Source organism: Epinephelus moara, chromosome 17, assembly GCF_006386435.1.
Source record: "Epinephelus moara isolate mb chromosome 17, YSFRI_EMoa_1.0, whole genome shotgun sequence".
Taxonomy (NCBI): Eukaryota; Metazoa; Chordata; class Actinopteri; order Perciformes; family Serranidae; genus Epinephelus; species Epinephelus moara.
The window spans coordinates 10,082,343-10,223,040 of record NC_065522.1 but is presented as its reverse complement, the minus strand read 5'-3'; the positions used below and the strand labels follow the sequence as shown (position 1 = coordinate 10,223,040).

At 40.9% G+C, this 140,698-nt stretch overlaps 9 protein-coding genes and 1 non-coding gene across 23 annotated transcripts in view; 4 read left to right on the top strand and 6 right to left on the bottom strand.

Annotated features, from left to right (window-relative positions):
- kdm6ba (lysine (K)-specific demethylase 6B, a) overlaps positions 1-16,564 on the top strand; it is a 54,011-nt gene extending 37,447 nt beyond the window's left edge. For 2 of the 5 annotated variants that reach the window (XM_050067011.1, XM_050067012.1), the window contains 22 exons: positions 703-789; positions 2,874-2,995; positions 3,538-3,661; positions 3,818-3,913; positions 4,060-4,354; positions 4,471-4,548; positions 4,791-4,961; positions 5,072-5,254; positions 5,528-6,100; positions 6,303-10,033; positions 10,298-10,424; positions 10,753-10,858; positions 11,040-11,245; positions 11,401-11,504; positions 11,600-11,668; positions 11,937-12,085; positions 12,231-12,345; positions 12,526-12,713; positions 12,803-12,944; positions 13,151-13,277; positions 14,551-14,721; positions 14,920-16,564. In XM_050067011.1, the coding sequence (XP_049922968.1) occupies positions 3,543-3,661; positions 3,818-3,913; positions 4,060-4,354; positions 4,471-4,548; positions 4,791-4,961; positions 5,072-5,254; positions 5,528-6,100; positions 6,303-10,033; positions 10,298-10,424; positions 10,753-10,858; positions 11,040-11,245; positions 11,401-11,504; positions 11,600-11,668; positions 11,937-12,085; positions 12,231-12,345; positions 12,526-12,713; positions 12,803-12,944; positions 13,151-13,277; positions 14,551-14,721; positions 14,920-14,937 (6,768 nt within the window). In that variant the 5' untranslated portion in view covers positions 703-789; positions 2,874-2,995; positions 3,538-3,542 and the 3' untranslated portion in view covers positions 14,938-16,564. The remainder of the gene's footprint in view (positions 1-702; positions 790-2,873; positions 2,996-3,537; positions 3,662-3,817; positions 3,914-4,059; positions 4,355-4,470; positions 4,549-4,790; positions 4,962-5,071; positions 5,255-5,527; positions 6,101-6,302; positions 10,034-10,297; positions 10,425-10,752; positions 10,859-11,039; positions 11,246-11,400; positions 11,505-11,599; positions 11,669-11,936; positions 12,086-12,230; positions 12,346-12,525; positions 12,714-12,802; positions 12,945-13,150; positions 13,278-14,550; positions 14,722-14,919) is intronic. The other 3 variants (XM_050067014.1, XM_050067015.1, XM_050067016.1) reach the window with 2 other exon arrangements.
- A 10,013-nt stretch (positions 16,565-26,577) lies between these two features.
- tmem88b (transmembrane protein 88 b) lies at positions 26,578-34,055 on the top strand. Its single transcript, XM_050067618.1, has 3 exons — positions 26,578-27,159; positions 29,628-30,032; positions 32,880-34,055. The coding sequence occupies exons 2-3, from the start codon at positions 29,634-29,636 to the stop codon at positions 33,162-33,164; spliced, it is 684 nt and encodes a 227-aa protein (XP_049923575.1). The 5' UTR covers positions 26,578-27,159; positions 29,628-29,633; the 3' UTR covers positions 33,165-34,055.
- Positions 34,056-35,796: 1,741 nt separating this feature from the next.
- LOC126404732 (U1 spliceosomal RNA) lies at positions 35,797-35,957 on the bottom strand. Its single transcript, XR_007571506.1, has one exon. It is a non-coding gene; the product is annotated as a U1 spliceosomal RNA (small nuclear RNA).
- A 1,546-nt stretch (positions 35,958-37,503) lies between these two features.
- On the top strand, positions 37,504-40,827 carry LOC126403761 (calcium-binding protein 2-like). Its single transcript, XM_050066523.1, has 8 exons — positions 37,504-38,187; positions 38,454-38,516; positions 38,661-38,787; positions 39,653-39,683; positions 39,828-39,971; positions 40,081-40,190; positions 40,324-40,471; positions 40,608-40,827. The coding sequence occupies exons 2-8, from the start codon at positions 38,455-38,457 to the stop codon at positions 40,634-40,636; spliced, it is 651 nt and encodes a 216-aa protein (XP_049922480.1). The 5' UTR covers positions 37,504-38,187; position 38,454; the 3' UTR covers positions 40,637-40,827.
- Positions 40,828-40,955: 128 nt separating this feature from the next.
- On the bottom strand, positions 40,956-68,562 carry tdrd7b (tudor domain containing 7 b). Of its 3 annotated transcripts, none has more exons than XM_050066519.1 (20): positions 68,480-68,562; positions 62,715-62,921; positions 62,072-62,216; positions 56,892-57,099; positions 53,487-53,569; positions 51,240-51,448; positions 50,613-50,981; positions 50,206-50,513; positions 49,929-50,121; positions 49,606-49,717; positions 49,279-49,481; positions 49,060-49,194; positions 46,984-47,067; positions 45,720-45,854; positions 45,494-45,604; positions 45,197-45,345; positions 44,847-45,079; positions 44,582-44,765; positions 44,294-44,454; positions 40,956-42,735 (listed from the first exon to the last, which is right to left on the bottom strand). In XM_050066519.1, exons 2-20 carry the CDS (start codon positions 62,919-62,921, stop codon positions 42,515-42,517), a joined length of 3,450 nt encoding a protein of 1,149 aa, XP_049922476.1. In that variant the 5' UTR covers positions 68,480-68,562; the 3' UTR covers positions 40,956-42,514. The 3 variants fall into 3 exon arrangements, with proteins under 3 accessions (XP_049922476.1, XP_049922475.1, XP_049922477.1); XM_050066518.1 differs by lacking the exon at positions 68,480-68,562 and adding an exon at positions 64,827-64,994; XM_050066520.1 differs by lacking the exons at positions 62,072-62,216; positions 62,715-62,921; positions 68,480-68,562 and having other exon boundaries at positions 53,483-53,569; positions 56,892-57,028.
- On the top strand, positions 66,273-79,911 carry LOC126403758 (dynactin subunit 1-like). Of its 7 annotated transcripts, XM_050066510.1 has the most exons (32): positions 66,273-66,409; positions 68,328-68,393; positions 68,518-68,712; positions 68,916-68,997; positions 69,101-69,132; positions 69,460-69,480; positions 70,100-70,123; positions 71,060-71,146; positions 71,558-71,707; positions 71,982-72,005; positions 72,516-72,713; positions 72,892-73,096; positions 73,223-73,301; positions 73,446-73,605; positions 73,853-73,957; positions 74,183-74,374; positions 74,462-74,578; positions 74,670-74,822; positions 74,921-75,081; positions 75,278-75,446; positions 75,643-75,711; positions 75,913-76,125; positions 76,249-76,410; positions 76,665-76,796; positions 76,912-77,037; positions 77,173-77,315; positions 77,407-77,573; positions 77,818-77,936; positions 78,628-78,823; positions 78,925-78,998; positions 79,091-79,180; positions 79,326-79,911. In XM_050066510.1, the coding sequence occupies exons 2-32, from the start codon at positions 68,352-68,354 to the stop codon at positions 79,461-79,463; spliced, it is 3,825 nt and encodes a 1,274-aa protein (XP_049922467.1). In that variant the 5' UTR covers positions 66,273-66,409; positions 68,328-68,351; the 3' UTR covers positions 79,464-79,911. The 7 variants fall into 7 exon arrangements, with proteins under 7 accessions (XP_049922467.1, XP_049922468.1, XP_049922471.1 ...); XM_050066511.1 differs by lacking the exon at positions 70,100-70,123; XM_050066514.1 differs by lacking the exon at positions 71,060-71,146.
- A 135-nt stretch (positions 79,912-80,046) lies between these two features.
- On the bottom strand, positions 80,047-85,947 carry fam113 (family with sequence similarity 113). The gene is made up of 10 exons (XM_050066521.1): positions 85,627-85,947; positions 84,963-85,044; positions 83,986-84,065; positions 83,638-83,870; positions 83,078-83,228; positions 82,322-82,568; positions 82,008-82,064; positions 81,255-81,314; positions 80,778-80,963; positions 80,047-80,570 (listed from the first exon to the last, which is right to left on the bottom strand). The coding sequence occupies exons 1-10, from the start codon at positions 85,627-85,629 to the stop codon at positions 80,422-80,424; spliced, it is 1,248 nt and encodes a 415-aa protein (XP_049922478.1). The 5' UTR covers positions 85,630-85,947; the 3' UTR covers positions 80,047-80,421.
- A 1,082-nt stretch (positions 85,948-87,029) lies between these two features.
- Positions 87,030-97,876, bottom strand: rpgrip1 (RPGR interacting protein 1). The gene is made up of 31 exons (XM_050067361.1): positions 97,309-97,876; positions 96,579-96,759; positions 96,106-96,159; positions 95,826-95,946; positions 95,472-95,677; positions 95,275-95,377; positions 94,988-95,128; positions 94,601-94,706; positions 94,428-94,451; positions 94,179-94,325; positions 94,005-94,078; positions 93,530-93,750; positions 93,201-93,307; positions 93,061-93,111; positions 92,795-92,974; positions 92,572-92,689; positions 92,266-92,429; positions 91,819-92,149; positions 91,451-91,611; positions 90,945-91,177; positions 90,698-90,813; positions 90,310-90,518; positions 90,150-90,206; positions 89,864-90,039; positions 89,268-89,322; positions 89,025-89,094; positions 88,319-88,410; positions 87,942-88,131; positions 87,769-87,853; positions 87,512-87,639; positions 87,030-87,351 (listed from the first exon to the last, which is right to left on the bottom strand). The coding sequence occupies exons 2-31, from the start codon at positions 96,664-96,666 to the stop codon at positions 87,098-87,100; spliced, it is 4,062 nt and encodes a 1,353-aa protein (XP_049923318.1). The 5' UTR covers positions 96,667-96,759; positions 97,309-97,876; the 3' UTR covers positions 87,030-87,097.
- Positions 97,877-97,907: 31 nt separating this feature from the next.
- LOC126404270 (E3 ubiquitin-protein ligase TRIM39-like) lies at positions 97,908-103,979 on the bottom strand. 2 transcript variants are annotated; one of them, XM_050067362.1, is made up of 10 exons: positions 103,896-103,979; positions 103,091-103,170; positions 101,808-102,955; positions 100,676-101,239; positions 100,493-100,588; positions 99,303-99,536; positions 99,032-99,179; positions 98,883-98,909; positions 98,610-98,755; positions 97,908-98,510 (listed from the first exon to the last, which is right to left on the bottom strand). In XM_050067362.1, exons 3-10 carry the CDS (start codon positions 102,024-102,026, stop codon positions 98,079-98,081), a joined length of 1,866 nt encoding a protein of 621 aa, XP_049923319.1. In that variant the 5' UTR covers positions 102,027-102,955; positions 103,091-103,170; positions 103,896-103,979; the 3' UTR covers positions 97,908-98,078. The 2 variants fall into 2 exon arrangements, with proteins under 2 accessions (XP_049923319.1, XP_049923321.1); XM_050067364.1 differs by lacking the exons at positions 103,091-103,170; positions 103,896-103,979 and having other exon boundaries at positions 100,676-101,942.
- LOC126404675 (tenascin-like) lies at positions 102,897-135,432 on the bottom strand. Its single transcript, XM_050068051.1, has 14 exons — positions 135,231-135,432; positions 134,931-135,030; positions 134,600-134,838; positions 125,119-125,376; positions 124,372-124,629; positions 123,191-123,448; positions 122,590-122,847; positions 121,369-121,626; positions 120,616-120,873; positions 119,416-119,673; positions 117,061-117,318; positions 105,709-105,966; positions 104,959-105,216; positions 102,897-102,955 (listed from the first exon to the last, which is right to left on the bottom strand). The coding sequence occupies exons 3-14, from the start codon at positions 134,799-134,801 to the stop codon at positions 102,897-102,899; spliced, it is 2,841 nt and encodes a 946-aa protein (XP_049924008.1). The 5' UTR covers positions 134,802-134,838; positions 134,931-135,030; positions 135,231-135,432.
- Positions 135,433-140,698: the final 5,266 nt, after the last annotated feature.

The following is a 140,698-nucleotide window of genomic DNA, read 5'->3' as shown; positions in this document are numbered from 1 at the left end:
ATAGCCTGGGTAGCAACTGGAATAGACGACTGTTTGGTCAGAACAGACATAAACACACACCCTGTATAAAAGTGGTAATTACAACCTCTTTACTGTGTCCCTGTTTGCACTCAGTAGTCACAACTGGGCCTTTTTTACTTATTTCAGACTGACTCTCTTCTTTCTCCATTAGGCCGTGTGTTTTATTATTTTACTATGTTTCCCCAGCACTACTCTTTCACATGTGATAGTTGACTTAGCTGGCCTGGCTCTTCCTGTTAGAGCGAGATCAGCCTTGTTTGTGTGTCTGCTCTCCTGTTAAGCTGGACAGTTAGTCTCACCATTGTGTCTGTGTGAGAAGAGAAAGAGGGAGCGAGCGAACAAGAACCCCTCTCGCTCCAACTGTGTCGGCCTCCCTGCTGATTTACCCCTTCGCCTCTGAGCCACCCTCAAGTTTTCCACACTGCTGTGAAACCAGGCGTCACCTCAGACTTCAGGAAACCGGGAGGGTTTGGTGACGATTCTCTGTCGAGAAAGTTAGAAAAGAGAAGTAGCAGGACAAAGAGGTTGTCAGTTCATATTGAAAGCACCCTAAGCCCTGAATCATATCACATGCTTTGAGGCTTCATATATACTCATAACTCTGAGTTTCGTGTTTAGCCTGGTTTCCTGTTGTTTTTATGACAGCTCGACATGAATGTTTTTGTCTTCTCTGTCTTTCAGGGTTGAGGAGACCCCAGAGAGATGATTGGCAGCCGAAGCTGAGACACAACACAACTGTGAATCAATAACTTGGTGCTACTCTAAAAGGTACGCTCAGCATGAGTGTGTTTGTCTCAAAACGTGTTGTGTGCAGCTTTGACAGTTATCGCCAGCCTATCTTTACATGGCAGCAGAGCCTGGTGGATGATGATCCCTGTGTGTCAAGAGGGAAAAGATAGAGAGCGTGGTGTGTGCGTGCGTGCGTGCGTGCGTGCGTGCGTGCGTGTGTCACTGTATAGCACCACTCCTGACAAGCTAAAAGTGTACAACGATTGAAATATCTCCTTCTGGGCTTTAAATAGAGACAGAGCGATCCAGAGTTGGTGGGAGGAAGAAAGGCATAGAAGAGGAACTGGTGGGAGGAAGGACTGCGTATAACCAGAGCTAATTTAGGAAAACTGGTGGAAGATTGCTGTGCTGAGCAAGAGAAATGAATCATAACCTGTGTGTGCATGTCTCTTACTCTCCAACTAATGCATAATACATGATAGTTCAAAATATTATCATTACATTTTAAGCTATAAGTGACAAGCTATGTGTAATGCATTGGTTGTGAAGTAACAGCCATGTACACACAGGTTATGTTTAAATTTTCTTGCCATTGAACAGCTTGATTGGAATCGAAAATACTTGCCGAATGATCTTGTCACCTTTAAACTGTCCCAACAAGGGTTAAGTAATCCAGACATTTAGGTGGGATAATGCTGTTTCTTGATAATACAATTTAAAGTCAACCACTTATCAGATCAAAAAAGTAGGATTTTAAGTGATTTTATCTGTTACATTTTCAAGTATGTGTCTGTTAACACTAGTTTTTAACAGCAGTGGTGAATGTGTAGGTGCAAATACATCCCTCTCAGGTTTTGTCAGGGATCTCTTTTGTTGTCTTTTTTGAATCGAGATACTTTGAAACACGGACTTCTTTGTATCTTGACACCTTCTGTCTTTTGTATTGTGTGTGTGTGTGTGTGTGTGTGTGTGTGAGAGAGAGAGAGAGAGAGAGAGAGAGTGTGGTGTTTCAGAAAGCAGGGAAGGGAGGGAGTTATCTCTCAGCTTCTTTTATGTGTTTTCCCCTCAACCGCTTTCCTTTGTGTTGTCTCTGTGCATGTGTGTTTGTGTGCGTGTGTGTGTGTGTGTGTGTGTGTGTGTGTGTGTGTGTGGGAAGGTGTGTGGGCGTTTTCATGGCACCGTTCCTCCTCTCCACTCCACTCCACCTCCCTCCATCCCTTCCCTCCATCTCCATCTTTTCTCCTTAATCTATCCTTCCATCCTGTTCAGACCGTCTGTCGCTGCTGCCCCCCTCTCCCTCTCCATCACGCCTGCCGTAATGAGATTAAACCTTAGTGTATCCACCGGGCATGCACATTCATGCACACTTAATACACACACACACCCTTCAGAGTGCTGCAGCACACACACAATCATCCACTTAAGAGAGCACACTATTCTCTCTCTCTCACATGCACTAAATCAGCACAAGCCTGACACGGCCATGCAGCTTGCACACTTGGCACTGCTTCCAACAGCACACACACTCACACAGACACACTTGGCATGTGACCAAGGCCTCTCACTCTCAGTCTTTCCCTCTGTCTCTTGTTATCAGGAGGCCCATGGTAAGGATTACAGTAACCCCAGGTCTGTCCTCATAGGTGAGCTCCCCACTGAGCCATCTGGGCCTCAGTAATAATCCTGCTCTGAACCCACTGGCTTACTGGCGCCTCCTACAGGCTAACTGACTCATAGCAGCCAGCCACAGACAAAGACATCCATCATGATTTAAAACTTCAAACAAATTTCAGTTATTCTGATGCTGCTTGGGGGAAAATCCAAACTAGAACAAAATCAGAGGAACTTTCAGTTGTGAGAATTAGATGTGAATAATGAGTTTAATTCAGGTTGCCTCTGCAGTCACATTAAGCTCTCGCCTGTCCTATATTCTATTTACACCCTCCCATCTCTGCTGGCAGGCTCTCCAACTCACACACATACACGCACCAACTAGCCTATATAATAGAGAGCCCACTGGCATTTATTGACTTTTCAGTGTGTCTCTGTCTCCCTGGTTCTCATAGTGGCTCTCCTGTTCTTCCCCTCTCTCTGTCTCTCTCTCTCTCTCTCTCTCTCTGTAGCTAACAGGCTTTTGGGTTCTTGGTGCTAAAAACAGAGGAGTCGCACAGTACAGATATTCTCAGTGTTGGAGTGAGGCCCTCTCTGTGCTGCAGTGGAGGGCTTCACAGACACAGCTAGTCTGGTGAGTAGGAGCTCTCTAATTCCCTTTAATGACAGACGTGTTCAAAGTACAGACTGCTGTTATATTACCTTTAAAAGAGTCAGTACCAGCCCTTCGTCGAAATGTGTGGCAGTACATATGGAAATATGTTTAAGTGAAAGCATGCAGTTTCAAATAAATGACCTCTTATACTGCTATATATAAATTGCAGGAGAGATAACAAAATGTTAACGTAATTACATTTCTGAGTCTCAGCTACAGTCTGTGATTTTGATGGGCAAACTAGTGATTGTAGTGCAATAGATTTTTAAAGTAATCTGTTGAACCCTGGTGTTCGTTGCATAATGAGAAGTCTGCTATTTTAACCACAAATCCGCCATGGTTGCCATATTATTTAGAAGATCTTGGCACTGTGTTAACAGTAACACATGGGCCGATTCTATTTTCTGTTTGTTGAGATATTTAATGAGAAGCTTCAAATAAATCAAAAAAACTTATTATGCTGCGTTAGTCCACATTGGTTTTGTGAGTAAACTACATGAGTGTATTGCTAACATCTACAGGCTGGATGCATCACGCAGTAGAGCAGTTTGGCGGGCGTGGCACACGGGATTCCTTCCCTCTGGACGGACTCAACCGGGGACCATGGGCTCCCGTGGGCGGCCGCGCCTGGCAGCCACCTGCCAGGTCTGTGGCCATGACAACACATACACACAAACTTTTAACCTTTTTGTTACCTTCAATCTGTCAGCTCAGTAATTTTGAGTGCCATGTTTTTACAGCACAACTGAAGTAAAAGCTCAAATGTACTTATTTTTGTTGGACTGTACTGTGTCCTGTCAGGTGTTCGCCTGGAATGAACCAACACCAGCTCCTTTCCCATCTACCTCCTGGTCCTATGGGCGGACTGAACCATCCCAGTAAATTCTTTAGTAATGGGTAAGTCATGCACACAATGCACAGTGAAAGAACTACATTTAGAAAGCAGCAGCATTTACAGAAAATGAGATAAGCTTGTGGTATAATTTAGTTGTTTGTTTGTGTTGTAATATTGTTTAACCCTTTTGTGTTTTTTGGCTGCCCAGGCCCATGCGTGGAGGTGAGAAGCTTGAGCTCCCACAGCCAATATTACCAGGTCTGCAGAGGGAACAGCAGAGACCACCGCCTCCTCCTCATCATCATCTTCACCCTCCACCTCCCCACAGAGCATGGGAGCAACTAGGTCAGCTGTATGAATCCCACCTCCCGCCTCAAGGACATCCTGTTGTGCCACTGCCCAATGAACACTCACTTCGTCTCCATAATGGAGGCTATGCAGGCAGCGGTGGCCCTCCCCCCAACCCCCATCTCCCCCCCAGCAGGCCAAACCAACTGCTGAAGGTGAGTAACAATGCTACAAGCTATTTCCTGGTAGATTTATGTATCAGAGCTTTCACAGATTTAAAAAATGACTCTTGGTGCATGATTTTTTGTGTTGTCTTTACTGTCTGCTTTAGTTTGGGGGTCCTCAGGAGCAACATGTTCCCCGGGGTCCACCATTGCTGGGAGATGAGATGTGGGCTCAGGTGCACCCGGTAGGAGCTCTCTAATTGGCTATGATCATGTTTCATCATCCATATAGACATAGAACAATCTCTGTTCTGGCTGTCACTTCTGCTGCAACCAGACAGATGAAAGATACACTCCATTCAAAGCCACTGTCAGCAAGCTTTGGTTCAATATTTCAGCAAAGGAATGTTTCGAACTGACACTGCAATAGTTGCACTGGTTGTCTTCATCTGCCACAACACTGATCCTTTCATTTTTCTGTTCACAGCAGAGAGGCTACCCAGGGAAGATGTCAGGGGGTCAGCTGAAGAGACCGGGCCCTCCATTGGGAGAGCACTCTGTAATCCAGCACACTCCTCCACCATCCATGCACCTGTCCTCCCGCCCAGCTGCAGAGGACTGTCCCAGCCCCAGCAAGAGGAAAAAGAGTTCAGATCAGGCATGTTTTACCAAAACAGCCACCATGAGTGGCAATTAGTAACCTCAATTCTAGATTTTTTCTACAGACCTTTGAGTAGTAAACAGTGTAATATCCCACTCCCTGTGCAGGTATCCCATCCTGGGCTGCAGCGTTTTCCTGGCCAGTCTTTATCTCAGCACCAGTCATCAGTCCACCACCTCCCTCCAAAAGCTGCCTTCTGGAACCCCCTTCACAAGAACAACAGCACCCCTTGGCAGCCTCAGACTTCTGACCGCAAGAACCTGCCATCACAGGAGTTCCAGCTCAGAACAGTAAGAAAATATCCTACATTAAAGAAATTGTACTTGAAGCCAAGGGTTAATATTTTACTATTGACTGCAATCACCGGGAAAAGCTTTACTGGGTTGAGTGGAGCCATAAAGATGTACTGATTCAATTAGCTGTCTGAACCCAACAGAAAGTATTGTTAGCTGTGCTGTAAATAACACTGTGCCCAAAATTGATTTGCTTTTCTTTTAAGTGCAGCAGTGATCAGGTCCTTTGTTAGTTTAATATTACTCTAATCATCCTCTGTATCATAACAGGAAACCAACAAACAAGGAATGGGTAGCTACGCCCAAAAGTCCTCTCCTGCCTCTTCCACCCCTTCAAACCTCTCCCCTCCACCAAACTCCTCTCCGGGAAGCTACAACCAGGGATGTGCTCCTCAGCTCCAGAAAGACGCGTTCCAACCTCAGGCTGTAAACCAGCAGTCGCCTCACTCCTCCTACCCCAGCCCCAGCTCCAAACTGAGGCTAGCTCCACCCTGCCAGGCCGTGGAGCCTCGTGGTCCTCCGAACCAGAGAGGCCCTCTCACTGGGGGCCAAGGTGGCAGCCAAGCTACCTCTAACACGGCATCTACCCCAACCAGGGAAGACAGAGATCAACACCCACGCGCCCAATCGTCACCAGCAAACCCTCCTGCAACCAGCAACAACAACAACAGCAGCAGCAGTGTGCCTTACAACCACTTCCAGCCTCATCCAGGGCTGGGGCACCAGGGTCCCCCTCCTCCTCCACCACCTCCTCCTGCCAGCAGCACATCAGTACCTCAGCAACTGCAAAGTGGGCCCCCTGAGGCCTGGAGATACCAGAGCAGGCCTAGCAGTCACTCCCTAGTGAGTATAAGTCATTCATGTAGCAGCTCAGTTGTACCATGTTTAATGAAGTTCTGAGTGCTGTGCTCATTTGGCATGGCAGGTGTTTTTACTCTGAAATGAACAGGTTACAATTAATCCGTGGACCCAGCTGCAGTTTTTAAATTAGTGATCATTGTTACATTTGTTAAGTGAAAATTGCTGTGTGTGTGTGTCACTTCAGGAGTCAGGCATCTACAGGCCTCCAGGACTGCTACCTCAGCGCCAGCAGAGCCACAATCAGGTGGTAGATAGTCGGGTTCCTGGACCTTCCCAGCACCACCATCATGTCAGCCCTCCTCTGCCCCCAACCAACTCCACTCGAACACCTGTCATCACCGCCAATCTTCCCATATCCCAAGCGTCTTGCTCTATTGGTGGCTATAGCAACAGCAGCAGCTCTACAAGTGTAACTATGGCTGGTGTCTCCACGGTGACAACACGACCCTCTGCTGGTTGCCCTGTAAACAATGGCAGCAGTAATAGCAGTTGGCATAGAGGAACAGAGCCAGTACCCCAAACCTCTATGCACAGCGTCACTAGCCCCACCTCTCAGCTGGATGCTCTGCTGCAGCCAGGATGTCAGAGAGGCCAAACTGCCACTGCCAGCCTGCCTCGCCACCCGGAGCCACCCAGACCTCAACAACAGGGGCCAACAAAATCCCGGCCTGTGAAGGGGAAGATGTCATACTATGAACACGCTGAAGTGGAGCAACCTCCTGCGTTTTCCTCACCACCTTCTTTGTTCTCCTCAGGGCACCAGAGGGCAGGGGACAGTGTGATTACAAGCAGAGTTTCAAATCATCTTCCTATCTCTCCTACTGCATACTGCCCAGCACCGCACTCCACTGTCAGTACAGCACGTCAGCCATCCAATCCAGCCCTCTCCTCCAGACAGGGTCATCGGTCAGAATTTGCTTCAATTCAGTCATACTCTAAGTCACAGATTTGTGCGCCAGCTCCGACCTCTGTCCCTCAGTCCATTGAAGAGGCTTTAGACAAGCTTGATGCAGAGCTGGAGGGTCACATGCAAGCTGAAGAAAGAAGAAAGAGGGACAGAGAGGAGCAAGAGAGAAAAATGAGAGAAGAGGAGAGGCAGAAGAAAGAATGGGAGATGAGACAAAAGCGAGATGAGGAGAGAAAAAGGAAAGAGCTGGAGAAGAAGGAAGAGGAGAGGAAGAAGAGAGAACTGGACCGACAGGAGGAGGAGAGGAGAAGGAGAGAATGGGAGAGGCAAGAGCAGGAGAGAAAGAGGAGGCAAGAAGAGGAGAGGAGGAGGAGAGAAGCTGAGAGACTGGAGGAGGAGAGAAAAAAGAGGGAATGGGAGAAGCAGGAAGAGGAGAGGAAAAAGAGAGAATGGGAGAAGCAGGAAGAGGAGAGGAAAAAGAGAGAATGGGAGAAAAAGGAGCGGGAAAGAAAGAGGAGAGAGTGGGAGAGGCAAGAGGAGGAGAAGAAGAGGAGAGAAGCAGAGAGGCAGGAGCAGGAGAGAAAGAAGAGAGAACTGGAGAGACGGGAGGAAGAAAAGAAAAAACAAAGAGAGCTGGAGAGGAAAGAGGAGGAGAAAAAGAGATTGGCGCGGAAGAGGGAGGAGGAACTGTGCAGTACAAAAGGCAAAGAGCAGACCGCGATTGAAAATCTAGAGAGACTGCTCTCTGACAACACACCCCCACCTCCTCGCCTCTCTTCTGTTGCTGCACCTCCCTCAGGTCCATCGCCCCCCAGCTCCCAGGCTTCACCCCCTTACCCCTGGCTGAGCCGCGGTGGTGTACTCCCCTGTCCACCAGGCCAGACACCCACCGCCACTACTCCTGTAGAAAGGCTGCGGCCACCCCCACTTACACCTCAGACTGAGTATGCCAGAGAAAAGCAGAGGCAGAGGGAGATGTGGAGCAACAATGGCGGAACGACATTCAGTCCCTCATCAACACACAATACCTCAGGGATGAACCAGTCGGTATACCCCAACAAGCCCCCGGCAATGCAAGCCGCACCCATCCAATCCAAAGACCCAAAGACCAGGGAGAGAGACAGCAGCCAACACTCACTCCCTGCCTTGGCACTTAGAGAGCCCCCCAAACTTTATCAGGCTTTTCCCAGAGAAAACCTTCCACCACCACCTTTGTCCTCCACCTCCAGCTCCATGACGGGAATCCTCAACAAGCACGTGACAGGAGGTGGTTTGGAAAGGGCCAGCAGCTGTGGCGCTGACTCTGCCCAGTTTGAGGAAGAGCCATCTGAGATGTCCACACTGCTCCCCGATGGTCTTGCTAACATTATGGCCATGCTGGATGAATCCATCAAAAAGGAAGAGGAGATGTATAACAGTGAAAAGACTGGGTCCTCGGGTCTTGATAACTTTACTCCTAGTGTCCAGCCTATCAAGAGCTACTTGTGTGCTCCAGACCTCATTCCAGCAACGAAGCATCAGCCCAACCAGGAAGACTTCGGATCCAATCCACACGCAAGCCCTCCTGTGCTCAGTCGCCAAGGCTCTCTGGCATCCCCTTGCAGTCGAACATCTTCTCTCAATGAGGAGGATGAGGACTACCTTAAACCATCTCCAAATGTACCTCTCAACCCTAAACGGTCCATGGACATGGGAGTGGGGAACACCAATTACCGCCACAGTGACCTGGCCAAACTATACGGCCTCCCTGAACAGACTAAAAGTGAGGCTGATGAGGACGATGAAGATGAGGACTCTGAGACACCATCTTGTTCTCCACCACCTCAAAGACCCCACCTTCACCAAACAGGTGTAAACAGCATGTTCAAGTCCCTAGCAACTGTCCTAGAGAGTCAGAAGTATGCTTATCGTGGTGGGCCTTTTGGAAGACCCCCTCCATCAGCTCTGGTTGGTGTCAAATATTCCTCCTCACTGTCACTGGGCCCCGATATCTGCCGCCAGCAGCAGGGCAATTCTCCCACATCAGATTCAACCAATCCACCATTCAGTCCAGCTGTTCCACCTCTGAAATCCTCCCCTCCTCCTCTGCTGGAAGACAAGAAACTGAAAATAGAGGACACTGATGTCTGGAGAGATGACGGAGACACAGAGGACAGAATGAACTTGATCAAAAAGGAGAGTATTTCTACCATAAGCCCTATTAAGGTGGTCAAGGAGGAGCGGCTGTTGACCACCATCTCTGAGTCTTCTCTGGCAGAGTTGGGCAAAAGCTGCGAGGTCATGCTTAGTCGACAGTCACTTCCAAATAAGAACTCCCTTGATAAATCTGATGGTCATGTGAAAATGGAGGACAGGCATAAACCTGAGAAAGTAAAGGAACACAGAGAGAAAAGCAGGCACAGAGATAAAGAGAGGGAGAAAGATAAGAAGAGGAAGCATGGTCACAGCCACAGTAGCAGCAGGAAGCATGAAGACAGGAAAGAAAAGAAGAAGCATAGAGAAAAGAGGGAGGAGTTGGCCTTCTCCTCTTCTTCCTCCTCATCATCTTCTTCCACTCATTCCAGTTCCAGCCACAAGCGGCACAAGGATGGCAAGAGCCATAAGGAGAAGAAGGATCGCAGAATTCTTGGTGACCTCAATCTTCAGAGCAAAGAGGGGCCTGAGAAGAATCGGAGTCATTATGAAACAGATAAAAAGAAACGCAAGGAAGCATCCGGTGCCAGCTCTACCAATGAAGGTGAGCACGCAGAATGGACCTCGAGAAGTTCTGGAGAAAGATCCCCTGGTGACAAAAAAGGCTCTGAATCTAGCTCTTCATTGGTTTCAACGGACTTCATGAAACTGAAGGCTCTGTCAGATGGGCCACCCAAAGAGCTGAAGATTCGCCTTATCAAAGTGGAGAGCGGGGACAGGGAGACATTCATCGCGTCTGAGGTAGAGGAGAAGAGGATCCCATTGGAGGATATCTCCATTAAGAACACTGCCAGTGAAATCATCAGGTCCTGCAAGTAAGTGCACTGTAGAGTTTTTTTTCTTTTTCATTTAATGTGACATTTTACTAGGCTTTTCAGGGGTTCATTGGTGAACTTTAATCCAAATGTTAGATATTTTATTACCAGTGTAAAAGCAAATTACATTGAGGTAAGAATAGTCTATCTGTGCTGAGCAAAAAGAAGTGAACCATCAGGTAGCTTATGTGCAGAGCAGTATTTAAAGAAACATGTTTCCTTTCTTCATGTTTGTGTCTCTCAAAACTCTTTTTTCTGTTGTAGGGGGGCCAGAGTGAAAGGGAAGTTTAAAGAATCATTCCTGCTCCCAGCCTTCTCTGTCAAGCCCATCATGACCACAGAGGAACCCATTCCCAGAGAAAAACTCAACCCGCCTACACCCAGCATCTATGTACGTCACTATGTCCACTACATTTCAGATCATGGCTTTCTGTCAGTCTTGAATTAGATGAAGGTGTCATTCTTTATTATACATGATTAATAGAAAGTCAACAGTCAAAAGTATGAGGATAAATGAATCCACAAAGAAAGGCAGGGAGGTTCTGTAAAGCATAAAGTTTGTTTAATAAATATGTAGTCTTCACTATAGACAGTGGGATTTATATACACAATATGCTTTTACATGCCTGTGCTGCCCTCTTGTGGTCATTGTCCATGACAACAAACAAGCCTAAGCAGATGGTGTTACTGTGCACTGACATGATTTTTCCTCTCTGTAGTTGGAGAGTAAGAGAGATGCCTTCTCCCCCGTCCTGCTGCAGTTCTGTACAGACCCCAAGAATCCTGTTACGGTCATCAGAGGCCTGGCTGGATCTCTGCGACTCAGTAAGTTCACACTTACAGTCACTGTTAATACATTCAATTAATTTACTTTTAAACTCAAAGCAAGCTCTTCTGTGAATTTAAGCATCTGGCTACTAACCATAGTTACAGACACATATACTGTGTATGCGCATCAGTTTGTTGTAATGCACATGGGCCTAATGTTCCCTCTCATTGTTTTCAGACCTGGGGCTGTTTTCTACAAAGTCACTGGTGGAAGCCAATGCAGAGCAGGCGGTGGAGGTGAGGACTCAGGTGCAGCAGCCTGCTGATGAGAACTGGGACCCCAGTGGGACAGGCCAGACATGGCCCTGCGAGAGCAGCCGCTCCCACACCACCATCGCTAAGTATGCCCAGTACCAGGCCTCCAGCTTCCAAGAGAGTCTGCAGGTAAATATGTTATACCAATGCCACTCAGTCATACTGTTAACCTCCATTTCTATACACTGTATATTTCAGTTTAATGGTTTTAGATGTTCGACTTCCATGTTTCTGCTTTCTTGCTGTGATCCACCTGATAAACATGTTGCGATCTGTGTCTTCAGGAAGAGAAAGGCAGCGATGACGAGGATGATGAAGATGAGAAGGAGAAGAAGCTATCCAGTAGTTCTGATACCCCAATCAAGGACAGCTCTAAAGAAAGTAGCAGGTAAGGATATTGTTACATAGGTGCAGAATTTACTAAAACACACACAAGGGTTTTGCAATTTGTAGTAAAGCTTTAAATGTTTTCCTTTTCCGCAGTGCTGAGCAGAAGCAAGTGGGGAAGATAATAAAGTTTGGCACCAACATTGACCTCTCAGATCCTAAGAGGTGAGTAACTTCAACATATCACCCTACAACAATGCTGACAAATGTAGGAAAATATAGTGGTCACCATTACATAACATTGGAAAACCACTAAATGTTTTTCCACAAGCTGCATTGCCCTCTAGTGGTCAAGTCTCAATATAGCAGCATGATTGTGTCAAGCAAAGCTCTGATGTACTTCAACCATTTATACATACATATCAATGAAGCAGATTTTCATATGTCACTGAAGATGAATGTTGATCAGCTCTAACCTGCGGTCTCTGTTCAGGTGGAAGCCCCAGCTTCAGGAGCTGCAGAAGCTGCCAGCATTTATGCGTGTAGCATCAAGTGGAAACATGCTGAGCCATGTCGGACACACCATCCTTGGCATGAACACTGTCCAGCTCTACATGAAGGTTCCAGGGAGCCGAACACCAGGTAAAGGACACTCTACAATGGATGGAAGACACCTTTGCTTAAAACAATATGCAACACAAGTTACTATCTGAATTAAGATCTGTAATTTGTAAATTTTAAAATAAAAAACTAGCATATAAATGACAGGATATTATGTCCTCAACAGGTCACCAGGAGAACAATAACTTTTGTTCGGTAAACATCAACATCGGCCCTGGAGACTGTGAGTGGTTCTCCGTCCATGAGAATTATTGGCAGGCCATCAGTGACTTCTGTGAGAAGTGAGTACACAAATCTGAGAGTGCAAGCTGACATTGTTCAGTTTATATTTACTTGTTAGGCATTTTATTATTGTCCTCAGATTGTGAAATTATGAACCAATGTATACCAATATTAAATACAAGTAAGAGTGCAAGGGTGTATTTGTGATGCTAAGCCCCACACCTTTCATATGTGCTTAGGCATGGAGTGGACTACCTGACAGGGTCCTGGTGGCCAGTTTTGGAGGACCTCTACAACGCTAACATCCCAGTGTACCGCTTCATCCAGCGGCCTGGAGACTTGGTGTGGATCAACGCTGGAACTGTTCACTGGGTTCAGGCCGTTGGCTGGTGCAACAACATTGCCTGGAATGTCGGACCTCTTAATGGTATGGAGTGCGCCATCTAGTGATTACTTCAACAACAGCAAGAATATGTTGTAGGACCGTATTCAACATTATTTCATGTGCATCTGCAGCTTACCAGTACCAGCTGGCCCTGGAGAGGTTTGAGTGGAACGAAGTGAAGAAGGTCAAATCCATCGTTCCCATGATTCATGTGTCCTGGAATGTGGCCCGCACTGTCAAGATCACTGACCCGGACACCTACAAGATGGTCAAGTGAGTAGAGACAAACCACTCTTACACACCTGGTTTAACTAATGAATAGACCTGCTACAAATCTCAGTATAACAAGTCTACAGCACTATTCTCCAATTAATAAAATGAAAATAGGGTTTATTGCAATGATACATGTACAAAGAAATATATATTCTTTTAAACATAGACAGCAACCATTAATGTTGGTCTCTTTCCCTCTCTGCCAGACACTGCATGCTGCAGTCCATGAAGCACATCCAGATCCTGCGGGACCAACTGGTGGCTGACGGCAAGAAGATTTCCTATCAAAGTCGGGTCAAAGACGAGCCAGCCTACTACTGCAACGAGTGTGACGTGAGTAGCCATCAGTCCATCGTCCATGAAATTATGTCTCTCTTCAACACAGACACACTCAGGTGCCAGTTTATTGTGTACACCTAGCCCTGTAATAAATCCTATGCTCAGGCAGGTAGACATGCTGATTTAACAGCATTGCTTTATACTGAGGTGTTTCTAATCAATTTCTCTACCAAATTTACATCACTGAAGGTGTCTAACATATTAGAAACACCTCAGTATGCGATTACACACTTCAACAGCACCACAATGACCATGAAGTTAAATCAACACCTCTCCAAAACTGAACATCTTCACAAAGCTAAGATTTATTGTAGGGCTGTTGATTAGATTTAAATAGGTACCTTATAATCAGGAAACTGAGTATATTCTCCTACCTCTCCAAGGAAGAGAAGTTATCAGACAAATGAGGTTTTGAGTATCAACAAACTGCTTGGAAAAGTTTGTAGCTTAATACAGTGGTTACAATGACCCACTTTCACAACCAAAATGTCCATGAAGACTTCTCTAACCATTCCTACAGCATGATCAACTTCCCCACTGTCCAGCCACATACATATAGGAGGCTTTAGATTTTGGGGTTGCTCAGTTGTATATAGCAAGGTCTCTCTTATTTTTAGTCTACACTTCAATATTAGGAACACCTCAGTACAATGCAACACAATTCAACGACATACATATTAAATTAAGTTGTTTTCTTATGAAGGTTGGACATGGCTAAGCAGTTTTGTGACAAACCGAAGCATCAATTAAATTTAGTCGGAGGAACCTCAAGTGCACAATTTTGATCGTGAAATTGGGTTATTGTTGGAGTGCAAGCTGTTGAATTAAACTCTTACGAGGCGAGTCCCGACCAAGGGCGCTGTACCCCAGGTGGTACTTCTGCAGTTGCCAGAGGGTACTTGGAAAGATAAAGTAGGGCAACTGATTTGACAAGATATATATCTACATAATGAGTGATGAATAAATGTTTGAATTGTTCAGCTTCTGCCACTTTAAGTGGTAGTAGTACAAATTCAGACTTGACCAAATTAATATTTCAATTGTATGAAGAAATTGTGAAATATCCACTTCTATTAAACAAAACAAATGAACACATTTGGAACATGATAAGGGGTACCACAGGACAAAAAAGGTTGGGAACCACTGCTCTAAAGGGTAACAGGCTCTGAGTTTGATGCTCAATCTCCAGATTACATGGAAGTTTTCACATAATTCTTAACTGGAACTACCTTGACTGTTTCCTAACTTGTTCTCTCTTCTGTTACAGGTGGAGGTGTTCAATTTGTTGTTTGTGACAAGTGAGAACAACAGCAGGAAGACGTATGTGGTTCACTGTGAGGACTGCGCACGTCAGCGTAGCCCCAACCTGACCAACGTAGTGGTGCTGGAGCAGTACCGCATAGAGGAGCTCATGAACACATATGACTCCTTCAGCCTGGTGAGTAGACACTTACCTCAAGAGTACTAATTTTCCTGCTGTTGAGGACTTGATAGTTGCTAGTTGTGCAATTCATCCCGAAGAATTTGGATTTTCCTTTCTGCCTTTAAGTAGAAACAGCTGTCAGTGAAACTTTGACTTTTACATACATTTCTTTACACATGAATTAATCATCTCTGTTGTGTGTTGTCTCACCAGGCCTCCTCCTCCCGGTGACAGAGCTCCCCTTCTGCGTCTCCTCAGCCATAACCAAAACTCCTGCAAGTCAGGACAAAAGACAGTTTCACTTTGGTTTTCAACTTACCCTTTCATTATTTAAGATCATTTTTGCTACTACTACTACTGCTAATACTTGCCGAACAGCCAGTTGAATACGTTTACTCATCATTACTGTTTACAAAAAGAAATACCAAGCCGCCAATAAAATACCAGTTTACTCTCAGATGGTGCTTTCAACCAGACACCCTGGCAACGGTGAAGTTGAGAACCAGGGGGCAGTTGGTGCTGCCATTGAACAAACTGCGGAGGGTAGTTAATGGTTTCAATGGTGTGTTTCTGTCAGTACCAGAGAGAACTTGTTTCTGTTGTTGTCTTGAATACTGAAATTTGTACATGCTGTTTGCAATTTTTGTGGGGTGCTGTCTTTTTTAAAAATAATTTATTGTTTTGTTTTTTCTAAACTAGATCAGCCTAGATATATACCACATTGGCCTTGTATTTAGAAAAGAGAGAAAATGAAAAATACTAATAATAGAGATATGAACATTTTTCTAAAGCATTAAGAATTTAAAAAAATACAAATGTTTGGAATGCTTCAAAACATACGGGTTTTAATGACTTTGGTTGTTTTGGGGGGAGGGATTTCATTTTGTCTTTAAGATTCTTGTATGTGTTGTAAATCTTGTGTTTGTATGAATTATACTTTTATTTCCTCTGGAGATTAATATTCAGTTGTCACTTATCATCAGGTCTTTTTGTTCATTTCTTCCATCTCTGTATGGACTATCTCTTTAAAAAAGAAAGAAAAAAATCATTGCCATCTGGTGTTTGTGTGTTGTACCTCTGATTGTTTTGTTCCAATATGCAGACTTAGTATTTCCTGGATATGTTTTTTTTCTTTTTGCATTGTACATTTAATTTAAAATGTTTCCTCTATTTATTGGATATCAATGTTCTCCCTTTTTTAATAGGGTTGTACAAGTTTGCGATTTTTTTTTTCTCTTTATTTTTTAAAGTGACCGATTGCTCTGTAAGAATTGAAATGTGGGGGTTGTGTGTCCACGGGAGTGGAGGCTGCTGTTTCTCTGGTGCTTGCCTCTCATGACTCCTGCCTTTTTCTCCTGATATATATTAAATGATATCTTTATCTTGAATATAACACCACCTTTCCTGTAGACAATAGGCACACTGCTCACGTAGAGAAGATGACTAATGGAATGCTGTGTTTGTATGCTCATTAAGGAAAAAAAAACTTTTCCAAAGTGTTTTGAGAAATGGTAATTTTTTTTATTATGTAGGGGGCTTTTAGACAAGATTTTAATGATTTTATGATATCTGTTAAATATGATAATGGGATAGATGGTGCTAAATGTTCTCTTTTGAACAACTTTTTTTTTCTGTTTATCTTCTTAAAATGAGAATTCTATTTTTCCTGTTGCAATATTACCTTACCCTTTTCCTTCTCTTTGTGGTCATTTATTTATAACTGCACTGTTTAGAGAATTCACACAGACATACTTGCAGACACACACACCAAACTGAGCCAGACATGTCTTAAACACTTGTGAATTTGTGTGACATTACTATGACTATTAATAATAAACGCTTTTTGATAAATCAAGAAGTGAGAAGTACTCGTCTGATTTTTTTCAATCAATTGCTCGGTCACATTTTATCTGCCACAGAGGTTCACCACAACATGTCAGCTACATATAAGATGCACATCGAGAGTCAGTATTCCTCTTAAGATATCCAAGGAATATAGAATAAATCAGGTACTCATAATTGATGTTGGATGGTACCCAGAATGTCTGTGGGGTTTAAAAAGTATTAAGTGATAGAAATGTTCAAAAAACTTCACCACTTGCTGAGGTTTCACATTTTGTAGCTCAATATGTACATTTTTCCAAAAACACTTAACAAAAGTTTGCACAAATTTAATCGGTGCATAGGCAAAGATTCATATAAAGATGCATCTATGCCTGGGCCTGATTTACATATCAATTATTGTGTAGCTGGGCACACGTGCACAAACCTCGTTTCCACTCACGTACCCTTCTCCATATCGGTAGTTATGCCTGCTTGACCACTCATGAGGCCTATCAATGACAAGACCTCCAAAGAAGAAGTACAATTTCAACGACTGTCACATCAGGGGGTTTTCCAACAGCACCAGAACAGCGGCCATTGCAGGTGACTGCTTCACACGCTGTGGTCATTTACAGCATCCATACTATTAATTCATCACAACTACCTGAATACTATGACTTAAACTGAGCTATGCAAGATTTTATTGTATAGTATGCCATACAATAAAGTATGCAATGTCATATGAAAAAAATGTCATAATATAATATGCTGATGAAACAAACATAAAAAGTCACTATTCATTTAATCAGTTTACTATGTCATGAGAAATGCCCTCAAGTATCATAAAATGTCATAGTATAATAAACAAAAATCCTTGAACATCATAGGAAAGTAAGTTGGGAAAATGTCATTAAAAATGTCTTAATAAAATAAATAAAAATATTATAAAAATGTCATAGTATAGTATGTCATAAAATCTGTCAAAACATGTTATAGTATAGTATGTCATAAAATCTGTCAAAAAATGTCATAGTACAGTATGTCATAAAATCTGTCATGAAAAATGTCATAGTATAGTATGTCATAAAATCTGCCATAAAAAATGTCATAGTATAGTATGTCATAAAAACTGTCATAAAAAATGTCATAGTATAGTATGTCATAAAATCTGTCAAAAAATGTTATAGTATAGTATGTCATAAAATCTGTCCCAAAAATGTCATAGTATAGTATGTCATAAAATCTGTCATAAAAAAAAATCATAGTATAGTATGTCATAAAATCTGTCCAGAAAAAATCATAGTATAGTACATCATAAAATCTGTCCAGAAAATGTCATAGTATAGAATGTCATAAAATCTGTCATAAAAAATGTCATAGTATAGTATGTCATAAAATCTGTCAAAAAATGTTATAGTATGTCATAAAATCTGTCATAAAAAATGTCATAGTATAGTATGTCATAAAATCTGTCCAAAAAATGTCATAGTATAGTATGTCATAAAATCTGTCCAAAAAATGTTATAGTATAGTATGTCATAAAATCTGTCCAAAAAATGTCGTAGTATAGTATGTCATAAAAATCTGTCAAAAAGTCATAGTATAGTACGTCATGAAATGTCATAAAAAATGTCATAGTATAGTATGTCATAAAATCTGTCAAAAAATGTCATAGTATAGTATGTCATAAAATCAGTCCAAAAATTGTCATAGTATAGTATGTCATAAAATCTGTCCAAAAAATGTCATAGTATAGTATGTCATGAAAATTTCAATAAAATGTCATAGTACAGTATGTCATGAAATCTGTCATAAAAATGTCATAGTATAGTATGTCATAAAATCTGTCATAAAAATGTCATAGTATAGTATGTCATAAAATCTGTCGTAAAAATGTCATAGTACAGTATGTCATGAAATCTGTCATAAAAAATGTCATAGTATAGTATGTCATGAAATCTGTCATAAAAATGTCATAGTACAGTATGTCATGAAATCTGTCATAAAAAAATGTCACAGTATAGTGTGTCATAAAAATTTCAATAAAATGTCATAGTAAAGTATGTCATGAAATCTGTCATAAAAAATGTCATAGTATAATATAGTATGTCATAAAATCTGTCATAAAAATGTCATAGTATAGTATGTCATGAAAATTTCAATAAAATGTCATAGTACAGTATGTCATGAAATCTGTCATGAAAATGTCATAGTATAGTATGTCATGAAAATTTCAATTAAATGTCATAGTACAGCATGTCATGAAAATTTCAATAAAATGTCATAGTACAGTACGTCATGAAATCTGTCATAAAAATGTCATAGTATAGTATGTCATGAAAAATGTAAAACATGTCATAGTATGAAATAAATATGTCCTTGTAAAGTATGTCATAAAAAATGTTACAATATACCATTCCATGAAAAATGTCTTAAAATGTCATAGCATGTGATAATAATGTCACAGTATAGTATGTCATGAAATCTGTCATAATATCACAATATAGATATGCATCATAGGATGCTGGGTTTTTTTCTGAAAATAATTGAAATTGTTTATTGGTAAATTACCCACACAGAAAATCTGATTGGCGTAGTTGTTATTGTCATTCAGTGGATTAGCCAAAATCAAAGTAACTCAACAAAAATGGTATAAAAAATTAGCTCTGCTTACGAAGTTGCACAAATTTACCTCATTAACCTGCTGGAGACATTAAAGAACAGTTTACATAGTATAAACAGTATGGCAAAGTCTTACAGTTGGAAAACTTATATTGTCTCATAGTTGTTATATCTCCCACCCCTATTAGGACGCCACACGTCACATCATACTTGAATTGTTAAAACTCATTACTCAAAATAGAGCCTCTTGTCTAAAATACTTTCAACTCTGGGGCGTCATTGGCTTAGTGGTAGAGCAGGCGCCCCATGTACAAGGCTGTTGCCGCAGCGGCCCGGGTTCAACTCCAGCCTGTGGTCTTTTGCTACATGTCTCTCCTTCTTTCTCTCCCCCTTTCACACTTCACTATCCTATCAATTAAGGGCAAAAAATGCCTTAAAAAATATCTTTAAAATACTTCTAACTCTGACTTTACCTTCAAATAGCTCTTCTAAATGTGACAAAACGTCAAGGATTGAAACATCATAACTGTCAATTTCTGCCTTTACTTTTTACTACACTTCTCCCCTCACCTTTGGTGGCTAACGCACTGCCCTTAAATGTGTCAAAGCCCAACTTAAATCCATTTACACTCCACACTCCTACAATAACAAGCCATATCCCTTGACTGTGCCAAACGTTTGTCACAGCTTTGTCATTCACGTCCTAAACCTGAGCTTGCTATTGTTAGATATGCGTGTGAAAAAATAAGGCTGAAGTCCATAGAAAAGTTTCCATTTAGACATCAGCATCCAGGATAAACTAAGGAAGGGGATTGTACAAGCAGCAAAACTTCATAGATAGCAGAGCAGGAAATAGCAGGGAGCAGTAACAAGACTGCTCAGACTTCAGTTTCCTCACTGACAATTCAACAGGGAGTCAAACAACATTTTTATACTTAACACACAAAACGTACAGCACTAATGCATGTTTTTCAGTAAAGATTAGAACCAAATTTGTGACTAGCCACTGTTCCATGTCATGTTGTTAAAAATCTATCAAGTGCAGAAAAGTCAGAGAAAGAAACTTAAACATGCAATGTCACCTAGGCTATAAAACCCACAATAAATAATATAATACGTCTGAATGTAAGTAAAAATGGGGATGGGCGATCCTGTATAAAATCTTTCTACACTATGCCTGAATGAAAGGTGCTCATATACAGAGGCAGCAGACAATAGTAGTAACTGTATATCAGAAAAAGCTTGGCATTCATAGAACACAGAATGTTGCTTCAAAATTTTAAGATAAAAGTTTCACTGTCTTGAAACTGTATAAGCGAAAAGCTAATTGATCAATTAATTCAACACTTCTTTAACAAATACTATGTCTTTCTAGATATAAACTTAAAGTTAGTTGTTTTTTTTTTAAGTTTTTTTTTAGGCATTTTAGCCTTTAATTCATAGGACAGCTTAAGCGTGAAGGGGGGAGAGAGAGAGGGAAGGACATGCAGCAAAGGGCCACAGGCTGGAGTCGAACCCGGGCCGCTGCAGCAACAGCCTTGTACATGGGGCGCCTGCTCTACCACTAAGCCACCGACGCCCCAACTTAAAGTCAGTTTATGAATATTTATATACAGTGCACATTTCATGTCTAAAGGCCCTGACACACCAAGCTAGACGGCTGTCATTCAATGTTGGGCCATCATTAAGCATCTGTCACCCTAGTCTTTGCAGTGTGTCCCACACCAATGGCCCTCTTTGGCCCTTCTCAGCTTTTTTTCAGCCAATTCAGCATGTCATTTCAGTGTTGGAGGCCATCAGTGAATGAAATCACACTGATTGGCAGTTCAGGTCAGCACCCAAGAAGAGAAACAGAAGTGAGGAAAGTAAACAAAGGGCTTCGGTCAAGAGGGAGTGAGATTAAAACAAACTTTATATATATGGTAAGACTGTTTTTCTTGGGCCATTGAGCTCTTAACAGAAACGGTGGTGGAAATGGTTTGTGCTATTGTTCACTGGTGCACAGTAAATATGATTGTTCTTTCAAAACTAGACTGTGTTGTTATTGTGCTAACAAGAATCTTGAATCAGTCTTGTGGTTTCCCTCTTTTAATGATAAATACAGACTACTGCCCCCTGCTGCTAAGGTGCGGAATGTACATACTAGTTTGCCAACTGCAGTCTGCGGTGTGTTCAGTTTTTAACTTTTTGGCCTAAACACAGGCAACTTGAGATGACGCTTAGTTCAGTTTCATCAGAGAGGAGACTAAAGGAAACTTTGGGGAAATTTTAAGTTTCTTTCTCCTGTGTTTTCTATGGCCTGCCCTGAGAGCTGTTATTGAGCCCAACTGTAATCTTCAGTGTTCCCACAGAGTGACAGAGCATTGGGAGGTCATTGTGTCCTCAGGTCAAGTTAGAGGACACAGGGCCAGCAGAGGGACAGAGCATAACGGGAGAGACTGAAGGAAATCCTGCTTCAAACCACACAGGAAGACCACCTCCTTCCGTCCATCGGTCCATCCCGCTGCAGTCAGGTGATGATGAGGGGATGAATGCTCTTCCCTCAGCAAAAGACAAAATACTTCAGCAGTCTAATCAACGCCACATGGTGTAATCATGATGGACAAAACTTTGAGGTTTGTTTATGCTGTTCTTGTTGAGCATGAGAGGAAAGATTATATAGCAGCTATTTCATCTGTAATGACACATTCCCCAGAGGAGTGTTCATATGAAGTCCTGACAGCTGTGACATAACAGCAACACCAGTTCAAAGACTGCAGTGGCAAAACTGAAATGATAAAAACAATCAAATGAAATAGTCATTTCACCATATCTCTTCATGCTGCATGAAGATATCAACATTCTGTTTAGACCAACATCTTGTTGTGGGGCATACAGACACATGAATTTCTGTATAGTTCCTATTCACCAGCCTGTGAGAAGGAAAAAAAAAAGGGATACCAGGGACCAAAGGACTGGAAGTAAACAAACATTGCAAGCTCAAAGCAGAGGGAAAGAGCAGAAAATCAGGATCAGACAACACTAATTATTTAGCTTATGCTCTGATCTTTTATCATTTAACTGATTACAGCCTTCCTTGATATCTTTGTACTGACTTCATCCTCCTTTTTTAATCCTGTATTTCGGAGAATCCAAGCTTTTATCTAAATACATCTGCTGATAGTGCAAGTATATTTCATCATACACTGTAAACAGTGCAGACTGATGTCTCCTGCTTGGCTTCACAACATCTTATATCTGTAATCATGTAACTGCTGTAAAATCTGAGGTTTGACCTCTGCTATAGGAATCACAACATGAACATCGTTTCTTAGCTGCCACACTGTGTTTCCAAATCACAGGATGAATAGTTTCTCAAATCACTTTCAGTAGGATGTAACCTGATCTTGGTCTATTGTCTTACCAACTAATAACCAACAATTCACAACACCACCAAATTTTTACTGACACAATATGGATGTTGGTTATTTATGCTTCAAAGCTCAAGGTTTAGCTTTGTCAAATCCTAACAGGATGTTTTTAGAGCAGCAAGATGACACAGCATTCAGAGACAATGTCCTTCAAGAGCAGGAAACGGGTTGAAAACACTGTTTCCTCTTCGTTCAATGCCATTAAGCAAAACCCTTTTAGCTATGTACAGCTGAATCTCATAACAAACTGATTGACGCAGTGGTAGTCCAGCAGCTCCTGTGTTCAGCAAGGTAAAATGATTGTTTCTGTCAAAGGAGTCTGGCAATGAAGAGAGCAAAGATTTAGTTTCACTTCCCGTTCAGTTCCCCATCGATAAGGGCTGCTTGTTTGGGAAGCACTGAGCACTGGATAAATGAGACTTGGATTTTACTGCTTGAGTTGTGTGAGAGTTTGTAAAAAGATGTTTTGATATAGTTTTGGTGTTACTAAATGCTGTCAACAATGACTTTTTAGGATATTTTTAGGGCATTTTTTGCCTTTAATTGATAGGATAGTGAAGTGTGAAAGGGGGAGAGAGAGAGAGGGAGAGACATGCAGCAAAGGTACATGGGGCGCCTGCTCTACCACTAAGCCACCGACGCCCCAACAATGATTTTAATTCATTAAGATTTTTCTCAATCTTTGTATTATTGGTTTATCGTGGAGTCATGCGAAAAAACAAAGTTTTCTTCACAAATTTAATGTAAGCTGGGTGAGTAACTGATATATTAATGGTCATTTGGGGGTGACGTATTCCTTTAAAACACAGGTACAAGCATACCCAACATGAACACAGGTGCACACTACATACACTGAAGTAACTCTGAGTCTCTTGCATATTACCTTACAGCATATAACAGGGGGAGGGCGCTGTTCTTCCAACGCAAGCAGATAAAAGTTACAGTAGACAGTAGAGTTAAAGGGCCAGTGTGTAAAATGGGTTGAAAACAGTGACATCAGTGGTCAAATTCTAGATTGCAGGGCTCACTCGCTCACCCCTCTCGTTGGGTAAATGACGGCGGCCTCGTAGGGACAAAAAGCCTTGCGCACGAGTTTTTCAGGAGTAGGTCTATCTAGCGACGAGGTGAATATTTATTTAGAAATCTAAACCATGTTACGATATTGTAATGAATCCCTCACGAGCAGGAGACCAGAGGAGCGTTCAGGAAAAAGGCCAGTTTATTTGAGCACTCCAAAAACTCTGGTAACACTCCAGGGGGTAAAAGACTCGGTCCCAAACTCTGACTCTTCTAGCGTAACACACACACTTCATACACACATACTCGTTTACCATACCGAGTGGGCATCCCCTCCTCTCTCTACTCCGCCAACCTCCAGCCCGCACACTGACTGACAGCGTAGCCTGTAAACAGAGCTCAGCTGTTTATTTAGCCTAGCAATATCTCCGGACTATAGTAGCTGCAATGGATGACTTTGAACGCGATTTTGAAGAGTTTCTTGTAGCGGACACAGACCCAGAGCCATACCTGTTTGAGCCGGAGCATACAGATGAGGAACTCCATGTGTTTGATGCTGAGCGGGCGAGAAGAGAGGCTGAATGCACAGAATGGGATTCGGTGCTACTGCTACCATCGTTGGGGAGATATATCATCAGGAGGAAAAGCGCCGCAGAGAGTGCATCACAAGGAGTGAAGTTGCGTCTTCTTTTCCTCGCAGATGACGGTTCGGGTTCATTCTCTCCTGTTGCGTGGTAAGTGTGGTCCATTCGCAAACTTTATAACTAAAAAAACTTTTCACTACTCTCTATCGACGAACTACTAACACTCTCTGCTGTTTCCTCCTCCTTCTTCCTTCCTTCCGCTGTCTTCGTTGGTTTATTTATACACGCGAAACGCGTTCTCTGGCTGGCTGGATTGTCCGCTCGGTCTGCCGTACATACATGGCGGCGCAAGATGGCGACCTCTCTAAAGCAAGGCCCTTGCTATATATATATATATATATATATATATATATATAAATATAAAAGCATAATTATAAGGCTACGAAAACCAAACGAATTTTATTTTATAGCGATTATACACTTACAGTATATAAACATATTAATGGGTAGAATATTCAGAGTCAGATTCAGATTGACAATAAACCAAGCCAAATATTACACACTGGCCCTTTAAAGGCCACTTGTGGAAAAAAGAAATCTTACTTATCACCATTTCCTTTTTATTCTGGCTGGAGAAAATGCCTGAAGACCAATGCTAGTGTGTCCATAGTGGACACAAGCAACATGCATACCTCTAACATAAAGCAATAAAAAACATCAAATAAGATAATATAGAGGCTATCAACAAACCTTAAGCCAGGTTTTGATCAAACTTAAAGAGGCAACTGACAGGATTCGGATTTTTTAGCTTGGCGCCACCTAGTGTCAGCGGTGTTGCGCGTACTGTCGCAACGCCCAAATTGACCGTGGGGATCAGAGATAATCAATAAAATGTAGGCTGTAAAGCCACCAGTATACCTCTATGTATATGTAGAATGAGAAGGTGTGTGGACACTCTACTAAATCAATGAGTAAAGAGACCGAGCAATAATTATCAGATTTATCTGGTATCACTGTCCGAGGGCCGCCACAGAATGGCAACGAGGGTGTCAGCCGACCAACACTCGCTACCCGGTCCCTGGTTGCGGCGATTTGCGATGCTGGCCAGCTAGGAATTAACCAGCTGCCAGTGCAGTACAGCCCTCTCTCGTCTAGCTAACATTTAGCCGTGTTACTGATCCATTAGAAAGAAAGCTAGCTGGACATCAGTTTTGAAGCCTCTTTGGTCACGGAGCTCCCTCTCTCTTGAACGCCTGACTGAGGTTTACTCTTGTTTTTCCTCTTCTTTTATCACTCTCCTTTTTGTGCATCCTCGCCTCCTCAGACAGAGGAGCTCGTTTTCTTTCGCTAGGCCGTTTTTCAATTGTTTCCAAACTTTGTCCGTCTGCCATTGTGCTCGTGACTCAACTATCTCATGCCCAACTCCTCGTAAGGACCAGATCCAGTCCCTGATTGGCTGACCGACCAGTTTCGCAATATATGACGCGTTTCCTGCCGTAAAATAGATTTTTTCAGCGAAATTTCGCCCCCGATGGCAGAAGCTTATTACAAAGATTGCAAAGCCACTAAGTAACATATGTAAATGCTGATAGTTTGATTTTACTGTGGACACTACCATGTGCAACCCACATTATTTTCATGATGATATATTTAGGAAAAGATGCTATCTGTTGCCTCTTTAATATACTTGGATATCATGTAAATACAGCAGTCTCACATCACCTAATAGTAAAATGCAGCCAAAAAAAAACTAAATCCCACATTAATATTAAAAACAATATAAATCTCTCTCTCATATATATATATATATATATATATATATATATATATATATGAGATAGATTTATATTGTTTATATCTATTTATTTATAAATAGATTTATATTTATATATCTCTACATATACATATATATATATATATATATATATATATATATATATATATATATATATATATATATATAGAGAGAGAGAGAGAGAGAGAGAGATTCTCTTGAACCACTTTTTTAAAGATGCTGTAAAAAATGCTGTTGAAATTTGTTCAACAGATATACTGAAGCAGTAATTTCAGTCAGTCTTATACATCCAAAAATAGCACAATAACCTAAAAGTGTTCAGCACCATGGTACCTCTTCTCTACTACTCTTAAATCAAGCCTGTCTCTGCTGCCCTTCCCCCCTCATTTTCTGCTCTCCTGAACCTCAACTTATCAGGCAAACCGCCTCGCTCTGACCCCCAACATGCAACACCCAGCCCCCACTGCAACAGAGACAGGGTGAACGGGGGTGAAACATGTCCTGGATATGTGAGGTGGAATGCATGTGCTGAGAGGAGTTGTTGGAGAGAGGCTGGGGGCTGATAAGCCTGGTGGGTGGAGAGAAAGTGGGATGGATGCAGGGAGCGCAGGAGGAGGGAGAGAAGGGGAGAAGGCACTGTGGACTCAATCAGATGGGGAGGTAAAAGGGGAGGGCAAACAGACACAAGTTTGACATATTTAAGACAAAGACCATAGCAATTGTGAGTCAAGTAGTTTCCAGCCACTGAAGAAGGAGCATCTTTATGTTACCACTTTACAGCAGCATAGGAATTTGTTTTTGCACGTGGAAAAGAAAACAGAGACTCTGGGGCATAATCAGCTCCACTGACAACTCTGGATAGTGGAGGGAAGAAGCAGCAGGAGACCAGGGCCGCAGGAAGCCAAAATGCCATCATACCACCACTAAATAGATAAGACTTTAGGGGGGAACCTCTAAAAACACACCAAAGGCGCTTTCAACCTCACGCAAGGAAAGGAGGGGAAAAGTGACTCTCTGCTTCTAGAGAAGAAATTGAGAGTTGAAGGAACAGAGTGACAAATAAAGGGAATTAGTTGAAGTGTGAGGGGAAAACGTGTGCGTCAAGGATTGACTGGACAGAAGTGGTCTCGACAAGAAGTGAGAAAGCAGCACCAATCTGGAGGACGAACAGCAAGAGGTCTACCGGGCCCCACAGCACAATGTGAGTACAAGAGCAGCTGCATCACCCAAACGCATTTAAATCATATTACAATGATTTAACCACCGAGGCATCTCCACACAACCGATTACAGTAAAAAGAAAGTAAAAGATTTTATATACTTCCGATGAACATAAAGCAACAAGTCTAAGAGTTTTGAGAGACATAGAATTAATTATCGCAGCTGCTTTGTAACAGACAATAGAATAACCGAATGACAGAATAGAAAATCTTCATGCAGCATTCAAGCATGAGGACACTGCAATAACTAACAAAGCATCTATATAAAGCCATGCACACTATGAAGAGTTTAGAATAAACCAAGAAGATGTATTGTGTGTCTACATGCCATGATGTGGCAGCTACATTAACATCATTGTACAAATTTTCCTGATTGAGAATTCCTTAATTTTGGTCAGACAATGACATGACGTGTTAGTCAAAGAAATGTTATTCAAACAATAATAAGAACAGTGAGTAAAATGGGTGGAGAGCCTAAATGTATTTTCAGTATGGGGCACAATGAGTCACCCCAGACACATGTGTGTGAGCGCATACACACTTTCCTTCCTGCGTGACCTTCCACCTTAAAACAACACTTGAGACAACAATGGGAAACAGACGTAGAAAATAAACAACACTCAAGCACCCAGGACAGCATCGTAAATATTGTCCCCTGCTGTTAATATTGATATTAAGTGAGTGTCAACAGAAGTGCAAGCTGAGGTGTTTTTTTTCCTTGCATGCATTCAGTTTCAACTTCAAGTGCACATTTATCAAATAAATACCCCAATATGAGTAAGAGTAGTGACTCCGCTCAGGTATATGCTGGATCTCATGCTAAGTGAACAATCTAACAGAGTGACAGACACTGAATATCTCTTGTAGGGCTGGATGACCGGTTGTTGCATTGGCTAAATAAAGCAACCGTTTCACTACACCAAAAATTTGCAGTATTTGTTGTTCGCAGTAATACCACCTTAATATTATTTTATTATAATATGACCTGTTATGCCACCACAAACACAGGTATAGTCCTCTGTTGGCCCTTACAATTCAGCGATAGATTCTCTCATGTCAGAGCTTTCTTGTGTTGTACAAGTACAAAAAAAGTATGCCATTATTTAGTAGTGACAATGCCATGATTTGAGCTATCACATTACTGTGAGAGATACATCTCTAATGCAGTTAAACAAATTATTCAAGAATGACCCCTTTAAATCAAAGTATCTTCATGCTAACAGGAAGGACTGCATATGTGAGAGCATTCATCACCAGTCTGTCAAGTTGACAAAAAGGAAATACAAACAGGTTGACTATGTCATCCACATTGGGGTTTTTCCATTACTGTAGTTTTTTGGCAGCAGCGCTGGTTGTCCTCTGCCTGACTGGAGCGCCACTGTCTCCTGACCTTAGAGAAGTGAGGATATCCTGCACCAGACACAGCTGCGCACCACATAAAATCTGTCATAATACTGACTGAATGCAAGCGTGGATCACAGCAGACCTTACATAGAGGACCTAGCCTCAGAATGTGAAAATATAAGCTTTGAAAGGCTGTTTGACGACATTTCACAGGTGTTTCATTATAAACCAAAAGGCAAGTTAAACAGGCGGTGTGCCATAATCACACCATATATTTAACATTTTATGCTTATGAGGCCATTACTAAACAATTTATCAATTATCAAGTGCTTCTATGACATACTTGTCTCCACACTTTACTGATACCAGGGGCCAATAGCAATATGTGAGAGAAAAAAAATCTGATAATGTTATCAGTTTTTTTTTTCATTAACACGAAGATTTTTAGATGAGGAAACGTGCAAGTTTTTTATTGTGACCAAATGCACAGTATTGTGCAGGACGTGTTAAAGTTAAACTATTTTTAATGTTGGTGAGAACAAGTTTTAAATGTATTAACCGAGGTGGCACAATATCAGCATCAATTTGTATGTTTTGTTCTAATTAAATGCCAATAACGGCTGCATCTGAACGTCTGTCTGTAATACCACCCCTACTTAACCCACAGGCATGACAACATCTATAAACACAAGCACACGGTTGTACACAAACAAACTGTTAGCAGACAGTCAGCCTTCATCTCTCTACTACACAAACTGCAATTACGGCCCCTTTCCTTTTGGACAATCAGCTCTCTGATAACCATCACCTCACAGGCATCACACAAGGCTTGCTTCCTGACGGATAAAACCTGTAACCTCTGAGTGAACCCAGAGCTACGAAGCCTTTGAAGAGTGGAATTTGATTAGGTAAAAAAAAAAAAAAGTATTGTGTACATATGGCACCAGACTACAATACTCACCAACTATCTAAAGATATGTTTTCCAAAAATACAGCCTCCCAACATACTAATCGGGGCCAACCCAACAGTTTCAAAACAACTGGAATGGTACGCGCAATCCTGACGGCTCTGTAACTGATTGATGTGTTTATTTTTCTGCCCACAGTTCACTATGAGTATGACAGGTACTCTAGAGAAAGGGGCCCATCACCAAGCCTTGGACCTGTCCGAGGAGCTGCCACCTCATCACCACCATCACCATAACAACCACCACCAGCATCTTCACCACTCCAATTCCCTGGCCTCAACCACTGCTGTGGGTGGAGGCAGAGAAACACCTTCACGTGTAGTTGTACCTCCTCCTTATTCTGCAGCTGAGAGCGGTGGTGGGGGCAGTGAAGCTCCTCTGGAGCTGCGTGGGTCCCTGGACTGCTGGGCCTGCTCGGTGCTGGTGACAGCTCAGAACCTGATTATTGCTACGATCAACGCCTGCCTCGCTGGACTGGTGTTTGGGACCATCCTGACGCCAGCCATCGTCATGGTGTCGTTTGGCTTTCTCTGCCACTCTACAGTAAGAAAGGGGGACATGGGGGGCAGGGAGGTTGAATGAGTGAGTGTGAGCACTGTGTGCATGTTGAAGGATTTTGATTTGTTGAGGCTCTTTTTCTGCAAGGCTCTTCCTCATTCTCATCTACAACCAGCCAGTTAGCTGTCACACTACAGCAGGCCAAGTGCTCACTCAAGATTCAAATTTTGCAAGACTTGTGTGTTCACTTTTTTGGACAATTTAAATCTAAGCTCCAGAATACTATTATGAATACTATTATGTTTAAGAATTTATCAAGAGCATACAAACATTTGGTGCGAACCAAACCAGTTTTCTGGGCAAAAAAAGTACCCCTGGCTAATACTTCAACAGTATTTTATCAGACACATAATTCACCTGTTAACATAGAGTCTGATATTTGCTGCCTTCGTTTGATTAAAATAAGTAATATACCTCAACACATTTCAGTCCTGTGCAGTGCCCTTGGGCGTGAGAGTGGAAATGTTTGCATGTTTGTAAGGACAAATGTTTACACATACATTTGCTACATCTAAACACGAGATGAAAGAAATGGGGAGATGGCTACATCTATCTTTTTCTGAAACATCTAAAAGTCCTAATCTCATAACTTTGATTCAAAAGTTTGAAATAGTTGTGCCTGGGGCTTAGGGTGGAGTTTAGCTCCATCAGCGATGAGATGTTTCATAATCAGATAAGTCTGAGGTTCTTTCAGATGTTGAGGAGACGGAAGAATTGGCGGGGACGAGGGGTCAGGAGTCTGGGGAGCCAGACGCCAAAACACAAAACTTAAAAAAGACTCCTTGGTAGCTAGTTGGGGATTAAAGGATGCTTTGAAACAGACAGAATATAAAAAAATAAGGACAACTAGCAAGTCAAACAAAACAACCTATTAGTCAGCTAGCGTCAACTTGGCTACCCAAAAAAAGTCATCATGGTTCAGAGACTTTTAATGCCTACCAATAGCATTTCTGTAGGCCCATGACCTCCTTAATAACCTGAGAGACCAGGATTCTCTGTTCTTCGGCTCTCTCACAATTAGGCCTCATGTGACAGCAGCTTAGAGAGGGATTAACCAGGACCTGGGAGGATGGAGAGAGGGGGGGAGAAATCAAAGAAAGGGGGTGAGAAAAAAAGGAGAGAAAGACAGGCAGGATAAGTATTTAGGGTTCTTGGAAATAAGCAGACAACACTGGGAACACTTTCAAAATAGTTGAGGGAATTCTGCTTGCAATAGTCATCAACAAATACATCCAACACAATATTTCACTTGACAAAATAAGTACAGACTCAATAAAACCTGGCCCAGATCTTGAGCCATACAGGAGGGCTCAAAAAGTAAAAACTAACACGGACATACTTGTGTGAGTCTTATCTGTTACAACCCTCAAAGCTCCCCTGCACCCTCCTTTTACCCTTTACTTTTTTTTTTAAACCATGTACTGCAGTTTAAACCATCCCTCTGACTTGCTTACTCGTCCCTTAACTCCCTACCTCCCTGATGTTTTACTTTCCCTCTCCAGCTGGGAAACTTTCTGACCAGCTGTACATCTATCAGGACAGCATCACAATATTTCTGCACTTTTGTACAAAAAGATATGCAACTACCAAGATATGGAAATGATCATTTTCAAGCTTTTCACAATTGTGTGAGAGCCTTTGTATTATATAAGTACTAAATAAATGCTTTCTCCTAAAATGCTGATGAATCAAACCAAAACCTCAACCTTACTGGAGCTTCATCTCAGTGGTCATTGATTTTTAAAAAGAAAAAAAGGACAAAAGTTTAACTTTTCAGCTGCCTTGTCAGCATGCCCTCTGCTACAATAAATACTCTGCTCCCCCCATGCTCCTCCCTCAGGCCTGCAAACCTTTTTTACTCTCTGCACTTTCCTCATACACTTGAATGTTCACTTCATTCTTCATGGGGCGATAAGGATGATTCAGGCCTGCTGTCTCTTCATTCCTCTCCCACACTCAAATCCTGACCCTTTTACCTCCTCTCCCACTCCCCGAGTGTTCAGCTCAGCAGCAAGTGTATATGCTTTGACATGCTGTATATACTGATCAAGTAGTTTGATTTATCTTTATTTTTGACAAAATTAAATTTAGTTGCTTACTGATTCAGTGCATGTAAGAGTGTGAGAGATCTCAAACTACCAACTGGTGTCTGTCCTCCCCTCAGACACACATACCACAAAGAGAACGTCATCTGTTGTCCTTATCTGTTCTTCCCTGCACTTCACACGAGTAATTAAATCAGTGATGTTCTGTATCTGCAAAGAGAACTCAAAACACAGAATAAAACAAAAGTATTGCCCAATATGTGCCACAGCTGTGTCCAATTTAAAAATCTCTGGAATTTGAATAGTATAATGCTATTGAAAAACTCACATCCCTACTGCACACTGCTGAAGTGTCTTTGAGGAAGACAACAGAGACCCTACCAGCTGCAGGCCCAGCTACTCTGCAGCTGCTCCTGACCTTTGACCTCAATCTGAGAGGTTTTCTCTGAGCATTACTAAACACAAAATAATAATACATTTAAGTCAAAAGAGAAGGAAAATTCATTATGACAATGGAGGTGCCCTTGAGCACCCTAATTGCTCCAGTAGAGCTGGCCAACAGATCAGACTGGGGTTTTATTGGGTGCAGGTATGCAGGTTTTAAATCTGTGCAACTGTGTGAGAGTGGCGCTTTCCTGAAACTGTGTTATTCTCAGTGAAGCAACCCTGTTCAAATAAAGGTTTAAAAAAAATGTCGACATAAGTGGCACGCTAGATGAATGACAAACTTACCTCTACAACATCCTGATGCCACATCATTCCAACTAATGTCTTCTTGTCTCCCTAGGTCCGCCCTCACGGGACGACCCCCTATTGCTCAGACCTGCTGACTGACGGAGGCTGCGTGGCTCTGCTGGTGGTGGGCTTCCTCTTGGTCACCCCTCTGCTGGTCCTGGCGCTTGCTGCATACTGCCGCCTAGCCCGACACCTCCAGCTGGGCCTGTGCTTCATCCCATACAGCCGGGCCGTGTACAAGAACCTGCCGGCCACCCAGCACCGTGGCCTGGGTACTGGCTGCTGCGGCGGCCGAGATGAAGCCAGTGGTAGTGGGAAGGGAAAAGTCTGGGTCTGAAAGTGAAGATGAAAGGTGGGGGTAGAGGGAGGTGGAGGTGAGGAAGACCATTAAATGAACACTATGAAGGGAACTGAACAAGAGAACAGGGTGGTGGGTTGTATAGGATGATTAAATAAGGCAGTGAATGAAGGGAACAGCAAAGTGTGTACCAGAGAAGGGAGGAAGTTGTCAACGGAAATTACTGTAACAACCAGCTGAACATCCTTAAAGACAAGTTACATTGTTATAAATACTGACTAATGACTTACAGCCTATGACTTAACATCAGAGCAACAGTATTGATTGTTCACAAGAAAATGTACATAGTATACTAATGAATTATGGGTTTTTTTTGGTATTATTCCACTGGACACTTTGGCTGTTACTTGTTGTACCTTTCCAATTACAACATGGCATCTTTAAGTATGGAGCAGAGGACAAACACAGCATGCATTAACTAGGAAAGAGCCATTCCCAGGATAAATCATATATAGAAGTCAAATGTATACTGTTTCATGTAAACAATTTTAGAAAGATGAAAACACTATAATACTAATGTGCAGAATTATATTAGTCAATAAATCATGGCAAGAGTGACTATGTAAATCAGCAATTATTTTAAACAATCAAAGGAACCAAACTGCAGTGGTTAAAGACAGGGGCACATTGGATATCCTCAATTCATTATGAAAAAATAAAACATCTAATCAAACCTGCATACAACCTTACCTTTCCTGAACAAATCACAGGAAATTGTAAAACTGAAAATAGCACACCTCACAGAGATTGGATTAACACGAAACATAATTGTATCGCATCACATTATGTTATGAAAAACATAACATTTTCTGTTATGTTGTTGCAATTTATTGTATTATTACCTTTTTATAAATAAAGTTTTTGGATTTAGCTGGAGTCATGTCTTCCCTGTACTGGCACTGAGCGTGATGGTTTGAGTCTACTATTAGGAAAAGGAAAGGATTATTTAAGAGGGGTTCCAGGTAAAGAGTGAACAAACTGGCCGCAGTGCCAGCCAACACCACTGGGAACGTACACTCAATTCAAAAACACGACAGAGTGCCACCGGAGCCACTCTACTTTGCTGTGGAAACACTCACTGTTGCAAGAGAATGTCCCTTGAGAAATCAGGAATGAGAAATGATTACAGTGAAATTTATCGAATGCAGCCTTGTGACTGAGCACACAAAACTCAACTGTGGTAAGCTTCACAGTGAGTAGTTGCTGTCTCCCCCAAATGGTGGAAGAGTGGAAGGACACATAAAAAAATTGACAAAGACTGTTCTCATAAAATGACCTGTGTGTAACAATATGTTACATGTGTACAAGTATACTATAAGCCTGTGCTTCCCAATCTTTTTGGCTTGTGTGACCCATTAAATATTTTTGCGTATTTTTGCTTTCCTAGTCAGCTCATCATCTCACAACCCAAGATTAATTTTGGGAACCACTGTTAACAAGCATTATCCTTCCAATGAATTGACCTCATCAATCAGAGACATAGCTGCCAAAGTACTGTAATCCCATATCAAAGACTTTAGGGACTGTTCACTACTTATCAAAAGAGGAGGGTGGCTTTTTTTTTTTTTTTACACTCCTCAAAGCTACAAGTATTTTCCCTTGAGCCTCTCTAGGTGACCTGCATAAGATCCATGACCCTCTCGTTATTCAATTTTTTAAACTTACCCTTTGATATTTGAAAGTTAAAAGTCAAAGACAAAATCCTGGAGTAGAAAAAAGGCCTCAGTTTTTCATGCTTGTCATGCATGCTGGTTAGATAGTACAAACGGTTTACTCTTGGCCAAATTTTACATGAGAAACATAGAATAAAGTGATCTGATGAAATTTCATTAAGCTCAGACTTGGTTGTTTTTCTCTGACAGCAGTATTTGTCGCACATGATGTTTCCAAGGACTATTGGAAATTTGAAAATCCAACAATGATTTCTGTTTGATAATTTTTGTTTTACGGTTTTTGGCCATAATATATGCTGTATTTTTTTTCATTCAGGCATGTTTTCTTGAAAAATCTGAGATAAAATAAATACAAAATCCAACTGGTTACATTTTTATGCTCCTCCCCTAAGCAAAAATAAATATAAAATAACAAAAAGTCTCTTACCTTAAGTGAATTTGTGAACACGCAGCACACGCTACATCCATTTAACGCATCCATCCATCCATCACAATCAATTTGTACTTTTATATAACTGCATCATAAATGATTCTGTGTATTCAAGTACTTGCTGTCTTTATAAATGATTCTAACAACATTGTAGAAAAATAACTCATTCTACGAATAGTATTTAAAGTATGGGTATCCTGAATTTATTCATCACCACACTCTCATTCACAAGCATGTTGTCATTTACATTACATTAATTTTGCCGCTAAAGCAGCTTACTTTAAGTGCATTCAACCATGTGGGTACAACCCCAAAAAAGGTGCAAAAAGAACCAGACAACTACCTCAACTCCATCATAATCACCTAAATGCAATCATGCATCTTTTGACAAAGGGCCAAGACGGGGCCTGAAGAGATGACTTTCCTATCTACATAAGTAGTTGCATTACACTTAAATCTTAGCCTCTAAATGAAATATATTATTAGGCCTATATTTTACACACAGACACAGGGGATGGTGTGAGCGCAGTCCCCCACTACCATAAATTTTGCATTCCAGATTCCCACATTTGATGAATTTGGAGGTCAGAAAGCCAGAGCACAATGACAGTGCCTCTCCCTGGATGAACCACCTCCATGCCCATGGCATCACCCCCTCCATGTAAAGATGATGAAGACCTACTCCACAGGAGATCATCTTTCAGCCACATATGAGTCAGCTTCATGGTGTCATGGAAGCAAGGAGCCATACATTAATAGGGTGAGCATAATGATCAAACAACTTGTGCACCAGTCGTATAACATTATTTTTAAACTATAAAGGACTAATCATAAATCATTAGTATTCTTGCATTTTCCCATCATGATTCATCATTGTTTAGGTGTCCCGTGGTAGATTACTTCCGGGAGGGTTTGGTTTTCACTTTTGCAAGCGAATATAAACATTTGCGTTCAATAAGCTACTGTCTACACGGTTTATTCTTCAAATTTTACTTGATAAAAATGTTAGTTTCATTCGTAGACTACAGGAGCACCTGCACAGTGACACTTACATCTCTCTGAAAACTATTATTTGTCCCGTTTTTATTTAGGCTGCTCCATCTATTGTCAAACGACATGTTCCATTCCACTTTTTTATGAGTAGTGGGAACACAGCCTTTATAAACCTCGACTGCTACTGAAGGTAAAATAAAATATCTGGTAGACCAACAAACCAATGACTGTATACAGTCTGTGGTAGAAAGCACACTCGACAAAATACTGCTTTGATCGTATGAGATAATCACACATAATGGGATTTTGGCGCCACCTGGTGGAGTACACAATTAACTACATCCGTATTAGGCAACATTTCAGTCCCAGGTGAAATAAATTGACATTTACACTCGTTGGAAAACATTTTAGTCCAGTAATAAGGCCACACTTAAGAAAAAAGTGGGTGGAATAATAATACACCGAGTATTATACTCCTAAAAATATTACCCTTTGACATATTTAAGTCACAGCTGCAGTGAACACACTTCAGGGGCTTAAACGCCTGGTGGAGCTGTTAGTGGTTTGGGGAGAACATATTTCCCTCAGTTAATTAGGCTGCCTGAAAAGTCATGTTTTCTTCACCTTAAACTGAAACTGTATCCACACACAAAAGTGTTTGAAATAATTTCAGATATTTTAATAAGTAAAAAAAGGTCTGCTGGGTTTTCCAGGGAGCAAACTTACCTTGGATGAAGAAGAGGGCCGCCATTGGTGACGTTACAAGTACGCCACTAAACTCCAAAAAGTTGTCTCAAAGTCATGTCACGGTCATTCCTCCAGCAGGACACGACAGTGTTTTTAATAAAATGCTACAGATATAATAAATTGACCAGTATAATTAAGCCATTATACCTATTTTGAGCACAGGTATCGAAGAGGCGAGGAGCGTTCAAAAAAGTCCTTAATTAGTTACACGTGCGCAACGCCGTTCGTGTCCAAATTGACCGGAAGTAGAAGTTAAAGGACATGTCCGTATTTTTTTTAATGTTCTTAAATAAAACACTCTTAAACATGGAAAAGTTAAAAGCAGGGCCACAAGAGCATCTGAAAATTTATTTACCAGTTAATTATTAACAATAATGAATGCTTGTTATGCATTCTGTAAAACAAATAATGGTATGAAACACAATTTTTGTATGACAAAACAGAAAATTGAAAATGACAGCAATAAAATGAAATGATAGATGTGAAAAAAACAGCCTCTACATTAAACTGTTTGTTGCTAGCGTTCTATTGGATAAATTAGATAGAGTAGGTTGGTCATAGTATTGCCCAGTAACCCTGCTCTTGTACATGCCTGTACCACTCTCATTCTTTTCCAGTCATATTGGAGTGATCACCACTGGCTCCAAATATCTCTGAATGATCAGGGTTTAATTATTTTTACACCACAGTTAAATGAAGTTTATGCATTGGCATGAAATTACAGGCTATATGTGATCAAATATTGTATTTGTATTTTAAATGTTTCAGTCTGTCATTGTTTCCATATGATTTCTGTAGTCACTGCAGAACCAAGAACAGCTCTGCAACACTACAGGGCCAATGTGAAAGCTTTTGCAATTGCAAGGGCCTCTGAATAAAGACATTTCAATCTGGGGTTTGAACCAAGAGGTACCTGTCCTCTTGAAGGACACTTCAGTCACACTGCCGCTCCACGTTTTGCTTTCTAATCGTTGGCTGCATGTTTAGCCAGGTAATTACCTGTTAAGCCGCTGCAATTGAAGGAGGTCAGGATACAGAACAGACAGGATAGCGTGCAGCCATTCACAACACAAGTGGAGCACTACTCAAGGAGGACGAGAAGGGCTGTGCTGCTCGTTTTGCTGTTTTCTACTCTAAACATTTAGCAGAGGGAATTAAGGTAAGCAGACTGCAGTGAAGTAACTGGATTCATATTTAAGATGTTGGATGTCAAAGATTAGTGGTGGAACCAAAGAAGTTACTTTTGCATTAAAGTCTTTTCATAAACATGAGCTTTGATCCTCTTGCAACCTTTCCTTTTGCATCCCATTATGCATTTATAAAAAATATTTTATTAGCACGTCCAAAAATGCATGTTTACTGCAACCAATACAGGCGAAACATTGTTTTTGAGTGAATGTTACCATACACACTGTATATCCACAGCATGTCCAAAGCAGAAGAGCGGACAGCCTCTACAAGTTCAGTCAACTCAGCTGCATCAGAAAGGTAAGTTTAGATGTACAAACCACGAAATATGCCAATGCCAGTTCTCATGATACATTATGTATGTGGGTCAAGGGAAGTTTTCCCTATAATCAAGGTATCTTCAAATCTTTGCCATCTTTGCTTTTTAATGTTTTTCCCATGTAGTAGCAGAGATGGTTCCACATCAGGTTCAGTCTCTGAAACACCCAAGAAATCATTAAAGAAGTCCAAGAAATCCACTGAGAACATGAACAAAGTCTACAACTCTGTGCTCAACAGTGTTTTTGGGGCGGTAAGTAGCACACATCCACATTTTGTGAATTAAATCAATATTGTTGAACTGGATGTGACCATCTTCTTCTTGGCTATAATTGTGCTTGACCTCTGGTGTGGCCCTGTGACCTCTATCCTGCACTGCAAGACGCCATTGAAACAGTTTAAGTAATAGCTTTTTACTTTAAACACCAATTTACCCCACTCTTTATTTAATAAAATTTGTGTTTCAGCTGAGCATGAAGCTTTTCCTCACATTTTAAAGCACTGTGATCTTTTAATGATGGGCTGAGAAAGGCTTGGAGATTGCTTTGAATAAGATCAAAAGGCACAGATGCTCTTCACCAGTTAAAGGCACCGTATGTCAGACATTAAAACATCAGAGTCAGAAGTGAGTAGGAAGTCAGGCAGTGTGCTTAAAGTTTTGTACGTGATCTTTCTCGAGCTGCTATCACTAAGCTGGGTGTGTCTGCAGCATTAGTGGCTCATTAGCTGAGGCTCACTGTCAAACCCTCTTAGGGTTATCCAAGTGAGGAGCACCACCAAACACTTGGTTGATTCAACGTGAGAGTATTTACTTTTTCCATTGTACATATTTATTGTTGTCTCGCACAAGACAATGAACCATGATCATACCCGAGAATTGCCCTCTATGTCTTCTGTCATTTAATTTTGTTTTACTGCTTATTATTACTTCAACATGCAGAGTATACATGTTCAGAAATACAAAGTACTTACATGTCTTTGACACTGAAAGCAATACAGCCATTTATGTATAAGTCAAGATACTTTGGTAGTTTTTAATATTGCACAGTGTACAATTGTCTCTCCAATTATAAAAATATATTAACCTTTCAACATGTGTTTTATTACTGTCTCTGTAGGAGCGAGAATTAGCTCAGGCTGAGTTGGATGGTAAGTGTCATTGCCACATCTCACCAGATTACAGAGTCATTATAACTGTTGACATGTTAAAAGCTCCATCTTTAGTAATATCAGAAAACCTTAAACCCTCTGGAACGGTTGTAATCTCTCTGTGACCCCTGACCTTTCTTACAGAGTTGCAAGAGGCCTTCAAAGAGTTTGACTATGATCAAGATGGATACCTGAACTACAAGGATGTGGCTGAATGCATGAGGACCATGGGATACATGCCCACAGAAATGGAGCTGCTAGAGATAGTACAACAGATCAAGATGAGAAGTAGGTTGATATAAGGTCCTTTAAAAATGAGCCAAAACCAGACCCTTTAATAAATGTATAGAATACATGCACACAATGCCTTTAAAATATGCATCTGTCCTCTCCGCAGTGGGCGGGTTAATGGATTTTGAGGACTTTACTGAACTGATGGGACCCAGGATGATGGGGGAGACTGCTCACATGCTCGGACTCAAAGAGCTCCAGTCAGCCTTTGTGCAAGTACGTCAACTGATAATTTGGGCAATTTCCTTGCCTTTTTTCCCACTCTGACACACACTGAAATGTCCAAAGTAAAACCACTTGTTTGTGCAGTTTTCAACCCATTCTCATCATGACTTTTTGTTTTTAAAAGTTTGACCTCGACGGAGACGGAAAGATCAACCAGGACGAGATGAAGGAGGCAATCAAGACGATGCTGGGGGAGAAGCTGAAGAAAGGAGAACTGGAGGAGATCTTAAAGGAGCTGGACATCAACTCAGATGGAAGCATTGACTTTGAAGGTGAGAGTAAGAAGTTCAGACGATAATTGCGCATCACATTTTATGCATGTGGACCAAATATCATTGGCTATTTGCTGTTAAACCAATAAACTCAGCACTGTCTTGACTTGCTCTGTTATCTCTCTCTGCTCTCCAGAGTTTGTGATGATGCTCTCCATTCGCTAGTTGCTGAGAAGACTGACTACAAGGACAAGCTACACTAACACTTCTGAATCATTCCATAGATAGTTAATACAACTATGAATGTAATGTAGGTATAGACATCTACAACATAATGTGTGCCTAACTGTAATAACTGCATGACTTGCTAAGATATTCTGATCGATACATGAATCTTTTGCAGTGATGTTACATGTAAATAAGACTGAGATGTTTTGCTATTTTTAATAAAGAAATTAAAATGAGTTTTTAAAATGTGTCTTTCGATTAAACACCATGACAATATTATTATAATATACAATATAAAAAGTAATTAATTGACTGATCACATTCCTCTCAAACAGACTTTATTCCAAAAACAAGTCTTTTATTACCCCCAGGTCATTGTCAAACAACAAAATGGATGTAATTATCATCTTCTAGCGAATATAAGTTAAATATAAATTAAAGTCATGTCACTTGTCAATTGTTAACAACAATGCAGCTTTGAGCTTTGTCACATCTACTGTCTTCAGAACTGGAGAAGCACTTGTACATCCAAAACCATGATGGTGCACGTGTGTCAGGAAAAAAAAGTCACATTTTCAGAATAAAATCCCACATCAGGCCAACATTTGATGGTGGCACTAGAACCAATCATAAAGAGAACTTATGTCCTATTTGAAGATCTAAAAGTTTAACACTACTGGTAACTTAATCTGCTTATTATTATAACATCAAACTATATGTGCACAGTTATGAAAGATCTGCAAGATGCACCACATGTGATCTGCTGAAATTAAAGTCTTGTTATCAGACAAGAAACAGAATAAAGGAGAGATATCCAACTTGGTGTTTCACAGGAGGAGACGAGATGTACGAGACAATGCCATCACAGGAGTCAGGAACGGGGCTTCAGGGAATACTAATTCAGATGTCTAAGGACTGTTTGCAAGCATGGGCTCTCTACTGTACATGTAGCGCCAGTACCACCACAAAAAAAATGTTGGGATAAATTAAAAATAAACATATCTCACATCAAGTATATCACTCCTCACGAAACCTTATGAACTTGTGTTTCCATGTCTTGCTTGCTCAATAAGTACAGTAGACTATGTTAGGGTGTATATGCTAAAAAGGGGTGACTGTCCACAGTGAGTCAATGACTCGTCTATTTCCTCTCCTCTTACAGGAATGTTTGCACTAACTTTTGGAAACCTTTTAACAACCTGAAATACCATCCAAAAAGCAGATTTTGTAAACAAATGCATATAAGTCTTCTGGCATGTAAGAAGAGCTAATGTGAACATTTTGTGCACTTTGTATGGTACTCACATTGGCAGGGTTGAGGGTATTCAGGCATCCCCAGGATGACACACACTAAAACTGGATGCACTCAGGTTACTGTAGTGTAAGATGCTGCTGGATTAAAGCCCATACTGAATGGTATAAGGATGCATGTTGTGTCACTTCCACAGCTTAGTGAGGCTATCATGAATAGATTCAGCAGCTTGTTACTGTGTGCTGAAGGTACGTTTTGAGTATTTGTGGCAAGTTTGGACCAACATCATGCAAGGGTGTATTGTCCAATGGTCACACTGCAGTCACTCAAAATCACATCACAACATCCTTCGATGTACAGCCCAAAACACAACAAGCAAGTGGCTACAACACCTATGCCTCTTGTCTCTCTGTTAATGCCAGTCTCTACGTGCTATTAAACCTCTCTTCTTCTTGTAACTTCTTCATTTTTCAATCCTTTCTTCTGTCAGTCCCCCTACATGGTAGATAGATACAGATGGATAAGCTTCTTCTTCTATTTTGGCTATCCACAACTCACAGTGTCTTCATGGTGCGACAGGACAACTGCTAGGCTAGTAAGACTTGTTGGCGATCTGCTGTTGTCTACAGCTCGTTGGTCAGCTCGTCAGCAAATTCAGCCATGATGTCATGCACCCAGATGTCCCTTTCTTCCTGTGAAGTGTCAACCAGGAAGACCGTCAACTTCCTGTCCCACGGGTTAGTGGCTTCCTGTATGGCCTCCAACTGTGCCACGAGTGGTTTCTTCTCCACATGGTTCCTGAAAACGATCGAAGCCTCCTCCGACCACTGCCTCGGCTTCAACCCTGCAAGGGAAACAGGTGTGAAGGTTAAGGTCAACTTCACGTTAATGATGAAATATTAACATTTAATGCTACATGAAATAAACACTAGATAGGCACTTTGCTTGCTGTGTGCATAACTATTCCGATGATGCTCTCACTGACTTTACACTGTGGGTCAGTGACAATACAATTATTTTACTGCCCTATAAGAATATAACATAATATTCATAGATACTATGTTATTGTTGTTATGTGAATTTCCATTTATTGTAAACTGCTCCGAACTTTTAAGTAGGTCTACCCCTATTTTTCCTCATTTATGATTGTTTGCCCTAAAAGGGGCTCATTTAGTAGATGACTGAGAGAAACTCAATCTCCTAACAGATGAATGGGTTTTATTTTCCACTGTGTCTCTAGCACTACCATTAACACAGAGTGTTCTTCTCTCAGGCTCTTTTCATGGCTCAAGAATTAAAAAAACAAGTATTTTGAGCTCTGGTCTTCTTTTTTCATTAGATAATGGTTCTTGCAGGTACTGCACTGAACCACTTCACCATAGTTAAGCACTGGCACCGAATAAAATAGCAGGGACGGGTTGCACAAAATACCATTAGTTTTCTCCTTAAAGGAGAAGTCTGGTATTTTGCACTTTGAGCCCTATTTCTGGGTTGTTGAAGATGAAATAGAGTGGTCATTACCAAAATAGTGACGACTGCTCATTTTCAGAGAATTTGCCTTTCCCCTGCCTGGCTTAACAGTGCTGCCTATGGCCATGTGTGAACCATTGCAATGTAATGGGAAAACAAACGTTTAGGGTGGTTTTTAGGACAGGTTCACACATGGCCATAGGCAGCAGTGTTAAGCCAGGCAGGGGAAAGACAAAATTTCCCGAAAATGAGCAGTCGTCACTATTTTGGTCTTAGCCACTCTATTTCGTCATAAACAACCCAGAAATGGGGCTCAAAGTGCAAAATACCGGACTTCTCCTTTAAGGCTTAATTTCTCCTTGGCTAAGGGACTTACACAGTTGCACAGAAGCCCTTCGACGGTTTCATTAGTTAAGGAATAACTTAACTCACCTACTGCATTGTAAGAGATATTAGAGTAGCAAAAGTTTCCATGGAGATTGTCTGTGACGCTTGTGGCGCCTGTTATCATCTCACAAAGTTGCTTATAGTTAGATAGTGAAAAAATGGCAGAGGAAAAGAACCATATTGGTCAGAGGAGGAAAAGATCATACTACTGTAGGAATACAATCATGGAAAGCACATCCCCAAATACCAGAAAAGTATTGTAGGAAGGAATTGCAACAAGAATGAATTTAGTCAAACTATAATAAATAAATAGTATTAATCTGTGAGATATCAAGTAATTTCTGCTGGCATGTAAATGTACAGGTTTTCCCTCTGATAGTAAGGTAGAAATATAAATTAGGAGCACATGGAAATACTCAAGTAAAGTCAGAATACCTGAAAACAATACTTATGTATGTCACTTTAGTAAATGTACTTCATAACATTCCACCCCAGCCATCAGACTCTGTTGTGGTGGAGCTCTGTATGGACTCCTTTCTACTCACCAGCCAGCTGAGCAGTGATTCCCTGGAACGGCAGCTGTCTGAACTCCTTTATCAGAGGCCTGAGCTGTGTGCAGCTGACCAGCTCATGTTTACCATAGTCCAGCTCGTACACAGACACCAGCCCATTGGTCAGAACTCCCTTCACTAACACACGATGCCAGCTGAGAGAACAGAAAGAGGGAGAGCAGATATATTTAGGCAAAGCACAAGCTGTGACTGAATATCAAATACAGAGAGAAATGTGGCAGAAGGCACCACAAATACTCTGTGAAAATCCGAATAACTCACCTGTTCTCCACTTTAGCAGCGTATATCTGATTCTTCTCTATATTGACTGGTTTCTCCTCAGTTTTATTATAGTAGAGAATCATCTCTCCCATCAGCACCACCAGTTTGTACATATCTCTCCAAGGCTGCAGCACAAAGTGGCCTGGATGGCACGCCACTGATACGTAGACATCTATGTTGTTTCCTGAAAACAAAAAGACCTCTGTGTGAGGATGTTTTTCTATGCTACATTAAGGTCCAAAAATATTCCCACTATCTTTTTTACCTGCTGGGGGCAGCTCCAGTAACGGTGGCAGCTGGAGAGAGGATGAGGGGGCTGATGGTGTCTCTGGTGGGCTGGTAGTGGTCGTGTTGCCTCCTCCACCTCCTTTGGGTCCTGACAGAGCCCTCCTGAGATGAGGCTTGGCTGGGACAGAGGCTGACGTTGGACTCCCATTAGTGTAGTCTCTGGTGCTGGGAGTCTTGGAGGATAGAGTGGCTGTAGAGATCTTGCCAGGGCTGTAAAATAAAATTAATAGACAAGACATTAGGTATATAAGATAAAACATACGTTGTAACTGAACATTAGCCAGACAGTGAACTGATAATACAAGCGAATATAAAAGGTGCAGAGACCTGTGGCTTGTCAGGAAAACATCTGGTTGCTGTTTGAAGAGGTCAGACTGAGCCATCTGATGGTTGAGGCTGCGGGCCGGGTCGTGGAAGTTCTTGTCGGTGAAAAGGTGGACGTAGATGCAACGCTTGGTTTCATCTACCTTGGCAACCTAGGGGGAAAAGTCAAGGTGGGTGTGGAGGAAAATGAGGAAGAAAAACAGAGGGGCTGAACAAATGAAGGCATAATTTGAGTGATTTCTAATACAAATCATCATCACTTCCATATCATGATGACTATCATTGAAGAGGTAAGCATACCTTCATGCTACAGTCTGTGGTGTTGAGCACTTTCTCTCGAAGCCATTGGACAGCATCTGGAGTCCAAGATCCAACACTGACAGCCAGGTCTGCCAGACAGCATTTCACAGCCTAAACACAGGTTGCTAGAAGTCATTTTCTCAGATAAAGTGAAGGACTAGAGGGCGCTGACGAGAGTACATAGCAAAAAGCATGATGTTCACACTTGAAAGACAGTGATGCTGACCTGTGGGGGGATCGCCATGAGGTCACGGAGAAACGGTGGTGGGATCTCTCTCAGCTCAAACACCTCGACAGAAGCCTGAACGCCCACATCAATGAACAGGATGTCCAGCACTCTGCTGCCGTGCAGGTTGGTGATCTTAAGATAGAAATACAGACAGGGAAGCCTCATATTTTTTACAGTTGTCACCAAAAGCCTAGATGACCACTGCAGTGAACAAAATAAACAAATCAGTTTCCAAGTGGTATATGGAGGTATAGACTGTTATGCAATTGCTGTTAGATTTTCTGCCAATTTCAAATTATGTCTCTCTGGCGTACCTGTTTGACAAGACTACTGTCATCAGTACATCTCACATTTAAAGGAGCCATTGTTACAAAATCTAAATCATGATACACTTGTTAGTTTTGTAAATCAATAATGTTGTTTACATAGCCAGGTAGTGAGACTTCTGCCTTTTAGAACTTATTTTACAGCAACATCTTAAAAGCACAATTCAAAAATACTTATTTCTCATTATAGCTGTAGTGGTCAGTCTAGATTGTTTTGGTGTGAGTTGCCGAGTGTTGAAGATATCGGCTGTAGAGATGTCTGCCTTCTCTCCAATATAATGGAACTAGATGGCACGCAGCTTGTGGTGCTCAAAGCATGCATGCATTTGAAAAACTCAGCAGCAATGTCTCTTTCCAGAAATCATCACCTGTTACTCAAGATAATCCACTGACCTTGTTGTGAACAGCTTCATGTGGGAACTATTTTCTCTCCACCAAAGTACACTTGCCAACCGTATCACCATACAGAAGGAAGCGTGCACCTACTCATGGACGAGAAGTTCGTGTTCGTGACAGTGCGAGACGTAAACTTTAATGGCGTCCACCTCGGCTGAGCTTGGTGCTTTGAGCACCACAAGCTGAGTGCCATCTAGTTCCATCATGGAAAAGGCAGACATCTCTACTGCTGATATCTCCAACACACAAAACAGTCTAAACTGATAAATAGTACTACAGGTAAGATGAAAAACTTATATTTTTGATTTGGGGATGAACTGTCCCTTTAGCAATAGAGGGGAAGGGAGTGTGTGCATGGAATAATGCCATAATTTGGATGGTAATAGACTTTGTAAAATCCTTCTTTTTGATCTCTATTCTTATGGTAACTAAACCTGCTGCTATTGTGCAATCATGACTTTATTCCTATTGTCAGGCAAACATCAATCAGATGTGGATTTATTTCACAGTCTTTGCTGTGGTGAACAGTGTAATCTTACCTCTACGCGAGACCATTTGCCTTTGTAGCGAGCCAGACACCCTTTCCCACAGAAGGGTCTGGATACCAGGAACTCTGATGTTACCTGGAACAAAAATATGTTCCATCAAGACACCAGTATCATCAGATTATTGCAAAATCTGACAGTACTTCCTCTGGGTTGGTGAGGTTATTGAGTACGTGTAACTGCTGCTTTATAATTGCAATAAAATGATACTGTAAAAGCTCACACAAACATTTCACAGGTCCACCCATTCTGCTGCAAGTGTACACTGCAATGACATCAAAGATGAGGACTTTAGATCTGTGGTTACTTGAAATGGGAAGGGGATGTTGTCAGTGTTTAAAGAAATTAGGATGAAGTATGAATTAGAATTATGAGTGGTTGATTTATTCCTGAAGGAGTGATGTTTCCATCTTACTCAGGTGATTGATGACACCAAAGTTACCAATAACAGCAGAGGGGGTTACCCTAACATATAAAGAATATACATTTTGCTGGTCCCAATTATGGATTACCAAATATGGGTATTCAATTTTCAAAGTTATTCTCTGAACTTCGTTCTGACTAGAAAAACAAAACCAGACCATCTGGTTTGTTACAGGCTGTGGAAATCATATGTATGAAGAATGTAATGAAAATGTCAAGTGTAGATATTTTATTATTTCTCTACATGCCTGATGACTTCATATATGCTCCCTGGAATTCCAAAAATTCTCTAGCCATCGTGAAACACAATACCAGACTCCACACTGTGTTTCCCGAAACACTGACGTAAAGCATTACTGAGCTGCAACTATGAGCTTTAAAGGACAGCAGTGGCACACCTAGAAAAAGCATCAGCTCCACTGTGCTGCTAACAGATTAAGTGGCTTGGCAAGATTATCAACCTTAATCTCAATCTGTCCACAACTCTGTTTGAAAGAAGCAACACAACACAAATACATTCACAAAAGGCTTGTGTGAGTCTTAGTCTGCTCTGTTTACTTCCTGTGAATATGGCACCTGACTAAACATGCTGGAATGACATATATACACTGCTAAGATTCATCATAATGGACACATATGTAAGCACACAACAAGGAAGGTTGATATTTTTCTCTTATCATTTCCATCCAGGAATATGCAACACACCATGTATGTTCCATTAAGAAAAAGTAATTCTATATTGATAAAAACAAATGCAGAAATATGCTAAAAAAAATGCTGTGCCTGCTAAATTTAGAAAATGGTAACATGTATAGCTATAGAAAAGAAGTCTAAGATGTGCAGAACCCAGAGAAGCAAATTAAATGGGCTGTCAAATGCTTTGAAGTCTGGAATAAGTACACAGGAGTAGTTCCAGACCAAGAGTGGGTCTTTAGGTCTATCATGAAATTACTACATTTTGTAGGGGTGTTCCATCCTTTGTAACCCTCCTCCTACAAAAACAATGGCTCTTACAGTAAATGTCATGATCACAGTAATTCACTGCCAGGTCTCTATCTCTCTACAAGTGACGTTCTCCTTCCATCCTGTGTATTGATGTATGTGTAATTCTACTAATTGAAGCATAATGAATATAATGATTTAATGATGTTAAAGGTTAAGGTTGATGTTATACTATATTTTTCTTATTATTTTTCTTATATTCCATGAAAAGACCAAATTCAGCAACATTCTTTCAAACTTCCCCACCATGTCTTTGGGACCACACCCATTAATTTCTACTGAAGATATACATTTTCAAAAGGCTGGTCAAAAATATGTAGCTTTATCCTGAATAAAGGAAGAGTCATTCCTTAACAGCTGGGCATTGCATACACTTTTTAAACAAGAGCAAATAGTGCATTTGTCTGGGACTATTTTCTGCAGTAGATTACTACACATAAAAAGTATTTATGTATAGTATATACAGCACCAGGACCATGAATGTTGCATAAATTAATATGCCAATGTTAACTGTAATGAGAGACCTTGTAGCCTTGTGTAACGATGTAACTCCTTGATGTGTTTTAAATGTTTTTGTCAAAACGTAAATAAAGAATAAACATTTCTACAGTTTCACTGAGACAACAAATATAACATGGTGTTAACCTGTGAGTGGAAGTATGTCTCGATATTCTCCAGTATCTCATTCAGCTTTGCAAGGCCTCTGGAGGGCAGCTGACAGTAGATGGTCCCATCTGAGCAGACGCTTCTGACAGTCACGTTCATATAAGCGCTGTTCACCTGAGGAGAGCCAGGGATAAGAGTTTAATGTGTCACACACACACACGCTGACCCAACTATGTACATAGACAAACTCTCCTGTACCTGTAACGGGCTGGCTAGCGTCTTGTCCTGCAGGGCTTTCATGCAGGCGGCATTGATGTTGACATCATCATCCTGCGACGTGTCATACAGGACGACAAGAGGGGTCTGCCCTCTCTCTAGGATCTCAGCCAATAGGATCTTTCCACTTGCCATTGTCTCAAACTTCTTCAGCACGGCAGGCTCCTGGCAGAATGGCTCCAGGCCTGGATACACACACACACACACACACACACACACACACAAATAGTTAATAAATTTTAACTAGTCGGGGAAAATAGAAGGGTGAAACAAGTAGGACAAAACAAGAAAGTGTTTTTTCAGGCTCACCTGCTAGTTTACACTTGGTCGCCTGAAAAGGCAGCTGGAAAAACTTCTCATGCAGCTCAAACACTTTGGCTTTGCTGATCACCTCTGAGAAGCCATGATCCACGTAGTACACCTACAAACCAAAAGACAGGAATTACTGATACTTCCTCATGTGTCAAAAGCCCACAGTCCACTTGACAACCTTCCACCTATCTTTCGCAATCATCCTCTGCCTTCCAGGAAACCTTTGACCCTCTGAGTTCAGAAAGATTTCTCCATTTGTCTTGGATCCATTACTTGGCCTTCAGTAACTACTGCCCTTAGTTATTTTCTTGACTTCTCACCTTGACCTTGTCGGTCATGACCTCACAGACTTGTGCCCTCAGAATCTCCTCCTCTTCCTCTGCCCTGACAGCAACAAGTTGGCCTGAGGATGGCGATGACAGAGGGGTTGGACTGCTTTGGTTCAGGCCATAAAACTCCCTCATTTCATCCTCCATGGACTCCTGTGCCTGGGAGTAACCCTCACCAATATACCTGAAAGAGGAGAAGAGACAGACAGTGAGGGATTTATGAACTGGAGGGTCTTACAGCACATTTGCACATACACTTCTCTCCTACCTGAGTATAACTCCATTGGTGTTGGTGGCCTCCACCACTAACACAGAGGGGTACTCCTCTTTGGGGATCTGCAGAGAAGGCACTGCGTGGTTACTGAGCCTCCTCCCCAGTTCCTGCCTCACCCTCAGCTCCTCCTCACTGGCCGAGGAATTTCTCCTATTACAGTTCTCATCTTCTCCTCCTCCATCTCCACTGCTGCTCCTCCTGTACAAGATGGCCCTCTTGGGGTTGTCAGGCATCGGGTAGTCGATGGTGCAGATGTCAGAGAGGAGGTGTAGGTTCTCCAGGACGTGTCCAGGCAGTTTGAACTTAAATAGATAAAATTAAATGTAATAAATCATAAAGTGTACCCAGCTCCTAAATTTGGTAATGTGACTAATATAAAAGTGTTTCAAAATGTTACTGACTTTGTAGGTGTCCTGGAAGAGCTTGGGGAGCGCGTGGGCCCACAGGCCGTTGGAGTACTTCACCAGCAGCTCCTCCAGTTTCAGCTTCAGGTCGGGGCTGAGCGTGGTGGGGGAGGAGGGAGGGCTAGGGGACGAGGAGGATGATGGAGGAGTCTGAGGAGAGCGAGAACCAGAGCGAGTCGGGTGGGTGCTGGGGGGTCTCTGCTGGGCGGGGGACTGCATGGGTTTGTCTCCTGGGATGTTTGAAGACGGGACAGGGGCAGAGGTGGAGTTTGGGTTTAGGATGGGCGGAGGGGAGGATGTGGTGGTCTGTTCCTTGGCAGGGTATAGTAGCAGCTCTGATGGGTTACTGCTGCAGGTTTTCTCCACCTAGGAGAATAAATGGATAGGAGTTATTATGAAAGCATTTATTATTCATTATACAGACTGATAAAATTGCCAGTGAGCTGCTTAACATGTACAATATATGATATCACAACCAATGCAAAGTGAATTGTACAAGACAAAAAAATAATTCTGTATATTTGATTCCATAAATAATTATTTGTGATTATTCTTTGAAAACAAAAATGCATCTTATAATAATAAAATATAACAAATAACTACAGTAACATAAGGAATGCATACAGTGCATATGTGCGTCCAGGTCTCCAGGTCTTTGATGGCCTCAGTAGGCATGTCCTGTTTGTACAGTTCTCTGTAGATCTGAGGCAGCTTCGACACCCAGAACCCGTTACTATACTTCCCCAGGATCTCCCTGATGCGACCCTGGACCTGCTGAGGGTTGTAGGGCTTTCCTTTCCCCGAGCCGAGGCTCTCGTTCAGATTCATGGGTGCTGGGAAAAAAAACAGAGAGAAAGGGACATTAGGCATACACATGCTTGCAATTACGGCTTTGATCATTTTGCCCCTGGAACTTATGGGTTGCATGGCATGCTTTTCTCAAAAACAAAGGCACTTGAGTTTTTAGAAATGGATGATTTGAACCAAAAAGAAGAATGATAATGAGAGATCTTCACAACCAAAGTCATGCTTCCTTTTGCCCTGGTTTTGTCTTTTGATGGACTGGAACTTGTCTTTTGGTTTAAATGAGCTAGAAATGAAGACGAGGAAACAACAGAGAGACACCAACCCACTAACCTTCAGGCTACTTCTTCCTTTAATAAAACTTTAACTGTTAAAGTGGTCAAACTGTCAACAGTCCACTGAAACATGTTGTTTGCAAGTGTCGATGTCTGGGCCTGAAAAATGAGGCCAACACCGAAGTGCCAAAAACTGCAGTTTCTGAAATGGCCACCTGCTGCTAGCTTCAAAAGCAAGTCGATCCCCCCTAGACTCCCATGTTTTCTGTACTTTACAGAATAAATAAACATGTTTACATCCTGGGAGGGGGGTTTATATAACTCAACTGTTTGCATTTTATTAAGGCTTAAAGTTGTGCATAATTAGAAGCGTAGCTGCTTTGAGTGAGAGGTGGGTGCCACCACCACGACAACGTTTGTTTGGTAACTTAACCGTGACATGACCCCCGGGTCACAGAGTATAGACTTAGCCTTAGCTGTCTTATTTCAGTGTATTTTTAGTTCATGAAAGTTAATTTTAATGTTTTGGTCGGCTAAAAAAGACAGGTTGTACTTAAAGACCCTCTAAGAAGTCAGACGTTCAGAAATATATTTTGCTTTTATGTTGTGAGCCTGTTCTTTGCTAGCAAAAATTAGCATGACCATTATCACCCAGCAAGCAATAGTCGTGATTTAAACATATTGGCCATATTTAGCTCTGATTTAGTTTAGCTACATGTAACCCAAATCTAGCCGATTTAATTTTGAAATTGATTAAATGTAATTTTCGCCATTGCAGATGGTGCGCGGTATGATATTCAATCACGTATGGAGAGTCAACAGTAATTAAAATATGTTTATCTCCATTTTTTTGGACATGGTCTCTACATAGCCGTATAATTGATGACGTCTACACTTTGGCTATGGTTAGACGTCTACCAAATTTTCACTGACAGCCCAAATTCAGCCGTGATTTAGCCTAGACGTCAGGTGTTCATGCAGACGGCTATTAGACGTTTTTTAAACCAAAAAATGCTTGCTGGGCACAGTTGACCATAGCCATAAACACACTGTGCTAATCAAGCCAGAAGCTAGCATCAGTGTTAGCTCCACCCTCTTGTCCAAATATGGTCACTTCTGGCTCCAAAAAGGAGGTCAGAGGTCTCAATAAACATCATTTCCTCCTCACTCAGGGATGTCTCTTAACATACAGGAAGCACAGGCTCTTAAACCAGTCAGAATCAAACATTAACAGTCTCTTCTGACTGTAGGGGCCTCAAATAAACATCTGAAATTGCTTGAGTTTTCAACACACGTTCCTCAAAGCTACGCAGTTTATTACATTCTAGTGCATTTCCCCAGGCTATACCCATGGTATCCTCTCTTCAAACAGGCAACATGGCAACAACACATTCTTAGTAAAGGAGGTGCAGAGGAGGGAGGCTGACACAGAGAACACAGCCCATGGACAGTTGATTTACTTGAATGTTTTTTAAAAAAAACTCATTAGGAACCTCAGAGAGCCCACTGAGATAGGGTTGCTGTTTGTTTGCTTGACACATCACGAAACTGTGAAGGTCTGTAAGAGACGTGATTTGATATTTTAGCACAAGACAGCACAGCATGACACTGGAAAATGGATCTTTGCTTTGTTGAATCCTAAATGTCCTCCGGTAATAGTTAGAGCAGCTGGCCAGCATTTGAAATGCCCAAAGCTATGTACAGGTCTGGGCTACATTTCTATTCATTTAGAGGACAAAAACCTACACAAAATGTATTTTTAGCGTAATAACAAGCAGCCTGTCCTACTTACGACCGGTCTGTTGGGAGTTTCTGGAAAGGTGAGCATGCACCTCCTTCTGAAACCGTGATGGGAGGGTCATCCTCTTGTCTGACCTGGACACAAGAGAAAAGAACAAGGAGGAGCATTACTTTCTATGGGCTCCATGAGAGAGGACAATTGTGAAAAAGACTGATTCGAAACGACCTTTTTTTTTCTCTTTTTTGAACCTTCAAAAGCTAAAATATTTTCCATTCATATTGTTTGTGAGTAGTGAGTAAATCACTTCTGACTTCAGTTTTGAGGCTTGTCTAGGCATGACTCTGTGCTGCGTGTCTGTTCTTTAATCTCCCATTAGGCAAAGCACATTCTGAGATGTGAGGACTCTGGTAACATCTCAAAGTCTAACCAGATAACCTGATTAAGTTAAGTGCAAAACAGAGTCTTTTTCTGGTTTGTCCTCAGTAACAGAACCCATTAATCAAACTGTCTTCATCCCCCACAAGTGTAGAACAATGAGTCGTGACATACAGCACACTGGATACTGCATTGCACTGTAGATGCTACTCCTCAGACGCAGTCAGCAACAAACTGAGAATGCATTAAAAGACTTCTACACTGCATAAAATACATCATTCTCTTTTTGTACACATTGCTGAACTTTATCGTGTAGGTCAATCTTTTCTTTCTCTCCACCCCTCCAATATCTTCTTCATCCAATCCTTATCATGCCTGCTGTACAGTAACTGCTTTGTTTAAACATTCCTCCTAAGTCTCCTGACTCAGCCTGTCTATCCCCTTCTTGTCTCTCTCTTCTGTCACAACTCCTGACTCACCCTGGTACATAGCTAATAATGGAAGCAAGAAATCAATAAACAGAGCAGAGCTATTTACTTTGTGACCCTAAATGGCTGTGAGAGGGTTTGAAGGACTTTAGTACCTCATACATAGATCCCAGAACATAAAATCAGCAATCAGCGCACTCCATTGACCTAAATTAGTTTTTCTTTGTGGCTGGTGAAGGTAGTGAAAAACAATGAGAGCAAGGATCAGTCATCACTGATGATTCTCTGGAATGAACACAAAAGCACTGCCGCTTTAAGAGACACACATTAGTTTACTTAAAGTTAAGGCTTCAGTTAATCACTCTCTGAAGGAAAGCCAATAACCAAATTGGCTTCATAATGTTATTTTTGTCCAGTAGAATAAATGTTGAGGTGTCGACTGGTAGCAGTGGGGAGGAATTTCTCTATTGGAGGCCAATTTCCATACCAACACTGCAACTTTGAGAGTACAAACGAGTTGCAAAGCAATGATATTTAAGTTGGCACAAGCAGTGCCTGTCAGTTAAAGTTATTCTAACTGGTTAAATCAAAATGGTCATTAATTTTGGTAGTCTAAGTCCTTACTGGCAGAATAACAAGGACAATTCTCCATTGGACATTGACGAAGAAGTCGTCTCTAAACCATATCTACTGTGCATTTCCATGACAACGGGGCAAACTACATCTGCAGGGGAAGATCGTGCTGAGTTGACTTTGTGGTGATGTTGTTTCTAATCCAAGTTGAAGATTGTGGTTGAAGTGTTTTCTGGAGCCTGCTACACTGTACTTTAATTTTGATTATGCTTCAATAATTGTACATTTATTGACAAATGAACCTGTTGCTTGAACTTGAATGTCAGGATTTCAAGAGTCAACTAAGAGCTACCCAGCCTGTTGCACAACCTCATCATCATATTTTCTCTGCCCAGACAGAGTCAGCATTTTCTTCTGCATACACAAAACTCTCCTATCCAGGCACAGACTGGCCTCCTAGACTAATTTCTCCTGTGTTTCTATTTACATAAAATAATCAAAAATTGTATCATGTTGTTTTTTTAATTTGTTTGTTTGCTGAATCTACCTCTTGTACTGCCAGGCATCCCATAGTATACCTGCAGGCACACACACACACACACACTCACACACAAATGATGATGACGCTGGCCTGCCAGCGCACTGTCCAATGGAAGATCTAGAGGAATACAGAGAGATGTGCTGATTCACTCTGTGTCGGTTTAGAAGCGTTAATCTACCAGAGAATAGAGCGGGGATTAGAAAGGGCTCACGTTCCCCCTGCTCTGGGCTCGTGTCCCCTGCCAACACATCAGGCTTCCCACCCTGCCGCCCCATTGTGCTGCGGAGGGCTAGCGGCACACTGGACACCCGTGGTGACACTGACAGAGGACTGATGTCAGTTGTTTTCACAGTGGACGGACGAACAGAGCCATGGATGGATGGAAGTGAGAGACCCAGTCAATGAGCTGGATTAATCTTGGTTCACCGTTTAAGCAATGCAGATAGATAATATCTCGCAATGCTTCTAGATGACTTCTTCAGTAACAACAAACCATGTTTTTAAGTCAGTTCAGGACACATTAAATGACAGTAGACCTCTGAGGCCAAAGTCTATTGGAATAAGTATTGTTTTAAAAGGGAAAAACAGATTTGGGCCAATTACCAGAAAAGGGGGATCAAAATATAACAAACAATTTACAACTAAATCCACAGAGAGTGTAAGAAAGAGAAGGGAAAATGATTGGAAGCAAAGTGAATAATTAAAATGAGCCAAACATCTAGTTGAGCAGGCAAAGAGAAAGGGGGGGAAAGGAGAAGTGATGGGAGGAAAGATACAGACAGAGTCAGACAGAGAGAGAAGCAGAATAATCTAGAGAGCACATCATCAGCCCAGTGCTGAATAAGCAGCAGCAGGGAGGCAGTTTGCACTCAGAAACCAACCAGAGTTCAACCAGCCCCCATTCACCAGCAGCCTATTCTGATTCAGCTCAGACCACACAGGTGGGAGGAGAGGAGGGGGGGCAGACAGGGAGAGAGAGAAAGGGAGAGAAAGAAAGAATGGGGGACATGTAAGATTGATTTTCATTGCATTTTGGCTGTATTTTGGACTGGATGGTGGAGAGTGACAAGAAACGATAAGAAAGTGATTAAACGTGTAATTCATCACTCTAAAATATTTTAGAAATATTAAAGAAATGTATTTCTATCATCTTAGCCAGTTCAAAGAATTTTGAAAGCATGTAGCACTGCAGAGTGAATCCACAGGAAATGGTCTGGCATGAGATCTAGCTTCTCTGCGCACATTGGTCATTTGCACATTCCTTTACTTGGATTCCCCAAGCAGTATGGAAGCCAGGTTGGTGACTTCCACATGTAACCGTGCTATAAAATCCCACAAATATGTGGAGAGATGTGAGCTAAAGTTGTCTTTCCATACTAAAGACCTGCAACAAATCAGATCTTCAATGCAACATTCATATTTTGTTGTAGACTTGTCCCAAACAACATAAAACTGACAATCATCAGTCATTCAAATTAAGTGAACTATCAGTGTCCAACTGATCACACGTAATTATTCCTAACGTTTCCCTTGACTCACTTCTCTGCAGGTGCGTTTCCTTTCCTGCTGGGTGTGTTCTGATTGGACATCTTGTTCGGATGCGCCCCGGTCTTGCCCTCAGACTGGCCATCCCTCATGTCCCTTGCCTGTCTAAAGTCTCCATGTCCCGCCCCTCGGCTACCGCCTCCTCCTCTGCCCCCGCCTCTGCTGCGGTGGTTGGGCTGCCTCAAAGAGGTTTGAGGTTTGGCTGTGCAGAGAAAGAGAAAGCAAACAGGAGAAGTAAAACTATTGACTACACACACACACACACGCCCTGACTCAGCTTAACTTGATGCTGAGACAGGGCACCGTGTCTGTCTGGAGGGCACAGTGTCACAGATAGTTCAATAACACAGTGGGACTGATGAGTAACATCATAGCCAGAAAGCAGTGACAACACAATATCACAAATGTAAAATGACATCTTTTCAAGAAGTTGAGAAAACTCTCCCATGGCTTCATTCTTGGATTTGTCTCATTGGATTGTGTAATAAACGGGAGGGGAAGATCAAAGAAACACGCCTATTTGCTTTGAACGTTAGATGACAAAATCAATACCACTCCCATGTCACTGTATTATCCATGGAGCTAGAACAGGGGGTTGATTAGCTTTGCTTAGCTTAGCATAAAAACTGAAAGCACAGGGAAAACATGTCATCTACCAGCACCCCTAAAGCTCAGTGATCAACTCGCTGGGGAAGAGAGGGAAAACCAGCAAACGCTTCAGGAAGAAGTTAGCTTCTGCACGTTATTCCCTGTAAAACTACAACATGTCATGTTTGCAATATTGTTTGTTTTCAGATTAAGCAAACAAGATTTAACATGTTGATTACTGACCTGTAGAAGTGCTGGTATGCATATATTTTAATTCTGGAGACAGCCAGGCTCTTGTTTGTTTCCAGTCTTTATGACAAATATAGGATTTAAGCCTATGCACAGTACCATTTCGGTAACGTCTCTGGTTTTCAATGACATTGCACTAGCTCTGGATAACAAAATACCTCATGCTGCTCTGTTTTACAGACTTGTCTAAGGCATTCAATACTGTTGACCATTTATTACATTTAAGAAAAAATTCTCGTATTAGTTTTGATTCTGTCAGTTGCCTATATGGTTTAAAAACCACCTCTCTAATTGATTACGCTGTAAAAATGGGTGATGTCCATTCTGATTTTATACATACTAATAAAGGTGTTCCACAGGGTTCAGTGTTAGGTCCAATGCTGTTCCTAATTTACATAAATGATATGTCTTTGTTACTGCTCAGCATCATTTAAAATTAAGGTCTACATCAAATGATTCCCTGAGTCTTAAATAAAGGTTTGATGACAACGATGATGAAATCAAGATAACTAACGTCTGCTCAGCTGTAGTTGCTCAGTAGACAGACGGACTTGAGTGGTATTGATCTTCTCATCAAACTCTCTACAGGAAGGCCAATAAGTTATTTGCAAAAATTATTGAAAAAAAAAAAAAAATCTTACTTAGAAATGCTAAAACACTTAAAAATACCTATTAGCAACCTTCTAAATGGGCCCTAATTCTATTATGTGTTACAATGATTGCAATCAATAGTTGGAGGGAATGGAATTCAGGAGCCTGTGGTTGCACTAGCAACATTTAAGGTGAATTAAAGTATGTGTGTAAATATGAAGTGGGTTTCTGCTGGAAAAGAGCATACTATATAATATACCATACCAATAGTGCTGTAAACTTACACTCTGAATAAATAAAAATTATGTTTTTTTGAAAACTTTTTCAATGCTTGTTGAATGATTGATTTTTGTTAACAATTCTCTCCTCAGTTTAAGGCTGGTGACACCACTACTAGCAGAGAAAAGTCCATTTAACACTGAGCAGCAGGATTATTTTAGTATGACTACAAAACCCAGTCACTGTAATCTGTGATAGTCACTGTATGTCCGGTAAAAATGCCCCAAAGTCAGAGTGCAATGATCCTAACTCACCCCCTCATCACCTCACTGTTACATCATTCAAGCACAGCATGACATCACATTCCTACTAACTGACATCACCAGTTCATCCTGTTGAGCATAACCCTTAGTCATTTCCACTCCCACACTCCTCTCTCCTTTTCAGGTCTCCCTCCTACTGTCTCTTCTTTTATCTTCACTTGTTTCTTCATTCCTCTTTTTTTCCTCAGCGACATCTAGAACTTTCTCCTGCTTTCTCATGCTCATTGTTCCTGCTGAATCTCATTAAATCTTTCCAGTGACAAAACACAACAAGCAGCTTCATCAGCCCACGTCTTCAAAAGTCACCAATAGGCAATTTCGATGTCTAAATCTAATTCTTTTCTGTCTGAGTGGATGTGCTGTTTATACTCTATGAGCTATTGGCAGTTAATCAATTAATCAATCAGCCAATTAATGAATCAATATAACTTCCAGACGCATACACATTACAGGAACTCAGCGGTCGCACGCGCAGGCAAGTGCAAGCTTAAATCCACATGCAAATATAGGCAAGGACAAGCATACACACTCAGAGCAGACGCCGCGTCACCTCACCAGCATGGACACACAGTCCCTGGTCTGTCTCTGCCTGAATATCAATATCCTGGTGAGGTGGTGGAGGAGAGAATGAGAGAGAGATGAAGAGGTTGAGTCAGCTGCTCTTCGCTTGCAGCTGAATCTCAGCCGCTATAGGCTGCATTAGCCTCAAATCTCAACACCCCACCCCACTCTCTCCCTCTCTCTGACTCCCTCCTTCCCTGTCATCTGTCCACCCCCTCCCTCTTTCCCACTTCACCATCCCATTGCTTGTCTTTTCCTCCGACACTCTCTCTCTCTCTCTGCCTCCTCTCTCCTCTTCTCCCTCTCCTCCCTGCACTACCACCTCCCACTTCCTCCTCTGACTCTCTGAGTATGTTCTGCGGCATCACAGTGTAGCGGAGGTGTATGCGCTAAAAAGGAATCTGTGTACATGTGTCTGTATGTGTGTGTGTGTGCATGTGTTTGTGAGATTGCATGTCTGCATATTTGCAGGTCCAGTAGTTTTTACGAGTCTGTTCATAGAGCAAATAAAGTCTGCAAAAGATGAAAAAAGGTTCAGAGTTATGTGTGGATATACAGTAATACTGCATGTGAGCTCTCTGTGCATATATAAACCTGAGACACCTGTGCAGCTCTAAACATTGTGTGTCTGCTTTAGTGTGATATTCTTAGTTCCGACGGAGATGCAGGTCTCCACAGAGCAACAGTTAAAACAGGCCAGTCATTCATCAACAAACCGTCTGGTTGCAGCACAAAAAGCATTTGCTAATGTTGCATTGTCACAGTACTGATACAGACACTGGATACTTTCTAGTTTTCTCTTACTGCAGCACTGCTGCACTGTAGCAGCAGCCCAAAGAGGAGTCTGGAAAAGGTTTACAAATATTCAAGAAACTAAGTGGTTGTTATGGATTGAGAGGAGCTAAATAGATATTTCCAGGCTGCAGCTTACTGGGACTGAATTAGTTTTATTAGTCTAATATTTTAATGTATAAACATGTGGTAAGTTAAGGCCAAAACAAAACTGCTCTGTCATAATCAATATGCAGACAAGAGTATTTTAAACTGCAAAGATACATAGTTAGTGGCCCACCTGTGAAATCCAGACCTATGGTCATTTAGTATATAGAGTATATACATTAAATAACCTATAAGTACATATCATTTTGTGATTTTATTCCTGGCAGTGTGGAGAAGGCTTTGAAAGCGACTTTAGCATGTTAGAAAATAAAATGTAAGGATAATAGTAGAAATTAAATTAGAGACTATAAGACTATTTTGTGTTCTGGCATTTTTTTTTCTTGGGAAAGGGGGCTGTAGACTAATGGCCTCAGTATTTCTTCAGCCCTGGCTATGGCGCTGACTGGGACTGCTAATAGCCAGTGGAAATAAGCACTCACAACATGTAGTCAACAAGTTCCAATGTCCTCTCATGGTTTCTGCATTTCTGAATCACTACAGCAACTTTCTAACCTACCCAAACTAGTTGGCAAAAGATGGCAATCCAAACATTTTGAATAGAAGCAAAAATAGTGACTGAAAATTACTGGTTAAGATTTCATCATAATTTCATAACTTTAAAAAATATATTTTTCTATATTTACAATAACAGGACAAAGGGGAAGTCGCTAGGCATTTTGTGTCACACCACATGTACTTTATATCAGTGCTGATATTAATCCAGAGTTCTCTTTGCTATGCTGTCAAACATGTTTTGAATGGTGCAGCCACACTCATTCACATTTGGAGAACATTCAAGTCCTGTATAAACATGTATTGTTCTATTCCAGTGTGGATACACACAATGGTCCAACACACACAAGACACCCAACACCAGTTTGTCTTGCAGAGCAACTAAAGTGCTACAGTGCTAACCACTGAGCTGCAGAGCTGCCAGACCATTTGTGACTCTATCCTTGCACGTTGATATTTATTTGCACTTCTTAAATCAAAAATACGAATTACTGATTGAGTCTACTTCTGCTGTGGACTTTTGAAAATCAAAAGTAAAACTACAAGCTTTCAAAGATGAGGCATTTTTAATCATCTTAAATTAGCTTTATGACACACACTATACAGCAGATGTTACATGTATACTCCTTACATTTTAGCAGTAACTGTAATGACATTTAATCAATACCTAACTGATTTAAGGCCACCTTGTGACTCGGGAAACATCTGTGTAATTGGATAGAGCTAAATGTGTGTTCTCAAGAAAGAGGCTGACAAAAGGGGAAAGCCTATAAGATTACAGGTGGTATGTGCAGTGAAACTGGATAATAGTTTGTTGAATACTGTAATGGTAACGCTGTTAGATCCTAAACTATTGCCTTGCCAATTTGGTTTCTCCCTATATCACTGAATATATTTGCTTGCTGTCTCTCATAAAGAAACTGTGAGATCCAATGTGCACAAAGGCAACCATGTGATGTTTTTCAAACCCTCCACAAACCGATTTAAATTAGACTTCATACCTTTGATTAAAATAGTTGAGTGACCAGCCCAAAGCTTTGCATGCAAAAGAATGTTTGAATGAAGTTCCATGTAATAGATAATATATACACTTATCGAACTGACAGTTATTTTTAAGATCAGCAAGAGAAAATGGCTGTGTAGTTGTGTTGATGTTTGCAAGTGCCCCAAAATGGCGGTCTAAAATCTTACCATTGAGGACAAGTGGGGCAGCCGGTTTGACCCTCATCTGAGTGTTGACCAGGTGGGGTCGGCCTGTCTTCTTGGAGCTGCGCTGACGAGCCACCACTTTAGCTAAATGGGCCGTCTCATTGGCTCCTGAGGCAAAACACACCGTCTGTAGAGAGAGAGGAGGAGACAGAGAGATATTAATAAGAGATTCAAAACAAGGCTGAGCAAGTTATTACCCACTATTAACACCCAGGTGTGCATCTTATCCTCATTATGCACACGTACTTTGGATACAGTGGGGTATGGGCTGCTCTTACACAAATATTTTAGCCACAGACTGCCAACATCCCACAGAGAAGATAATGTGAGCATCTAAAGGGAAGTCACTGTAGAGGAATTAGATTATAGTAGCTCTTACAATAACAACCCACTGAGAACTGACTTGCTGTCATCAGCCTTTAAAATTAATCTGAGACTGAATCATTTTAGGCTACATGAGATTGTTTTTCCCCCTAAATACTACACTAGACAGATATCTATATCTATATCTATATCTATATAGATATAGATAGATATAGATATGTAATAGCATGAGGAAAATAAATCCTACATATCTACCCTGCACACAAACCATACTACAACAGCCACACACACACTCACAGACCTCTCCAGAGCGGCTGCGCTCCGTGCGGACTACAGAGGGCATGCTGGCAAGCAGTGCATCCAGGTGGTTGTGTCCCATCTGTTTGTACGGTATCTGCTCCCCGGTCAGCTCTTTGTACTCCGACTGCAGACGGGACAGTGACACTCCGCCTTTGTTGGCCTGGAGGACGGCCCGCAGCATCTTCTTCACCAGCTCCACGTCAGCCATCTGAAAAATAAAAAAAATAAATGAGCAAATAGAGAAGACCTATGCAGAAATAGTTGAACGGTGTAAATGGAGATGGTTCTACATCTGCCATCTGAAAGGAATTCAGTGGGACCAATCCATAGGACTACAGTTATGACAAACTCATTTTTGGTTTTCCCTGAGCCATTTAAGGCAGGATGTTAGTCTGAGAGTGACTGCTGCTGATGATGATGCAAGCCCATTCAAAATTGCAATAGTCTGCACATAGATTCAGTTAATTCCATGGACCAATGGCTGACTTGTTAGGCCAGTTTTTAATAATTGGTGATGAAATTTCCAAAGCAAATAGTGTATTTCAGTCAGGAAAAAAACCCTTTGACAGTCTGATTAAGTGGATTACAAATGTTAGTTTAAAATTTTTTAATGAAGATTGTTTTCATACTATCAAATGGGTATTTTTTAGTCATAGTATATGACCAAAAAAGCATCTACCCCATCTACTTTTCTAATGGGGAAGGCAATCTAATTTCCAATTACCATTCCACTGTTCTGTCTAATAAGCAATTACTAAATGATGATTTAACTCATTCTGAGATAACATGTCTTTTAAAGCCACACACTATTACTGTAGCCCCATAGAGACATTTTGGTAAAGGACTTTAGGTTCAAGGTGTTATTAATTTCCCCTGGTGTGCAGCCTCTTACATTCCATCTCCCTGCAGAAAAACACAGTCCACTGTCAGCTTGTCTGCAGCCAGACAAAACAGCCCTAAACAGGAATTTACAAAATTCTTCAAAGTTCAAACCTGAGCCTTTGTGATCTTGGTGAAAAGTGTAAATACGACTACATCTCTGCAGTTAAACAAGTATTCAGTTTGATAGAGAATTCCGGACGCTCGCGGATGTGGAGACACACCCTCAACAAAAGGCAGCTTTAACTTTCAGCAGAGAGGTCTGTCCAGCAACACTGTATTTTTTAACGAGTGGCCATCCTATAATCGTCCTCTAAAATTGCGACATTTTTAAAATTTCATGGATAATGTCTGGTATTTCTGGTGTGCTCAGCTGACACGCAGGAATGCACACACCGCAGGAAGAGTCCATGTCATCAATTTTGCATGCCGTATTTGTATTATTTTTGGAAAGACGCCCTTAAATGTAATAGCACTGTATCTTCTCTCTGGACTTCTGTCTTAAGTGTAAGCCTTCGACTGAAGAGTTCAGAAATATATTCCACCCCGGGCGTAGATAATACCATGATAAAGAAAGGGGTGAAAAAAGAAGCACTGGAAACAAGTGTGATGAACTTGTCAGATTTAACCTTCTCGTCATAGAGAAAATGTTTCGGCACAAGATGAGTTTCGGCCACTTGTTGATGATGGCCACTTTCTGCAGCGCAGGCAGCAGACGGGACAGAGAAACTATGAATGACGTAACTCGTCACACTTCGACTCCACACCCTCATCGGGACCAAACTATTTTGAATAAGTTTTCCTTTCTCTTTTCGATTTCTACACAAAACTCTACTTAAATAGTCATGATAGGGTGAAAGACGCTAATAGAATGCACCAGACCCTGTATGCACTTAACGCAGGCACCCATAATGCGCGTAATATCGAGTTAAATCCTCCTGCCACCTCCGGCGGATCGACAAGCTAGCTAAAAAAAGACCGGAAGCGCACAAATGTTGCCTTCATAATAAAACTACCGAACATCGTATCCCCTCACAAGTGAATCGCGCCTGCTACTATTTTGAAAGCCACTACCGGAAGTACACGTTTGTGTCCTAGCTAGCTTGCTAGCTTTAGAGCCATCCCAGCCGGGAATATCGAAAGAGGCAAAATAAACACCCGACAAAACTTTGCCGCGACTGAGTGTTATAAAAGTCCGTGTAAGTGAAAGTAAAAGCTACAAAAATCATTCTACCTTGCTCTAAACAGACGGGATGGTGAAGGCAGGACCTGGTCCAGTCGCTGTCAGTGCTGTCACCGCCACGGGGCTGAGCTGCGGCCGAAGCACTTTCCTCGGGGTGTCTGCCAGCCGGTCCAGGCACAGCCTCTCCTCCGCTACCTGATTGGTCGGCTGTGCATGGGCTTCTGGCTAATTACATGTCAATATATTCATCCGAGGACACATCTCCTGTCCTGTCCAGCCCTAACGAGCAGCAGCAAGTCACAAATCCTCACATTTGAGAAGCTGGGAGTCAGCGTTCAGCTTTTTTGTTTGAGAAAAATGATAACAGATTATCGAAGAAGTTGGCAATACATTTTGTCAACCAACCAAAAAAAAATTCTAATACATGTTTTATTTTTGATTTGTTTGTTTATTGTTTCATACTTGGCAAAAAATGAAAACGTATTATGAATTTATTCAGCCCATTTATTTGTTTATTTATTTCCCATTATTATTCCATCCTGTTAGTTTAACTCACTTTTCCAAATAATGCATAAGCAATATTGATTAAGCATCATATTGTGTTACTTTTACCCTTGCCTCTCATCAGCTGTCTTGCTTTAAACACCGCTTTTGCCCATATTTGACTTAAAATTTCAAACCAACAACTGTTGGATTGCTTAGGGTGTGTCATCCTCTATTGAGTAGGCTACTTTTTTACATAATTGTGCATAAAGTTGTGAAAGCTTAAACAGCTCAAGACTATTTCTTTCATCGCTTTCCAGTCCCTTTTTTGTTTACCTGTACATTTATTTTAAATGGATAGTTGTGACAATCATGACAGTTTATGGCCAAAAAGGAAACAACACCCAAACTTAGGTCCTGAAGAGGTAGAAGATGGCAATGTACTAAGAATATCTTGTAAAGTAAGAGTAAAAGGATAAAAGCAAGAGAGGCCACACCATCCCAGATGTGAAGTGGGCCCCTATAGAAGACCAAAAAAACAAAACAAAAAAAAAAGAATAAATAAAAATAAATACAAAGAAATAAATGTATGAAAAGTGCAGGACTAAATAAATAAATATGGAAATAAAAAAAGTAATAATATATACAGGAATAAATATATAAATAAATACCACAAATAATAAATAATATATAAATTAAAGATGACATAAATAAATATCTTTAATTTATTTTTTTGATTTTTGTACAACTACCTCCATTTCTTTATGTGTGTCTGTGTCTGTATGTTGGTAAGGTAGGAGGTACTAACCTCTGCATCTCTTTATTTACGCATTTATTCATGTACGTATTTATTCATTTATTTATTTATTCCTCTATTTATTTATTGATACTTGGATCATTTTTCAGCTCAGTGGGCTCGGCGGGGGAGTAAGTTTTTAATAAGGAGTGGGTGCAGCCACTAGGGGCGCTAACTTCCACTGTTCTTCTCAGCTTAGGTCTGTCAGGCCGCCGGAAGTGACCTGTCAAAAAACGGAAAAGACTACCGGATTTCTAAGCTAGTTAGCCACAAAATAACAACAGGGGATCATTGTTTATCTGCATGAACACCTCAAAGAGTTACATTTAAAGACAGGAATCTCTGTGTATGCCAGGTAAGCTTAATTGCAAAATACAGGTATTCTGTGTTAGCTTCTTAACAGTACTTGTCTTTCTGATTTTAGCTTGCTTGCTAAACTGAGTTGGCCAGTTTTAACGGTGGCTAAAGCCAAACTAGCTAGCACAAAACTCAATTCTGACGTATAGCTAAACCTAAATGACAAAGTAAAGCGTAAGTGATGCCAGTATACAGTTATTTAGTATATGGCTGTTAGTATTAATCTGAACGTAACGCAAGCTGACAGTGCAGCAACATTAAAGCAGAATAGCTTGATTGCCTTTTAGGACATTTCTCTCTATTGCACTTTGTCCACCCTCTTCCTGTCGTAAAGCAGCTGTTTTGTTGCTTTGTGTATTTATTTGCAAGTGTGGCAACGTTATACTCATCTTATGCACTATTTTCTTTTTGACAGAATAAAAACAAATGATTAAATTAACCTAGCATCCTCTAAATAACAGTAACGATACCAAGCGAAGAAATGTTAGCTAAAGTTAGCCCGTTTGTCAGTTGGCAACTGATTGAATAATTACAAGAGCATTTGTTAACATGTTAGTTTGTTAAAGATGACGTTATAAAACATTAAATACGAGAATATAATGTATAACAGAAATCTCAACTTAGTGTCATGTAATTAGCCTAGCTATAGAAATGTAAAACTGTAAGTTGCTTTTGAAGTGGCTCCATTAATATTTGAAGCTAACATCCATGTGTTTGTCCTGTGGGAAGACACAACAGCTAGATGTCACCCTTTCTTTCTCAGTTTAAATCAGATGTGACGTGCTGTGATGCACCACACATGATCCCTCCCTCAAATCACAGTCTTGTACTGTCCTCTCCTCTCTCTCTGGAAGAGGAAGGCATGTGAAAGCAGAGAAAAATTAGCACTTGAGCCTTATCTTTGTACTGGAGGAGAAAAACCATCTTAATTTGTTATTATGGCTATGAACAGGCGACATTCGTATACCCCCCGGGTGAGTAACATGGACACTCGATATTGAATAATCTAATTAAGTACATCAGCTGTACTTTAGATTGATGCATTTAAACAGTAGAAGTCATTACATTATAATGGCTAAACTTGTAAAAGTTAATTTTGGGCACTCACCATACATTGGATGCAGGATTCACTTTGTAGCATTTTGAGTCCTAATCGGTTAAAACAAGCAGGAATATAATTTGAGTAACTCTAGATATCCTGAAGGGAAGATGAAGTTTCTGTCCTTATGTTTGACCCGCAGGCAAGCTATGTTCCCATTAATCCTAAATAAATGTAGAGGAGTCTGCATCCTTCTCTTTGCTTCTCTCATAAGCATTTGATAACCCTGGTCTATCCAGTTTTCTGCCCTGTGGTTTAAAACTGCAAGGCAGTGTGAATTCATGTGTCTCCACAGCTCCATAAAAGGATTAGACTCTACTGCTGTCCTATTTTGTCTTGAATGAGCATCTTTGTGTGAGCAAGGCAGAGATGTGACTTGAGGAAGTTTGGTGTGGTCCAGGACATATGACTGGGTGCATGAGTATGTTGCTGTGCTTTATGGCCTTAGGACTATGTCCTTGGATATTTTTAAGTACTAAGACTACTCTTAGTAGCTAGAGCAGGGAGAATTATGGGTTGTTATTGTTGCACATTAAACAATACGTTTGTTCAGGTCACTTGCACATCTGGTGGACAGTATTAAAAAATTAAAATAATTTAAAATAATTTGCCATGCATACTCCATAGTAAGCTATGTCTATTTGAGCAAAATTCAGATATAAAAGCTTCCATATTTGAAGACGTAAGAAATTTTAACAATAAATTCTTTGGTTTGTAATGACCTCACCTTCCCTCTTCCTTATCTGTCTACTTCTCTCACCTAACCCCTCATTTCCATTCCATATTTCCCCCCATCTGTATGTCCCAAATCCTCCAGCTGACCAGCCCACTGATCAGCAAAATGAGCAGTGCAGGAACGGTGGAGAGTGGTAAACCTCCAAAGGTCAGTCACTTTCCAATACAGATACAAGGAAGTAGGAAATTGATGTAAATAAACAAAATACTATAAACAAATATGTAATGACTCACAGTCTGCCATCTTCTTATCTCTGCATCTCCTCCCCTAGATTGGCTCTATTGTTGAGGTGACAGGGAAGGGTCAGCGTGGTACCGTTGCCTATATTGGCGCCACCCTCTTTGCCTCTGGGAAATGGGTTGGCGTTATACTGGATGAGGCCAAAGGCAAGAATGATGGCACCGTGCAGGGGAAACGCTACTTCACCTGTGAGGAAAATCACGGGATATTTGTCAGACAGTCCCAGGTTGGTGGCATAAATGTGTTGAGATGCAGGAAAGAATGCCTGTATACTTTCATTAGTATGAAAAGTGTGAATAGTTTAATAGGATATGTTTGAGGATCCTTTCTTTTTTTCCAGAATGTACGATTACAAATGATGTTTGTTCCTGCTCCCACCCTTGTTTTTTATGTCCATGTTGTCCTGTGTTTCTCTGTGACTCTGTACAGATCCAGGTGGTGGAAGATGGCTCCAGTGCCACCTCACCAGATACTCCTGAATCAGGCATTGCAAAGATACCAAGACAAAAAGGTGAGTGTGAACTGTGTTTGAAATTCATACTTTTAAAACTCAGTATCTCAAACTTAATAATAATATTGTCGGTAGATAATAATTCTTATTTTGTTTCCTCCAGACATTCCTGAGACTCCCAGAACAACCAAGCAGGTAGGCTACCTTTACCTGCACCTCCCAGCTTTTTTCATTCTTTGTCACTTTAGTAATCTTGTGTGGGTTCCATGACTTGGCTTCAAAGATTGTTGGGTTTTGTGGATCTTTGTGTATGCACTGTGGATTTAAAAAATATTGCTTGTCCAAATATTCAATCTTTTTCAATTCCTGCCCTTTTCAGAGCATTCATGTTGGTTTGAATGTGTTGAACAAGACAAGTCAGACCGGACTTGTCCTTTGCAGTGTTTTCCTCTCTTTTCTGTACATTGTGAATGGGTTCCAGCCTTTGGGTCTCATTTTTGTTTTTCTGAATACCTTTTGCAGACACCTGTGAACGTTAAGAAGGTAGAAACTTTTAAATCCAGCACATTTGCTTTTGCTTTGGTTGTTTTTAATCACACTAACGTGGCAACTCATCTTTTGTATTTATTTCTCCTTTTGACGTGTTGACGTTTGCACGGGACATAAAGACATCTCATCTGTTGACATGATTTTCATTGTATTTTCTCTCGGTTTTCTGTTGCTGCACTCCATTTTGCACACCAGATGTTGTCTGTTTGCTCTTTCTGTTTGATTTACTTTTGTATTCTGGTGAAGGCATCCAGTGTGCACATTTAGAGGCAACATTTTCACAGTTGTAAGGTCATAAAGATGATTTCTTTCTCATTCCTCCTGGCCTCACAATTCAGTGACATTTGTTCCACGAGTTCACATTTTATTCTGCTTCTATGGCGTGACTCATGAAGAATAACTGCTTTTTAAAATGGTGTTAAACGGTGCATGCAGCCATCAAAGATGATCAGTCGATATGAACTAACAGCTGGTATGCTTCTTTTGTGCTGCTAATCTCTTATCTTGCTTCACCACTGGATGTGTGTACGTGCGTGTGTGCGCTTGTGTGTGTGTGTGTGCGCGCGTGTATGTCCATCCCTCTCTCTGCAACTCACCTCCTCCCCTCCTCCAGTCCTCTACCCGCCGCTCTGGAAAGGTGAGCTCGTCTACAGCAGACAGGGGGAGGAAAACAGTGATTTAAAACAGCAGTTTTGAAATGTTTTGTTATTTTAATGTTTCTGCGTTCTGTGGGTGCTTGGCAATTTAATCAAGGGCACAGCTTTAAATGTTTGAAATCTTTTCAAAGGCCATGCATTTTTGTGTTGTATGATAAGAAGTGCATGCTCATTCTCAAACTACAGTAAGAACACAACCAGGATTGCATTAATTTGACAAATCTAAGATTGAGATTCATAATTATGGATATATATTGGCTCTTCAGTAAGCAATTCTCTCATGAAGGTCCTGTTGGATGGTTTTAATAGTCCTATGGTCAACTAGATAGCAGGTTCTGGTAATTACATCTAAAAGCTTTTACTACAGTAGTGGTCTCATAATGGCTGCACAGTTACAACTGAATATTTGGAGGTGTAGGGTGCAGGTGGCTTATCTACCAGAAGAAATAATTACCATAAATGCGAACACCTACTTATTTAACAGATGATGTGTGGCTGTAGTTGATTTAGGTTTATGCTGTAATTTGATATGAAGGTACATCATTGGAAGTCATTTAGTATAAGTATTTAGTGTTTTTTCTTGACCCTTAAAACCTTGATCAGAATGGTAAAAAAAATTCTGAGTATTTAATCATTGTACGCTTTGTCTGATGATTATGTCAATGTTGTTTACAATGTTTAAAATTTTAAAACTTTCTTTTCAAAAGTTGGTTGTACTTCTCTGCACTTGTATAAATATATACAGTATGAGCGTAATAGCAGGATGGTTGTGTAACTGTCTTGGTAATTATAATGTGTATGAATAAGAACACAGTTAAACAAGGTTTTATTCTGTAGCATTAATCTAACTTTGTAGCTGAGTTTGACAAATAACCCTTGGGAGTCCTAACACAGTCTCTATGATCATGCTGTGGCAGTGGAGCACTCCAAGTCATCTCACGCCTGCCACCTCCCTCCCCTCCCTTTTGCTACGTCCCTCTGGACGGCCCAGCCTGTCACTCACGGTACGCTCTGTCATATCGGGGTACCTCACTGGTTATGTCACTGGGAGTGGTGATTTGTTGTCCTTCGGTGCATAGGTACTGGGCTCTACCAGATAAAAGTGGTGTCTGTGTAAACTTGTAGGACAACATTCTTGGCGAGGGACACTAGGAGATGAAATGTTTGGTCTCGGACGACACATGAACTCAGGAAGATTATTGTGTTTTAGCTCATAAGCTGTCATGAGGTGAATTCAGCGGCACAGCATGTTACCCTGGATGTTCTAATGGTTTGAAAGTTGTATGTGGGAGACGCTCTTGTTTTTTATTATTGGATTGTTTGCTGTCATTCAAATACCTAACACCATGCCATCTGCCTTTCCTTCCTATTTTTCATCTCGTTACTCTCCAACACATACCTGCCTTGGTCAACAGGCGTCTCGTGAAAGCCTGCCATCCTCCCTGTCTGATGTCAGTGAGGCGGGCCTTTCCTCCCACCAGGGTGCACTGGGGGCTCCTGTTATGCCTCAGCCCAGCGGGTCGCCTGCAGCAGTGGCAGCGCCGGTCCCAGCGACTCCAAGCAAGGTGGGTCACTGAGAATGAGAAGAGCCAATTTTGGTGTCAGCACGACTTAAAGAATATGCCCATAAAAGGTGTAAAGTTTCATAGTTTCATGTGGATTTGATGACAATATCAACAGCACAAAAGATCAACATGTGCTCTTTTAAAGATCAGTTCATTATTTTAGTGCTTCCAGCTTTGCCATGTTGTCACATTTCCATCAGTTTGTTTTAATTTTTCCATCATATTTGTCAGTTTAATGAGCTATCCCATTTCATTCATGTTATTGTTTGACCAGGTGGAACCTGCCATTTCCAAGCAGGTAGAGTTTTCCAATGGCTACATGCATGCTGATGATACCTGGCATGAGTTTACTAACAAACTCGTAACATTAGAGGGCAAAATGACCCTCAGCACATCTTCTCAATACTTGAGTTTGGTTTGTAATGTCTTCACGGTAAATTATGCAGTGATGATGCATGGTTTAACGTTCTGAGACACTGAATGAAACACTCAATTCCACCATTGTGTTGGAAGGGAATGGATTAATCTCTCTTTATTGATCTTTAATGTTAATGTTCCTGTTGAGGCGGTGAATACTAAGTTAATTAACTGAGGAAATTATTGGCAAATTAATTTGGGGCAGCTAAATTTACATTTATAACCTTGCTCTTGGGTTTTGGTGGCGGAATATTGTTTTTATGTTTCTTTACTGCCTAAAAAATAAAATCTGGGGTCATAAATGAAGTCCAGTTAATCCTCTACCTTTGCTAAAGGCAGCACATTTAAACTGTCCCCTCACTTCTCCCCTCCACCCATCCATCCATCTCAGGAGGAGGAATCAATGCGAGCTCAGGTCAAGGACCTGGAGGAGAAGCTGGAAACGCTGAAGATGAAGCGGACGGAGGACAAGGCCAAGCTGAAGGAGCTCGAGAAACACAAGATCCAGCTGGAGCAGCTTCAAGAGTGGAAGACCAAAATGCAGGAGCAGCAGGCTGAGCTGCAGAAACAACTCAAAGAGGCCAAGAAGGTACACACAATGCTGACGTTTAGCATTATCGGTATTTACAATAAATTGTGACAAAGATGAAATTAATACAGATCTATACAACATGAAACATTTTCCAAGCCCGTAAGAGTGAGAGAAGCAGCTCCACTGTTACATATGAGACTCTAAAGTTGTTTTTTTTTGCACCCCCTCCTCTCAGGAAGCTCGTGAGGCACAGGAGGCCAAGGACCGCTACATGGAGGAGATGTCTGACACAGCAGACGCCATAGAGATGGCCACACTGGACAAAGAGATGGCAGAAGAGCGGGCAGAGTCACTGCAAGTGGAGGTAGACACACTGAAAGAGAAAGTGGAGGAGCTCTCCATGGACCTGGAGATCCTTAGACATGAGATTTCAGAGAAAGGTTTGTACTCTACTCACTAGTCCACAAAGGCCTTTTTATCTCTTTTACCTGTGTCTCTCTCGCTTTCTTTCTTTTTTATTTATGCACTGCTTTCCCTCACTGTGTTGCCTCTGTTCTCTCCTGCAGGCTCAGATGGAGCTGCCTCTAGCTACCATGTCAAACAGCTGGAGGAGCAGAATGGCAGACTGAAGGAGGCATTGGTTCGGTCAGTCAACTGTCTTAAAACCTCCTTTTGATTAAAGTATACTTTTTTTTTTAAAAGTACTCATTGAAACTTTTGCATGTTTAGCTGTCAACATTTTGGTCCGCACCTGATAAAACATGTTTTAATTTTCCTTTTCCTCCTCAGGATGCGTGACCTGTCTACTTCAGAGAAGCAGGAGCACGTGAAGCTGCAGAAGCAGATGGAGAAGAAGAACACTGAGCTGGAGGCTCTGAGGACTCAGAAGGAAAAACTGCAGGCCGAGGTCAAGCAGGCAGAAGCCACTATCGATGAACTGAAGGAGCAGGTAAAGTCAGCAAGACACGAGAAAGAGAAGGAATATGATTACAGAGAGGAATGAGTTTCTGATTATGCTTTCTGGAGGTTACACTACAGTGAATATAAATACAGTTATTTACAGAAAAGGTTTAGGCTGAGGTACTTATAGTGGACATTTAAAAGAAACAAGGACTGTTCTTATTTGTTTGCCATCTCAGAATTTAACTGTACACATATGCTTGTGTGTGTGTGTGTGTGTGTGTACTTCATACCAGGTGGATGCTGCTCTGGGGTCAGAGGAGATGGTGGAGACTCTGACTGAGAGGAACCTCGACCTGGAGGAGAAAGTCAGAGAGCTGAGAGAAACCGTCACTGATTTGGTTTGTACAACTGCGTTTAGGATTCCCATCTCCAGTATTAAGTCCACTGATGTTTCTTTTTTCGAACCAATACAATATATGTTCATACTATTCAAGAATTCAGAAGCAGTTAGCTTGTACTAACATAATGGTATAAGTAACCAGAAAATAGTTTAAAAAAAAAAAAGAATAAGATTTAAAAAAAAAAAGGATATTTATCACTGACCTCTAACTCGCTAACATTAGGAGGCCATCAACGAGATGAACGATGAGCTCCAAGAGAATGCCCGGGAGACGGAAATGGAGCTGAGGGAGCAGGTGGACCTGAGTGCAGCGAAGGTCAGAGAGGCTGAGAAAAGGGTGGAGGCTGCCCAGGAGACTGTGGCTGATTACCAGCAGACCATCAGCAAATACAGAGATCTCACTGCCAGCCTGCAGGTGGGTGGAGAGGAGGGAAACATGCATGCTCAAAGAAATATTCGCAAGATGTCCTGACACTGTGTGTGCTTTTTCCCTGTGAATCAGGAGGCCAACAGGGAGCTGGTCAGCCAGCAGAGCGCAAATGCTGAACAAGTTCAGCAGCCTCCTGCTGAGCTATTTGACTTCAAGATTAAGTTTGCAGAGACCAAGGCTTATGCCAAGGTAGGTAATCTTCATGTGTTATCGCGCCAAAAGTGATGAGTTTACCCGTTTTACACCTTTGATGACATGAGCTTATGATCTGTGTTCATAGGCCATTGAGATGGAGCTGAGGAAAATGGAAGTGGCTCAGTCAAACAGACAGGTATCCCTCCTCACCTCCTTCATGCCGGACTCCTTCCTCCGTCACGGTGGAGATCACGACTGTATTCTGGTCCTGCTGCTCATCCCCAGGCTCATCTGCAAGGTATGGAGCGGTTAATGTGTTTGTGGGTGGACTTGTGAGAAGTGCTTTTATATTTTGTTTTTCTTCATTTGTTTCTGTTATTCTACGTGTTCTGATAGGCTGAGCTGATCAGTAAACAGGCCCAGGAGAAGTTTGACTTGAATGGGAACTTGGCCGAGGGGACGGGGCTCAGAGGGCCTCCAGGAGAACAGCGCAGTTTTGCCGCAGGACTGGTGTACTCCCTCAGTCTGCTGCAGGCCACTCTGCATAAATATGAACAGTAAGCACTGCAGCTTCTGCAAATGGGTCAAAAATAAAACGGAATTTTCCGAGAATTGTGTCTAGGCTGCCAGAGACAAAAGCAGAATTACTGTTCTTTACAAATGACAAAAATTAGATTTCTTCTGAATAATTATTGCTGTGATATTAATATTATTATTGATACCTGTTGTTTTTTCTCCTCTTGGTTCTTCTAGGGCTCTAAATACCTGCAGCGTGGAGGTTTTTAAGCGCATGGGTACTCTCTACTCTGAAATGAGCTTCCATGAGCGCTCTCTGGATTATTTCATTGACCTGCTGCATAAAGATCAGCTCGATGAGACTGTTCAGGTGGAACCTCTGACTAAGGCCATCAAGTACTATCAGGTAACAAATAAATGTAGTTTTATATTTAATAAACAGCTTTTGTATTGGTCTTCCAGAAAAACCAGCGCAATCAAATTTATTGATTTAAAGTGCACCCTAAAAGAAAGGAGTGCAATCTATTTTCCAACGTCATGATTTTGGTCCAACTTCTCATAATATTTTCGTAAAAGTGTCTCACTGTTGATTTGTCTTCCAGCAACTGTACAGTGTCCATCTGGCAGATCACACTGAGGACTGCACAGTGCAGCTAGCTGATCACATTAAGGTATCTCAAGCTTCTTCAGCAGTGTACTTTTCTTTAGTTTCACAGTAAACACAAATCCCAACAATTGCAATGTTTGAAACATACTTTTCTCCCTGAAAAAAAAACAAAAATAAAATACCTATGATGAGCAAAGTAAAATAGAGATTAGAATACAGCAATAGGGTTTCCTAACTTCACTAATTGTACCCTCTCACCTCTCAGTTTACCCAGAGTGCCCTGGACTGCATGGGAGTGGAGGTAGCTCGCCTGCGGGCGTTCCTGGCAGCAGGTCAGGAGAGCTCTGGCCTCTCTGTCCTTCTGAAGGATCTGGACACTTCCTGCTCTGATATCAAACAGTTCTGTAAGAAGATCCGCCGCCGCATGCCTGGAACAGATGTGGTTGGAGTGCCTGCTGCTCTCAGTTTTGGACCACAGGTATAGGGCACAGAAACAAACACATAGACAAGTTAACACACACACACACACACAGATGACAGCTGTATGAAAGTATTGCTCCACAGTATATGTTTGACTGACATGTTGTGTTTCATCTGGGAGGTGTCGGAGACGCTGACAGAGTGCAGGCGCCAGCAGACCCGCGTGGTGGCTGTGCTACAGGAGTTGGCTGCAGCTGGAGCTCAGATGGTTGCTCCGCTGGCAGAACAGGAAGGCCTCAATGCTCTCAAACTGGAGGATATTGCCTGCAAGGCTGTGGAGCAGGTAGTTTGACACTAAATAATCATGTACAATGGTTGGGGATTTTTCTATAAAGAATTTAAATACTCAAGGTAGTCAAAAGTATGCTGACTTGATTACAAGACACATTGAGCACTGAAGCAGGACTAAGTATTTCCAAATACTGTCTGATTCGTGTTGAACTTAAGTTTTAAACACTATCCTGTGACAATTTGACAGGTGGTTGGTTTAAAGTGAGGTGATATTGTGTTATCTAAATCTAAACTCTTTTCTCAAAGGTGTATGGTGCTCACGGCCTGAATGGTCCAGAGTGTCTGCGACAGTCCTGCACCTCCGTCATTGCAACCATGAACAAGATGGCTACGGCCATGCAGGAAGGAGAGTACGATGCTGACAAACCACAGGGCAAGGTATCTGTATGCCTTCACTTTTTCACTTTGATTTAAACCCAAGCACATTTCTACAGTGTGTCATGTCTTCCCTGTTCCAATTCTTACTGTTTGATCCTGTCCTCCACATCCTCAGACTCCTCCAGTGGAAATGAGAGCATCCATCGTCAGGGCTGAGATGACTGACGCTGAAGGTCTGGGAGTGAAACTAGAAGACAGAGAGACGGTCATCAAGGAGCTCAAGAAGTCCCTCAAGATCAAGGTGAGACACTCAAGCAAACAACAGAAATCACTCAATGTTTCTCTGCATATTGACATGCTACACAAGTCTGCCAGTTTGAAATGGAACAAATCAGAAACAGCAGGCGTAACTGATGTGGCTGTACCTCCTTCACAGGGTGAAGAGCTGAGCGAGGCCAACGTCCGTCTGAGCCTGCTGGAGAAGAAGCTGGACACCTCCACCAAAGACGCAGACGAACGGGTGGAGAAGATTCAGACCAAACTGGATGAGAACCTCGCCCTGCTAAAGAAGAAAGAAAAGTAAGAACGATTGAGACACAAACAGAAGACATGACTGCATTTCAACACATTTTTTCTGTTTCCCCTCACTGTCCTTCCTCCTTACCTTCAGGGAGTTTGAGGAGACGATGGATGCCCTGCAGGCTGATATCGACCAGCTGGAGGCAGAGAAGGCAGAGCTGAAACAACGTCTGAACAACCAATCAAAGATGACCATTGAGGGCCTGAGAGCCCAACCTGCCTCTGGAATTGCCTCCATTGTTCAGGGAGCCGCAGGAGGTGAATGTCTGTGTAGTTATGGTCACTTTTTGAAAGCAGATTGTCATTTAATGTTTGATAAAAGATGTGATGGCCTCTAATTCAACCCTCTGAAAAGCAGTTTCAACCAGCTGTTGAGATGTTTCCCCTGCAGGTGGTGTAATTGTACTACACAATCACAAAAATAGTCTCCACATTTTGGAGACAAACACAAGCTGTTATAGTGACTGAATGCCTCACCATTCTCCCTTTCTCTCTGCAACAGGTCTGCCTCCATCTCTGGCAGGACCAGTACAGGTGGTGGACTCTCCTCTCCTCAGGCAGCAGGTTGAAGCCCAGAGGCTGGGCATTAAACACCTCAAGAATGAAAACAACAGACTCAAGGTACGCTGGTGTCAGAGTTAGTAGTATTGTATAGTGGTATGGCTAGTAAGCTGTGCTAAGTCTGGTAGAGCTGTACCAAATCGTTCAAAGCTTCATTTATAATGTTGACATTCAAATTCTAAATCAACACTTGTTTTATGTATTTGCATGTCTGTTCATCCTGTTTAAACTGGTATTTTGCACAGTTGCAGATACATTTAAGGCTGTACCAGGATTATTAATGTTATACCATTTGCAGAATTAGTTTCCAGTGGTGGCTGGGTGTGTATCCCAGCCAAGCTCAGGTCTTTATAAACAAGTAGCAACCAGGTGCCAGACTGTAAGCAGCGAGCATTTAAGAGGCACAGGACCAAAAAACGCTAGTATAGCGAGGCAAAATGCCAAACGAGAGTGAATCTGAGGTTGGCTTTTCCTTTCAATTTTGGTGGCAAGCATGTTACCATACAGTAACTGTCAATCCTGCATAGTATACCTTTAAAGAATGTTGAATTAATGAAAAAGATTAACTCATTGAATCTGACGAATTCATTTAAACTAAAGATTTTGTTCATGGATTATATTGTATTTTTTTTTTTTTTGGTGAAGACATGATAGAATATGAGCCATTCAAAGTTTCAAATGTTAAAGACATGAAAGTACAGCCCTCAAGTTTGGTGATATTGACATATAACTGGGTATATGTTGCTAACAGGCGGAGAAGATGAGAGCCCAGCTGGCCTCCCTGCCTCCACTCTGCCCTCCCAAACTACCACAAGCATCCAAAGACAGCTCCATGCCACCAGATGGACTCAATACAGGAATCTATCGCAGGACTGACCAAATGCTGTCAACTCTGCTCAAGCTGAGTTCAGAGGTTAAAGTGGTGGACATTACTGGGAAGACAGCAGGTATGTGTGTGTGTGTGTGTCTCAGTTTCAGGACTTTCCTCTCTTTACAGCTAAGTGAAGTGATTAATTTTTTCTCTTGTCCTCTCCTGTGTTTCTTCCAGTTAGTGCCAGCGCCCAGCTGCTGGAGCAGACAGCTCGACTGCAGAGCCTCAGTGATGCTCTGGCCAAACTCAAGGTAACAGCTTCAGAATTGTATGTGCTCTCCTCACCATGTCAGTAAGCTGACAGCAATACAAAACCAAATATTTGGACATCTTTCTGTTTCAGGGAGAAGTAGCTGAACATGTGGTCTCCCATCAACCTGGCGCTAAGGCTTCCTCTGACTTCGCCACCTTCCCTATCTCCTCCTTTGTTAAGGTAAAACCATACAATACATACACACACACACCATCAGGTCCAAGATCTAACAAAGTTGTTCAACTCATATTTCAATACTTGTTTGCATAAATGTCACATTACACATGTAAAATTACATCATGTGTATGTATTTGTTGTTTCTTAGGCAAAGGAAGAGAAGCAGGGAGGAACAGTGTTTGTGGGTCGCGTTGCCATTCCATGCACCCGTGGACAGGAACAAGTCCACCGCCTCGTCCTATCTCAGCAACAGCTGCAGAAAGTGCACCGCCTCCTCATGGCCTAGGACAGCACGCCATTGGCCCACAGCCATGATTGCCACTGGCAGTACATCAAGAAAAGCTTTTGTTCTTTATTCTTATTCCACTTCAACATTCTCTTCTATTTATCCTCTTTGCTTTTCACTATTCTCAGGAAACTGTATCCGATATGTTTAAAGTTAAGCCTATAGCACTAATAACATTGAGTGACTTTATGTCGACGTAACACTTCTTGGTGTTTTGAATGAAGTCCTAATGGATTTGACTCCTGAATGTCACATTATGAAGGTGTCGTGTTTTCACTAAAACAGTTTGTATGCACCACTTTTACCAACACTTTGTGGGGTCAGAGGGAAACTAGCAACAAGTCATTTTTACTGTACTTGCACCTATGGATAGTTTCTTTCCCTTTGTATCTTTTGTATTTGTAGTAATTCAGACAATAAACGGTTCAGTTCAGAGAAAGAAACATCATTACTGTGTCAATTTCCATTTTTACTTATTCTACCTGTATGTCATCCGTAACCTGACAGAAATGAGCTGAACCAGTTTGCAAGTGCACATTAAGAGTCTAGATGTATTTGCTGTAGAGTATATACGTGCTAAAAATACATGCTAGCTCTATTTAATCATGCCAGGGTAATCACTTTTATCTGAATAATGGAATAAATAAAAAGCTTAGTAAAGCAATGTTAGGAACAAAGCCTGTAACACTTTTATTATATCAAAGGGTTAAATGAACAAGTTATTGCATGTTACTATAAACTGCATGAATCACACTTATTTCCACTTCAATGTTCAAGTCAGAATCACTTTGTGCAGAATTTAAAACGCATTGAAATGGAAAAATACACATTAAAATCTACTATTTAGTACCAAACAAAAAAACTCAAATGAAAACAACAATGTACTGCAGGTGAGGCAAGAGACTGCAGTAAGTAAGTAGAATTAGACCAAATCTGGGTCTTGTTAAAACTCCCTGCCTCAGTAGTAGTGGCCATGATGGTCGTATTGACTGGGTCTGTGATGGGTGTACGGAGCATAGTGGTGTCTGGCATGTCGGCTCCTCATCACCTGCTGATGATGGCGCTTGTTGTAGGGCTCAAAGTGGTGGGGAGGCCTGTAGTTGAAACCTGCAGAACATACAGGACATGTTAATGGGTTCTAGAGCTGACATGGCTGCTTGTGTACAGTTTCAATACATACAACTAGATCAGAAGAACCAAAAGATGTCTTGGTCTTAAAAACAAATATTTACGCTGCCATGCAAGTGGTCTGGTTGATGGAAAATACATCATATGTTAGGTCCCTCTGCCACAAACCAAAGTTTGCACACTTACCATTTCCATCCTGTCCATTTGTATATTGATGTCTGTGGACTGGTGGGTGAGGCAGTGGTGAGAGGGCAGGTCTGTAAGCTCCACCATCCCTATTTCTACGTGGCCGTGGGATGTTCTCAAATTCCAAGTAACCACAAGGGACCGAATCACTATAGAACTCCTCCCTGAAGCCATCGTATTTTCCCCCTGTGAAAGGGAAACAATTAAGGTGGGGGGCGGTTTGCTTTGTTATGATCTTTTGAAATTACTTGTACTGCACAAGAACTTGACAGTTCACTGTTGACGCTTTAGATGACAGAGACAAGTTCTGCAGTCACAATGTGTTATATATGAGCTACAATATTTTTATGTGACATCATTTATTTGGCAAAAGGTTTTTAAAGCAGTATTTTAATCAAATCAATAACATAGCAAAGAGATTAAGCACAAAACATAAAAACCCAACAAGCCTGTCTGTGTAGATGTTTTAAGTCTTACCCATTTTGGAAGAATAGTTGGTGGAAGGAGGGTTGCTGTAGTTGGAGGCTCCATACACTCCTGAAAAAGTAGCATGACATCATGCATCAAAAAACAGACAAGTAAAATAGAGAACTGCTTCAGGTCACAGGATTCATAGCAACACTGTGGTCATTCTCTAAACTGAAAAAACAACAACAAAAAACAAACAAACAGTGATACCATCATCTATTCGGGGTCTCTGCAGATTTCAGAAAGCCTAGCACCAGGCATTTTACTGATTTTAACTACAGCTTATTCCCACCGCTTTGCACTGTATTCACATAACGGTTACCAGCGGGATGACGTCACCATGGAAGTGTAGCACTCACCCTCCAATTCCCCCGGTTTACACTATTAGCTCTGTCAGCGCTGTTCATGGAGTTTGCACTGTTACCTGCTAGCTCCTGACTCAGCTACCTCCATGTTGAGAACCTTGTGAAGACAACTCATATGAATGTTGCACGAATGCAGCCCCTTTAAGATCTCCCCCCAAGGTAATTAGATTCTCAAACTTCCTTTCAACAGTTGACTATATGACAGTCATCCTGATGGACCTGATGAACATCAAGTGTACAATTTAACAGGTAACAACCCTAACACATTTCCTTGTGTCCTGTGCATTCATCTTGGAAGATCATAGGAGTTATTGGGATTTATGTTACCCACATTTGTTTAACTTTTGTTAATCAATCAATAGAAATAATCCTAATCAACATATCATAAGCATCTTACCTGCAGATTTGGTAGCATTCCCAGAGGCTGGCTGTTGAGCAGTAACCTCAGTATGGTCTACAGTAAAACAACAAACTCATATCAACTTAATTTTATCAAACAAATTTCTTAAAAAAAAAAAAAAAAAGAAGAAAAAATAGTAAAGGTCATAAATGCATACTTTAGTCAAACAACTAAGAGTTGCCAGAGTATTGTATGTATCTGAAGTGCTCTGGACTACAAACCCAGTATGTAACAACAGCACCATTCCATTATTATAGTAGGCCTAAACCACATGCCCTCTTGTGTGTGTGTTGGGCAGAATTCCTCCTCACCAACAGTAGTCAGGGAACAGGGCATAATCACACCCCAAGCCTCTGCGGTGTGCTGTAACAGCAGACAGGTTATCTTGCGGTGGGCAAGGGCGTTCCAGTGGATTCCATCTTTTGTACGATGGTGCAGGGAGAAGCGGAACTGGAAGTGGAGGTCCAACACATCCATCCCATGGAGGTCAGCCAGAGTCCCGCTGTAGAAGTTGCCCTCAATCACATCATAACGCAGCTGGGGAGCCTTGTGCTCAATCTGAGGTGTTGGAGGGAGAGTGGACAAAGTTTTAAGACTGGAAGGGTAGCAGAAGTCAGGAGAAAGTGCCAAGATATAAGCCTCTTACCCTCCGTCAGACAGTGTGGTGATGTTGGGTCAAAATTAGGCATCTTACCAGTGACAGGGGAGACAAGCGGTGGAATGGTTAGTTCCACTGATGAAGTTGGGTCTGGTGTGGTCTGGGCCATTCAGGATCAGGGAGAGGTGTAACAGGTACCGCAACATTCTTTCTTGACGGAATAACACTAGTTTTCTTCACTTTGAATTACTGGGATGTTTTAACGGTTGTGATGTCGCTCAAGAGGGAGTACAGGTTTTTCACATATAAACTTGCTGGTGCCATTAATTAATATAAAATGCTTGTGCAATTGATCAAAATGTTTAGTCGCCCTCTGGACTCATGTTAATAACAAACTGTGTACTAATATGACCCAACAAGACCAAATTTCCATGTCTGGTTATGATGCAAATGTCTGGTGATGACGTACCTCAGGCACCAGGAAACCACCTTTGATCCTCTCTCCTAAGGGCATGGTGAGGTTCCATATGACCAGAGTTTCCGCTGGCAGAATCTCTTTCAGCTCATCAAAGAACTTATGTAGGTTCTCCCTGTAGTCATTAAGCCAACTGGACTTGTACCTACAAAACCCAACACAGATACAGACAGATCCTTTATTTGGTGGGTAGAGTTAGCTGGTTGAACTAATAAATGTGATTAGATAAATGTATATATAACTTTTCAAGTGTAGGGTGAGTCTTAAAAGGAAGAGAAAGAGTGACTTCGATATATAAATAATCAAAAAAATATTTTGCATTATATTTCTTACATAGAAAAAGACAGCAACTAACATAGGTACATGGGCAAAGCAATTAAATGATATCTTTTTTTTTTATTTCCATGTGTTCTTAATGTCATACATGATTTGTATCAACCATGAACAGGTCCTTAGCTTAGGTTTCACACAAAACCACTCTCACCACCTTAAACTACAGTATAACCATATGAAAGTAATTAGCACGGTTACTAATTATTCCTTCACCTACCCACCTTGAAATATCCCAAACGCAGGAGTTGATAATGACTACATCTGGTTTCAAGCCATGGCGGAAGTCTTCTAAGATGCTCTGCATGTAGCGAGAGTAGATGCGCGTCACAAAATAAAAGCGGACCAGCTGGTGGGAGGACTGAAACTGCCGAACCTCCCGGTACTCTATCCCATTGTGCATTGGACTCAGACAACCTCCTTCCACCAGACAGTCCTGTTCAAAGCTCATCTCACCCTGAAGAAGAAAGATATGAGAGAGTGAGGACGAAAGGAACAACTGGGGCGGGAAACTAAGGAAATTTGTAAACAGATGTAAACCAATAAACGCCAGCCCGTTACAAATCACTTGCCTTGGTCCTGAGTTGTCTTGCAGAGAGATATTTGTCCTTCTGCAACAGCATGACAAGGTCCTTGTACACAGACCTCTGAACTGAGGGTGAGATACAGAGAGCATTAAAAAGTGGCAGTGGAAAAAAAAATACAAAGCCCTTTATGACTTAAATCTATTAATTTTAGATCAAACCACGAAGGCAAATTTCTCCCAACAGCCAAAAGGACCAACATTCACAACTGAAGTGTATCCATGTTTCCAAGGTCCTCCGTTCCCCAGTACCATATTCTGTTAATACACATCAACACTACTGTCTTCTTGCCACTTTGTCACTCTGCTCCTAAAATAGCATTGGTCTACCCTGCATGTAAATCCATAAGACAAATCAGATGGACAACAGCCATAAATTTTTTTTAAAAATGGCGAGTAAGCTTGCCTGTGAAGGTTTCAGCCACTCTTTCCATGTCTTTTTTTCCCTAACCAATAGTCAGTTGTACACTTTACCTTAACCGGACCTTTGACCTCTTTCCCAACCTGACCTGTGTAGAAATGGGAATTAAACATAGTCCTAGACATTTTTTCTAACCCTTAGTTAGCCCTCTTTCTCAATCCTAATTGGTTGGTTGTTTTTCTCTCAATTAATTATACTATTTTTATTTTTATTTTTGGGCTGCAATTATTTTTGGAACTGTTCTTGTAGAAAGAGCAATCATATTTAGACAAACACCTGTGCCAGTACAATTTCATCACTGAGTCATGATTTTAATTACCTAACTTCATATTAGATGATTAAAATCATATCAAGCAAATTCAGAGCTAAGGAACATCTTTTCCAGGTTCCCGTCATGTGCTATTGAGCTGGGTAAGCTGGCAGATGGACAGACAACAACAAAATCAAGTCAAATGGGCTGCTGTAAAACTTTAAAACATACTTGTTCTTTGTAAAAGATCAGTTTTAAAAGAAGAATATGAATTTAAGTGACTAATGTTACTCACTAGAGTCTCCCAGAACCACAACAAACTTGTTATGGAGCAGCTGGCTGGCCTGCTGGTGGCTCACAGGCCTCTGTGTCTCCTTCTGTTAATGACAAAGGCAAACAAACATGTTTGTTATTTTAATTAAGAAGCAACTTGAAAATGGGAGGTCCGTTAACTCAAGAAATAAGATGGCTGACATTAACTTACGTTTAGCCTTAATAGTGTTGTTTACTAAATTATAGAATTTCTTTACCACAGATAGTAATGGTGGTACTTTACACTTCAAGTAACATTATTTAACTTAGCATAAGTTACCAATAAACTTTCCTTAGGCTAATTTGAAGTCATTATTTTAGCATTATTTAACTTCGCATACTAGCCTTAGGCTAATTAACGGTCACTATTTTAGCATTATTAAACTTAGCATACTAATAAACTAGCCTTAGGCTAATTAGCAGTCATTATTCTAGCATTATTAAACTTAGCATACTAATAAACTAGCCTTAGGCTAATTAGCAGTCATTATTTTAGCATTATTAAACTTAGCATACTAATAAACTAGCCTTAGGCTAATTAGCAGTCATTATTTTAGCATTATTTAACTTGCTAATTAACTAATTAGCAGGCTTAAACGTTCACTTCCATTAATATAACGTTAAAATAACATAACGTTATAACTTACCATTGTTGAATCAAGGGGCAAACTGTAGATTTATGTGACGGTTGAAGCTAGCTGCTAATGGTACCGTTAGCCGTTTTAACAGTGTCTCGCTGTTCGCGCTGTTTGTTTGGATTTTAGCATTAAAGTGCAGACGTTAGCGAACTGAACAGGAAAATAAACCATCACAATATGAACGTTTTTAGCTCCAACTCCTACAGCCGAAATGACCGCAACAACTGGTCCCTGGAGTCACAACTTATTGCAGTAGTCTTGAAACTTGTGGCATTTTGTGGCCTCAATCTGGACGTTTGACGTGACCCTGCCGTTAGTTCGGTTTACAAGTGTTGCCAATTTTTTGATGCTTTCAAAGACAATCGGAAAATTACAGTCTCGCGGGACTAACTAAAAGCGAGATCAAGTGGTTTGATCGGTTTGATTGAGTTCCTCTGTGTTTAGCAATAATGAAATTATGAACTGATACGCTTTCAGAAAGGAATTGCAAATATAACACTTTCATTTTCTCAAGAAAAAAAGCTGTAATGGTAAAAAGCAAATCTAATTACAGCTACATTTCCCTAATAATTTTTATTCTGTCTTTATATGATTAATTAATATTTTTTTCAATTGAAATCAAAAAAATCTATTAAATGTAGTACTTTGTTAATATATTTACTTGTGTGTCATATTCTGCTTAGCCCTTGGTGCACTGTGTCAAACTCCCTTTAGAGTCAAATGATATGCCCAGACGCCTACAATGGAGCAACACAACCCAGTACCAGGTTTTCTATGTATCAGTAACTAAATGGCGAGTTGATTAAACACAAATTAAGGAGCTAACCAGAGAATTTAAGATATGATGAAGAACTCCAGTGTGATGTTAAGCCCTTCAAAAAACACAAGAATCATGGTTTGTGATGGAACTGCAGCTGGCACCCAGGAGAGAGGCACGGGATGTCTTCAGTTTTTCCCTTCAAATAACATATTTCTGAAATGATAAGTTGTCGGCAGTAAAGATCATCAGCAGATTAACACCACTCTGGCAAGGGAGAGCTTTCAAAAACAATACCTTTCCCAAAAGTTGGCTCTTATACATACAAAGTCTAAAAATAAGCTATTGTACTGTGTTAACCTTAACTTTAGGATAGAATTGAATTGCATGGCTTTTTGACGAACAATACACACAATCACGCTGTACATTTTTATTACAGCTCTTTGCTCTAACTTTAGTGGAGAAACAAAGTCACCCAGGAAAAATGTTGCGTAAGTCTACTGGGAAAGATCCTGTCGATCAGACACATGATGAAGACTACTGGATAAAGTGGGAGATTGAAAGACCTCAAAATTATAAAATCCATAAATAAACTTAAAAGAACAGCCTCAGATGCATTCCAAAAAATTACTCTTTATTTAATTGCTTTTGGAAATGTTGATGAAGAGGCTACAAACAGCAAAATAAGACACAAACATTCTGTTAATTTCATACTAATTGCTTTCAGAAGTCACTGTCATCATCATCATCATCATCTATTACTGGTATCGGATCTTTTTTCTGCTTCTCCTCTTGCTCCTCTTCTTCCTTCTCCTTCTCCTCCTCTTCCTTCTCCTCATCTTCTTCATCTGTCTCATCTTCTTTCTTGGCCTCCTTTTTCTGGTGAAACTCCTGGTATATCCCAGTCAGAGCTTTTGCTGCTTCCAGAGACACTTTCAGATTTCCTATTACCTCCTTGTCTTCATCCACACTCATGACTGGAGGAAACAGAGACACAGAGACAGAGGTACTGTAAGAAAATTTTATGTTTCATACAATATACAAGAGAACTTCCATGATAAATATACATAACATTGTACAATGTACTCTATCTAAATCATTTTAACAATCTTGATATGGCACACATGCAACACCTACCGTCAATTTGTTGCTCACTGACATCATTTCCTGTGAGGAGCAGTTCCTGTAGGTCCAGAAAAGCATGTCCGACGTCCACACACTCCTTTTCGTCGTCCATCGGCTCACTGACTACTGTGAACTTTAACCTTGCCGTGACACACAGACATACACACTTCAATTTTGTGGTTTGGGTTCATAAAAATCAATTAAGTGCAGAGACATAAACTGATGTATTCACTCATACTTCAACACACTAAAAGCAGCAGTGACACTACCTGCCCTGGTTGGGGTCAGTGCCCTCCAGCATGGTGTAAAGGTACTGTCTGAGTGGAGCTGACTGTGAACCATCCACATAAATCACTGAGAGAGGCAAACAGAGAGATTTGGGGGTTATAACATAATTAAAACTTTCTAGAAACAAACATAACCAAAGCCAACCCAGTCTCACCTCGAGTGAAGTTGTAATGAATCTCCTCTCCCTTTGTGGGTTTGCGGAGGGACATGGGTGTTTCTGTCGTCTCCATCGGGACACCCAGCAGCCGGTATTCCACATAAACACGCTGCACTGACTTGTCGCGTGCCACACGTGAGGATGGTTCAAACGACAGGGACAGAATCTCGACCCTCAGTTTGTCTCCCTAAAGCATAAAACAAACTTAGTTTCATAATATCTGACCAGCTTAAAATGAATGACCAAACAAAAACTAGATCCAGATGTACAAATGACAACAACAGCACATGTGATGCTAAAATCTTTTCCTGGATCTTTTTTGTTCTCTTTTATTCATACATTTGCTCCCACTCACACAGTTATTTCCTTCATACCTTCCTCATTTTCCGTTTTGGTGGGATGATGATGATGTCGCTTTGTGAGCTTGATTCTGAAGACCCTGAGGTTTCACTGTCTCCTGCAGCAGCTGTATAGTAAAGAAAAACAACAATGTGACAAGAAATGCATTTATTTCAATTTGAATTTGACTGACTGGGCTGAAAATGAAAGCAGGCACCTGGGAGAAGTTTGCCTTTACAGTTTGCTGACAGAAATCTGTTAATTTTAGCCCAAACCATGATTTGTTCCCCCCTAACTTTAACCAAGAAATGTGACAGCTATCTGTTCCAAGTCTAGATTTTAAGATTTTGAAGTCAGTTAGATTCCTACATAATCCTTCTTTGCAAGGGCGTAAGTTCTGTTTCAAGATCTAGGGCGACACACATTAAGCACGGATCCTCTCTCAAGAAATTCTTGCTTCATTTCCTGCATTCTGCTGAATTTTTATGCACCAATTTGTGCCTTTTCATCAAAGTATGGTGGTAATTTCATGATACTTCCTGTTCCAAAAGTGCACGGTTGCTTAATCTTTTTTCAGTTTTATGGCAAAATGCAACCATTGCTTTTGTAGCTGAATACTGCCACCTACTTATCCGCAGACATCATTGCATGACCTGTGTTCAAGCAGGTTGTGTGGCTTCAAATTTCTGAAAGAAACTCAAGGCAGGTGTTTATGCCTATTGTGTATATATGAATAGTTACCACTCCCACTGCTCTCCTCTTCCTCCTCCTCCTCTTCGTCCATTGACACCTGATCCATAGAGGGAAGGTCCTGAGAAGAAATGACAAATGAGTCCACTCACCAGCCAGTCCTCCATTGGTGTCCTCTAATTCTGAATATTTATGTTCTCCCTCCACAACATTGCTTTAACTAATATGTTTTTCCTGTGACAATGAATCCAGATATTGTTTTAAAGCCTGTTAAGAGAGACAGTGAGCTCCTACCTGAGTCCTGGCAGAGCTGGCAGAGCTTCTCCTAGATGGTGTGGTGGGCAAAGACCTAAAAGAAGATTAAATTATTAATTAAACAATTGAATTCTATCATACTTTTTGGGATAGTTGGTTCTGCAAGGTTCCGGTTTTCCTTCTACACAACTCCTGGAACTCCATCATGCTCACTGAGCTCTAAAATAATGCACTCAAAGAAATGACTTCATCTGTTTTCAGGTTTATGTATTTTGGTTACATAGGAAATTTTTATCCATCGGAGTCAAGTAATTCTAACACAAACCAAAAAAGTACCGTTTATGTAATTAATTTTTTTTAAAAAATGGAGATGAATAGGCTATGAGAATTTATGTAACAGCAGCTTATAGAATTTACCTAATTTACTTTAACAAAATTATGTAAATACTATTCATAAATTCTGCATATTTCAAATATGTTGAATTTATTTATTTATCTAGAATTACTTGACTCAATTGGATGGAAATTCTACATGTAATTAGAATATGTAAACCTGAAAAAAAGACCAATTTTTTTTTTGGAGTGCAAGATAAGGAAATGGATTTGTTAAAGAAAAAAAAAAATCCGCAATTTACTTTCTTGTTGGCGAATGAGAGGGCGTGGTCAGTCTTGGCTCTGGGGTCAGATGGGGCGTGCCCTGGTAAAGGTCAGGCGATCTCTTGCTGGATCTCTTCCTGTCTGTGGTAAGCGGTTTCACAGGGATGGGTTGTTTGTTCTGTGAGCCTTTCTGTTTGACAGGCGGAGGCCGAGGCTGTAAATAGATCAATAACCACTAAACAATTTCGTTTTTATGCTTGAGTTATCATGAAACCCACAGTTAGGCTATGAATGTGCTACTTTTGTTGGTGCTTCAAACCTTACCAAAGGTTTAGTCTCTTTCTGCACGGCTTTGGTTTCTCTTGGCTCAAGTAGGTGAGTCTGTGGTTAACACACAGAGGAACAGATATTAAGTAAAGGATCTGAATACTTCTTGCACCTTTGGTAATTCCCAAACCTTTTGACACACTTGGATAAATATCACCTTCACTCTGGGCTTGGCAATGGGCTTCTGTGATGCTTCTGCTTCCTCTCTCCTCCTCTGCTCTCTCTCACTGCTTTCCATTTCTCTGTCCTGTCTTCCCTGTCTACCCAGCGCAGCATCCGCCGATGGTTGGAATGGGTACCTCCATTTTACCAAGACCCTGACCATGCCCCGAGGTCCACCAGCTGGATCCCTCAGGACATAGTCACCTGGCAGGGCAGAAAGAAGAACCAATGAAAACATGTCTAAACTGCTGATTGGGTAGTTCGGGTTTTGAAATGTAATGTATAATCCACCTGTTAGCTTCCACCTTCATCTAAAGCAACACTTCCTCTAGTAAGAGATGCAGATGAATAATGCAATGGTTTTACTTCTCTGTCTGCCTCACCTCTGACCTCCCTGCCTGTAGCCAGGGCTCTCAGTGGAATGGGGGTCTTGGCCAGATAGGGTGGCGGTATCTGGTCATCACTGTCATCAAACACATATACCCACAAACTGCTGGACCTGGGCAAAAGAGGAGTTGAATGTTGTCAATATTTTTGGAAGGATTATCCAAAGCTCAAACTTTATCAGAATTTCAAGAAACATTATCTTGAATTTCTAACACTTTTTTTTCTGTTTCCAAACCATCATACCTCAGGTAGTGCAACACGTCAGCTGTGACTGCTAGTGGGTAGCTGGTGGTATCGTTGAACACTGGGTCAGCAGTGGACTGCACAGTTTGAGAGACGTGAGGCGGCAGGTCGTAGAACCTGTATGTCAGGTAGGCATCAGGAAGAAGTCCAGGCCAGCGAGAGTTAAGGCCCACACAGCGTTCCAGCATAACCACCAACTCATTGGGGATCCCCCCTCCGTAGTCATGTAACTCCTGCAAATAGCATTGAAAATTCGAATTTTTTTTCCCCAGACAACGATCATGTTTTTTTTTTCCAAATTATGTACAATTTTTAAGGTTCTCTATTATCTCAAATGGCTTGAAAAATAGTGCATATACCTGCCCTAAATGGGTAAAACAATTCCATGGGAGAACACACCTCTGGATCCCCCCTAGGTTTTGGCTGAGCCTCAATGTTTTCAACATCTGGCTTTGCCCCTGCTATACACTACCAGAGGTAAGTGAGAAAATATCACCCTCTTTTACCTCGTGACCAGTATCTTGCCAGCCCAGAGTGATCTGCACAGGCCTCCTTTGTGTCGCTGTTCTCCAGTCAGCTTCTCTCTCTGACACAGTGTCTATGGGCTCTGCAGGGTTAAACAAGCGTACCCAGAAATCCACGACACCAACAAGCGCGCCCTCGGAGCCTTGAAGTGAGACGACACATTTTTAGACATGGATTGACAATTAATGATCAAATTAATGAAATTTACCACACATGATGCATTATATAATAAAAAATATTGACAAATGGAATAAAATAATCACAAATAATTAATCTTGAAAGACATAGAATATCTTTGTATTGGCAATGAATTACAATGTATTACTTTCTCTTTATAATCATTAATCACCTGTGATTTTCACACTTCCACCAATGCGCTCATCTCTTCTTTCCATGGCACCCATGAGAGACATCTGCCCACTTCCATGCGTCACAAACCTAACCCCTCCTAACGCCTGGTGGAGCTCCACTCTGACCCTTGACCCCTGACCTCCCAGCCTGCCCAGATCTCGGGCTGTTAGAGCGTAGCGGGATGTGAAGCCGTAGTTGGGTTGGCTGCCTGACACCAGAGGAGTGGAGTGCACCTCAAAGTCCAAGAGGCTGTAGGTGCAGAATGTCACAATGTCTTCATGAGGGACACCGCTCATAGTACGAAGCCCTGCTGGGGTGAAGGTGGCGGCCTAGAGGTGCCAAAAAAAGCAACACACACATACAAAAAACAGATTACAGTTTCATAGGTAAACTTGCTCCAAAAAAATCCATCAAATTCATGTACAACAAATTAGTGTTTTTGGACCTTAAGGTGGATCTCCAACAGTGACTCTCCAGCCCTCAGCTGAGAGAAAGACAGGTCGTCCTCTATGGGCTGTACCACCTCCTGGTCTCCAGCTGGCCAGGTGTACTGCATCGGTATGGTCCGTTTGTAGTTCCTGGGGCTGTATGCTAATTCTTTTAACTGAGCTTCAGAACATAAATAGAAAAATAAAAGAGTTTTGAGATTCTGGAGGTTGCTGTTTTTTTTAGCTACTCATGCTAACTACCCACATATTTTATAAAGGTTTCTTGCTATGGCTGTTTCTAAACAAATGAGTGTTGTTGAAACCTTGTAAAGCGTTGATCTGAAGAGCTCTTTTTGATAAAAGTTTGTCTTTCTCTGCCATCCTCCTCCTGCTCTCCTCCCTCTCTCTCCCCATCTTCTGGCTGACTGTGTTCAACTCTTCCTTGGGAAGGAAAGAGTTTGATTGAAGACAAGTTCAGTTAAAATGGGACGAAAGCTGAGTGTCGCAGTTTTGAGTTGTGTACATGTATGTGTTATGTGCGTGTACCTGCAGGTCTTTACTGATCTGGTGCTCCAGCTTAAGAATGTTTCTGGTTTTCTGTAATTCCAGCACAGTCTCTGCATGCGATACCTGGATGTTTGCCAACTCGCGGGGTGAATCCTCCACCGTCCCATCGGCCCAAAGGAAACGCAGCCCTGCCCTGCTCTCCTGCTGCATTCTAAATGCCTGTAGTTGGAGAAAAAGCATGCAAAATCATTTGATTTAGTATTTTTAAGCAGTCCTAGCAGAGGTAAAAACAAAAGTGTGCAAACCTTGATCTGTATGAGAGTTTCACTGAGCTCCTCAACACTCATGTCAAACTCCTGGAAGAGAAAGAGATGATAAAAAGTGTGTCAGGATATGTGCTGAAAACAGGACAGCTATTTTGCAGTAATCACTCCTTGTCTCTGACCTTGGTGACAGAGTCCAGTCTGTCCTGCAGTGCAGAAACCTGCTCTCTGTACCTGAGAACCTCCTGTTCCAGATGCTCTCGACTGTCCTTCGTCATTCCAGAAAACTCTAAACAAAACAACACACACACATACAAAAATGAATGGGATTGTTAATCCATGTTCTGTTTTATTGTTACTGGATAATCTGTTTTCTGTCTGCACTGGATGAGTTGAGGCTTCAGGTGTAAGGGTGCAGACCCCTATAAAATGAAATGTATCTAATCCCAAATGCGTTCCTTCTCACTGTCAAACTGCAGCAGATGTGGTGCCAACATGCTGAGAGTCCTACCTCTTTCTTGCTCCTTGCTCTCCTCTAATAGCTCCTTTTCTTGCCTCAGTTTCTCCTTCTCCAGCTCCAGCCTGCCTCTCTCCGCCCTCTCTGCTTGCAGCATGTCCTCAAGTCTCTGGATTTCCATCCTGCCGATGTTTTCCCCCTGTTCCTCCCTCCTCTGCTTCACTTCTCTATATTGTTCCACCTTACCATCATGGGTGCTTTGCACGGATAAAGTACTAGAAAGGAAAGAGGATTAAATATAGACATTTGAGGAGAAACACAAAATGACTTTTAGAGGTGTCACATGTAAAAAAGACTATTTCATATTGACATAAACCTTATCTTAAGTTCTGCTACTTGTGCATCGCATCTTGCATATACTATACATCTCACTTTTTGGAGAAGGTCTCAACCTTCAAACCTCCTGGACAATGTTTTCCGTAACATCTGAGAGATTGCACTGCAGGGCCTAGAAGACTTAACCTCTCACCTCTCTAGTAGAGTGTTATAGTTTTCTTTTATGAGATCCCTCTCTCCCTCCAGGTCTGATATCTGCTCCTGTAGCTGAAAGAGAACAAATGAATTAAAAAAAAACTAGCATCACACTTTTTGATCTTTAGTCTTTCTAAGTTGGGTTTTATACACACAGATACAGAAAGGGTACCTTGTCCAGGGTCTGTAGAGACAGGGAAGAGGAGGTAAGCTGTCCCTCCAGTGCCAGTGCTCTCTGTCTCTCCTGCTTCAGCTGTTCAGTCAGCTCCTCCACTTTCTCCAGCAGAGCTCCCTGGCTTTGTCTCAGTGACCTCTGACTCTGGGGTGAACACATGACACACCCAAAATCAATATGAAAAGTAAAGCTTTAGACTATTAGTTTGAGGCATTTACAAAGCTTTTTGTGTTACAAGGCATTTACCTCCTCAAGCTGATTCTCATATGCCTGGAGGGAAGAAAGACAAAAAGAAATCTTTTGAGCACCAGTGGCTGAATTTATAGAAGTACTGGACCTGAATTCTTAATGTGATGTAGTCAAATTATAATAAAATAATAAAATACAAAATGATTTATAGACAAATACAGTCATGTAACCTCTTGCAGGTTGTTGAACTTCTCCTGGGTGACTCTCAGGGCGGTGCTCTTGTCTGTAAGCTGCTTTTGTAGACGGATCAGATCCACGTTCTCTCTAATAATTATTCTAACAGAGAGACAACAGCAGGAAATATTATTTTTATTTATCACAGAAGCTACACTGTAAGAGTGGATAGGGAAGAAAATCGGAAGTGAAATTGGAAGAAATGTCAGATTAGGCTTCTCCTCCAGTGTATGGCCCAACAGTTCTCCAATTTCTGAGTACTGAGTTTTAAGTTTGACTGTAGCAAAAGTTCACTGAAATGTATTCAAATTCAAAAATATTTTACAGATTTTAACTCCAAAAGATTAGTATTAGTAATATGGTTGTATGTGGGCAGTGGCTACCTGTGTCTGTCAGCCTGTTGCTTCCTCATCTCCCTCACAGTCCCCTCTATCTCCTTCTCCTTCTCTCTCAGTGTGTCTCTGAGTGCCTGGGCTGTCAGCTCCAGCTCTGTGGCCCTCACCTGCTCTGTCACACTGGACCTGCTGGGAGGGAGAGATGTGGAGGGTGGAGTCATGAGGGGGGGTTTGGGATAGAGGGGAAAGAATGAGGTAATACAATATAGGGGGAACAATGTTGTGATCAGAGGAGAGAAAATATCTACTCAATGTCCTGTACATCACACACTTACAATCTCTCCATCTCTGCCCTGGTGTCTTCCAACGTTGGGCCGTAGCGGGGTGGGGCAGTTTGGGCTGCCCTCCTGACTCCGCCCTCCACTTCCATACTTTTACCTGACAAGCAGAAGAGGAAGAAGACAGGGAGAAAGGTCAGTGATGGAAGAAAGAGCAGTAGTCACCTTGGCCTACATTCATGTGCAACACACACCTTTACTGAACCTATATGGCGTGCGTCCCCCGATATCCATAATGTGCTGCTTAGCCAGGCTCAGTTTGTTCTGCAGCACTCCTTTCTGGCTCTCCAGCATAGCCACACGGGCTTCCAGCTCCTGCATGGTGTCCTCCATGTCCCTCTCCTTTACAGCACCAGAGCCAGGACGGGCCTGACGGAGACGCATCAGTCTGGTAGACATCCTGAAGCATAACGGCCATATTAGTAGACCTTTCTTTATCATATATATCTTTGAATCACATCTTAGAGGTGTCCAAGAGATGACTGTCCCAGCTACTCTGAGATGCCCTGTTAAGTGCCCAGTCAGGCATGTATCAGTGTTTTTATTACCTACGTATCCTCTGCTCCTGTGTCCGAGTGTGTTGTCTCAGCAGACTGTTTTCCTCTTGCAGCCTGAGACACAGGTCCTCCAGGTGCTCTCTGGGAAACCGAAACAGGCGCTGAGGATCTACTGAAGAGAGAGAGACAGACAAAGCTTTTTCTTTGTGTGTCTGATGCATAGACAACTAAAGACAATAAAGAGAACTTTTAATGTAAAGGTACTGTTGTATTCTTTTTTGATTAAAAGTCTGAAAATCTGAAACACTGAGTTTTTGCAAAGTGGTTTTACCTTTTGTCTTCATGACATTATGCTTCTTCCATGGCTTTACATCACGCAGAGTATCTGGGGATAACAGACAGATTTAGTTAAGAGTGAATATGTTCACAGAAACACACGTACATAAATGCACTTCTATTGCAGAATTCCCCCCAAAAAATGTTATTTTTTTCTTAAACCCCTAACCTTGATGCTTACAACTAATACCTACACCTCAACTTAGAGTTACTGTAGCTTACTGTATTTGCACATCATTCATGTGTCCCAATGAGATAATTTGCTCTGTTGCTCTATGCTGACACATAATCATGAGTGATATTGTAATGAAGTTGTTTTGTGTACAACATTGGTGACATTTTAACAATGTATGTGTTGAATATTTCCAACTTCCACGGGATACACATGTGATAGAAATTAGGATAGTTAAAGTGATTATACAGCAGATGATTAAAGTCTCATACTGGCATGAGACTACACACACAAACCTGGGACAGTTGGCATCAGTCCCCCCCTCATCAGTCCCACATCTCTGACGGGGAGATCCCCGGCTGTCTCATCCATCACTGGCGACATCACTCTTCTTTACTCACACCCAGCCAATCACAACGCTCCAGTTTTTGAAACGCCACAATTGCAAACATGTCACATTGATCCGCTGCTGGTTCACTGGCAGCAAAACAGAGAAGCCAAAGGTATAATTCAATCTTGTGACCATGACTTGTTACATTTACATTTGTGTAATCACACAGCCTGAAAAAGATCATTCTTTCCTAGTTTTCCTAGCACAGTGGAGCTTAATGGGATCCAAACTGAAAGCAGGGCTTTTCACAACACACACATACAGGGACACACAATTACACCGAGTTAATGGCAAAAGGTAGGAAATTAAGATCTATACAGTGTACGTATATTTTAAGTTGCACATCTACTTTTTCACTGACACTTGAAATCACAACCTCAAGACTCTGTACACACTGTATATAATCTGCTTAAACCTGGAAAAGCTGTCAGCCCCAACAGTTTTAGCTTCACTGTAAATTATCAATAAAGTTATTGCCCAAATGTGGCAATTCTTAAACATATTTGCTGTTTTAAGGTCTACATCGCTTCACAATTGATGATAAACACCAGGAATCCTGGTAGGACAGATAATATTCCCTCCTACATTTACAGACATCAACACTGAAAACTATATTAACGAAACATTTGACTTACCGTTGTTTGATTGCCATCCAAAGAGGTTTAACCTCTGGTAAAGAAATGTATGTACTTGCTTTTTCCTGGTGATCAGTGTAACTTGTCAGCTCTCTACATGTGTGTGTCTCCGCCCTGTGCTTGGATGATATCAGTTTTAATCCCTCTTCATCCCTTCCTCCTTCCTTCTTCCCCAAGATCTCTCTTTACACATATGATTAGTAATTCCAATTTTTTTTTCAGGAAGTCGCAAGAGTGTTAAATAATTACTTGCAATCACTGTGTGTTTGGGTGCATGCATTTAGTTTGGTGACATTCCTATGAGGGTACAGTATTCTGTGTGTGTATCCTGTCTCCTTCCAACACTCAATCCTGAAGTCTGTCTCAGCGCTCCATCTGCCTTGAGGCTAATCTCATCCCTGTGCTAATCTGATTAGCAACTGTCAGGCTGTACAATTCAAGACGTGGTCTGAAGTCAGTTTTAGGGTCAGCCTTTAATGACTGAGGATGGTTATTACTAAGGTGAGGCAGGTCTAAGATCTGTGCACAAGGTGGTAGTTTTTAAGAGAGCACGTGCGAAGGTAAGAGGAAAAAGGAGGAGGAGATGTGAGCATATATAACAGGTACAACAGTTTATTGAGTAGGTGCAAGTCAGGCAATGATCTATTTCAGTTCAGATCCAGTTGTGAATGCAACATGAATTGTCTAATTAAAAAATGTTCATATCAATAGAGAGAACACTTTTATGCTGTTTAAAATAAAATACCATGACAACTAATGTACATTTCACATCATATTGTAATGTCATCTAAATCCCAGACTCCATTGACTCCACTGACAGGGCGGATGATAAGTGGTGATTTGTTGCTGCCGCTGTCGCACATATCCGGGTTAAAAAAAGGAAACATGGCTTCAGTGAACTGAAACTGTGTAAAGGAATAGATGTGTGACTTGGCCTCTGCGTCATAGAAGGCCACTGTCCCATCCTCGTAATCCAAAAACACCCCAACGACTTGTGGCCTCTGAGAGAGACACAGCAGCTCTGCCTGTCCTGCACATGCCCAGTACTCACTGCCCTTCCTCAAACAAACAGTCCAATAACCGTCCTCTGGACTCAGCGTGACCACACCCTTCCTGTTGACAGACTGTCGAGCCACACCCAAGTCCCACGCTGTTTTGTCTCCCACGTCGATCTGCCAGTAGTGCCTCCCTGTGGTGAAACCCTGCATAGCAAGAGAGGCTTTGGTCACTGTTCTCACAAAGTGAAGCAAGATGTAGCATCCCTACAGACATAAACACATACAAACCACATCTGTATTTACCCTGGTGGCGAGGACACATGGTGCTGTGTCAAAACGCTCTGGTATGTCCACTAGATTCTGTTCAACATCGCCGTCCCAGACCTGTCTCCCATCCTCTGATAGAACCAGCCAAGAGTTAACTGTCCTGGGGTCCAGACGAACATCGGCTGGTAGACAAACAAAGTTTATATAGAATTTTAACTTCATTATCCTCTTCTTCCTCAGATTAAATTCTTTCTTATTTTTGGTTTCCATCAGATGAGGTGTCCAGAATTATTCTGTAACATACTGTACCTGCATACTGCTGCATCTTCTCATGCTCTGTGAGTTAATAAGAACATATGATCGAAAATTAAAACGCCCATGCACATGACATGTAAGTGGATATTTTTTTTTACAGCATATAATTATGCTGCTGACGACAATTCTTTTCAGAGTTTAACCTTGAATAGAAAGTTTTCCCAAAGCCGATTGAAGCTGCTGTTCAGTGTTGGCCACCGCTCTCCTTAAAGTCCCCAAACATGTGTCTGAATGAACGATGATGTCAGAGCAGGCTTTGGCAGATGGAGGAGAACTCAGAGCTGGAAACCTCTGTCACAAAGAAGTCAAGTAAGAGAGAAATGGCTTTAAAGAAGAGAACAGGCCAGACAAGATGAGATGTCTGCTTGTATGACTTTCAAATATCAAATATCTTGCTGTGAGATGACTCCTGACCTGCAGAAGATGGAGGTGGTCCTCAGTGTGAGACAGCTGCTCCATCTCACTTCTCTTCCTCTCCAGCTCAGTGATTTCCAGCTCCAGCTCTGCGATGAGCTTCTCCGCCCTCTGCTCTGCTGCTGCCTGCTTCCTCTGGATCACCTCCACCAGCTCAGCCTGACTTCTCTCCAAGGAACGAACCAGAGTGGAGAGGACCTCCACGCTTTCCACTATGTCCCTCTTTGAGTTTTCCTGAAGACATTGGATGACCAAAAAAAAAGTGAATTGTTTAAAGTCCCCCTCCACTCAGAAATATGCTCTGAACTTTACTGTGCAGAATCATGCATGGGCTGAGTCTGACATTCGAGGATTTCTCTGTGGTCACATTAAAGTTTAACATGTGGATGCATGTGTGGAAGCTAATCATGATCCAGAATGCAATAAACACAAATGTGAAGTGGAAACTTGAAACCTGCAGTGCAAATACACTGAAAACAGACTTTTCAGTGAAGTAAGAGATGTCTTGTGACCAAAGGTTAAAGTTACAAAAAAATTAAAATATTTGCATATTCGTTGTTGCTAGAATTGTCTTTAATGAAGCAAGAGTTTTTGGTAACACTTTACTTGAAGGTATCTACATAAGGGTGACATGACACTGTCATAACTATGACATGACACAGTCATGAACTTGTCATTATGTACATGTCATAAACGTTAATGACTGCTGTCATTAAGTGTCATTTGGTTTTTGTAATGACAAGTTGACATTGTTTGGGTTGTTTTGATTTTGACAACTTGACATTAATCAAAGTGACATTACCAGAAGTTGTCTTTGTCATGACAATTAGACATTCAATTTGTTTGGGATGTCCTTATAATGACAACTTGACATTAACCAGGATGACATTACCAGAAGTTGTCTTTGTCATGACAACTTGACATTAACAAGAAATGCACCTCTTTTTGTGTTTATGACAAGGTGACAGAATGATTGTTATCGTTATGACAAAGACATCTTCTAGTAATGTCATCCTGGTTAATGTCAAGTAGTCATTATAAGGACATTCTCAACAAATTTAATGTCAACTTGTCATGACAAAGACAACTTCTGGTAATGTCACTTTGATTAATGTCAAGTTGTATTTAAAAACGGCATAGGCTGTTTTTAACTGCTGCTGCGAAATAAGCATGATCTTATGTCAACTCACTTTGCTGAGCTCCACAGAGTGTTTGATCTCCTCCACTTTCTGCAGTCTGTCCTGGATCATCTGCTGAACATCCGCTTCAAACTTTCTCAGTTGAGCCTGAACATCAGAACAGAAATTAAATCCAAAACTGAATCGATGAGCGCCAATATACTTGATGGGATGATGAGGAGTTTAGGACCTTACCTTCTTCTGCCGACTCTCCCTCTCCACTGGGACAGTGTCGTGACAGCGGTGGTCAGTCTCGGTGCAGAGCACACACACACACCTCTGGTCGCTCCTGCAGAACAGCTCCAGGAGCCTTTGGTGCTGTTTGCACATCCGGCTCTCCAGCGTCGCCACAGGTTCAATCAGCTTGTGAATCTTCAAAGTGGCAACTCTCAGGTGTGGCTCCAGGTGACTCTCGCAGTATGAGGTCAGACACACAAGGCAGGACTTCAGGGCCTTTGTTTGTTTCCCCACGCACACATCACAATATATGAATTTTGACATCCCGCCATTCTGCCTTCTCGCTCGGATCTGCTCTGACATTTCCTTGGCGAAGGAGTTTTCACAGAGCTCTGGGCGGCCCTCAAAGAATGTCTGACATTTGGGACAGCTGATGGTGAGGCTGTCATCCCAGTGTGATGTGATGCACGAGAAGCAGAAGCTGTGGCCACAGGGGATGGAGACAGGCTCAGAGAAAACCTCCTGACAGATGCAACAATGAAACTGTACCTCTGACAGGAGAACGCTGGGGGAAGCCATGACCTCAGAAAAAAAGAAAGAAAGATCAGTGTTAACTTATTATGAAGAAAAAATTAATCATTTACATTCAGAGTCAAAGAGGAAATGTGTTTGGTCATTAACAATGACCTTAAAAATAAAGACATTTATAAAAGATACAGGCCACAGGATTTTTCAGAACTGCTGTCTCCACTGTATTTAATGCAGGCACCATAAACTCTTACTGCAGCTAGAAACATGTGAACCTCTTTATCATTAACTTAAAACAATTCAAAGCTGCCTCCTGGCCAAAGTTCAGCTGTACATGACTCAGCTCCTCTCTCACTCTATAAGCTTAGCTTGAAACATGGATTTAAAACATGCATTAAAATCCAAAGAATAACATGTATAACCCTGCAAGTGTTTATATGTACCACACTCTCATAATTCACTACAGTCCACACCAGGAATATAATGGCTTCAAATATTAGTCCCTCTTCTCTATCATTCAACCTGCCGGGCACAAGACAAACCAGAACCACCACTGAAATCATTGCAATTGTTTGGTCAAAATGGTAAAACATACCCATCTGTTATTTTCTCTTGGTCTTACCTTGTGGCTGAATGTGAAATGTGACCTCTGAGGTAGCAAAGGCAAACACTGGCACTGCAGTGAAGCCAAAGTCCTCCCGGTTTCGCTGTTACCACTCCCTCTGGGCCTTTTTTTCCTCCAGAGCTTTTCAACCCCCACGTTGTTCCAGGGTGGGAGGAGTAATGCCTGGCTCAGGTGCCTTACTGGGTTTGTATTGTGTACAATTTCTTTGTATTGCATAATAGTATTGTGTTTGGATTGTTTTGCATTGGACTGAGCAACAACATGGAAGTACTTGAATAAAGCTCAGTCACATTCATCACTTTTCCAACGCTTTGGATCTTAAATAGGTAGAAACATACTATGTGCATTCGCACACATTATCACAATACTGCAACACTAAAAACGTAACACTGACAAACAAAAAACGATACAGCTATAACCACTCTCTAAGCAAGACTATTTGAGAAAAGATGGTAGTTTTGTTTTGAGAAAGATCCCTGTTGCTGTTACAGCTACACAAAGTGCAGGAAGTGAAGTTGTATAAAGCTCTTTCAAAAACTCACATTAAAACAAATTTTAAAAAAAATCCAGGATCAAGTGATCTCTACTTGACTAACAACGAGTGCAAAATACTTACTACACTCTAGAAGAAGCTTTTCGCGTTTAACGTAACAGTGATGAAATAAGTTGTAGTTTGTAAATGGTGGTTAAAGAGCTTTCAAAACATCTTAAATCTTAAGAAAGAAAGAAATTCTGCCTTCTCTTTCCAAAAGTGAAATTACCAGTGAACCCCAAAGTTTTGGTTCGACTGGGGCATGCATTCTATCATTATGCACCATCTGAAAAGTTTTGCCAATTTCTCATTGGTCACCACCATTTGCCATATTTTTAGTGTGAGATTTATCCAGTATTTTTTAAATCTCTAACAGTTGGGCTGCAACTTCTGTCCCAGAAATTGTGGCCATTGGAGAAAAATTTGTAGTCATTGCAAATTCTAATTCCTTTGATAGAAAGCGTAGAAATAGTTTCTTAAACAAGGAAGTGCCGTTCCTCCTCTTTCTTTTCCTCACTGTAATATATTAAATTGGATTCTTGGTCTCTTTCCTCTTAACAGATCGAACCCTCAGGGACAACACCTGTGGGAGCAGTCCGTACTGTTTCAAGAGCTGGATAAAAAACACATGACAGAAAAAAAAAAAAGTCAACACAGAAAAAAACAACAACCTGTAAATAATTTGAAATAATTGAATACAAACTCGTGACATTAGAATAGAATGAACTGAAACAGCAGTTAGTCTTACCTCTGTTAATTCATGCTCTATGTCCGATTTTGAAAGCTCAATAAATGACTGTAATCTGATGTTCAATCCAACAACATAATCTGTTGACATAGATGCACAATGTTACATAAAATAATACACATCATAATATTTAAACAGATAACGTATCCTTATAATATAGCAAAGTATTTCGTACATCTATTTTAAAATGTAATCACGATAAATACTGCACATACATCAACTTGTACAATTACTTGATTATAATAAATTATACAAATACTAATATACAAAATATATACAATACTTTATTAATTGCTTTAAAGCAGCAGTGTGTAGGATTAATAGGATTTAGTGCCATCTGGTGGTGAGAATTGTGGATTGCAACCAGCTGATACTTCTACCATGGAGCCGAATCATCCGCAGAGGTCTTCTCTCCAAAGCAAATGCACCAGCTGACTTAAATGAGTACAAACACTAAATAAAGCAGTTTCACGTTAAATAGTGTTTTTCTGATGCTGCTTGTCAGGTAGGGGCTGCTAACTTTGGTAGCCAGCACAAAAAAGCCAACAGCCCTATCTAGATTTTTCTGTTTTGTCTATTCTAGGCTACTGTAGAAACCACATGGCAGCAACGCTCCCTATGTACATATAAATTGTTATTCTAAGGTAACTTAACGTAACAAACAAAATGAAACATAAGATGAAAATAATATAGAAAATAATATAGATGCGGTGTCAATTAAAATCAAGCTGATCAAAATACTATTATTAATTGGGCACTCATGGCTCAGGACCATGTAATGAACGTGACAAATGCATTTACTTACGAGGCCCTTTTGTTGCAGGATGCAGAGTCAAGAAGTTGGGCCAGATGTGTTGTTAACATGGAAAGAAGAATATGAAGATGAATTAATGTTGATAACTTGAAAATCTGATATGTACATTCCTCTAAAATGTAATTAAAACTTACTCAGCACTCTTTACTCCATACAAAAAGAAGACATTAATGACAAGGAAAGGTAAATTATACTTACAGTGTCCTTTCAAATGTCATTGAACATTAAGCATGTTAACCAAAAGTTAGTCATAAAACTACTTCTGCAATACACTAGAAATTCAAATGTATTTTTCATCATATAGTATATTGGCAGGTATAAAAGAGGACAACAGTGTTATGCCTGGTTAAAAACAAATTGATGTAGTGACATTACCAGTGACTGCAGTAATGTTTAGTCCACTGCTGCTGACGTTGTCAAACACAGAGAAGAGAGTGAATGTGTATTTAGTTCCAGCAGTGAGAGATGAGACTGTGTGAGTTACTGGTCCATCTCCATCTGGTGCACTGATGTTTATCTGTGTACCATTAAACTGGAGAATAAAGCTGACATTGTTGTTGACTTTATTCCACTGCAGAGTGATACTGGTCTCATCTTGTCCTGTTGATCTGAAGCTTTCTGCATTTGGAGGAGCTGAGACAGGAAACAAGCAGTGAATGATTTTATCGACTTACACCCTCTTGTTGTTACAATGATCCATGTCACATCCCACTTGAAAATCAATGGCCACCATGGGAGACAGCAAAGTGCAACAGGTGTTTGTATTAGAAAGAATTCCCTTTGTGAGTCAAAGTGTCACATTATATACAGAGCTTAAACAAATCACACAGCACTTGAGAACAGATATGTACTCAAAAAAATGACTTTTAAAACTTTAAGGACTCTAAAATGTGTTATTCCTGTGTGAATATAGGATTTAACTGTGCAGGTGGATATAATAAGTTACATTTAGATGCAGATTCAGTGATTAAATATTATATCCATCAAATATATTCTCAGTTAACAGTAGTGCTGGGTTGCTATACAAGCAAAGAAATGCAGTCAAGTATCTTACCAGTGACTGCAGTAATGTTAAGTCCACTGCTTCTGATGTTCTCAAACACAGAGAAGAGAGTGAATGTGTATTTAGTTCCAGCAGTGAGAGATGAGACTGTGTGAGTTACTGGTCCATCTCCATCTGGTGCACTGATGTTTATCTGTGTACCATTAAACTGGAGAATAAAGCTGACATTGTTGTTGACTTTATTCCACTGCAGAGTGATACTGGTCTCATCTTGTCCTGTTGATCTGAAGTTTCCTGCATTTAGAGGAGCTGAGACAGAAAACAAACAGTGAGAGCATTTATTAACAATTGACTGCCAGTAAAAGTGTCAGTTTTCCGACTGCCTGTTAAAGATGGTCAATTTTGCATCCCCATCTACTGTGAATAAAACAGTACTGTCAGTCAGAGACAAAACAAGTCAAATTCTTTGACTTACTAAGATTTATCTTTTTTGTCTGCATCAGGATGTCACTTTTTTTTAGTAGCAGTCATTACACTTTAACAACAGAAAAGTACTCAACAATTTATGAGGGATCATAATGTTGGAACAGATTGATGATAGTCATCCTGGGCTTAAAATAATTTTAACATGTGGTCCAAAACAGTGCTGTGTTAAATAAACATGCTAGGAAAGAGTACGCTGTGAAATTGCTAATTTGTTACACCCAACGTATATGTCTTAGTTTTATGCTGGTGTACTGAAAAGCAGATGGTGACTACATCAGAGGGAACAGTGCATAAAAATGTGGTGACATATCTTACCAGTGACTGCAGTAATGTTTAGTCCACTGCTTCTGATGTTCTCAAACACAGAGAAGAGAGTGAATGTGTATTCAGTTCCAGCAGTGAGAGATGAGACTGTGTGAGTTACTGGTCCACCTCCATCTGGTGCAGGGATGTTTATCTGTGTACCATTAAACTGGAGAATAAAGCTGACATTGTTGTTGACTTTATTCCACTGCAGAGTGATACTGGTCTCATCTTGTCCTGTTGATCTGAAGCTTTCTGTATTGGGTGGAACTGAAACAAAAAGGACAACTTATAAGACAGAAAGCTTTATGTCTGTTTAAGAAGTACAGCCTTCTGAACAGCATTTCTTTTTAATATATATCGTACACTGACACAATCTGACAATGAATCGTTATGCGGCACAGGAGCAAAAAAGATGCCTTACTTGTTTCGTAACAGATGAATGGGAAACTGAGGAAACAGTTATCATCTGACCACCGCCCTGAGTCGTTGAACGCTGTAGTTACACATTCTCCTGCGCTAAAGTCTGGTTGTCCGTTGGCCCAGTGTCGAAACAGAGAGGAGCTCCCATCAGACCACAGCTTTTCCCGGTGCAGACCGATCCACAAAAAGCTGCCAGCTGACATGTTTTCAATGATGTCATTTTCTGCCTGATTTCGTATACTGAGGGAGAAACAGCAGCATATGTGGTTGTAACTGTAGAGGCAAAACATGAAAAAGCCCCAAGCAATTGCACATTGCTATGCATTGTTGTTTGATTAAGTAGATATTTAAGGATGGTGTTCAGCTACATGGACAATGTAGCCATTTAACCAATTGTACAACTAATACTGCCAAAATAATACCATGTGACTCAGCTTCAAGTGCCTTACAGTCATAAAGCTAAGGATGAAAAATACAATACTAACATACCAAAAATTTACAAATAATACCAAAGAACAGACACAGGAATGGAGGGATACAAAGAAAAAAAGCTCAAGATAAAACAGCCCGACAGATATCAATAGAAAAAGATAAATCCTTAAAAGCCTGGTTGCATTTTTGGATAACTTTGGTTGTTTTGTGAATATTCTTGTAATGGGATTTTAATCAACTGTCATAATAATGAATAAGCCTTATTTCATAAACACAACAGATCAAAACTTAAAGGTCCAGTGTGCAGGATTTAGAGGCATCTCTTGACAGAAATAGTATATAATATTCATAAGTTTGTTTTCATTAGTGTAGAATTACCTGAAAATAAAAATCATTGTGTTTTTGTTAACTTAGAATGAGCAGTTCATATCTACATATGAAGCTGATCCTCTTCCACGGAGTGCGCCATGTTTCTACAGTAGCCCAGAATGGACAAATCAAACACTGGCTTGCGAAAGGGGCATTCACATTTTTGTGTGGGCCACCATAGTTCTTCTACACGCTTGGCACATGGTAAACGTTTAAGTATTTCAACCTCACTGCTAGATGCCACTGAAAGCTCGAGGCTAGACCTTTAAGTAGTTGTTTCAGTGCAGATGCACTATGTCCTGGAGTCTTCATTAGCGCATACTGTACCTGGCTAGATCGACATAATTCTCCCTGCAGAACCTCTGAGCTTCGTTCCAACTGGAATATGTGTTGACCTTAACAAAGGATGATGTGCCACTTACTGTACCTGGAAATACATGGATGAAGATCAGTTATTAACAATGACAGAGACTCAACACATCTGGATTCAGTATGATTACATATTTCTCATGTCACTGCCACATAACAAATACATAGAAGTGGTGAGATGTTTTTGGAAAAGTTAGGTCGAGGATCTGTTTGGCACATTTTTAATTCCTACGCCATTAGAAAACTCACCATTGTAGCACACAAAGCGTCGCTGGAGACTACAGTCAGAGTCACCCCAAGTGCCAAAATATGGACTCCCACTGAGAAGCTCCACACAATGCTGTTGTCCTCTAAGATTGTTGGGTTGGTCAGCATGCCAGTTTCTAAACTCTGTCTCTCCTTCACTGTAGAAGCTGCTGTCACTCAGGGACCATCTCCAGCTTTTTACCAAATCATCGTAGAGACCGATCCAAGCCTTGCCTGTTTAAAAAGATTATCATTATTTAAAAACACTGCAATTTACAAATGTTTTCAAATGGTGAATAAACCTGAAATATAAATTATTTTACTGTGCATCGCTTAAATTACTGTATGCCTCTCCACTATCTAACATTGAGGACCACTGTTGATCTTTCACATCCCACATGATCATATTTTATAATTTTATCTTTTCACAGTAAGTTTATCAAAAAGTTGTATGTTGGACTCTCTGAAAGCAATTCTTGAGATGAAACCAGATGTAATTCATAGTACGAAAGGAATGTATCTCTTACAAACATTGTTAAATGCAGCAAAGATATCCTGTATATATTCTCTGTTATAGTAGCCCATTTCTCATCAGGTCACCCTGGTTCCTCAACACCTGATGTAGACCTCGTTGACCCAGGCGACGTCCCAGCTGGTATGACTATTTAGGCCAGCAGCAGCATTAAGAACTTTGCCTAAGGGTCCAGACTGGAAATGTGTTACCCATCCTAACCAGGAATCCAACCCTGGATCTGCCGCGCCAATGTCAGTAGCCCTAAACACTGAGCTATCCAGCTGCATGAATAGGCACATGGCCCAATACATGAGCAAGGCCCACAAAGTAATTGGTAGTATTACCATGGGAGCCAAGCACCAGCTACTGGTCAATAGAGCAGTCATCCAAAACTGCAAGACCAGGCCAAACAACCTGTGCCCCGCCTGGATTGACTACAAGACAACCTAGGACTCAGTGCCACACACATGGATACTGGAATGCTTGGAAATGTACAACATCAACAGGGTGCCAAGAGGCTTCATCAAGAACTCAATAGGGCTGTGGAAAATGACTCTGGAGGCCAACTCAAAGAAAACTGCATAAGTTACCATCAAGTGCGACATATACCAAGATGATGCACTGTCCCCGCTACTGCTCTGCATTAGCTTGAACCCCCTCAGCCAACTCATCACAAAGAGTGGCAAAGAGTTCGAAAGTGGAGCAACCATCAGTTACCTCCTCTACATGGATGACATCAAGCTGTATGCTAGGAATGAGCGAGACATCGACTCAGTGATACACCTCACCGGGATCTACAGCAATGATATTGGAATGTCATTCAGACTAGATAAGTGTGGCAGGATGGTGTCAAAGAAAAGGAAGACAATCAGAAGGCGGGAGGCAGTTTTGCAGATGTTCAGGACAGCTACAAATACCTTAAGGTCATGCAGACAAATGTGAACCATGAGGAGGCCAGAAGGAAGTCAGCAACAGCCAAATACCTAGAGTATCACAGGTCCTAAAAAGTCAGCTGAATGGAAAGAACAAGGTCCAAGCCATCAGCATGTACGCCCTGCCAGTCATCAGATGCCCCGCTGGTATAATAAGCTGGCCAAAGGAGGAGATAGAAGCCAATGAAATCAAGACAACAAGTGCATGGGGGGAGGACAATGCATGGAGGGTTCCACCCCAAGTTCAGCACCCTGAGACTGTACACTAAGCATAGCGAGGGGGGCTGAGGACTGGTGAGCGTCAAAGCCACTGTCCAGGACAAAATAACCCAAGATCCAGGAATACATCAGGAAGATGGCCCCCAAAGATGACCTGCTAAGTGAATATCTCAGGCAGCAGAAACCCAAGAATGCAGAAGAGGACGACGAACCATCATGGAAGGACGAGCCCCTACACGGCATGTACTACCAACAGATTGAAGAAGTGACCAACATCAAGAAATCCTACCAGTGGCTGGAAAAGGCTGGACCGAAAGACAGCATAGAAGCACTGATCATGGCAGCACAGGAACAGGCACTTAGTACAAGATCTCTAGAAGCAGGGGTCTACCACACAGACAGGACTCCAGCTGCAGGCTGTGCAAAGATGCTCCTGAGACAGTTCAGCACATAATAGCAGGGTGTAAGATGCAGGCAGGAACAGCGTACATGGGACACCATAACCAAGTGGCTGGCATAGTGTACAGGAACATCTGCACTGAGTATGGGCTGGAAGTCCCAAGGTCAGAATGGAAGACACCTCCTAAGGTGGTTGAGAATGATCAAGCTAAGATCCTGTGGGACTTCCAGAAGAAGGTAGCGGTAATAGATCTAGCAATCCCGAGCGACAGCAACATCAGGAAGAAGGAACATGAGACGCTCGAAAAATACCAAGGGCTGAAAGAGCTAGAGAGGTTTGGGGATGTAAGGCAACAGTGGTGCCAGTGGTATATAGGATAGGAATAGGTGAATAGGATTCCAGTATTGAGAACTTGCCTGTGTAGTGTGAGGTGGTGCTGATAATGGCACTGGCATCAGCTGCGTTTTCTGCGGTGGCCAGGTCAGTGTAGAACTGTCTACAGAAGCTCTGAGCTTCAGTCCAGTTCAGTGGTGTGCTCACAAAGTGGTACTGACGAGTTTGGGTGGAGGCAACATTGACCAGTGCTCCTACAAAAAACCATTATCATTTTTTATTATTTACATTTTTAAATAATGTGTGTAGACTCTTCCTTTTCTTTTACAGTGAATGTAGAGAGACACTATGCTCTAAGTTGTTACAGCAACATTATTGTGGGGTTTCAAAGAGCTTTTTCCTCTTCTGAGGTTTTTGTGCACCATTGTCTGCAAGCAGTGTGATATAAGTTGTAAACAGCACTTCACATTGTTTAAATATATAACCACGAATAAACTATAACCCTCCCTCCCTACCATTTATGCCATGTCATTGGCTGGGTTGTGTTATATCATGACGACAGAGCATGGGAACAATGAATGCTTCACTGAACCTGAATCTAACATCCTGGATTTAATGACTTGCCTAGCCAATCAGCTTGAGCCAGATCAAGTTTCAGTCCATCTCAGCAGAGCAGTACCATAATTTGGGGACAACTGTATTTGCTTGATGCCCTCCCAGATTCAAATTCTTTACATGTTTACAATCTATCTATATTTTTGTCATTCTGATTGTCATACTGTTATTTTCTGTGTTGGTCTATTCTGTACACACAATATGTGTCACATGTCTGTAACTCAGTTGCTCTTTGTGATGTTTGTTAATTTTTTTTTTAGGAACTGAGTGTCTAAGGATGGAGGGTGTCATATGCTGTACAGACTGTAAAGCCCCTTTCAGGTAAATTTGTGATTTGTGGTATTGGTCTATAAATTGACTTGAAAAAAGGCTGGGAAAAAACATCCTGTTACCCCTTAGGAAACTTTTTGGGGGTAGAATTCCTGCCCTAAAAACCTGGGCAGGAGTACATGTACTATATCAAATAATTGACGAATTAACAAACATTAAAATGTCAATTGTCATCATTTTATGCATTTTCTGCCTTTTAAATTGTCCTATGTCTCAGCACCCAGTGCAGAAACACCTATGTGCTGCATTGCTGAAATTGTCATTTCTTTCAAAAGACACATCAGAAGAATAAAAAAAGGCACTAACCTGTGAGCACAAAGATGATCAGCCCATAATCCATGTGTCAAACCTTTTAAAAATGCATTTGAAGAGATAAACAATGTTAATTATTTACCTCTAAAATGTGTTAACAAACTCCATTCATCTAATCATATGAGATACACAAGGACACAGTATATACAGTAGATGTCCAATACTTGATTCTACTCACCATTTCCTCTTCATATAGCCCTGTGTGCTGTGTGCGCTACTTGTAGGGAAGCTAAGTACTTGTTTAAAGTTCAGTGCTCAGCTGCTATGGCAAAGACAACCTTGGTGGAGGAAGCAGGAAGTAAAAGCTACACCTGACAATTCTTTTCTTACTGGTTTTCTTTGAAATACACTGATGGATAGGTACGGAGATCTGGCTAAACCCAACCTTTCAAACTGTGTACTAATCCTTCTTTCTCTCACACTACACAGCAATAACTGCTCTCATGGGTAAACATATTTACATTGAATCTGACTAATGTCATTTGTTCACTTAAATGAATGGTACTTGAAGAGCATTTTGTGTTACTTTAACTGAGCATGCTTTGATGGAAAATTATTGCATCACTACTTTTTAAATCAAACCCATCACATCTTTTTTAAGAACTGCATTGTAGATATTGTGTTTATTCATTTCACACATGCCTGTTGCACTCACATAGTTTATCATTTTATAATCGTCACACCGTCAATTTCCCCCCAAAATTCATCAAAGTAAGTTGCTTTATTGCAATATTTTTCTCTTCACAAACACAATATAATTACTCAGTTTAGAATAATTTCCTGTTTCCCTGAACCCAAGCTGGTCTGTAATGGTTGAAATTGGTAATAATTAACCTGCTGCTCACCTCCCTCCTAATGTTAAGAGGGTTATACTTAGAGGAAGCAGTTGCCCACAAATGCCATGGGATTTCCCCTGTCTCTCTCTCACAGGTTTGAGGCCCTGGAAGCAGGATCAAATGGAGATCTGCTGGTGCGTGAGACTGTTCAGAATTATCATTGTTGATCTTATCTTGAAACAGATGACACCCCCTATTTTGATTTTTCTTGGTCACAGTCAATCTAGTAAGACAAACTGTTCATTGTTGAAACCTTTTTTTCTGTTAAATATTGCTGATCATAGTAGTTCAATTTTGAAAACAGATCACACACTCTTTATGGACAGCTCGTGGTAATTTGCGGTTGGGAGTTACATTGCTTCCTTCTGAACTATAACCCCAATACCAAAAAAGTTGGGACACTATGTATTACATACACATTCAATTCACATTCAATTACATTCAACTGAATACAATGAAAAGACAAGACATTTAATGGTCAAACTGATTAACTTTATTATTCTTTCATTCTGAACTTGATGCCTGCTAAATGTTCCAAAAAAGTTGGGACATGGGGCATGTCCATCTCAGATGAGCTTGGGTCCAGAGAAGTCTGCGGCATCTCTGGATGTTGTTGATATTTGGCTTTTACTCTGAATGGCAGAGTCTTAACTTGCATTTGTAGATGCAGCGATGAACCGTGTTTACTGACAATAATTTTCCAAAGTAGTTCTGAGCCCATGTAATAACATCCATTTTCCAGTCTTCTGACCACTCAAAACACTTTTTACACTACAAATCACATTCACACACACACTACAAGTCACATTCACACACACACTACAAGTCACATTCACACACTGCTGGCCAAGGCTACCATACATGGTGCCACCTGCTACTCAGTAACCATTCACACGCACTCACCCATCAATGGAACAGCCATCGGGAGCACTTTGGAGTTCAATATCTTGCCCAAAGGATACTTTGACATGCGAACTGGAGGAGCTGGGGTTCAAACCAATGATCTTCCGATTAGTGGATGACCTGCTCTACCTCCTGAACCACAGCCACCCATGAACCCCATCAACAAGTAAGCCTTTTGAGGATGCCCCTTTCATTCCTATTGATGATACTATGTCTTTGTGCCAATTGACTTGTTTACTTGTAGAGTGTCACAGGTGTTTTTGAGCATTCTCAAACTTTCCCAGGCTTTTGTCGCTCCTGCCCCAATTTTCTGTAACGTGTTGCAAGCATTAAACTCAGACTGAGTGTATTTGTCACAAAAAACAATAGTTTTATCAGTTTTAACAATAAATGTCTTGTATTTGTACTGAATTCAATTGAATATAAGTTAAAACAGATTTGGAAATTATTGCATTTGGATTTTATTTATGTTTTACACATCGTCCCAGCTTTTTTGGAATTGGGGTTGTATATTTATACATATTATCACAATACTGTAACAATAAAAACTTTACAGACAAAATAACACAGCTGTAGGGACTATTACAGAAAAGATGGTGAGTACAATAGATTTGTTTTGGTAAAGATCCGTGTTACTCTAACAGTGACACAAAGTGCAGGAAGTGAAGTTGTATAAAGTTCTTTCAAAACCTCACATAAAAAAAAAAAAAAATACAGGATCAAGTGACCTCTACTTGACTGCCAACCATGAGTCAGTTAAATTGCATGCATTGCATCATTTTGCAACAGTATAAAATTGTAAAAGTATGTAGAATTGTCGCTCCTGACTGTACTGCTTCTAGGGTGGCGAGCTGTATTGGGTCCCCAGAATTCAAATATCCGCTCTAACCTGAGAAATCTCTGAGTTATTTTTGACCAGGCCATGCACTTTGATAAACACATTCACATGTTGACCCATACATGCTTTTTCCACCTTAAAAACATTGCAAAACTGAGATCTGTTGTATCACATGCTGAACTAGAAATGATCATTCACGCCTTTGTGTCATCACGTCTGGATTACTGCAACTCTCTTTTCATGTGTCTCAGTAAAACTCATGTAGATCGCCTCCAACTGGTGCAGAATGCCGCTGCCAGGCTGTTAACCAAATCACCCAAAAACTGCCACATTACTCCTGTCCTGGCCTCCCTACACTGGCTTCCTGTCAGCTTTAGGATCCAGTTCAAAATCCTTGTTTTAACATTCAAAGCCCTTCATGATCAGGCACCTGAGTATCTGTCTGACCTGCTGCATGTATATGTTCCAAGTAGGACACTTAGGTCTGCCGATCACGGCCTGTTGGCAGTTCCTCGCACTAGGCTTAGAACTAGAGGTGACCGGGCCTTTGAGTCCATTGCACCCAGACTGTGGAACGCCCTCCCACAGATCTTGAGAGCCGCAGCATCGGTTGATATCTTTAAGAAGCATCTTAAAACCTATCTGTATAGGCAGGCATTCTTTAACTTGTCTTAAGTGATTTAGTTTTGCAACAACTGTTTCATTTTTGTGTCTCTGTATGTGACCTGTATGTTTGTATGTATGTATTCTTGTCTGTATTTTAACCCTGTGAAGCACTTTGTGAGTCCTCTCTGTGAAAAGTGCTATACAAATAAATTTTACTTACTTACTTAGAATTGTTTTGCATAGTAACTACTAAAACAGTGTGCCATGATGTTGTGTAGATGATACACTTCAAGTTGAAATTATGTTTTACTTGGAGGTATCTAAAAAGTCATTCTGCACAAGGCCATGTTTGCCCCGGTGAGTCTGAAAACTTACTGTAGTACACTTTTGTGTGTAAATGAGGAATAAGTTGTAAGTCTTTTCTTTATCCAGGATTCCAGTCTTTTTTTAATGTCCATTGTTGGGAAGAATGCACACCATCTGAAAAGTTTGAACATGTAGTCGATTCCACCTGGCTTAACCCCCTTCTGCCGTATTTTAAATGTGAGATTTAGCCCTTTTTTTTTTTTAACCAAAAAAAATCTAACATTTGGGCTGCAAGTCCTCTGTCAGCAACTGTGGGCCAAAGAGATAAATTTGTAGTCACTCCAAAATTTAATTCCTTCTGTTTGGCTTCCCAGTTGTACCATTATGGCATAATGATAGCTGTAAAGGGTAGAAAAACTTTCTTAGATAAGGAGGTGTGATTCCTCCTCTTTCTTTTCCTCACTGTAATATATCAAATTGGATTCTTGGTCTCTTTCCTCTTAACAGATTGAACCCTCAGGGACAACACCTGTGGCAGCAGTCCGTATTGTTTCAGGAGCTGGATAAAAAACACACGACAGAAAAAAAAAATGTCAACACAGAAAAAAAACCAACAACCTGTAAATAATTTGAAACAATTGAATACAAACTCGTGACACACAGAATAAAGTTAACTGAAACAGCAGTTAATCTCACCTCTGTCAATTTATTCTCTATGTCCGATTTTGAAAGCTCAATAACCGACTGTAATCTAATGTCCAGTCCAACAACATAATCTGTTGAAATAAATACACATTATGTTACACAAAATAATACACATAATATAAACAGATAATGTATTCTCATAGTAAAGCAAAGTATTCAGTAAATGTTTTTGAAAATGTGGTAAAATATGTAATAACCTTAAATACTATGCTTACATCAGCTTGTACTTTTACTTAGTATAATTTATATAAATACAAATATACAAAATATATATAATGCTATATTTATTGCTTTAAAGAAGCAGTGTGTAGGATTAATAGGATTTAGTGTCATAAGTGGTGAGGACTGCAGATTGTGATCAGCTGACACTTTTCCCATGGAGCCGAATCATCCACAGAGGTCTCCAGCTGATTCAAACCAGTAAAAAATGCTAAACTAGGCAGTTTCAGGTTAAAAAAATCTGTATTTTCCCGACGCTGATCGTCTGCCAACTTTGGTAGCTGGCACAAAAACGCAAACAGCCCTATCTAGAGTCAGTGTTTGTTTTGTGCGTTCTGGGCTACTGTAGAGACATGGCAGCGTAACATGGCGATCTCCGTGGACAAGAACCTGCTCCTGATGTAGATACAAAAGACTCTTTCAAAGGTAATAAAAACACAAAGATTCTTATTTTCAGGTGATTATAAACTAAAAAAAAACATTATATGATATTCCATTTCTGCCAATATATCCCCCTAAATCCTACACACTGCACCTTAACACAAATGAATGCTTACAAAAATGTATGAAACACTTTAAATGTTTGTAGCTTCACCAAAATATCTGATATGTACTTCCTGTATTCAGTATTACTTTAAAAATCTAAAATGATGTTTAGATTTTATGGATTCATAAAAGTGTAAAGTGGGGGTTAATTCTGTGGTTTCATATAAATGTAAGGAATAGCAGCCTAGTTCCTGTTTTAGCAGCACTGGATCCAAACACATCATGACTAATGACAAATACAAGACAGATAACATAAAAAATAATATAGATGTGATTACGATGTCAATTAAAATCAAGCTGATCAAAATACTATTATTGATTGGGCACTCACGGCCCAGGACCATGTAATGAACGTGACAAATGCATTTACTTACGAGGCCCTTTTGTTGCAGGATGCAGAGTCAAGAAGTTTGGCCAGATGTGTTGTTAACATGGAAAGAAAAATATGAAGATGATCTGATGATTTGTTAACTTGAACATGTGACATGTAAATTCCTCTATAATGTAACTGAAACTTAGGTTGGATATTAAAACAGCTGTTAATTACATCAAGTAGGTCAGGTTAAGATTTTCGAATGTATCAAGGAGATTGCTTCGATGGCTGGTGGTAAGTACTATTACCAGCCCAGTTGATTCTCAATTTAAAAGGTATAAACAAATAACCTTTCACGTACTTTTCTTTCTTTTTTAGTTTAAACTACTACTGCTGCAAAATGATTTTACTGATGCTACGTTGCACTTGCTAAATAGTGGCAAAAAATCATGTTTACCAATAGATAGCCTTAAAACTATTTGTGAAATACAAAAGGCAATCAAATGTATTTTTCGTTATATACAATATTGTCAGGTATAAAAGAGACCAGCAGTGTTATGCCTGGTTAAAAACAAATGAATGAAGTGACATATCTTACCAGTGACTACAGTGATGTTTAGTCCACTGCTTCTGATGTTCTCAAACACAGAGAAGAGAGTGAATGTGTATTTAGTTCCAGCAGTGAGAGATGAGACTGTGTGAGTTACTGGTCCATCTCCATCTGGTGCAGGGATGTTTATCTGTGTACCATTAAACTGGAGAATAAAGCTGACATTGTTGTTGACTTTATTCCACTGCAGAGTGATACTGGTCTCATCTTGTCCTGTTGATCTGAAGCTCTCTGGATTTGAAGGGGCTGAGACAGGAAAGAGGAGTTTTTATACTTTGAAACATAATATTGTCTGTAATAAAATGGAGAAGACTCTCATCCCAACTGCTTCACACTCAGCTGCAAAATGCCCCAGTGCATGCTGGAGGTCATGGTGTGATGGAGCAAACAGAATCACATCATCTGCAAAAAGCAGAGATACAATTCTGAGGTCCCCAAATTGGACCCCTTCCTCCCCCCGGCTGTGCCTCGAGATTCTATCCATGAAAATCACAAACAGGATTGGTGACAAAGGACAACCTTGGCGGAGGCCAACACCCACCGAGAACCTGTTAGACTTTACACCAAGTATGCGGATACAGCTCTCACTTTGGTCATACAGGGACCGGATGGCTCGTAGCACTGAGCCTGGCACCCGTACTCCTGCAGTACCTCCCACAAGACCCCCCTGAGGGACTGGATGGGAAAATGCACACGACCCCTCCAGTAACCTCGCAAGGGTAAAGAGCTGGTCCACTGTTCCACGGCCAGGACGAAATCCGCATTGCTCCTCCGGAATCTGAGATTCGACAATCGGTTGGAGCCTCCTTTCCAGCACCCTGGAGTAAACTTTATCCAGGAGGCTGAGTAGTGTGATACCCCGATAGTTGGAGCATGCCCACTGGTCCCCTTTTTTGAAGATGGGGACCACCACCCCGGTCTGCCTCTCTGCAGGCACCGTACCCAACCTCCATGAGACACTGAAAAGGCGTGTCAGCCAAGACAGCCCAACAGTGTCCAGAGCCTTCAGCATCTCAGGGCGAATCTCATCCACAGCCGGGGCCTTGCCACTGGGGAGCTTTTTAACTACCTCAGCAACCTCTGCCAGGGATATGGGTGAGAGTTCTCCCGAGTCATCAGGCTCTGCCTCATTCACGGTGGACATGATGGCCAGGTTCAGGAGGTCCTCAAAGTGCTCCTTCCACCGCCTGACGATGTCCCCAGTTCGGGTCAGCAGTTCTCCCTCTCTGCTGAGCACAGCCTGAGACAAGCCCTGCTCTCCCCTCCTGAGTCGACGAAAGGTCTGCCAGAACTTCCTTGAGGCCCACCGAAAGCCTTTCTCCATACCCTCCCCAAACTCCTCCCACACCCGGGGTGTCCACCAGCGGGTTCTTCGGTTGCCGTCATGACAAGCACCTTCTGACCACAGCTCCTAGCAGCTGCCTCCACAATGAAGGCTTTGAACATCGACCACTCAGACTCCATGTCCCCAACCTCCCCCGGGATGCACGAGAAATTCTCCCGGAGGTGGCCTCAGCCAGACGTTCCCAGTTCACACTCACTACACGTTTGGGTTTACCAGGTCTGTCTGGCAGCCTCCCCCACCATCTGATCCAACTTACCACCAGGTGGTGATCAGTTGACAGCTCTGCTCCTCTCGTCACCAGAGTGTCCAAGACACATGGCCGCAGATCTGATGATACAACCACAAGGTCAATCATTGATCTTTGGCTGAGGATGCTCTGGTACCAGGTACACTTATGAACATCCCTGTGCTCGAACATGGTGTTCGTTATGGCCAGTCCATGACTCGCACAGAAGTCCAATAACAAAACACCACTCGGGGTCAGATCAGGCAGGCCGTTCCTCCCAATCATCCCCCTCCAGGTTTCTCGGTCCCCCAGGAGAACTATGGAGTCCCCAGCCGGCACCCCTTGCAGGACACCGCCAAGAGACTCCAATTAGGCCTGGTACTCCACACTGCTGTTCGGTGCATAAGCACAAACAACAGTCAGAGACCTTCTCTTTGCTACCCGCAGTTGCATCGAGACGACCCTCTCGTTCAAGATGTCACATCTTTTAGTAGTACCCATTACACTTTGACAGCAGAGAAGTACTCAACAATTAATGGCGCATCATAATGTTGGAAAAGTTTTGATGACAGTTATTCTGGGTTAAAACTGATTTTAACATGTGGTCCAAAACAGTGCTGTGTTAAATAAACATGCAAGTAAAGAGTACGCTGTGAAATCTCCAATTCGTTACACCCAACTTATATGTCATGGTTTTATGCTGGTGTACTGAAAAGCAGATGACGACTAAAGCAGAAGACACAGTGCATAAAAATGTAGTGACATATCTTACCAGTGACTGCAGTAATGTTTAGTCCACTGCTTCTGATGTTCTCAAACACAGAGAAGAGAGTGAATGTGTATTTAGTTCCAGCAGTGAGAGATGAGACTGTGTGAGTTACTGGTCCACCTCCATCTGGTGCACTGATGTTTATCTGTGTACCATTAAACTGGAGAATAAAGCTGACATTGTTGCTGACTTTATTCCACTGCAGAGTGATACTGGTCTCATCTTGTCCTGTTAATCTGAAGCTTTCTGCATTTAGAGGAGCTGAGACAGAAAACAAGCAGTAAATGATTTAGTAAACCCACACCCTCTGGGTGATACAATGATCCATTGTGCATCCCCACATAAAAACCACTGCACACTAGTAGAGAGAGAAAAGTGCAACAGATGATTAACTGGAAAGAATTCTGTTTATGAATCAAAGTGTCACATTTTATGCAGAACTTCAGATCACAGAACAGATCACACAGCACTTGAGAACAGATATGAACTGAAAATTGAAAATACTATCAGAGCTTAATGGACACTAAAATGTGATCTTCATGTGTGAACGTAAGATTTAATTGTGTAGTAAAATCCAGTATTAAAGGAGCTGTATATGACCTCCAGAGCATTTGTATGACTCAGAGTCTGACTTAAGTTGTTTGAACACGGTACACGGTAAGAACATGCACAACGTGGAAAGGACTAAGTCGGCCTGGCAGCTCGCAGCTAACAGTGCTTACAGTAGCAACAGTGTTAAAGGAGCCAACAATGTCAACCTGCGGAGAACCAGAGGAAGAGCATAAAGCTTATGCAACAATGCTGTGGGTCAGGAAAGAGTTATCTGCGGTAACCACTGTATGAGTGAATTGCAGAGCGTGGTGTTAATTAGCTTGCATGTGTGATACACACACAGGGACTCAAATGCACTAATATGCAAGTGCTGCCAGACCATCTACCACAACAACAAACAGAGAAGCCCAGAATGCAGCACAAACAGAGGGCACGTCATGTCATTCACTGTTCAGAAAACCATTACTCCACTATATTTGCACAGCACAAATAGGTAGGTGCTATATTCATGCTCTGAATGTCATATACAGATCCTTGGATTAAAAGGTTTATGCAGAGTCAGTGAGTTAATATTATACACAGTAGATATATATTGATGCAACAGGAGTGCTGTGTTATTATGCTGCAAAAAAATACAGTCAAGTATCTTACCAGTGACTGCAGTAATGTTTACGCCACTGCTTCTGACATTGTCAAACACAGAGAAGAGAGTGAATGTGTATTTAGTTCCAGCAGTGAGAGATGAGACTGTGTGAGTTACTGGTCCATCTCCATCTGGTGCATTGATGTTTATCTGTGTATCATTAAACTGGAGAATAAAGCTGACATTGTTGCTGACTTTATTCCACTGCAGAGTGATACTGGTCTCATCTTGTCCTGTTGATCTGAAGCTTTCTGCATTTAGAGGAGCTGAGACAGAAAAGGGGCCGTGAGAACATTAAAGAACAATTGACTGCCAGTAAATGTGTAAGTTTTCCCTTTGCCTGTTAAAGATGGTCCATTTTGCATCCCCATCGACTGTTAATGAAACTGAGTACTGTCAGTCAGAGACAGAACAAGTCATATTCTTTAAATTACTAGGATTTTTTTGTTTATTTTACTAGGTCAAGATGTCACATTTTAGGAGCAGTCATTACACTTTGACAACGGAGAAGTATTCAACAATGAATGAACGATCATAATGTTGGAAAAGTTTTGATGATAATCATCCTGAGTTTAAAGTGATTTAAACATGTGGTCCAAAACAGTGCTGTGTAAAATAAACATGCAAGTAAAGAGCACATTGTGAAATCACTAATTCGTTACACCCAATTCATACGTCTTGGTTTTATGCTGGGATATTGAAAAGCAGATGGTGACTAAATCAAAGAACACAAGGCAGAAGAATGTGGTGACATATCTTACCAGTGACTGCAGTAATGTTTAGTCCACTGCTTCTGACGTTCTCAAACACAGAGAAGAGAGTGAATGTGTATTTAGTTCCAGCAGTGAGAGATGAGACTGTGTGAGTTACTGGTCCATCTCCATCTGGTGCACTGATGTTTATCTGTGTACCATTAAACTGGAGAATAAAGCTGACATTGTTGTTGACTTTATTCCACTGCAGAGTGATACTGGTCTCATCTTGTCCTGTTGATCTGAAGCTTTCTGCATTTAGAGGAGCTGAGACAGAAAGGGAGCAAAAAGAAAATGTACTGACAATTGATTGTCGGTAAAATGTCAATGACATGTTAAAGATTGTCCATCTTGCATCCCCACATGAAAATCAGTGCTCACTGGGAGAGACAGAAAAAGTGCAACAAGTGTTTGTATGAGAAAACATTCTGTTTGAGAATCCAAAAATCACATTTTAAACAGAGACCAGATATGTACTCAGAAATAAAATTATTATTGGAACTTAGAGGAATCTCAAATTTGATCTGTGTAGGAAAGTAACAGCTTAGTCGCCAGTAGAAAATGTTGGTGTAGTATGTTTTTGCAAACTACAACCACATATCTATTTGCACATTTCATACAGCAGACATCATATCAATGTATCTAAGTAATGTAACATATGTGCTGATTTTGTCATTTGGAGGAAGAGGGGATGATTGATGTCATGTCAAATAGGTGAGACACCTGCCAAGCTGCAGTCCACTGTTTGAGACCAAGCAAAAAAGGAAAAAAAAGAATGTTTTTTTGTAAATCGTTGCTGCATTTCCAGTGTCTTTGTCCACTTGTCACTATGTGTCTTGACAGGATAGTGCAACAAAAAGCAGATACTTTGTCCAAGATTTTACTGTCATTCAAGCTGGGATTGTGCCACCAAAAGCAGATATTTTAAGACAAAATATGATCCTTTTCTATAGTTTCTGTGCCTAAACCTAACCACATGTTGACTACAGCTTTGTTGCAATATAAAGTTTTAATATATCCACTACATAATAACATTTAAATGTAATGTATCCATGGTTTGCAGAAACGTTCAATGCCAAATTTTTTTCTGGCTATTGAGTTGGAGTATAGATTATTAAGTCAAATTTTGATTCAGATTCAGGGTACAAATATTATAACCGTCAAATATACTCTTATTTTACAGTAGTGCTGAGTTGCTATACAGTAAAGTAATGAAGTTCAGGATCTTACCAGTGACTGCAGTAATGTTTAGTCCACTGCTTCTGATGTTCTCAAACACAGAGAAGAGAGTGAATGTGTATTTAGTTCCAGCAGTGAGAGATGAGACTGTGTGAGTTACTGGTCCACCTCCATCTGGTGCACTGATGTTTATCTGTGTACCATTAAACTGGAGAATAAAGCTGACATTGTTGTTGACTTTATTCCACTGCAGAGTGATACTGGTCTCATCTTGTCCTGTTGATCTGAAGCTTTCTGCATTTGTAGGGGCTGAGACAGAGAAGAAGAGTTTTTATACTTTGAAACATAATATTGTCTGTAAAAAACAGTGAGAAGCTGAGAAGGAAAAGGAGCAGTGAGACTATTTGACTGTAAGGAAAATTACAAAAATCCCTCTCGTCTCAGGTGGTCCATTTTGCATCCCAACATGGAATAAAACTTACCTAGTGTAAGAGACTGTTTTAAATGGACATACAGATATAGCATACGTTATGAAGTAGCAAATTCATTTAATAATTTCTACACCCAACATAAAAGAACTGGTGTAACACTGGCGCAATGATAAGCAAATGATGGCTAGCAGGAGTGAAATTATTGTAGTGACATATCTTACCAGTGACTGCAGTAATGTTTAGTCCACTGCTTCTGACGTTCTCAAACACAGAGAAGAGAGTGAATGTGTATTTAGTTCCAGCAGTGAGAGATGAGACTGTGTGAGTTACTGGTCCACCTCCATCTGGTGCACTGATGTTTATCTGTGTACCATTAAACTGGAGAATAAAGCTGACATTGTTGTTGACTTTATTCCACTGCAGAGTGATGCTGGTCTCATCTTGTCCTATTGATCTGAAGCTTCCTAGATTTGCAGGAGCTGAGAAAGAAAACAAGCAGTGAATGATTTGGTCATCTCAAACCCTTTGGGTGATACAATGATCCATTGTGCATCCCTGCATTAAAATCAGTGCACACTAGTATAGAGAGAAAAGTGCAACAGGTATTTGTATTAGAAAAAGAATATGTTTGTGAATTATAGTGTCACATTTTATACAGAACCTAAACAGATCACACAGCACTTCAGAACAGATATGAACTGAAAATTAAAAATACTATCAGAGCTTAATGGACATTAAAATGTGGTCTTCATGTGTGAATGTGAGATTTAACTGTGTAGTAAAATCCAGTATTAAAGGAGCTGTATACGATCTTCAGAGTATTTTTATGATTCAGAGTCTGATTTAAGTTGTTTGAACACGGTCGGAACATGCACAACACGGAACAGACCGAGCCAGCCTGGCAGCTCGCAGCTAACAGTGCTAAAAATAGCAACAGTGTTAAAGGGGCCAATGGTGTCAACCTGGGGGAACCGGAGAATGGGAATGAAGCTTACACATCAATGCTGTTGGTCAGACAGCGTTATCAGGAGTAACCACTGTAGAGGTGAAGTGCAGCATGATGTTGATTAGCTAGTGTTGGTGATAACCACACAGGGACTCAAATTCACTAATATGTAAGTGCTGCCAGACCATCTACCACAACAACAAACAGAGAAGCCCAGAATGCAGCACAAACAGAGGGCACGCTATGTCATTCTCTGTTCAGAAAACCATTACTCCACTATATTTGCACAGCACAAATAGGTAGGTGCTTTCTTCATGCTCTGAATGTCATATACAGAATCTTTGATTTAAAGTTCTAATGCAGAGTCAGTGAGTTAATGTTATATATCAAATATATATTGGTGCTAGAGAAGTGCTGTGTTACTATGCTGCAAAGAAATACAGTCAAGTATCTTACCAGTGACTGCAGTAATGTTAAGTCCACTGCTTCTGACGTTCTCAAACACAGAGAAGAGAGTGAATGTGTATTTAGTTCCAGCAGTGAGAGATGAGACTGTGTGAGTTACTGGTCCACCTCCATCTGGTGCAGTGATGTTTATCTGTGTACCATTAAACTGGAGAATAAAGCTGACATTGTTGTTGACTTTATTCCACTGCAGAGTGATACTGGTCTCATCTTGTCCTGTTGATCTGAAGCTTTCTGCATTTAGAGGAGCTGAGACAGAAAAGGGGAAGGGAGGAAAATTTTGACAATTGACTGTCAGTACAACCGTCAGTTTTCCCTATGGCTGTTAAAGATGGTCCATTTTGCATCCCCATCTGCTTTTAATAAAATTGAGTACTGTCAGTCAGAGTCAGAACAAGTGACATTCAATGAATTACATAGACTTCTTTTTTTCTGGATCAAGATGTCACATCTTTTAGTAGTACCCATTACACTTTGACATCAGAGAAGTACTCAACAATTAATGAAGATCATAATGTTGGAAAGGTTTTGAAGGTAATCATCCTGGGTTTAGAGAGAATTTACTGTGTGATCCAAAACAGTGCTGTGTTAAATAAACATGCAAGTAAAGGGTACGCTGTGAAATTGCTAAATTGTTACACCCAAAGTATACGTCTTGGTTTTATGCTAGCATACTGAAAAGCAGATGTTGACCAAATAAGAAGACACAGTGCATAAAAATGTAATGACATATCTTACCAGTGACTGCAGTAATGTTTAGTCCACTGCTTCTGACGTTCTCAAACACAGAGAAGAGAGTGAATGTGTATTTAGTTCCAGCAGTGAGAGATGAGACTGTGTGAGTTACTGGTCCATCTCCATCTGGTGCACTGATGTTTATCTGTGTACCATTAAACTGGAGAATAAAGCTGACATTGTTGTTGACTTTATTCCACTGCAGAGTGATACTGGTCTCATCTTGTCCTGTTGATCTGAAGCTTTCTGCATTTAGAGGAGCTGAGACAGAAAAGGGGAAGGGAGGAAAATTTTGACAATTGACTGTCAGTACAACCGTCAGTTTTCCCTATGGCTGTTAAAGATGGTCCATTTTGCATCCCCATCTGCTTTTAATAAAATTGAGTACTGTCAGTCAGAGTCAGAACAAGTGACATTCAATGAATTACATAGACTTCTTTTTTTCTGGATCAAGATGTCACATCTTTTAGTAGTACCCATTACACTTTGACATCAGAGAAGTACTCAACAATTAATGAAGATCATAATGTTGGAAAGGTTTTGAAGGTAATCATCCTGGGTTTAGAGAGAATTTACTGTGTGATCCAAAACAGTGCTGTGTTAAATAAACATGCAAGTAAAGGGTACGCTGTGAAATTGCTAAATTGTTACACCCAAAGTATACGTCTTGGTTTTATGCTAGCATACTGAAAAGCAGATGTTGACCAAATAAGAAGACACAGTGCATAAAAATGTAATGACATATCTTACCAGTGACTGCAGTAATGTTTAGTCCACTGCTTCTGACGTTCTCAAACACAGAGAAGAGAGTGAATGTGTATTTAGTTCCAGCAGTGAGAGATGAGACTGTGTGAGTTACTGGTCCATCTCCATCTGGTGCACTGATGTTTATCTGTGTACCATTAAACTGGAGAATAAAGCTGACATTGTTGTTGACTTTATTCCACTGCAGAGTGATACTGGTCTCATCTTGTCCTGTTGATCTGAAGCTTTCTGCATTTAGAGGAGCTGAGACAGAAAAGGGGAAGGGAGGAAAATTTTGACAATTGACTGTCAGTACAACCGTCAGTTTTCCCTATGGCTGTTAAAGATGGTCCATTTTGCATCCCCATCTGCTTTTAATAAAATTGAGTACTGTCAGTCAGAGTCAGAACAAGTGACATTCAATGAATTACATAGACTTCTTTTTTTCTGGATCAAGATGTCACATCTTTTAGTAGTACCCATTACACTTTGACATCAGAGAAGTACTCAACAATTAATGAAGATCATAATGTTGGAAAGGTTTTGAAGGTAATCATCCTGGGTTTAGAGAGAATTTACTGTGTGATCCAAAACAGTGCTGTGTTAAATAAACATGCAAGTAAAGGGTACGCTGTGAAATTGCTAAATTGTTACACCCAAAGTATACGTCTTGGTTTTATGCTAGCATACTGAAAAGCAGATGTTGACCAAATAAGAAGACACAGTGCATAAAAATGTAATGACATATCTTACCAGTGACTGCAGTAATGTTTAGTCCACTGCTTCTGACGTTCTCAAACACAGAGAAGAGAGTGAATGTGTATTTAGTTCCAGCAGTGAGAGATGAGACTGTGTGAGTTACTGGTCCATCTCCATCTGGTGCACTGATGTTTATCTGTGTACCATTAAACTGGAGAATAAAGCTGACATTGTTGTTGACTTTATTCCACTGCAGAGTGATACTGGTCTCATCTTGTCCTGTTGATCTGAAGCTTTCTGCATTTAGAGGAGCTGAGACAGAAAAGGGGAAGGGAGGAAAATTTTGACAATTGACTGTCAGTACAACCGTCAGTTTTCCCTATGGCTGTTAAAGATGGTCCATTTTGCATCCCCATCTGCTTTTAATAAAATTGAGTACTGTCAGTCAGAGTCAGAACAAGTGACATTCAATGAATTACATAGACTTCTTTTTTTCTGGATCAAGATGTCACATCTTTTAGTAGTACCCATTACACTTTGACATCAGAGAAGTACTCAACAATTAATGAAGATCATAATGTTGGAAAGGTTTTGAAGGTAATCATCCTGGGTTTAGAGAGAATTTACTGTGTGATCCAAAACAGTGCTGTGTTAAATAAACATGCAAGTAAAGGGTACGCTGTGAAATTGCTAAATTGTTACACCCAAAGTATACGTCTTGGTTTTATGCTAGCATACTGAAAAGCAGATGTTGACCAAATAAGAAGACACAGTGCATAAAAATGTAATGACATATCTTACCAGTGACTGCAGTAATGTTTAGTCCACTGCTTCTGACGTTCTCAAACACAGAGAAGAGAGTGAATGTGTATTTAGTTCCAGCAGTGAGAGATGAGACTGTGTGAGTTACTGGTCCATCTCCATCTGGTGCACTGATGTTTATCTGTGTACCATTAAACTGGAGAATAAAGCTGACATTGTTGTTGACTTTATTCCACTGCAGAGTGATACTGGTCTCATCTTGTCCTGTTGATCTGAAGCTTTCTGCATTTAGAGGAGCTGAGACAGAAAAGGGGAAGGGAGGAAAATTTTGACAATTGACTGTCAGTACAACCGTCAGTTTTCCCTATGGCTGTTAAAGATGGTCCATTTTGCATCCCCATCTGCTTTTAATAAAATTGAGTACTGTCAGTCAGAGTCAGAACAAGTGACATTCAATGAATTACATAGACTTCTTTTTTTCTGGATCAAGATGTCACATCTTTTAGTAGTACCCATTACACTTTGACATCAGAGAAGTACTCAACAATTAATGAAGATCATAATGTTGGAAAGGTTTTGAAGGTAATCATCCTGGGTTTAGAGAGAATTTACTGTGTGATCCAAAACAGTGCTGTGTTAAATAAACATGCAAGTAAAGGGTACGCTGTGAAATTGCTAAATTGTTACACCCAAAGTATACGTCTTGGTTTTATGCTAGCATACTGAAAAGCAGATGTTGACCAAATAAGAAGACACAGTGCATAAAAATGTAATGACATATCTTACCAGTGACTGCAGTAATGTTTAGTCCACTGCTTCTGACGTTCTCAAACACAGAGAAGAGAGTGAATGTGTATTTAGTTCCAGCAGTGAGAGATGAGACTGTGTGAGTTACTGGTCCATCTCCATCTGGTGCAGGGATGTTTATCTGTGTACCATTAAACTGGAGAATAAAGCTGACATTGTTGTTGACTTTATTCCACTGCAGAGTGATACTGGTCTCATCTTGTCCTGTTGATCTGAACCTTTCTAGATTTGCAGGAGCTGAGAAAGAAAACAAACAGTGAATGATTTGGTCATCTCAAACCCTTTGGGTGATACAATGATCCATTGTGCATACCCGCATTAAAATTAGTGCACACTATTGTAGAGACAAAAAGTGCAACAGGTATTTGTATTAGAAAAAATTATGTTTGTGAATTATAGTGTCACATTTTATGCAGAACCTAAACAGATCACACAGCACTTCAGAACAGATATGAACTGAAAATTAAAAATACTATCAGAGCTTAATGGACACTAAAATGTGGTCTTCATGTGTGGATGTAAGATTTAACTGTGTAGTAAAATCCAGTATTAAAGGAGCTGTATACGATCTCCAGAGTATTTGTATAATTCAGAGTCTGATTTAAGTTGTTTGAACACGGTAGGAACATGCATAACATGGAACAGACCGAGCCAGCCTGGCAGCTCGCAGCTAACAGTGCTAACAATAGCAACAGTGTTACAGGGGCCAGTGGTGTCAACCTGGGGGAACCAGAGAATGGGAATGAAGCTTACACATCAATGCTGTTGGTCAGACAGAGTTATCAGGAGTAACCACTGTAGAAGTGAAGTGCAGCGTGATGTTGATTAGCTAGTGTGTGTGATAACCACACAGGGACTCAAATGCACTAATATGCAAGTGCTGCCAGACCATCTACCACAACAACAAACAGAGAAACCCAGAATGCAGCACAAACAGAGGGCACGTCATGTCATTCTCTGTTCAGAAAACCATTACTCCACTATATTTGCACAGCACAAATAGGTAGGTGCTATATTCATGCTCTGAATGTCATATACAGATCCTTGGATTTAAAGTTTTATGCAGAGTCAGTGAGTTAATATTATACATAGTAGATATATACTTATGCAACAGGAGTGCTGTGTTATTATGCTGCAAAAAAATACAGTCAAGTATCTTACCAGTGACTGCAGTAATGTTTAGTCCACTGCTTCTGACGTTCTCAAACACAGAGAAGAGAGTGAATGTGTATTTAGTTCCAGCAGTGAGAGATGAGACTGTGTGAGTTACTGGTCCACCTCCATCTGGTGCACTGATGTTTATCTGTGTACCATTAAACTGGAGAATAAAGCTGACATTGTTGTTGACTTTATTCCACTGCAGAGTGATACTGGTCTCATCTTGTCCTGTTGATCTGAAGCTTTCTGCATTTAGAGGAGCTGAGACAGAAAAGGGGAAGGGAGGAAAATTTTGACAATTGACTGTCAGTACAACCGTCAGTTTTCCCTATGGCTGTTAAAGATGGTCCATTTTGCATCCCCATCTGCTTTTAATAAAATTGAGTACTGTCAGTCAGAGTCAGAACAAGTGACATTCAATGAATTACATAGACTTCTTTTTTTCTGGATCAAGATGTCACATCTTTTAGTAGTACCCATTACACTTTGACATCAGAGAAGTACTCAACAATTAATGAAGATCATAATGTTGGAAAGGTTTTGAAGGTAATCATCCTGGGTTTAGAGAGAATTTACTGTGTGATCCAAAACAGTGCTGTGTTAAATAAACATGCAAGTAAAGGGTACGCTGTGAAATTGCTAAATTGTTACACCCAAAGTATACGTCTTGGTTTTATGCTAGCATACTGAAAAGCAGATGTTGACCAAATAAGAAGACACAGTGCATAAAAATGTAATGACATATCTTACCAGTGACTGCAGTAATGTTTAGTCCACTGCTTCTGACGTTCTCAAACACAGAGAAGAGAGTGAATGTGTATTTAGTTCCAGCAGTGAGAGATGAGACTGTGTGAGTTACTGGTCCATCTCCATCTGGTGCACTGATGTTTATCTGTGTACCATTAAACTGGAGAATAAAGCTGACGTTGTTGACTTTATTCCACTGCAGAGTGATACTGGTCTCATCTTGTGCTTTTAATCTGAAGCTTTCTGGATCTGCAGGAGCTGAGACAGAAAACAAGCAGTAAATGATTTAGTAAACCCACACCCTCTGGGTGATACAATGATCCATTGTGCATCCCCACATAAAAATCAATGCACACTAGTAGAGACAGAAAAGTGCAACAGATGATTAACTGGAAAGAATTCTGTTTATGAATCAAAGTGTCACATTTTGTACAGAATTTAAACAGATCACACAGCACTTGAAAACAGATATGCACTCAAAATTGAAAATACTATCAGAGCTTAATGGACACTAAAATGTGATCTTCATGTATGAATGTAAGATTTAATTGTGTAGTAAAATCCAGTATTAAAGGAGCTGTATACGACCTTCAGAAAATTTGTATGATTCGGAGTCTGACTTAAGTTGTTTGAACACGGTACACGGTAACAACATGCACGACATGGAAAGGGTTGAGTCGGCCTGGCTGTTCGCAGCTAACAGTGCTAACAGTAGCAACAGTGTTAAAGGAGTCAACAATGTCAACCTGCGGAGAACCAGAGGAAGAGCATAAAGCTTCTACAACAATGCTGTTGGTCAGGACAGAGTTATCTGCGGTAACCACTGTATGAGTGAAGTGCAGAGTGGTGGTGAAGAGCTAGCGTGTGTGATACACACACAGGGACTCAGATGCACTAATTACACTGTTTATGTGGTGTGGTGACATATCTTACCAGTGACTGCAGTAATGTTTAGTCCACTGCTTCTGACTTTCTCAAACACAGAGAAGAGAGTGAATGTGTATTTAGTTCCAGCAGTGAGAGATGAGACTGTGTGAGTTACTGGTCCATCTCCATCTGGTGCACTGATGTTTATCTGTGTACCATTAAACTGGAGAATAAAGCTGACATTGTTGTTCATTTGATTCCACTGCAGAGTGATACTGGTCTCATCTTGTCCTGTTGATCTGAAGCTTTCTGCATTCGGAGGAGCTGAGACAGAAAAAGAACAGTGACCAAATTTATTCCAAAATGACTGCCAAAAGTAACAAGTGGTAATGTCTGGCTGTTAAAGTGGGTCAATTTTGTATCCCAACATGAATTTCAACTTGCTCATCAACAATGATTGTACTTATTTGGGCATCTGACAAAAAGAAGTAGGTGGTATTAAAATAATAACACATTTTTGGACCACCCTGATCACTGTTCACACAGCTGATCAACTGATCAGAGCACACTGATAGCAGCAGCACAGTAAGACGGGCAAGCAAAGAGAGCTGAGTTTCTCCTCACAGCACCAAAGTGTCTGAATTAACAGTAAAATGTTCAGCGGTGCACAGTGACTTATTCAGACTTCTCCAGACTACTTTCTTTTAGTTTCAGTTTTAGTCAGACAAGGTTGCTGGCCCTGACAATATTCCACCATCAGGCCTTAAAGCAGATCCAAACTTGTCAACAGACATGCGCTGCAGTTTATTTGGGAAATGCTGGAAAGAGGCAAAGACACCAACAGAGTGGGCAGAGGGTCAGACTGTTAAAGTACCAAAGAAAGTTGACCAAAGAAAATGCAACAACTACCGAGGGTCATCATATAGGAGCAGTTGGATGACCATGACTTTCAGAACGACATAGCTCTCCTTTACACACACAGATAGAAATGCAGGAAAAGACAAGCAGACTCCCACAAGCTGCTTCTAAACTTGGTCTGACACCCAATCCAGCAAATACACAGGTCATGAAGATCCACTCAAAAACCAGCAAACCCCATCATCATACACAACAACGCCCTAGAGGAAGTTGAAGAGTTCACATACTTTGGCACTGCTGTGGACATCGTTGGAGGGACAGAGGCCGACAGGAAGAGCAGGATCAAAAAGGCTAACACATATCAATCAACACCAAAATACACATTTTTAACTCCAGTGTGAAGCAGGTGTTGGTGTCTGGATCCGCGTCACGGAGAACAACAAAACACACAACTAACAGGCTGCAAATACTCATGAACACCTGCCTCAAGAGAATGCTTAACATCTGGCGGATAGACAAAGTAAGCACTGCAGACCTGTGGAAAAGAACAAAGCAGGATCCCACTGACTCACAAATTTAAGGAGAAAGTGGAGTGGGATTGGACACAACCTCAGAAAACCTGCCACAAACGTCACCCAACAAGCCCTAAAATGGAATCCACAAGGAACTAGCTGCAGAGGTGTCCAGACAGATATATGTAGGAGCAGACTCATCTGGGAAGATCTAGAGTGAACCGCCAACCACCAAATAAAATGGAGGCCCCCCAAAAAACTGCCTTGCTATATTATTTTCAGCCTTCTCTCCAACTTAGAATGTTGGTAGGGTATTGCCAGTTGTAAAAGACGTACTTGAAACTTTTTTTAGAAAAACTTTGAATAGCACACAGGAAGTTAAAGTCAAAGCCCTGCGTTCAGGAGAGGTATTATTAGCACAATGTATTTACACTTAAAGTTTGTTCAAGGTGGAGCTTTTAATTCTTATCTCATGCTGGATCGCTTAATCAGTAATAATGTATCTGAGTTTAATTGTTGTATTTTAAGAGTAAAATTTTGTGAGTTTATGGTAGTTTATTTAATGTTTGCTCCCACATTTTAAAACATAATCAGGCACATATGTAAATATATAATTTGAAAGCCAAGTTGAAGTCTAATCTACTTGATGACCGCTGCAAATATATATTTTTATGACAACAGAGATGTACTCTACAATAAATGCTGATTCGGAATGTTAGGAGAGTAGTCTCATCCCGTCGTTCTTCTCTGAAGATTTCTCCGTTTGGAGGAACTAAGAAGGAAAAGGAGCAGTGAGAATAATTACTAACAAAGGACTGCCGGTAAAAGTGTCAATGCTCCCTCTGGCTGCTAAAGATGGTCCATTCACACGTTGACAACAGAGATGTACTCGACAATAAATGAAGAATTATGTCAGAAAGGAGTTTTAAAAATAATCATTCTGGATCGGAAATACTTTTACTGTGTGGGCCAAAACAGTGAAAAGCAGATGTTGACCAAATCAGAAGACACAGTGCATGAAAATGTGGTGACATATCTTACCTGTGACTGCAGTGATGTTTAGTCCACTGCTTCTGACGTTCTCAAACACAGAGAAGAGAGTGAATGTGTATTTAGTTCCAGGAGTGAGAGATGAGACTGTGTGAGTTACTGGTCCATCTCCATCTGGTGCACTGATGTTTATCTGTGTACCATTAAACTGGAGAATAAAGCTGACATTGTTGTTGACTTTATTCCACTGTAGAGTGATACTGGTCTTATGTTGTCCTGTTGATCTGAAGCTTTCTGCATTTGGAGGGGCTGAGAGAAAAGATACATTTTCATACTTTTAACCATGATATTGTCTGTGTAAAAAATGGAGAAGCTGGGAAGGAAAAGTTATAGTGACAATAATTATTAACAAAAGAGCATCAGAAAAAATGCACATCTTTTGTATGGCTGTTAAAGATGGTCCATTTTGCATCCTCACATGGATTAAAACTTGCTGTGTGTAAGAGATGTTTTAAATGAACATGTAAATACAGTTTATGTTGTGAAGTAGCACATTAATTTATTGAATATTACACCTGGCAGTGCACCCCGTTTTATACGGGTGCACTGATAAGCAAATGATGGCTAGCAGGAGTGACACTAATAAAGTGACATATCTTACCAGTGACGGCAGTAATGTTTAGTCCACTGCTTCTGACGTTCTCAAACACAGAGAAGAGAGTGAATGTGTATTTAGTTCCAGCAGTGAGAGATGAGACTGTGTGAGTTACTGGTCCACCTCCATCTGGTGCAGTGATGTTTATCTGTGTACCATTAAACTGGAGAATAAAGCTGACATTGTTGCTGACTTTATTCCACTGCAGAGTGATACTGGTCTCATCTTGTCCTGTTGATCTGAAGCTTTCTGCATTTAGAGGAGCTGAGAAAAAAAGGACAACTTATAGGACAGAAAGCTGTATATCTGTATAGACTTTTTCAAATGTAAAACATAAACACTCTAAATGGGTCCTTTTGTATTTACTGTTGGAATGTTTTGCATCGTTTGGGAATGACATCAGCTGACGGGAATTAAACATGGACCCAAGCTGTTGCCTGGCAATGCTATTCCAGTGAGACGATCAATATGTAGTGCAGCTTCTGAGCAGCATTAAGCATAATGTAGAGGAACTGTAGAAATACACAACATTCTTGCTTCTGCTTTGCTCTCATTTACACACTGCTATCTTCAGTGTAAATTTGATCTTAAAGTTCCGATATACAATTTTTAGTATATATCGTACACTGCCTTAATTAAACAATGAACCTCTAAACAATATGTGAGCAGAAATTAGATGCCTTACTTGTTTCGTAACAGACGAATGGGAAACTGAGGAAACAGTTATCATCTGACCACCGCCCTGAGTCGTTGAATGCTGTAGTTACACATTCTCCTGCGCTAAAGTCTGGCTGTCCGTTGGCCCAGTGTCGAAACAGAGAGGAGCTCCCATCAGACCACAGCTTTTCCCGGTGCAGACCGATCCACAAAAAGCTGCCAGCTGACATGTTTTTGATGATGTCATTTTCTGCCTGATTTTGTATACTTAGGGAGAAACAGCAGCATATATGGTCATAATTGGAGAGGTAAAATATAACATACAAAAAAACCCCAGTCTTCATTAGTTCATACTGTACCTGGCTAGATCGACATAATGCTCCCTGCAGAACCTCTGAGCTTCGGTCCAATTGGAATATGTGTTGACCTTAACAAAGGATGATGTGCCATTTACTGTACCTGGAAATACATGGATGAAGATAAATTACAAACAGTGTTGTGACAAACCCAACACTCCATTTTGATCTGGATTCAGTATGATAACATATCGCTCACGTCATCCCTACATAACATACACAGACATGGCGAGATATTTCTGAAATGTTATGTAGAGGATCTATTTGGGCTTTTCTTCAGTCTTACGCCATAAGAAAACATACCGTTGTAGCACACAAAGTGTCGTAGCTGGATGCACTCAGTTACTCCCCAAGTGCCAGAGTACCCATAAACCTCCACACACTGCTGTCGTGCTCTAATATTGTTCGGCTGCTCCTCATCCCAGTTTCTAAATTCTGTCTCTCCTTCACCGTAGAAGCTGCTGTCAATCAGGGACCATCTCCAGCTGCTTACCAAATCATGGTTGAGGCCTATCCAAGCCTTGCCTGTTCATAGAGGCGTTCATAATAACAAAAAAAGAAGAGACAAACAAATGCTTTCAAATGGTGATGATACAAAAAGTAGATAGTCGGACAGTTTTGTGACTGCAGTGAAAATGTGTTTTTAAGGGCTATATGCCAACGAATATGGATTAATGCTTAATATTTAAACATGATAAAAAACATGTTGTGAATTGGAAATGATTACATACATCCACACTTGAAGGCGAGCTTTACCTTCATTACTGGCACTTCAGTGATGCATTTGGACCTGGGCGCTTGGTGCCAATAATGACAGTAAAGCACACCCTCTTGTGTAATACTGCTTAAATAGACCTAAGATGTAAATTATTTTGCTGAACATCACTTAAATTATTATACTGTATATGGCTCCTGTATTTTCATTGAGGGCCTTTCTTGTTCTTTCACATTTCACATTATCATATTTTATCATTTTATCTATGTATGTTATGTTACATATTTGATTCCAGTGTTGAAAGCTTGCCTGTGTAGTTTAAGAGAACTTGCCTGTGTAGTTTGATGTGGTGCTGATAATGGCACTGACGTCAGCTGTGTTTTCTGCGGTGGCCAGGTCAGTGTAGAACTGTTGGCAAAAGCTCTGAGCTTCAGTCCAGTTCAGTGGTGTGCTCACAAAGTGGTACTGATGAGTTTGGGCGGAGGCAACATTGATCAGTGCTCCTAAAACAAAACATATACATTTTTATATTACTTACTTTTTTAATATAGCATGTAGACTCTCTTTTTTATAGTGTATGTGGAAAGACACTGCTTGAGGTGGGTTAAACAACATTACTGTGGGGTTTTACAGAGCTTCTTCCTCACTGATGACAGCCATGCTGCATTTATTGACTTAACAATTTGCCAGTCAGCTTGAGCCAGATCAAGTTTCAGTCTGTCTCAGCAGAACGGTTTTCACTGTTCATCACTGACATTAAAAAAGAACCAGTTCATAAACCATCTGAAAGTGAGCATAAAGAATGAATTGTTAAGTCATTGGACTCCAGTGAGTCTCTATGCATTGACATATTTGTCACTGTACCATAATCTTCATTTATGCTTGTTGTTTGGTGACACCTGTAGTTGCTCCATGCCCTCCCAGATTGAAATTCTTCATATGTTTACAATCTATCTATATTTTTTATAGTCCTGATTGTGAAACTGTAATTTTCTGTGTTGGTCTATTCTGTACACACAATATGTATCACATGTCTGTTCGTCCTGGGCAGGGGGTCCCTGGCAACATCATAACACAAAAAGCATTGCACAAACAACAAAATGAAACACAAACATATTAAAATCAATTCTGTACTTCACTGGTAACCAGTAAAGAGAGGCCAGTGCTGGGGTGATATGGTCTCTCCTCCTGGTACCAGTGAGGATTCTTGCTGCTGCATTTTGAACAAGCTGCAGGCGGGATAGTGCTGACTGGCTGATTCCTACAAAGAGGGAACTGCAATAGTCTGAGTGTGAGGACATAAAAGCATGGGCTGAAATCTCAAAATCTTTGAAAGACAAGGTTTTAATTTTGCAAGTGACCTAAGATGGTAAAAACCAGTGCTAACGTCAGAGTTGATTTGTTAATGAGATTTAAAACCAGAATATCTAAAATTTACTTGACTGGACTTGAAAATGATCAAATATCCAGTTACCCCTCAAGAAAACACTTTCTGCACTTAGAATTCCTGCCCTAAAAAACGGCACAGGAATATTTTATCTCAAACAACTGATTAATTAACAAACTTTGTCTCAGTTCCTCATGCAGAAAAACCTATGAGCAGCACAGACTGCTGCAGTTGTAACTGCTTCAAAAAGACAAACAACAAGAATCACAAAGAGCAAAAAAGAGGCACTAACCTGTGAGCACAAAGATGATCTGCCAATAATCCATAAGTCAGACCTTTAAAAAATGCTTTTGAATAGGTACATAATGTTAGTTTTTTACCTCTAAAATGTGTAAGCAAACGCTATTTATCTAATAATATGAGATACACATAGATAGAGTATATACAGTAGATGCCCAAAACATTTCCCGGAAGAATATGGCACAGTTAATGATTCTACTCACCATTTCCTCCTTAACCTCTTCTATTTAAAAATACAGCCCTGTGTGCTGTGTGTGCTGCTGGTACGGAAGGTAAGTGCTTGTTTGAAGTTCAGTGCTCAGCTGCTGTGACAAAGGCAACCTTGGTGGAGGAATCAGGAAGTAAAAGCTACACCTGACAAGTCTTCTTTTCTTTTTTTTCTTCTTCTTTCAAATACACTGATGGAAAGGTATGCAGACATGGCCAAACCCAATCTGTCTAACTCTGTGTGCTCATCCCCATTTCTGTCACGGTACACAGAGCAGCGTCTTTTGTCATGGACAATAACTGGTTGTCATGGGTAAAAGTATGAGTCACAGTCATGTCTAGCATCACAAAATAGTTTTTTTCCACGTTCAAAATTTCTGATCATGGCATTTGAATTTTGAAAATAGATCACACATTTCAGTTTTTTCTGTTGGTCAGATTGGAGATTAGTTTTCACCTGGGGCATTTCATCTAAATGTACAGATCATGGTACGCTGCGGTCAGAAGTTACATTGCCTCCTTATGAACTAGATAACCATTAAAACATTGTGACCTACTTTTGTGGAAAGCATCCACAAAATCAATGGTAGTACATGACACAATGCCTCTACAATTCCTGATTAACTAATCAACAACATATTGTTTTAATATGAACATCACTTTCAGGAGCAGCTCTTTATGGGATTCTCCATTTTCATATTTTCACAGTGTAATAATGTTGTCCTTAGTCTGTGTGACACATAATCACTCTTACTGTTGAATGTGCACTTTCAGATTTGATATAGACTCATATCTTAGGTTTTAGTGGTGCTTCATAATTTGATGGAACATATTGTGTCTAAAATACTCTGTAACTATTCACTCCTTGAAACTGTAGCCATCAAGGCAACTGCATGAAAAGTAAATAAAACCAGACTTAAACAATGATTTCAGTTTCTTAGCTGTAAATTACACAATATGTACTGAGAGAGGTGAAATAAATGTAGGCTAGTTAGATATCACATACTAATATAGTTATCTCTGTTGTGTCTCTAATGCTCTACTGCCTCTTGTGGTTGGAACTGGAACTGCAGTTTGTCTAGTCCATTTAGTTAAAGGGAGGTATTGTACCTGTCCATCCCTTTAGGAAGCAGCACCACTTCTGTCAACATGATGGCCATTAAGCTGCAGGCAAGAGGCCAAGGCTTATTTAATGGTACTGAGTGGTTTAATCATCAGACTGTACAATGGTCCCCGAGTGCACCAAACCACCTTGCACCCTAATGTTGTCTCAATGTGTTTTCCACTTCCTCTGCCTGTTCTGTATTCCCCTTGTTTGTGATGTCAGCAAAGTTGCTGAAGCACTTTTCCTTAGAGAGCAAGCTGGCCCATGACAGCAAGGATGGTGCACCCATGCTTCATGTGGGCGAACTCCTGCTGCAGCTTCGCCACACTTGCTACAAGCTGCTGACACACAAACAGAGATGGAATGCAAACGTATGTTCATATATAGCACTTCCCGCTTCTGTTCAGGTAAACATTGTGTACGTTCATATGCGGGAAGTACCCAGTTATACCACATTCTTCGACTAAGTAACTTGCTCAGGGGCATCTTGAAGGCAGCTGTCATGAAAGTTCAAGGGTTCCTGAATGCATACTTCCATATCTTGTTATGCCACATGACTTGAGGTTAGCCAACCAGTTTTAGTCTGTATATCTATATCTATATATGTAGATATATAGATATATATACATATGTGTGAGTTGAATATCCTATTAAGTGCATTTCATTGTTGGCATTTCTGCATTTCTGCTAGTAGCCCCCGGGCCTGCCATATCACAGGATCAGTAAACTACATATCAGCCAAACATTAAATAGTGATTTATTATTATTTATTCATTATTATTCTTTTTTTTTCTGCTGATGAGTGTTATGTTGAAGGGATCCTGGCATCGACAGCAGTGTCAAGCATAATATCAATGTTACCCAGTGCACATATTTAAATTTTGCAATTCAATTTTGTGGATTTATGAAAACTTGAACCTATTTTTGACTAATTCACTGACCAGGTCTCCACTATGAGAAATAAATCTGATCTGCTATCAGCTCACCCTGTGGTCCGACACCAGTGAAATTTATTTTAGCTCCAGCAAGGGGTGTTGTACACATACTCAGCAGTAAATATATTTCTTAGGTTCCAAACACAATACACATACATCTGTAACAAATCAGTACTATTGTAAGTGTACAATGGTTAAAAACTGTGTTTCAATGAGTATTTTATTACAAAAGGCAGAATGTAAACAGCATTTTAGCTGAAACCTTTAAGAAACATAGTTTTAGGCTATAATGAATTGGTCCTTGAGTGTGATTGTGAAACGACTCACACACACACACATACACACCTTCGCCATCTTGCTTACAGGAGGAGAGTGTGCCTGTGCTGACTGGAGACTGGAGGCAGATGCTGCCTTCATGGCTACTGGAAAAATCTAAACTATAAGAGAAAACACTAACACAACAACTAGAAATGGTAGGTAATTGAGTAAGTCGGCATTTCCTTTGAACAGGAAAAATGGCTGAGACTACTGTAAATTGTTAATAAGTTGCACTGTGGGTGAGTGTAACACTTATCAGTTAAATTTTCTATATAAAAAATAAAAAATTGAAAAATTTAACTCAATTTACAAAAATTTGATTTCTCGTTTGATAGGTCAGTGTTATAATTAAGATTTTGGAGTAGTTTGTCTAATTTTCTTCTGCTTTTTTTCCTACAGTTTTTGTTCAATTGCTAAAACACATCGGTCACTACTGAAACTACTTTTTCAAAACTCTTAACACAGTCTGCAGTACAGACATGCATTTCAGCTAAACAGTTCATCTCACCTCAGAAAACTCTGTCTCACCAACAAAACACATCACACCTGTCTCAAAATAAGCCCATTCATCCACAACACTGACAACAAGTTTCTTTCAGGAAGTAAACACTGTCACTGTGAGCACACTGAACTACAAAATACTAACAACAGAGAGCACTGGACTTTATTGAGTCTACTAAATTATTGTATATTGTAACAAGAATGAGTCTGCAATGCAGCAATTTGCTTCAGTTACATTTATTTATGTTTTCAATATCTTGGCAGAGTGATTTACAGTATTTAAATATAACATATTCACTCCTT

Excerpts from the sequence above, each read along its gene's own strand:
- LOC126403761 (XM_050066523.1), top strand. The coding sequence starts at position 38,455 with ATGTCCAAAGCAGAAGAGCGGACAGCCTCTACAAGTTCAGTCAACTCA. Across the intron at positions 38,788-39,652 it reads TCAACAGTGTTTTTGGGGCG|GAGCGAGAATTAGCTCAGGC; the intron begins GTAAGTAGCACA and ends CTGTCTCTGTAG. Across the intron at positions 39,684-39,827 it reads AGCTCAGGCTGAGTTGGATG|AGTTGCAAGAGGCCTTCAAA; the intron begins GTAAGTGTCATT and ends CCTTTCTTACAG.
- LOC126404675 (XM_050068051.1), bottom strand. The coding sequence starts at position 134,801 with ATGTCAGCTGGCAGCTTTTTGTGGATCGGTCTGCACCGGGAAAAGCTG. Across the intron at positions 124,630-125,118 it reads AAACATTACTGCAGTCACTG|CTCCTCTAAATGCAGAAAGC; the intron begins GTAAGATATGTC and ends TTTCTGTCTCAG. Across the intron at positions 120,874-121,368 it reads AAACATTACTGCAGTCACTG|CTCCTCTAAATGCAGAAAGC; the intron begins GTAAGATATGTC and ends TTTCTGTCTCAG.
- tdrd7b (XM_050066519.1), bottom strand. The coding sequence starts at position 62,921 with ATGGCTGACGTGGAGCTGGTGAAGAAGATGCTGCGGGCCGTCCTCCAG. Across the intron at positions 57,100-62,071 it reads TGCCCCACTTGTCCTCAATG|CCAAACCTCAAACCTCTTTG; the intron begins GTAAGATTTTAG and ends TTCTCTGCACAG. Across the intron at positions 49,718-49,928 it reads TCATGACCGACAAGGTCAAG|GTGTACTACGTGGATCATGG; the intron begins GTGAGAAGTCAA and ends TTTGGTTTGTAG.
- fam113 (XM_050066521.1), bottom strand. Across the intron at positions 83,871-83,985 it reads CAAGACAACTCAGGACCAAG|GGTGAGATGAGCTTTGAACA; the intron begins GCAAGTGATTTG and ends TTTCTTCTTCAG. Across the intron at positions 82,569-83,077 it reads GTGGTTTCCTGGTGCCTGAG|ATTGAGCACAAGGCTCCCCA; the intron begins GTACGTCATCAC and ends CCAACACCTCAG.
- rpgrip1 (XM_050067361.1), bottom strand. The coding sequence starts at position 96,666 with ATGTCGCCAGTGATGGATGAGACAGCCGGGGATCTCCCCGTCAGAGAT. Across the intron at positions 96,160-96,578 it reads ACTGATGCCAACTGTCCCAG|ATACTCTGCGTGATGTAAAG; the intron begins GTTTGTGTGTGT and ends TGTTATCCCCAG. Across the intron at positions 94,326-94,427 it reads ATGAGAATCAGCTTGAGGAG|AGTCAGAGGTCACTGAGACA; the intron begins GTAAATGCCTTG and ends TGTTCACCCCAG.
- LOC126404270 (XM_050067362.1), bottom strand. The coding sequence starts at position 102,026 with ATGCAATACAAAGAAATTGTACACAATACAAACCCAGTAAGGCACCTG. Across the intron at positions 98,756-98,882 it reads GAAGATGCAGCAGTATGCAG|CCGATGTTCGTCTGGACCCC; the intron begins GTACAGTATGTT and ends TTTGTCTACCAG. Across the intron at positions 98,511-98,609 it reads CATGTGTCCTCGCCACCAGG|GGTTTCACCACAGGGAGGCA; the intron begins GTAAATACAGAT and ends CTTGCTATGCAG.
- tmem88b (XM_050067618.1), top strand. The coding sequence starts at position 29,634 with ATGAGTATGACAGGTACTCTAGAGAAAGGGGCCCATCACCAAGCCTTG. Across the intron at positions 30,033-32,879 it reads GCTTTCTCTGCCACTCTACA|GTCCGCCCTCACGGGACGAC; the intron begins GTAAGAAAGGGG and ends TTGTCTCCCTAG.
- LOC126403758 (XM_050066510.1), top strand. The coding sequence starts at position 68,352 with ATGAGCAGTGCAGGAACGGTGGAGAGTGGTAAACCTCCAAAG. Across the intron at positions 68,394-68,517 it reads AGAGTGGTAAACCTCCAAAG|ATTGGCTCTATTGTTGAGGT; the intron begins GTCAGTCACTTT and ends CTCCTCCCCTAG. Across the intron at positions 77,316-77,406 it reads CTGCTAAAGAAGAAAGAAAA|GGAGTTTGAGGAGACGATGG; the intron begins GTAAGAACGATT and ends CCTTACCTTCAG.